Source organism: Notolepis coatsorum, assembly GCF_963971535.1.
Source record: "Notolepis coatsorum genome assembly, chromosome: 13".
NCBI classification, from domain to species: domain Eukaryota; kingdom Metazoa; phylum Chordata; class Actinopteri; order Aulopiformes; family Paralepididae; genus Notolepis; species Notolepis coatsorum.
In genome coordinates, this window is record NC_140177.1 from 92,997,003 (window position 1) to 93,141,181 (window position 144,179).

A 144,179-nucleotide genomic window follows, 5' to 3' on the forward strand; every position below is an offset into this window, starting at 1 on the left:
TGCCCCAGGACAGTTCAGTCAGTATTTGTGAACATGCACCACTCTCTCCTAAAGCTAGAAATCGGAGAGAAAACCTTCCAGTCCGTGATGTTACTGGGATGACAGTCTGCATACACACACACACACACACACACACACACACACACACACACACACACACACACACACACACACAGAGAGACACAGAGACACACACACAGAGACACACACATACAGACACACAGACACACACACACACACACACACACACACACACACACACACACACACACACACACACACACACACACACACACACACACACACACACACACACACACACACACACACACACACACACACACACACACACACACACACACACACACACACACAAATGTGCAGACACACAAACAGAAGACTACACTGCTAACTCTCTCACCTTGGAAGAAGCTCTTGACGCGGAGGAAGGAGACGGCAAGGCGCAGCACAGACAGCTTGTCCAGCTTGGAGATGACATCGGGGGTAAACGGCAGCAGGCAGGCCAGCCTGTCCAGCTCTGCGTTCAGCCGGTCCCGGTGCCGCTTAGACGGGTTGGTCTTCTGACTGGCCGAGGACGTCTTCCTGCACGGGGAGGACGACAACGGGACAACATGTACAGTATTCCACTACATCATGAATGAATGAATGAATGAATGAATGAATGAAAACTTTATTTAACAGATTGCAGAATGGGTACAATACAGTACGGCTCAATACACACAATTGTTAAGGGGATGCAGACCAGAGAAAGACATTTGTCTTGTTTACATCAGGGTCCCCCATTTTCAATTCATAGTGACATTTATGACTGTGACATCATGACATTTATGGCATAGGGACATACATGACATACAGGTATATAGTACTGTTACATTTGTGACATATACAATATGCAAATATACAGTACTGTTACCCATAGATCCTAACAGAGAATATATACATATGATGGGGAGGAGACTGTACATTAGGAGGGGGTGGGTGGGTGGGTGGGTGAACAAATATACATACGGTGGGGAGAAAATATATACATACGGTGGGGAGGAGACTGTCTATTAGGAGGGGGTGGGGGGGGGGGGTGGGGGTTGGACATTTACGGTGGCCAGTTTCTGATTGCAGCCTCCCGTAGGTGCTCTTTTTACATATTTTTACGGCTGTGGGTAGGGCGTTCCACATTGTTGTGGCATAATTGTGAAATGTGTTTAGTCCCTTGTTTGTGCCGAATCTGGGTTGCACATGATTTGTGGAACTCGCTCTGGTGTTGTGGGCGTGGTATTCACTGACCTTTGGGAAGTATTTCGACATGTACATGGGTACCTGTGTGGTGTAGTGTATCTTGTAGTTGTCATGGCAGACATCTTGGTAGGCAAAGAGACACCAGATGGTAATCAAATAACAGCTGATCATCATTAAATAACTGATAGGAAATTAGCTGCGTTTATTAAGGCGTTGCACCATACTGGTCATGAGAATCCTATGAGTAACAGATATCAAGGCATTAACATGATATATTGTAACCGGAAAGGTCCTATTTGACCATTTCATACAGATGCATACAGTACCTGTGTAGCATGGAAGGGGGATACATGTACATTAATGTGATTTAAAACAACAGGAGCTGTATTGAAATCACTGTTGCACATTTCCACATAACAGACTTCTTCTGAAATCAACTGATGAACGTCATTATCTTCTAAGTCTTCTCATTGTATTTAGTGTTGGCAAGTAAGTTCCAGTTAACTACGTTTTGCAAAAGTGAATGTCAGTAGCTTTTTCAGTAGTTAACTACTGTAGGACAAGTAGTTTAGGTAGTTCAATGGTAAACAGAATGCATTTATACAGAACTTTTATCCAAAGCACTTTATAACTTATGCCTCACATTCACCCATTCACTCACTAATGCACACACACCGAAGGCGGAGGCGACCATGCAAGGTGCCAACCAACCTGCTCATCGGAAGCAGTTAGGGGTTAACTTTGACACGCTGCAGGGAGGAGCCGGAATCAAACCGGGAACCTTCAGATTACCAGACGACTGCTCTACCTCCTGACCCAATGTCGCCCCTTTAAAAACTACAAAGATTTAGCATTTTCCAGATTGTCATTCTACCCTCCCTGTCCTTTCCTTAAAACACACCTTCGGGCTGCCTAAGTGAGATGTTGCCCTGCCCTGTTCCCTAAATCAAACACACCCTTCTCTCTGTGTCAGTTGTTCTAACTATAATGAGGTTCGAGACTCAGGTTGCGATAATTTCCCTAGATTTAGTCTGGGATGTAGTTAAACTTTAGTAGTTTGACAAACAAATTCTTTGAGAATAGTTAAGATTTAGTTGAACTGATCTTCATTGTGAAGTAGTAGTTAGATCAACTGTTTTAGAGTACTTTTCACAACGCCGCATTGTTGTACAAGTGTTATAAAGACGTTAGTTATAATGTTCTTGTTCTTTTTTTAATCTTCTGAATTGAGTTAAGAAAGTGCTGCTGGGGAAAGAGGAAACTTCTTGAGAATGTATGTATTTATCTGTTTGCTTTAGGATTAATCTTTTACTGATAGAGAAACAGTGAAAAAGTCCTACTTCTTTCCAGCTCCTCCCTGCAGCGTGTCAAAGTTAACCCCTAACTGCTTCCGATGAGCAGGTTGGTTGGCACCTTACCATTACAAAAATCACAACACTTGGCAGAAGACAAAACAAGCCATCAAAAGCAACAAGTCTAAAAGTAGATAACTAAGAACTTTCAACTGTCACTCATAACCAGGCTATATCTAGAGTTAAACCTCCTTATCACAATGTATTGCCAGAAAATATGCTCAAATCCACAATTATATATATATATATATATATATATATAGAGAGAGAGAGAGAGAGAGAGAGAGAGAGAGAGAGAGAGAGAGAGAGAGAGAGAGAGAGAGAGAGAGAGAGAGGGAGAGAAAGACACACACACGTACGTACGTACGTACATACATACATACATACATACATACATACATACATACATACATACATACATACATACATACATACATACATACATACATACATACATACATACATACATACATACATACATACATACTTGTGTGGCAAACAATGCCATGCCATAACAATTTAATTTTACAGGACAATAACTGTAATTTGCAATAACAAATCATTGGAATTGCAAGCAACGTAAATTGTATTGCAATTTATCATAACTTTACACTACTTCCATATACTGCAAACAAGTTTTTAAAAGAGCCACTGTTAGAATGCAGGTTTTAACACTTGTAATTTAATTATGAATGAGATAATAGTTGATCAGAATACAGTCTGATCAAGGATACATCAAACAAATCAATATTTCATTTGTCAAATATAATGAAATTATTAGAACCTTTATTTTTTATTTATTTTTACCACCAATGACACTTATAAACGCATATTTCTAGATTTTATGTGTTTCAATCAAAGATGGTACCACAGCCTTTTCAGCGTGTTCCCCAAACTTCATTAATCAGTATTTCTCAAAACAGATGATTCCATCCTCAATATTTTGGAAGAGGCCTTGTGATAGCTGATAACTTAAAAACAACATTCCATGATAAGCTCTACTTTTATGACAGTGAAAATTAAATAACAATAATACAATAGGCTATCTCATTTTGTAGTGATTTCTATTGCAATCGCCTCATAATTAAATAGACTATTTGACTATTATAACAATGTCAATTAACCTTTCTGATCAAACATTTTAGGCAGAGAGCATAGAGGCACCAACAGGGACTCAAACTAACTTTTCTCATTCCTAAAAAAGTTATAATATCATAACTTCGATTAGTGAAATATATATTCACTAACTATAGGCTACAGAATTAGGAATATGTGATGATAAGGTATATGGCCTGCAAATGCAAGTTTAGTCTGGAAGATGCACAACGTGACCAAGAACCAGAGAAGAAGAACAACAGCAGAAATCATTAACAGAGCAGCATTACAACCAGCCAGTGGTGGAAGAAGTACACAGTTCCTTTACTTAAGTAAAAGGGTTAGTAGAATATCCAGATAAATCAGAATTCAGAATTCTACTTAAGTAAAAGTTGAGAAGCATTTGATATTGTATCTTAAGTATAAAATGTAAAAGTACGCATTCTACATTATGTTTGTGTCCCAGTGCTTGGGAGCATTCAAACTTCAAACTACTGACCTCTAAGGGTTTTATTTTATTTATTTTATTAAAGGTCCATGTGTGCTGGCTCTGATTATGTCCTTTTGAAGTTGGCAGACTTCAAATTTGAAAGAACATAATCTTCATAAATATTTGCACATAAAGATGTTTTCGATGCAATATCTTTTTCTTCAAAGTAACTATACTGATGGATTCAGATGGTGTAGTGGAGTAAAAAGTACAATATTTCCTTTGAAATGTAGTGAGTAAAAGCACAACTTCCTTAAAATGAAAATACTCACATAAGGTAAAAAAAAAAATACCTCGCATTCGAGTAAAACACTTAGTTGCTTTCAACTTTGAAATAGTTTGAAAATGAATTGTATGAAGAGAATGGACTCAAAACAACTTTGTTGTGATCCTCTGGAGTTATCAAAATATCAATTTAAAATGAAAAAAACTCAACTGTTTTTGGACGGGTTTCCTCCTCTTCCGGCCCGCATACAGGCATTCACCCGGCGGGATCATCATCTGACACTATTAACACACAATTAACAGGTGCATTACTTGGACAAATAGATAATGCATTTGTGTTATCGGACACAATTAATAGGTATAGTATAGGCCTATTCCAACTAGATTATAGACTGTTGGATGCATGCCGTTGCTGTTTACATTGTAGTTCTGGTTAGCCAATGGCACAATAGCATCTAGCAGTGCATGCGTGGTGATGGAGAATGGCCACCTCTGTAAAATCACATCACCATACAGACACATCATGCAATCCGATATATAACAGCAAAATTAAAAGCAACTCACCAAAACAACTGATGCCCTGCTCAGTTATTCGAGCGTGTATCTTTGCAAAGAGCACAGCCAACGATAGTAGTAAACCAGCTGAGTATGAATAGCCTCTATAAACTGACCCTTACTACCAAAAGTTATGCAGGAGCTAAACAATCAATAAAGCACAGCTCATCGATGCTCTGAGAGATGCTTGGACCACGCGGAGGTCGTGCTTGGCAGATGATGCTGAGTCTATGTTTTATACCCCGGTAGGGTGGCGTTAAACTTGCTCGCATTTCAGGTGGCGGACTCGTCCCGTTGACCTCATGTGGCCTTCGCACGCAACCCTCCCCGAGCGCACGGCACGCAGGCAGCGGCAGACTGGAGCTCATTCATAAGCGCGCTTCTGGACGGTGAGGATGGAGGAGCGACAACAATGGCATCGTGGAGAGAAACAGAAACCTTTCTAACGAAGATATGTTATGTACTTAACTTAAGTATTAGGTACTTTACCGCTGTTTGATGATCACATCCGCACTTTTAGGAAAGGCATATCGTTGCCTTCTCGACTCTCTCGAGTGAACGGTTTTCATTCATGCTTGCCAGACTGTACAGAGGGGATTGCAGTGCCAACCAACATGGATGGGGAATGCTGTTTGACACCATGTCTGGAAAATGTGTGTTTTCTATATTTCAATTGTTTGTGTGAGTGCGTTATATGCTACAGTTTCTGGATGGGTGAGTTACATTCTTTTTTATGTAGGCCTATTTACCGATTTGTGTGTAGCCTGTCAATATATAGGCTTGATAACATTATTCTAAACGTGTCCTATATGCTGTTAATTGGACGCATATGAAATATAACTTGTGAAATTGTAAAATAAAAATTTACCATTTCATGTTTGAATTAATTGGCAAAATGTTTATTATTTCTATGTTGAAAAGTGGGCTAGTTATTGTATGTCTGTCTATATTTAACATCCAACTAAACTATAGCTTAAAAAGGGTTAATATGATTGCTCCGAATCAGTGATCAATTATTTTTATTCACAAGAATGGAAATAATTATACCAGATGTCTTTGCCAGCATTTGAAGACTTGACTGGTGCTTGCTCTGGCAAATCAAACCCGGTTGCCTTATGCAATGATAATCCTCGACTGAAACTCTAGTTAATAATTTGCCCAGTGTAAATGAAAAATACATCTAGAGGCTGTAGCTCAAGGACTGCCAGCTGAATATGTTTCAAATCAAATAAAAGACAAACAATTATTGCAAGTGATGTTATGGTAGCCGGTTACATAACCCTTATGCAGTTTTCAGTTTTATGAAGAGGGTCCCATTAATTTATATTGTTCTTTTCCCTGACGTATAGATTGTGAAATGATCAAGCAATTTATTAAGGGAGAAATAGTACTGCGAGAGGCTAGATTCTGCAGTGTACTGTAACCATTGCTCACCAGTGTAGGTCTACTGTATCTGTAGCCGAGAAGTCACCCCTCCTCCCTGAAATAGCCTCTTTTCAGCCCCACTGACACAGATTTGCCTTCACAAAGACAAGTGCACCATCTACTGATCATCACACCACACAACATATACTGCACAAAAATAGAATATTTATTTCCCATTTACACCATCTAAATACAATGACATGACCCAATATTATCACTTCAGTCCACTGTTGACATGTACAAACATCCAATTCACACAAACAGATGATACTCTGACAAGCTAGGCAAAGAAAGAATTAACACAAAAGTTCAACAGTGTTTGGCGATGGACTTACAGCATCTCCAAGGATGACACTTTTTGTTTTGTATACATCATGATATTTTATCATTGTATGAAGTGACTTGAAAAGCATGAGAAAAACACACCAATAACAGATGGGACAGTGACACAGTGGGGAGGATATGAGAGAAACCTTGTGAGTTTGACTTAATGTATGCCAATTCCCCAACTAACTGCTACATACAGTACCTATCCTAAATAAATAGCCCATATTCTTATTAGGACAGATAAATTGTCCCCACTTGGAAGGATGTTAATATTTCTATAATTTTTTGGTCCTCACAAGGATAGTAGAAAAGCAAGACCTGCCCCACCATACACACACAAACCACCCTCTAGTCCTACAGTACAATCAGGGGTTGACCACCAGGATGGATGTTACTGATCTTTCCATTCTTGTGGGGACATTTAGTCCTTGCAAGGATAGAAAAACAAGACGATGATGATGATGACCCCCGCCCCCCCACACATAAAAGCACAAACACCCCCTCCCCTCTAGTCCTCCAGTACATAGTTAGGGTTGACTACTAGGAAGGGGTCCTCTTCTATGACAGGCTCCTCCCCCTGCGCTCCAACCTTCTTCAGCCCAGTCTTGGTCAACTCAATGATGATATGGTCCTAAAAACAGAAACATTAACATGAAGTGGACACTTTTATCCAAGGTGCCTTGAACAACATAAGTATGTGTAATTGCTCACTTGCCATACTTGTCAAGTAAATGTATTCCGAAGTTACATGAAGACTCTAAAACGCAAGACTGGACTTATACAAGAGTATAATGCTATTTCAATTATTATATTGGATAAAACAATTTGCAACAGGGATGTATGCTTAAAGTAATTTAGTAGTAGAGTACTCTAATGCACCATAAACTAGTGTGTATTCGAAGTGCTCTGCATCATAAATGAGAACATTTGGAAAACATCAGTCTAGACGACATGGAGCCCAAAGACTTTGCCACAGTGCACCCCAAAAGAGCCATACTGGAGCCCAAAAGAGCCATACTGCATCGCAAAAGAGCCATACTGGAGCCCAAAAGAGCCATACTGCATACTAAACATCTTTTCACCTTTTTCCAAAAATACATTCCCTGTATAATCTCAGAAAAAACTAAATCGATAAGCAAATTGCGGTTAGTATTTCACTAGTAGAGGTAGTAATGAAACAAGGTACAGTACTTATTCCCCAATTGTGTTAATATCTCTCAGCCCTATACAAATGACCACTTACATAGTGGATCAGTCTGTAGAGGACTTTTTCTATCAGGCTCTTCTTGGCGATCAGCTCCTCCTCAGTCTCTATCTCACTCTCCATTTCCTTCAGGTACCAGTTAATCAGCTCACTCCTCTTAAGAGAGCACTCTTCATCCACTGGCGATAGTAGAGGGAGAGTGTGAGAGAGAGAGAGAGAGAGAGAGGGCAGAAACAGTGGGTATGAGCATGTTTTTAAACAAATTAAACAGATGACATGACATCAGTATTTTTCTGTGTCACCAGGATATCAAAGAGAGTTGAAGAACAAAATTATCTGGTCACTGTTCAAATATTGAATTAATTCATCAAATCCACCCACCCACCCACCCACCCACCCACCCACCCACTCACTCCGACTCCATAGGATCATCTCTGGAACATGACAGTTGTCATATGTTATACCAGAATCATTCCAATATATTTGGTTATACCCTCTCTCTCTCTCTCTCTCCCTCCCTCTCGTCTTTACTGTCACGGTCCACTTTGTAGAATGGAATAAACTGATAATGGATTAAAAACATCTCTAGGACTCACTGTCCTCCATCTTGTGCATGTGAAGAACTATAAGGTTGGCGAGCCGGCGGTACTCCGCAAACGTCATCTTCAGGACAGGTTTTGCTGCGACCTTATTCTCTTTGATTGGCTCCTGATCGGTGTCCATCACCTCTCCTGCGTGCCCATTGGTGCCTTTGGTGCCATTGACTTCCTCAGCTTTGTCTGGATGAGAGGTTAAAAAGGTAATTGGGAGGGTGGATAACAACCCGTTAAATCAGAGATTGTATTTCCCCATACACATATGTATATATAATGACTGATGTGCCACTCAGGACAGAACAGCTGTCCCAGGGGGGCAAAGTTGCTCACACTGAGACTAATTAGGGGGAATCGTTTAATAAGTAACCATTGATGTCCTGGTTGTCTTCTTGCTCCTGGTCAAAGTTGATGTCAGGAGAGTCCACTCTGATGATGGACTTGTTCAGCAGACGGAAGGCCTCCTTCACATGTTTAGGATAGACCTGAAGGTAACAACAAACTGTTATGTCTCTGACCTGAGGGCAACAACAAACTGTTATGTCTCTGACCTGAGGGCAACAACAAACTGTTATGTCTCTGACCTGAGGGCAACAACAAACTGTTATGTCTCTGACCTGAAGGTAACAACAAACTGTTATGTCTCTGACCTGAGGGCAACAACAAACTGTTATGTCTCTGACCTGAGGGCAACAACAAACGGTTATGTCTCTGAACTGAGGGCAACAACAAACTGTTATGTCTCTGACCTGAAGGTAACAACAAACTGTTATGTCTCTGACCTGAAGGTAACAACAAACTGTTATGTCTCTGACCTGAGGGCAACAACAAACTGTTATGTCTCTGACCTGAGGGCAACAACAAACGGTTATGTCTCTGAACTGAGGGCAACAACAAACTGTTATGTCTCTGACCTGAAGGTAACAACAAACTGTTATGTCTCTGACCTGAAGGTAACAACAAACTGTTATGTCTCTGACCTGAGGGCAACAACAAACGGTTATATCTCTGAACTGAGGGCAACAACAAACTGTTATGTCTCTGACCTGAAGGTAACAACTGTTATGTCTCTGACCTGAAGGCAACAACTGTTATGTCTCTGAACTGAAAGTAACAACAACTGTTATGTCTCTGACCTGAAGGTAACAACAACTGTTATGTCTCTGACCTGAAGGCAACAACTGTTATGTCTCTGACCTGAGGGTAACAACTGTTATGTCTCTGACCTGAAGGTAACAACTGTTATGTCTCTGACCTGAAGGTAACAACAACTGTTATGTCTCTGACCTGAGGGTAACAACTGTTATGTCTCTGACCTGAAGGTAACAACTGTTATGTCTCTGACCTGAAGGTAACAACTGTTATGTCTCTGACCTGAGGGTAACAACTGTTATGTCTCTGACCTGAAGGTAACAACTGTTATGTCTCTGACCTGAGGGTAACAACTGTTATGTCTCTGACCTGAAGGTAACAACTGTTATGTCTCTGACCTGAGGGTAACAACAACTGTTATGTCTCTGACCTGACGGTAACAACTGTTATGTCTCTGACCTGAAGGTAACAACTGTTATGTCTCTGACCTGAGGGTAACAACTGTTATGTCTCTGAAAGGTAACAACTTATGACATTTAACGTCTTTTCTATCCAGACCAAAATGAGGAAGTAAATGGCACCAACTGCACATACGATACATAAGTTGTTGTTACCTTCAGGTCAGATACATAAGTTGTCTGAGCATGCTCTCCAGCTGTAGGTTCATACTGTACCTAGTCAGAGCAGTACAGCCTGAGCATGCTCTCCAGCTGTAGGTTCATACTGTACCTCGTCAGAGCAGTACAGTCTGAGCATGCTCTCCAGCTGTAGGTTCATACTGTACCTCGTCAGAGCAGTACAGCCTGAGCATGCTCTCCAGCTGTAGGTTCATACTGTACCTCGTCAGAGCAGTACAGCTTGGCCATGGCTTCAGACAGTCTCAGCATGCTCTCTAGCTGTCTAACGGTGATCCTCCAGGACGACTTGGTGTTTCCTCCGCTGTCTCTCTGCCTGAGTCTCTTGTACTGATCCACCACAAACTCCTTGGCCTCCTCAGTTATCTACAGGGGTCAAAGACCAAAAGGTCAAGGAATGTCGTTGTGGCTTGCTAGGCTAATATATATGGCATAGGAAAATACATGGGAAAATGTAAATATAACAATATTCAGAAGGACTTCTTCCCTCCCAGATATACATGTATATAACGATATTTGCTCAGGTATAGATAATCCAACTGATGTTCTTCATATTGTCCTCTCCTGCTGGTTCTAGTAATGGGAAGTGTGATACAGTACAATTTACATTCTGAAATCATTCAGAAAACATTGTGTGAGAAATCCAACTTAATATTTGAAAAAGATTATTCATGACTGGGCAGTCAATCTCCCAAGTGTGTCTTGCGAGTTTATCCCAGGACACCCTGTGATTGGTAGGGCGGGTCTTGGGACTGATGAATGCCACTTATGTTGGGGTTATTGCCGTTTTCCTTGTGCTGGAAAAGGTTACAGCCTCATGGTAGCCTGTTAAGTGTCACTAAGATCAAGTGTCTGATTATGTACTTGGTTTCTGATCCATACACTGTCCCCCACACATATACACCCATCTACCAACCACACCTATACAAGGTCCCCCACACATATACACCATCAACCACACCTATACACTGTCCCTCACACATAAACCATGGCATCTACCACACCTATACACTGTCCACCACACCTATACGTCTCTCTGGCAGAGAGACGTAAGTTGCATTGCAATCTTTTTATCTATAAAGCCATAATTAGAGATTGTCCTAATTATATTAGTTCTTTATTGGAATGGACCACTGGACCCTGTCGTACACGATCCAGTTTTTGGCTTACAAGTTCAAGTTCTTCAAGTTCTTTAATAGTTGTCATACAGAAGTACAGAATACTTTCATACAAAATGCTTCTTACTGTTACGCTCCAGAGACTGTGCTAGACAAGATAGTATCAAATAACATAATAACATAATATAGCATGAATTTAGAAGAAGAAAATGAGGTCACAGTTGTTCGGTATAGACATATGTACAATGTTCTGAGTTACCATATAATATACAATACACAACTATGCAGTGTACTAATGTACAGTACTATCTAGTGCAAAGCAGAAATGGGATGAGGTACAATTTTAGGTACAATTTACAGTAAGGTGTACGGCACACTTAGAGTGCCTAGAGTTTGTACTGAACTTGGAAGATCTGCTTTTGGCTTTTTTGCCCCTACATCATGGAATACCCTGCAGGAAACACTGAAACTAGACACTCTAGTGTCTATGGGTCGGTTTAGAAACTTAATGACCAATCAGGTCACCACAATATGTAATTGTTTTTAAATTATTACCTCAGTTTTAATTTTGAGCTATTTTATTCTTTTTAAAAGATTTTTTATTATTCTTTTTTTTAATGTATTTTAAAATGTGGTCTTAATTATTCTGATTGTCTGATGTCTTTATATTTATGAACACACTGTGACACTTGTGTATGTAACATCTTGACGGCACTGTAAATTAGTTTAATTACTCTGTATTATCGAGTATAAATAAAGATTGAATAATACTGTTCATCACACACATATATATATATACACACACACACATATTTGTCTGAATATACCTGCATATAACCCCTCTATGTACTTGCTTGTACACATGCATATAGCCCATAGCTCTGTATGATAGCATGTACAATAATGCTATATATATGTATTCTCACTGGATACATACCTATCCACAACCGTCTGTACTTAACTGCACATAGTCCTTTACTATATCTATATATATCCTACTAGTTACACTGCTGACCAGTATGACCATTACCATACTGTCCTTATACCTGTATCACTGTAGATATTATGCTACAACTCTGTAAATACATCCGATTAGTGCTACCCTCTGTAGTACCAATTTGTATATTGCTGTTGCACTTTATGGCTACATTTGCACTCTGGTTGGAATTGGATGCCAAACCATTGGCTTTACTGTACTTGTGCTGTATAATGACCATACATTTGAATCTAATCTAAACACCGTCTACCACACCTATACACTGTGTCTAACACAGGTCCGCAGTGCCCCTGGAGCAGCTTTAAGGTACAGTGCCTTGCTCAAGAGCACTTTGACACAGATGGTGCGTACAATGGCTGTAACACAGTTCCAGTTGCAATACACCCACCCAGCAGTCCTATCCTCTGGGTTCCTAGCTGGCCTTCCTGACTCTAGGCCACTCTAGTGTAGCAGTGGAAATGTTCCACCGTGTATCCGTCGCTGCAGACTGACCTTGGGCTGAAACTGCCTGGCGAAGAGGATGTACCTCTGGATCTCATCTGTGCTGTAGACCCGCTGAACCGACTCCATGTTCCTACAGTGGAGGTCCACGATACGACGGGCTATAGCGTAGTCGGTCACCTGGCAAATATCAAAGACAACAACCAATAGCGTAGCCCATCGCCAAGAAATGACAAATAGTTGTGAAGACATGAGTTATGTGCCGACCTCTGACCTCATTGCACTCATCCACCAGGATGAAGAACAGATCAAAGCGGGACATGATGGGCGCAGACATGTTGACGTTCTGTTTCAAGGACTTGGAGCGATTGTAGCGCCCATCGACAGGGTTGGCAGCAGCCAGGATAGAAGTACGGGCATTCAGGGTGGCCTGTAGCAAAACAAGGCAGATGTGAGATTGTGAGGTCTGACAATTCCTCACTGGTACAATCCAATAGACCCAACGGACCTTCAGACACATCTTCGAGGGGTAAACACAGCTGCAACTAATAACAATAATAATGGGTTCGCTCCATTTCAATGTGCCAGTGTGCCGGGATGATAAGGATAAGAGCTCAATCCCAATCCCTACCCACCTTCAAAACCGCTCTCAAAGAGCACCTACGGGAGGCTGCAATTCGAAACCGGCCCCGGTAAATGTCCATGGATGTCTGGATGAAACATCCAGACATGATCATGTATGTCATAAATGTTATGATGAATTGAAAATGGGGGACCCTGATGTAAACAAGACGAAAGTCTCTCTCTGGTCTGCATCCCCTTAACAATTGTGTGTATTGAGCCATACTGTATTGTACCCATTCTGCAATCTTTTAATAAAGTTTTCCATCAATCAATCAATCAATCAATCAATCCCCTTGCCAAAAATCTATGCTATTCATAGGGGTCAAATAAAAAGATCATCATATGAGTGTGTGGGGGGGCTGATTTAGGGTAAGGGGTGTGGGTGCAGGAGGGAATGGTCAAAATGTGAGCTCCAGGTATTAACAATGCCAATGCTGCATACCCTACAACATGGCCCCCCAAAAGGATATAATGGATAATATTAGCAATGTGAAGCTTGGTGATATAGTCCGTCTATAATGTTTCCAATACCTTGACCCCAGCCTTGGTGATCGATATAGTCTGTTGCTCCATAGCTTCATGAATGGCCACCTGGTCCTTCAGATCCATCTTATCAAACTCGTCAATACAACACACACCCTGGTGGAAACATAAACAACATTAGGCTGACCCTGGTGGAAACATAAACAACATTAGGCTGTCCCACACAAAAGCTTGTAATCCCACATAATACTTCCTTGGAGGCTTTAGTCGTATTACTTGCACACACAAACACAACAAATCACAAACAGGAGAGAACAAAACACGTGAGAAACCACATACACACATGCTAGGGGTGGGTGTTATGGCCTAAATTGATATATTTAGCATTAACAATATATACAGTACATGTATTTTTCTCACAATACCATCAAACATATATATTTTCTTAGGAGTACCATTTTAGGAGTGCTATGGGAACACTTGTTTCTTGCCATGGGTCTCAACGGTGCAATTATTATACATTATACCCTAGTATTCATATTGTGAGACATAATTATAGAACTTTCACAACCTTGGCATTTCCTTTTGAACAATATGAGTAAACGTATACCTTGGCACAACTTTCTATGAGTGCATCACTTCTGGTGTGCCCCCCCCCCCGCCCCAGATACACTCCGTAAGAGACTTACATTGTCAGCCAGCATGAGCGCTCCAGCCTCAATGACAAACTCATGAGACTCCTCGTCTTTGACCACAGCAGCGGTCAGACCTGCAGCACTGCTGCCCTTCCCACTGGTATAGATGGCCCTGGGAGCAAAGTCCTCCACATGCCTGACCACAGCACACAAATAATTATTGTCTTACATTACAATTAACCTCGTCAGGGCAAAAGTAGGTTGCTAAATTCTAGCTGTAAGGCAGAAGTTGCACTAAGGAGTTACACAAATCTAACAAATTATAGAGGAATCTTTTTTTGCTAGTTCTCACAATGGCAAAGGGCATTTAGGTGTTCAGGCTGGAATACGCGACAGATAAACGTTAGGCGTCAAGCATTTTGCTTGTGTTTTCACACAGGTCTGTTTGAAATGGTATGAATTAGAAGTGAATGCGTTGCTTCTGTTGCTGCACTTTTTGGTTTTGTTGCGGTTTCCTGTTGCCAATTGAAACAAACTATACGTTGCCATTTGACCATACAGATCTGCTGTTTATTGGAAATCATTCCAATACAATTTTTATTCTAACAAATGTGAACATAAATAATCTTGCAATCTCCACTTTGGCATTTGACAAATATTACAAAACACTGATTCATTTCGTGCTACCATCTACCGTCACCTGAGGTATTACTTTTATTTATTTATTTTTTTATAATAATTTTTTAGCATTTTTACAGCTTTATTGGTCACGCAGGACCGACCGAGGAGAGGGCGAACGGGAGGAGAGGTGGGGAGGACATGTGACAAATAACGACGGGAGCTGGGATCGAACCCGGGTCGGCCGCGTAGGTGCGCGAGGCACTATGCTATGGTATGCGCCACGAGGGCGCCCCAGGTATTACTTTTGTATCACAACAGCATGGCTATTTAGAACTTACTAAAAGCGAAAAACAACAACATTGTGATAAATGTCTTTACAATTTTATGAAATGAAGGATGGGAATAAGTGGCCACCAACGTGTGTGTGTGTATTTATACACATACTTCAGGAACTGGCTCTTGGAAGTGCTGGGGTCTCCAACGATACACACATTGATGTCCCCTCTAAGAGATGTTCCCTCCATGGTAGTCTTGCGAACGCCCCCAAACAGCATCAACAGGATGCCACGCTTGATCTCATCGCTGCCTGGCAACCGGGAGAGTTGTTTTGGACTTAAAAGTGTACCCATGTTTCCAACTAGGACAACCGTGGCCAATGTGAAACGCTGTTAGACATCATGAGAATACTATGAACCATCAGGAGAAGTATCCATAATATTACCATGTATGGTGGGGAAGAGGCTGGTGCACAGGTTATGGTAAAGGTTTTTATCCTGGGTCATCTCAAACACCTTCTCCCACTCCTGAACAGTCATCTGGTTCTTCACGCTCTCCGCCGTCTGGTCCTCCTGGCGAAGCTCCTTACCTCCAAACTAGCACAATTTAATATTAAACTAAAGACATGGTATCTTGCTGCCCTAGTGGTTGATATTTTGGCTCTGCTGCACAGCCTGCCCCACCACCAGTGGTGATGTCAAGAGTAGCTCAAAGTCTGTGGGAGAAAAAGGGTCGGCGCTTGTGGTGGAGCAGAGTGTGCAGCAAGGTGAAAACATCAACCACCGGGCCAGCAAAATGACCATGTGTCATGTAAAATCAAGGACCACAATGGAAATAAGTCTGAGACATTATTGTGACAATTAAGCTGTGAAGCAATCTTGTGATTGCCTTTATATATACCGGTATATATATTAAAATGTATTTACAATGTTTGTATTGTAGTGACACAAAAAAAGGTTATTAAAGTGTGTGTACACTAACCCGTGGGTTGGTAGGAGCTACATAGCAGGCCAGGAAGGCCAGTCTGTAGGACAGCTCTCTGACTCCCAGAGCCTTCAGCCCCTGGACACCATCTCTGTCTAAACCCTCCCTCGCTGGAACTCTAGTACTGGTCTCTTGCCGGGTACCTGGAGAAGAGAGAAGAGAGATGGCCATATTCAAACTCATTTACTTTCAATAACTGTCAAACTAAATACATTTGTGCAAAAAAGTGTTTAGAGTTTTTGGAAGTGTGTGAAATTATGTGCAAAATAAATCAGCATTATAGTTTTGGTGAAATTCCCCTTTAATATTCAAATATGTCTCCTTGTAGCCTATTCATAGTCTAATGGTTTTCTTAGAGACAAGTGACAGTCCTAGATAGGACCTTCATCAGTAACATCGGTACCTGCCGTGGCCAATGCTGAAACATCGGGTACCACGATGAGAGTCCCTGTAAAGTCACATCTGTCCCCAGCCTGGGCCATCTCCACCGCCTCGGCCCTCAGGATGATCTCCACGCTCCGAGGGATAGAGCCCCGGGGCAGCTCCGCCTGGGTCTCCTGAATACGTGCCTGGGGAAGAGGGGAGGGGATCAGTTTCTCTCCCGTTAGCCGCCATAACTGAGCGGTTTCAGATTCAGATTCCTTTATTGTCGCTTATTTCAGTACTTTACAGCAAGAAGAGTGAAAAACTATTTATTGTGGTCCCTCGACTATAGCAGCTTCCAATAATAAAAATACAATAATTTTAGCATAGAAGACTAAAATAAAGATTACTATACAGTTCTAAAAAGTGTGCAGTGCAATACAATAAATTTAGCATAGAATAAAATAAAGATGACTATATACAGTTCTAAAAACTGTGCATTGCAGATCAGGATGTAGATATTATACTATATGAAATTTTAATAACAAAATGGCTATGTACAGTTCCAAAAAGGTATGTTGTGTGATGTTGTTGGTACCAATGCTGCTTTTTATCGTTTTTCACCAATGTTTGCACATCCTTTGCGTTACTTCATTGCCTCTACATACACAGTGTAGTTAGTGGTCACATGGCACTATAATACTGTTCAGATTCAGATTTCTTTATTCACCATTTTATACAAGTACAAAATGGAACGTGATTTGACATTACAGTGCATGATAGATTTTTTCACAAATAGGAACATCATAATAATGATAAATAAATAAGTAAGTGCAAAACAGGACAGAATAGTGAGACAACAATAAGACAGTAAAGTGCAGTGGTGGGGGACATGGATACAGTGCAGCACAGTTAACCACCTCAAACTGAACCTAAGCAAAACAGAATTGCTCCACCTGCCGGCCAAATCCTCCGTCCTGACCGACCTTTCCATCACAGTTGAGAATGCAGCTGTGACCGCGTCCCCGACCGCCAAGAACCTTGGTGTTGTCCTCGACGACCAGTTGAACTTCTCTGCTCACATCGCAGCGACAACCAGAACCTGCCGATTCCTCCTGAGCAACGTCAGAAGGATCCGCCCCTTCCTGACAAAAGAAGCCACCCAACTCCTTGTCCAATCAACAGTCATCTCCCGCCTCGACTACTGCAACGCACTGCTTGCTGGCCTCCCGGCCACTGCCACTAAGCCTCTTCAACTCATTCAGAACGCAGCGGCCCGCCTGATCTCAAACCTACCGAAGTCGGCCCATGTCACCCCACTTCTTAGGGACCTGCACTGGCTCCCCATTGCTGCACGAATCCGCTTCAAGGCCCTCGACCTAGCATACCGTGCGGCAAAGGGAACTGCTCCCGCCTACCTCCGGTCAATGGTCTCTAACTACACACCCTCAAGACCCCTATGCTCTGCATCTTCTGCCCGCCTCAGACCTACTCCTATCCAAGCTCCGGGAGGGTCATCAAAGAGAAGTCGCCTATTCTCAGTCCTTGCCCCACAATGGTGGAATGAACTACCCACCCCAGTTAGGACAGCCGAAACACGTCCAATCTTTCGCCGTCGACTAAAGACGCACTTCTTCAACCATTACCTGAATAAAAAAAAAATAATAATTAAAAAAATCGAACCCTAACTAACCGTACTGTCATGCACTTGTCCTAATAAACTAACCTACACTGTAGCACTCAACACTTTGATGAACATTGTTGCTCAGCTGATCGAGTTGTGCCCTTCCTGATGGCTTGTCGTACAGAACATGTAAGTCGCTTTGGATAAAAGAGTCAGATAAATGACTAAATGTAAATGTAAAGTCCAGAGGTCCAGCCCTAGCAGCTCGCCATAGAGGGGGGAGGGGGGGGAGCAGGGGGACACCAGACTCATTTACTAGGCTGAGTCTATGGCGGGACTTTAATGTCTTGGGCAGCCGTAGCCGCCTGCCGTGGGGGAGCATGGTGAAGAGGTCGTGACCCGGGTGGGCGGGGTCTGCCATGATCTTCCTCACCCTCAAGGCCCTGGAGGAATGTAGGGACTCGAGGGAGGGAAGGGGGCAGCCGATCACCCTCTCCGCTGATCGTATCACCCGCTGCAGCTTGGCCTTGTCCCTGACCGTGGCTGCAGGGAACCAGGTGATAATGGAGAGGGTGAGGATGGACTGGATGATGGCAGTGTAGAACTGGACCATCATAGTCCTCGGCAGCCTAAACTTCCTCAGCTGACGTAGGAAGAACATCCTCTTCCGGGCCATTTTATTGAGAGCGATGGTGTTCAGCTCCCATTTCAGGTCCCGGGAGAGTGTCATGCCGAGGAAGCGGCAGGACTCCAGAGGCCACCGGGGTGCCTCACAGAATGATCGGGGTGGGGGGGGGCTGCCTTCCGCCTGAAGTCCACTATCATCTCCACTGTTTTATGGGCGTTGAGGTCCAGGTTGTTGCAGCTGCACCAGCTCTGCAGACTCTCGATCTCCCTCCTGTAGGCGGAATCGTCCCCCCTTGATATGAGACCCACCAGGGTGGTGTCGTCCACAAACTTCAGGAGTTTGACCGAGGGGTGCAGAGAGACGCAGCTGTTGGTGTACAGGGAGAATAGTAGTGGGGACAAAACGCAGCCCTGTGGGGAGCCAGTGCTGATGGACTTGGGATCGGAGATGTTAATTCCCAACTTCACCCGCTGTGACCAGTTTGTCAGGAAGTCCGTAATCCACCTGCAGGTAGAGTCCGGCACCTGCAGCAGGGACATCTGGTGCTCCAGGATGTGCGGGAGGATGGTGTTGAAGGCCGAGCTGAAGTCCACCAACAGAATCCTGGCGTAGGTCCCTGCAGTGTCCAGGTGGCGTGAATATTAAAGGCAACCAACTTGTGTTCAGCTTTTCGTTCACGTTTCTCTGATTGGCCACACGGCCAATCAATCCACTAGCACACGCCCTTGCGGCAAGAGAGACGCGGCAGAACCAGTGGTGTTCTGTTGTGTGACTGTACTACAGCGGTGTTCTGTTGTGTGACTGTACTAAACTCTTCCACCACATGACCGACATTTGACATACAGTACACCTCCTATCTATGTTGGGATTATGTTTGGTCATGACAAAACAATAAAAATCGCTACTGTTAGTAATGCTGCCACCACCCACTTCAATGACAGAGCTCTCATATTTGCGAATGCATAAACTATATCTTAAATTATGGCGATGTGTCTAATATGGCTGTCGCGAAGTCATTGATAAGCGACAGCCATATTAGACACATAGCCATAATTTAAGATATAGTTTATGCATTCGCAAAATATGAGAGCCGCTGTCATTGAAGGGCTTCTACAACGGAGGAACGGCCGCTGCTGCTGCTGGACCAAGTCAAGCCGGCGGCAGTGCACGGAAGCCGGGGATAAACCACTGCGTCGCCCCGCTGCGCTTCAGGCTCAGCAGCCTCCACGGGCGAAATAACATATAACGTTACAGTTCCACACTGATGTACAGTGAGCGTCTAATATGGCTGTCGCGAAGTCATGTCTCTCCCTCTGAAAGCCCATTCACGCTGTGTATCATAGAGACAGAGCACTGGGTTTTATCACTGGAGATATATTTCTCACTCACCATTGTATTTTGCGCCATCTGACAATATCATAATGATGTGTTTTCTATATTATATCCACAATCATTCATCTAAAAAATTGTATGGGCTTTGATTAAACATGTAACCTACACCTACTGTAACTTACTGTACCTCTGCTTCCTACAGCACAGCAGGTAATGGCGTTAATCAATGGAACGCGAAACATAATAACGTTACGCTTTCTAGTTCAGCGCATTTCATAACTGTATGGGCTTTGTTTATACACAAGTGAATCTGGTAGTTGGTTGTTAAAAACGCTAAACATAATAAAACGCGAAACATAATAACGTTACGCTTTCTAGTTCAGCGCATTTCATAACTGTATGGGCTTTGTTTATACACAAGTGAATCTGGTAGTTGGTTGTTAAAAACGCTAAACATAATAAAACGCGAAACATAATAACGTTACGCTTTCTAGTTCAGCGCATTTCATAGCGCTCCACTGCTACCGCAGCTGAACACAAGTTGGTTGACACAAGTTGGTTGCCCGCGCTGCCGCTCGCTTGCGCTCCTTGGATTTCATTTGGGACGTGGGACGACTGCGCTTGCCTGCGCGTGGGGGCGGGGGGGCGCGGCCAATCAGAGAAAAGCCGAACACAAGTTGGTTGCCTTTAATATTCACGCGTCCAGGTGTTCCAGGACATAATGTAGAGCCATGTTCACAGCATCGTCCGTGGAACGGTTGGCTCTGTATGCAAACTGCAGGTGGGCCAGGACAAGGCGCTCAAAGACCTTCATGACCACAGACGTCAGGGCAACCAGTCTGTAGTCGTTAAGGTCTGTGACCTTGGCCTTCTTGGGGACGGGGATGATGGTCGAGGCCTTAAAACACGCTGGGACCCGACACAGCTCCAGTGAGGTGTTAACATTTTTTGTGAACACTGGGGACAGCTGGTCGGCGCAGTGCTGTGATCTAGGGCTGGGCGATAAAACGATAACGATAACTATCGCGATAAATTATTTCCTCGAAATAAACATGAAACGTGGTCGCAAAGTTTCGATATATCAATTTTCCAAGCTTGGATATGAGCACACGCACTAACAACCAATAAGTGAAGGAGATGGCCGAGAGCGAAGGAGACCCGCGCTGCACCTCTGGGTAGAGAGGTAGTAAACAAGGCTGGCTAGGATAATTAGCTTGCACGGCGCTATTTTATAGTTTACGTGCCGAGTTGGTGTGTGGCGTGAATTCTGATGCCACGGTTATAGTAGTGTGTGGTATACGGTGGACGTCGTTGCAATGTATTGGGGCGGAACAGAGTATTTTAGGTATATTTAGTACATTGGAAACATGTAGCTCTCACCTCCATAGCCATGAAGTGCTTTGAGAAGCTAGTAAAGGGCTACATCTGCTCCTCCCTCCCCATCAACATGGACCCCCTGCAATTTGCATACCGCCCCAACAGGTCCACGGAGGACGCCATAGCCCATGTGCTGCACACAGCAGCATCACACCTGGACAAGAGGCAGGGGAACTATGTGAGAATGCTATTCATCGACTACAGCTCGGCATTCAATACCATAGTCCCCTCCATACTCATAGCTAAGCTCAGGGACCTGGGCTTGAACTATGACCTCTGCCAGTGGGTCTTGGACTTCCTGACTGGCAGACCCCAGGTGGTGAGAGCAGGCAACTGCACCTCCTCATCCATCACCCTCAACATAGGGGCCCCCCAGGGCTGTGTTCTGAGTCCCCTCCTCTACTCCCTGTACACACACGACTGTGTGGCTCAGCGGAGTAGCAATACAATCATGAAATTTGCTGACGACACAGTGGTGGTGGGCCTGATCTCTGCCAACGACAAGAGGGCCTACCTGGAAGAGGTCAAGGTCCTGGCGGGATGGTGCCAGGAAAACAGCCTCTCCCTGAACGTCAGCAAAACAAATGAGATGATTGTGGACTTCAGGAGGTCGGGGGTCAAGGACTACAGCCCCCTCAGCATCGATGGGGCACCGGTTGAGAGAGTCAACAGCTTTAAGTACCTCGGAGCCTACATATCCGAGGACTTGACATGGACCACACACATTGACAGTGTTGTAAAGAAGGCACGACAACGCCTCTACTTCCTCAGGCGCCTAAGGAAGTTCCAAGTCAGTCAGAAGATCCTTAAGAACTTCTACTCATGTACAATAGAGAGCATCTTGACCGGCAACATCACCTCCTGGTTTGGGAATAGCACTGCACAAGACCGAAGCAGACTACAAAGAGTGACACGTTCAGCCGAACGCACAATTGGAGGGGGGCTCCCCACCCTCCAGAACATTTACAACAAGCGTTGCAAGGGCAAAGCTAAGAGAATCATTAAAGACTCCAGTCACCCGAACAACTGCCTCTTTGAACTGCTGCGGTCAGGCAAGCGATACCGGAGTCTCAAGGCGAGCACAGAAAGACTCAGAAGAAGCTTCTATCCCCAGGCCATCAGGCTGCTAAACGAACAATGAATGAACACTACACAACAACAACCACCAAACGCACATAGCACACACATCCACACGCACACACTCACTTTAAACAAACACACTGTAGCACCCACTCCACACACTTTATAGCACACACCCACTTTAAACAAACACTGTAGCACCCACTCCCCACACTTTATATTTATTGATGAAGGATTGCACTACAACTCGTACACCTTACTGTAAATTGTACCTAAATTGTACCTCATCCCATTTCTGCTTTGCACTATATAGTACTGTACATTAGTACACTGCATAGTATTGTATATTATATGGTAACTCAGAACATTGTACATATGTCTATACCGAACACTGACCTCATTTTCTTCTTCTAAATTACATGCTATACTATGTTATTTGATACTATCTTGTCTAGCACAGTCTCTGGAGCGTAACAGTAAGAAGCATTTTGTATGAAAGTATTCTGTACTTCTGTATGACAACTATTAAAGAAACTTGAACTTGAAACTTGGCTGGCTAGGATAATTAGCTTGCACGGCGCTGTTTTATAGTTTGGCTGGCTAGGATAATTAGCTTGCACGGCGCTATTTTATAGTTTACGTGCCGAGTTGGTGTGTGGCATGAATTATGATGCCACGGTTATAGTAGTGTGTGGTATACAGTGGACGTCGTTGCAATGTATTGGGGCGGAACAGAGTATTTTAGGGATATTTAGTACATTGTCATGGGATACACTGCTTGCTCTGGCTAACTGCTAACGTGCGCGGACTGATGACGACATCAACTCGAGACATTCGCAGCAGCAAAACAAGTCTATTAATAGCCCGTCCATCGGCGCCGGGCATAAGAAGTTAATTAAACTTGACAGACATTATATCGACGATAATTATCGATATAGAGTTATATGAAAATAATTTTATAATTTTATCGCGATAACGTTTTTGGCCATATCGCCCAGCCCTACTGTGATCTGTAACATAGTATTTCTGATTACCAATGTACACAATTCATTCCTGGCTGTACATTGCAAGTACACAGACAACTCGTCAAACTTGAAGGAGCATACAAGAGAAAGATGCCAAGCTCAGAAAGGATTGATCCTTCATACCTTCCCAAGAAGAAGGTTCCACACACATAATATTCCTGATATGCACATAGACCAGAAGCAAAAGTTTCCCTCCTTCTTGTTGTCAGACTGTATTCTAGATGTGGTGAAGAGTGTGCGATATTTGGGTCACAATATCACTGATGACATGCGTGACGATGTTGAAGTGCAGCGCCAGTGCTGCAAACTGTATGCACAGGTCAATATGCTGGCACGAAAATGTTATACGTGTACAGATAATGTGAAAATAAGCCTGTTCAGAGCAGGCCATGTGAGCGGATCGGAGCGGCGCGGGGAGCGGAGCGGGCGGTTTTGACGTGAGCGAGGAGTGGGTTTTAAAATGAGTCGGCGCGACGTCCGGAGCGAGAGTTCTCCTCCGCTCCAATCCACTCCAGGACGCTCACAGTGGTTTAACACTGTTGATGTAATATATACATGCAGTACAATGCCAAAGCAACAGATGGCGATGTACAAACATGAAGGCCATTTTCAACCAATGAGAAAGGCGAACCTGTGATATCCTGTTCAGGCTTCGTCACTGTAGAGACGCCCACCATAGATATCTATGACGCCCACACTCACTCCTGTTAGAAAAAGTATCGACGCCATTGTTGTTGACGTTAGCTTACATGCTAACGTTAATGGCAGCGACCATAGCATTGTGGCTCGGCTAGCCTATCATCGCTTAATAGAGCTAGTGAATGGATAAACAATGTTATTTAACATTGCAGAATGGCTACAATTACAATGCGGCTCAATACAAACAATTGTTAAGGGGCCCATGGGGTGTAGACTGTTGTAGTTTGAGCTAATTTACACCATGCTCAAAAAAAAAAAAAAAAAAGAAAACTGCCGAGCGATCTGGCGCGGGGAGCGCTCGATTCAAGGTGAGCGGGGAGCGAGCGGAGAGCGACTTGGGGGCGGGGTCAACATGAGCGATTAGCGGAGCGGACCAAGCTTTAAAGAGCGAAGAGCGGATTTCTCGGCCGCGCCGATCCGCTCACGTGGCCTGGTTCAGAGCCTATTGTACTCCGCTTTATACTGCCTACCTCTGGTCTAATTATAGCACAGCAACAAACAAAAACTGCAGGTAGCATATAATTATGCATTTAGGATCCTCCTTAACACATTGAGTGTCACGCCCCTTCCGGGAAGTGACCCCTTCCTTGCCGTCCATTAACCCCATGTAAACGTAGTTGTAGTTTGTAGAGCTAAACATATATTTTATAGTATAGCTATGGGTCTAATAACGCCGTCGAGTCTCAGTGAGTTGCTTCTGGTCAACGTGCAAAAAACAGATTATTTTTTCATCCATACATTTCCGTTTTATACCGTTTGGATATGAATATAGTTTGGTTGCTTCTGAGTAATTCCAGGGAAAATACGCTAAAACAGCGTTTTTGTGTAATTCAATAAACACGTAATTTTTCGCCTGATTATCGGATCTTCCTGAAAACACTAGACCAATCACAATTTTTTTCTTTTTAATTCAACAAACATGACCATGTTCACGTCTTACTCATACTGAGGCCTTAGTTTCGGTTTTAAATTGCATATCATCAAACTTGCATATCACAGAGCAGAAGAATTTTGCCAAAACAAACGCATTTCCTTTGATTTAATTATACATCAAATGATTTATGTCAAGGATGAGGGACATCCACTATACGACTAAGGTACCCATGTAACATGTCAAAATACTTCTCAAAGGTCAGTGAATACCACGACCACAACACCAGAGGAAGCTCAACAAATCATGTTAAACCCAGATTCGGCTCAAACAAGGGACTAAACACATTTTGCAATTATGCCACATCAATGTGGAACGCCCTACCCGAAGCTGCAAAGGAATGTGAATCCCTACCCACATTCAAAACCGGTCTTAAAGCGCACCTACGGGAGGCTGCAATTCTAAACTGGCCACCGTAAATGTCCAAACCCCCCACCCCCACCCCCTCCTAATAGACAGTCTCCTCCCCACCGCATGTATATATTCTCTCCCTGCCGTATATTTATATATCTGGGCGATGGCTATGCGAGGCCACCCATTAAACTAATGGAGTCCGTCAGCTTGTTTGTAGAGCTATAACTATATTCTATATTATAGCTATGGATACAATACTATAGTCATTTGACACAGAGTTTCTTCCGGTCAATATGCAAAAAAAATAAATTTTTCCATCCATACGTTCCAGTTTTATACCGTGGTGAATATGAGTGTTATTTTGGAATGATCTGGGCCAATTCCTGAGAGGCTGGTTATAAGCCGGAACGTGCATTATACTAAATCCATTGGCGTTTTGTCTCTACACACTCTACAATAAAAAGAAAATCAAATGCATATGATAGGTATTATGTTCCATCATGAATGCATGAAAGGGTGGAGGGGGGGGGGGGGGGGTCATTTTTCGATGCTTTGATCGTCACCAACGGAATACGTTAAGGACTAGCGTTACACACATACGCTCGGATCGCAATGAAAACATTCTTGGATCAACGCAAGATTGATACCATATAGCAGAGTATTTTTGTTATGAATAAAGTAAAGGATGTGTTAAGAGTATGAGGCAATGAGAACACTACTGCTCACTCATCTCACCTTATATCAGTTATTGTGTTGAAGTATGGGGGAATACTTATGGGACAAATATAAAACCATTACCGGTATATATACTACAGAAGAGGGCTGTACGAATCACACATAAAGTGAGTTATCGAGAACACACAAATATATTATTTATTAAATCTAGAATAATTAAACTTGAAGACATGGTTAAGTTTCAAACAATGTTAATTATGTTTAGGGCAAGAAATAATACACTGCCAGAAAAACTACAAAATCTTTTTCATTTAGAAAGTGAGTTTAGTAGGAGAAAATACAATTTTAAACATCAGTTTGCACGTACCACACTTAAACAGATGTGTCCTTCAGTTATTGGTGTAAAGTTATGGAATTCTCTCCATAGCGAGCTTAAGGGATGTAACAGTGTTTATAAATTCAAAAAAAATGTATAAAAAAATAATATTTAGTCAGTATGAAAATCAAAATTTGATCTGAATAGTGAGATTTTTTTTTCTCTTCTCTTTCTTTTCTTTTTTATTCTTTATCATTATTATTATTATTTAAATTTTTCTTGTTTAACTGTGGATTGTGTTTCTTTTATAATGGTATAAATGATTATTTGTGTAAATAAGGTTATACGCCGACCATTAAGAAAATACATGTTAGTTTAGGAATAAGGGGCAGGTAATTATAAGATTTATTCTTCTTCCTGCTCCTTTTGTCCATGGAATGGCTATTTATGATTTTTTAATGAAGAAACTATGATTGTATTATTCCATGTGGCAAATAAAAACTCTGAACTGAACTGAACAGTTACCTTGACTAGGATGTACCCCGAAGAATATTCCAATTATCTGATCGCCATTCCAAGTATTGATGTCAATCGTTTCGCCCAACATAATCCACCACAGAACACGGATTGGGAGTAATTGTTTCTTCTCAATCCGAGCATTAGAACCGCTACACTTGTCCGAAAAAGAAAAGTCCGCCCGGACCTATATAACGAAGGTCATGTAACCCTAGTTATGCGAATACTGACTGAGCGTCCCGCTCCACCCATATTGGGGTATTTATCTTTCGGGCACATATTGTGCACGCTAGGGCTGCAACTAACGATTATTTTGGTAGTTGACTAATTTGTCGATAATTTTTTCGATTAGTCGACTAATCTAACGATTATTTCTGTCACACCCTCCATCTCTGCTTCCTGTGGGTGCGGCTCCTTTTCCGGGCTCTTAGCAGACTTCTTAGCTTAACATAACAGACCGACAGTAAGTTTGGGGGAACTAATGGGATAACTGGGGTTGCAACAAAAGTGCAACTAGGGCTAAAAACACAATGAAATAAAATAATAATAATAAATAATATATCCTTCTTAGCAGACTTCTTAGCTTAACATCCCGGGGAACTAATGGGATAACTGGGGATGTTGTTTGCTCCTGACAAGAGTCTCAAAGTCTGGGGTGATGGTAGACAAAGCAACTCTGAGGTCATGCTCAATGTCCAATCTGTTCCTCTGCTTTGTCTTCAGCTGGACCAGAGCTGAGAAGCCACTTTCACAAAGATAGGTAGTAAAAAAAAAAGTTTAAATCTTTTTTTATACGACGCAAACATTCAGCGTCGACAAGTTTTTATGATCGACATCGTCGATTATGTCGACTAATCGTTGCAGCCCTAGTGCACGCGCTGAAAAAGTTTACATGCACCTGCATTCGCCCGTGGCCACGCCTGTTCTTGCGTTTCCTTAAAACACAGGGTGTGGCCACTCGTATGCCCTTCCAAGTCTGAATTTTGCACGGGAAAAACAGCCAAGGGTCCTCAGGGCATGAAGAGCGGGACGCTCAGTCAGTATTCACATAACTAGGGTTATGTGACACCCACACACTCATGCTAACCCACCTGGTGGCGGGGTGCAGGAGAACCAAAGTGCAGCAGGGGCAATGCCCTCGCACAATCAATATGACAGACGTTGCTCGGACAGCACCTCACCTGTGTCGGGGCCACCGTAACAGACACGTAGTTGACTGGTAGCCCCGAGGTTTTGCAGTCGATTCCATTTTTATTGGTAAATTCCGTGATTGCGGCCGCGATTCCGTGAACGTGGATTTCATATGGCTCTACACGCCGCCTGGCCGATATCCCATCTGGACGCGCTGGAGAAAACCCGGGGGCTGGGGAAATTCCGGCGGTAGTCAGACGTTCTTTAATTTCTCTTTTCTCTTCATATTACTTTCACTGATTGATGGTGCATATAGCAAGGATCACGCGTGACAAAGACGAGAAGGGCATAGGAGTGGCCACACCCTGTGTTTTAAGGAAACACAGGAGCAGGCGTGGCCACAGGCGAATGCAGGTGCATGTACACTTTTTCAGTGCGTGCGCAATGTGCCCGAAAGATGAATATCCCAATATGGCTGGAGCGGGACGCTCAGTCAGATTGAAACATAATCGACGCACAGCACAAGACACAACATTTCAAATGGTGCTCAATACCGCCGCCTGGTAGGATGCGGCTGGTACTGCACCTTCGGATTCCCAGTATGCATTTTTCAGGCAACACACAGCTCCCCGACATTGAATAGGGTATTAAAATCGGAAAAATTTAAAACGATCCAGAAACGTGTTAACACGTGATTGGCACTCAACGGTCTGGCCTCAGAAACGTATTAATCAGTGAATGTGTTAAGCTCCTGTTGTGGCTGATGGTTGTTTAACACAGCAGGAGACGATATTTCCAATTTCAACAGGCAATTTGTTTAATGAAAGAAAGTTTTAACAGCAGAAGCTATGGATCAGCAGACGGTCACCACAGTTGAAGAAAAACATCTAACTCCTCAATCCCTCTGCTTGTCCCATAAATACCTTCTCAGCCCTGCCCCCCCCCATGACAGATAAGATGACGTGACACATTATATCAGATATGACATGACGTACATTAAAATGACACATAGATTTAACATCGAAGAGAGATGCGATTGAGTGAGATGTGTGTATATGTATGTGTGTGAAAGAGAGAAAAGATTAAAGAGAGAAAAGATTAGTGAGATGTGTGTATATGTATGTGTGTGAAAGAGAGAAAAGATTAAAGAGAGAAAAGATTAGTGAGATGTGTGTATATGTATGTGTGTGAAAGAGAGAAAAGATTAAAGAGAAAAGATTAGTGAGATGTGTGTATATGTATGTGTGTGAAAGAGAGAAAAGATTAAAGAGAGAAAAGATTAGTGAGATGTGTGTATATGTATGTGTGTGAAAGAGAGAAAAGATTAAGAGAAAAAGATTAGTGAGATGTGTGTATATGTATGTGTGTGAAAGAGAGAAAAGATTAAGATATGATGTACCAGATTAAAGCACACGATATGATGTACAAGATTAAAAGCACACGACGTGATGTACCGAAATGTCTATCTGCAAAGTTGTTTTAAGAACATCAGCCAGACCGTCTTTCAGTACTGCTTAGTTGACCCATATTAAACTAGTTCAGTTCATATACACATTTTCCCCAACATTCCCCCATTTGGGGCTATCCCTAGTCCCACCCAAATCATATAACCAAGAAAATGTGAACGTCTAACTAAACGAGAAACCATATTTACATAATAAAAGTTTAAATGCCTAATCTAAACAAGAAACCTAATACATTTTAAATGTCTAAATAAACAAGAACGCTTACTTCATTCCCTGGACCCCTAACGGACCAACAAAGGCTGATTACCGTTCTCACAATAAACACAAAACCGCTCAAAACAAGAGTAATAACAAAACATCAAAAAAATACCCCAATTTATAATCCTAACCTGACAGACAAATCCCCCCAACCTCCACCGCTTACCAAATGAGCCACAGTTCCGGCCGGAAACCGCGACTCTCATCAGGGAAAGGAGAAGTTGACCGTCAGAACTAAACATAGAACATCCCTCCCCCAAAAAAATGACATTGTCTCTTCCATAACATTGAGTCCTAGTGTCCATCGCTCAGCCCCCCTTCCATGCCCACGCCATAGTCTCCTCACCGTATTGCCAAAAGTCACATTTTGCCAATACAGCAACCACCACGCCACACCTCCAGTCCCCGTAGAAGCATGTCCCCATGCCTGGACGGGAGGCGCTGGTCCCGACCTCACCACGTGTCCCCCCATCTTCGACGGGAGGTGCCCATCTTGCCCACTGCGTTAGCCCCCCCCTTTGTCCCTTCAGTCCCCAGAACCGATCCCCAGAACACTTCTTCTCAATGCTTCCTCAGGCTCAGGCTTCATTGTATACCGTCTGATAAAGGGTGGTCTAGAACCCTTCTTTAACCTGACCTTCACTGGCTGTGCCGACAATATTAGACCCACATCTGTGTCGTGTTTTGACCACAACCGTTCTGGGGTGCGGGCCAACATGTCCTGTTCCAGCAAAGCATCCGCCTCTGGAATAACGCAAGGGTCTCCTGGTAATCTGATTACTTGCGGTTTTGCCAAAACTGAAAAGGAAATCATTATTTTTATGAAACTCCCATCTGCGCTGTTCCAAATTAGCGGAGACCCACCTTTGAGTCTCGGATTCCTGTATCATTGAACCTAGATGTTCGGATTCGTAACCAGGATTTATTCTCAGAGTGATGTGTGGGGCGGCGTCTCTTAGTCTATGTTGTTCCCGTAGATACTTACTCGTGTTAACCCTCAACGCCGCGCCCTGTCTCCCTACAATTATCGTAGATGAGTTAATCTGCACCTGCTCGGGCTGTCCCTGCAACCATGCCTTGTTCCTAACTAGGTCACTATTCGTCAAATACTGTAGTGTGCAATGTGCCTCCATGTTTGTTTGTCTAGACTGAGGCAGTTGGGTTTTCAGAAATGGCTCCCAGGGGTCACAGACCCTTTGCAGCTCTGCATCTATGTTGCCCAGCCAGAACACAGTGGCCTCTTTCTCCCCTGTCCCTTGTAACATCATTTGGTACACGTCTTGTTCAATTTGAATCCCCTCAGGCGTACATAGGATTTTACAGCCTAGTTTACACATTGCATCTCGTCCCAAGAGATTGCGCTGGGTGCTGTCCGAAATTAATACAGGTATTGTTATGGTCTTGTTGTTATACGTCAGAGATTGGATCTGATGTGGGTATTAATTGTGTTTTTCCCGAGAATCCGACCGTCCGAACATACTGTCCAGACTGGGTTAAGTGAGCGGCGTATTTTTGCTTTATGCAGGAAAAACCTGCTCCAGTGTCTGCCATCATCTCTGTTAATTTGCCCTCCACTAGGACCTGCAGAATAGGTTCTTGCTCAGCTCCCTTGGAAACCACAATCATTTGATTTCCCCCCGTCGCATTCTCTGGGCACCCCTAGTGATTACCCCCCTGGTTTCGGGGCCCTCCTGTCTCCCCCTGGTTGTGGGGCCCTTGTGACTCCCCCTGGCGCACGGGTCTTCCATACTCCGAGCCGGGACGGTATGGTTGCCCACATCTCATTTCCCTGTGTCCCTGCATGCCGCAGTTCCAACAGTGGAAACGGGGAAACTGTTGTTCGTTCCCTGTTCCCTGTGTAAACCGTGGGCCTGATTGCCCATTCCCTGCCTGCCGCCTGGACGCCTGGTTCTGTGAACTATAGCCATAGCTTCTCACTACCCGAGGTGCAGGCGGGGGTCCCTGGTCCTGCATGGGTGGAGAGGTAGCAGATGACACCATTACTGCCTGCAGCCTCCTTTGGGGCTGCAGTTGTTGCTGAGTTAACTTCCTTGCGTCATTTCTATCCTGATCCCTGACTTTCTGCTCCTGAGCTCTTTGCTTCTCCACACTATGTGTTACATGTGCACAGAACAAAGGATAAGTCATGTCCATTAACCCCACCACGTCTTCCAGTCTATTCTTAACCACCTCTGGAAGCCCTCTCATCACACTTTCTCTAAACATCGCTCTCTGCAACGGGTCAATTTCTGGGTTGTGTCCTAGCTCACCTCTCCACTCCTTCAGTACTTTGTTCACATAGGCGCCAGGCCCTTCCGTCTCCATTATGGGGTTGCCTGCCAGTTTTGCCGGATTAATACGTGATGGATATTGATTCCTGAGTTTGTACCACAACGCCGCTCTATGCGCGTTGAATATGTCTCCATCATGGGCCTGCGTGTCGCATGCCACTCGCATCGATGTATCACCCATGATGTCCCGGCAGGCACCAACTCCTAGCAAACGCGTCAACAGGGATTTGACGTCACCCACTGCTAGCAGAAAAGATGACGTATTTTCCTCAAACTGCGTGATCCACCTGGAGGCTCCTTCTGAAAGGTCCGGTAGTCTTACTATTAAACCATCGATGTCTAGAGGTGACCATGGCATGTGAAAGATATCGTTCCCCTTTATTAGCAGGGGAAACTGGCCTGTGCTTGTCACACTTCCCACGAATGTAGGGGCGAAAGTCAGGGTTCCTGTAATGTTTCCTTTCTCCTGTCCTGGTTTCGTGTCATTCTCATCTTCCTCCTCAGTCAACAGTTTAGTGTGGCCACACGCTCCGTGTTTCTCTGATGTCTGCTGCGCCACATTTTGACGGGGCTCTTCCTCCATCTTCCTCCCGACTCCCTCCCTCTGCCTGCCCAGGTTCTCTACCTCCTCTTCCTCTGCATTATACAACTTCCGACGTACTGTCTCGCCATATGCCGCCAGGTCTTTCGGATAGAGATCCTGCGGGGTCAGTTTGGGGGGGGTATCTCGCCTAAGGGAGGTCTTTGATCTAGCGGAGGTTTCTGACCTAGCCGGGGTCCCTAATTCCGTCTCCTCATATTCTCCTCTTATTGTCACAGTGCCCACCGGCAATTGCGTGATATAAGGTGGGGGTGTTGGTTTCCCTATATCCGTCTCTCTCTGATTTAGCGCTAAAGCTTCCTGCCTGTATGCTTTCCCCTTCTGGGCGTAGAGCTTCATTACCCCCAACTCTTCTGTCCTCTTTTTCAACCTCTTTTTGCTGTTGTCGCCTGGCTTGTGGTTACGAATCATTACATTCATCTCTTCGCATCGGTCGAGATCAAAAGTACCTCCGGAAGGCCATTTTGTGTCCCCGGCCTTTGTACGCCTCTGCCAACGGACACCTACCTTGAGAATTATATTTTTTAGGAGCGGGTTCCGGTCTAACAGTATGTCTTCTGCTGTATGCATCGTTGTTTAGTGTGTGTGTGTGTTTATTGTGTTGTGTGTGTGTGTGTGTGGTTGTACTACAGCCAGGACACGGTTAACCTGGTTCTACTACTCTACAGCAATGCTACAGCCAGGACACAGTTAACCTGGTTCTACAATGCTACTACAGCCAGGACACAGTTAACCTGGTTCTACTACTACAGCCAGGACACAGTTAACCTGGTTCTACTACTACAGCCAGGACAGTTAACCTGGTTCTACTACAGCAATGCTACAGCCAGGACACAGTTAACCTGGTTCTACAATGCTACTACAGCCAGGACACAGTTAACCTGGTTCTACTACTACAGCCAGGACACAGTTAACCTGGTTCTACTACTACTACTACAGCAATGCTACAGCCAGGACACAGTTAACCTGGTTCTACAATGCTACTACAGCCAGGACACAGTTAACCTGGTTCTACTACTACAGCCAGGACACAGTTAACCTGGTTCTACTACAGCCAGGACACAGTTAACCTGGTTTCCAATGCGGTGTGTGTGTCTGTGTGTGACTGTGTGTGTGTGCGTCTGTTTGTGTCTGTGTGTGACTGTGTGTGTGTGTGTGTGACTGTGTGTGTGTGTGTGTGTGTGTGTATGTGTGTGTGTGTATGTGTGTGTGTGTGTATGTGTGTATGTCGGTGTGTGTGTGTGTGTCTGTGTGTGTGTGTGTGTGTGTGCGTCTGTTTGTGACTGTGTGTGTGTGTGTGTGACTGTGTGTGTGTGCTGTGTATGTGTCGGTGTGTGTGTGTGTGTGTGTGTGTCTGTGTGTGTGTGTGTGTGTGGTGAGTGTGTGTGTATGTCTGTAATCAGCAGGTTTAACTCCACCCGCCTGCCTCACAACCCGCTGTCTACCGGGACACAGGAATGTGTGTGTGTGTGTGTGTGTGTCGGTGTGTGTGTGTGTGTGTCTGTTTGTGTGTGTCTGTGTGTGGTGAGTGTGTGTGTGTCTGTGTGTGTCTGTGTGTCTTTGCACAGACGTGTGTGTATTGTATGTGTGTATTGTATGTGTGTACACAGGAATGTGTGTGTGTGTGTGTGTGTGTCGGTGTGTGTGTCTGTGTCTGTGTGTGGTGAGTGTGTGTGTGTCTGTGTGTGTCTGTGTGCTTTGCACAGACGTGTGTGTGTATTGTATGTGTGTATTGTATGTGTGTACACAGGAATGTGTGTGTGTGTGTGTATGAGAGGGCCGGAACCTAAAAACCAACCATGACCAGCCAACCACAGTTATAACAAGGAAGTGGGGAATGGGGAGAGTGTTGTAAAGGGTCAGAGAGAAGTTTGACCAGAGAGAAAAGTTTGACCAGAGGTCGAAAACATGCAATTAAAAATTGATTAGTGGCGCATTTATAGCCTGTTAAAAGAGGATTCGCCCTAGTGTCAACACCTCACCACTCGTGTTCATTTTCTAGTCGTCCATCCCCGAAAACCAGTCACACAGCCAGCTCACTTTTTCCTCCCGCAGAATCTCTGACGGATATTATAATAAAAAGCACAACGCTTACCTTTTTTGTCGACAACCGCCAGAATGTCTACGGGAGATTCCAGGAACTGGCCGTATGAAAGGCCCGGTGGAGCGATCTACAGGTCAAGGGTCACCAAATGTTGTGGCTGATGGTTGTTTAACACAGCAGGAGACGATATTTCCAATTTCAACAGGCAATTTGTTTAATGAAAGAAAGTTTTAACAGCAGAAGCTATGGATCAGCAGACGGTCACCACAGTTGAAGAAAAACACTCTAACTCCTCAATCCCTCTGCTTGTCCCATAAATACCTTCTCAGCCCTGCCCCCCCCATGACAGATAAGATGACGTGACACATTATATCAGATATGACATGACGTACATTAAAATGACACATAGATTTAACATCGAAGAGAGATGCGATTGAGTGAGATGTGTGTATATGTATGTGTGTGAAAGAGAGAAAAGATTAAAGAGAGAAAAGATTAGTGAGATGTGTGTATATGTATGTGTGTGAAAGAGAGAAAAGATTAAAGAGAGAAAAGATTAGTGAGATGTGTGTATATGTATGTGTGTGAAAGAGAGAAAAGATTAAAGAGAGAAAAGATTAGTGAGATGTGTGTATATGTATGTGTGTGAAAGAGAGAAAAGATTAAAGAGAGAAAAGATTAGTGAGATGTGTGTATATGTATGTGTGTGAAAGAGAGAAAAGATTAAAGAGAGAAAAAGATTAGTGAGATGTGTGTATATGTATGTGTGTGAAAGAGAGAAAAGATTAAGATATGATGTACCAGATTAAAGCACACGATATGATGTACAAGATTAAAAGCACACGACGTGATGTACCGAAATGTCTATCTGCAAAGTTGTTTTAAGAACATCAGCCAGACCGTCTTTCAGTACTGCTTAGTTGACCCATATTAAACTAGTTCAGTTCATATACACATTTTCCCCAACACTCCCAAGATGGACTAGTGCAAGCTATATGTTTGACAAAAAATGTCCCCACCTTCCATGCTCTGCTGAGGAACTTGATGTTTAAATTAAGACTATTAACACTTTGACTGCCACGCTATTCGGTTATCATTACCATCATAGCGAAGCTGTGTGTGTGTTCTGTATTATAGCTGTAGAGACACGGTGTGGCTCATTTTGACAAACATTACTTGTAGTCCAGCATGGGAATAATAGTTTGTTTCCACACGCTGTAGTTTACACACTACACATCGCGCATTTCCAAGATAAGTCTTGTTTCATAGATCGCGAGATAAAATGCATTATGTGCAATAAGCCGAAACGGTTCTGGCTGATCCCCTGAAAACTCCCAAATCAAAAGTTATATGACATGTATCATCACAAAATCATCAAGGGGGGGGGGGGTGGGGGGTCGTTTTAACTCAAAACTATGATCGTGTTTGCAGAGCATGTTTTTTGTCCGGTGAAACACAGAACTGTGATCGTTAGAAAAACACGTTTCAGATTCGGTAAAATAGACATAGAATGTACCTTACCGTAGCCAAGTATTCCAAGAAGAATAATTCCAAGTGATCGCATCGCCGTCACGATTACCAGTGTATACGTCTATACACGTTTCAATGGTCAAATACGCTTAGGCGATGGAATTTTCTAGGCGATCAATGTGAATCAAAGAAACAGACTAAGAAACGACGTAAACTCCATGATCAAAACTGCAAAAAAGAATTTCATCAATGACAAAACTGAGGAAAACAAAAACAAACCACGTGAACTTTGGAAATTACTCAATAATCAACTAGGATGCAGTAAAAAACTTAAAACCAGATTCTCAAACATAAACATAAAAACGGACAACACGCTCATCACAGACAAGCTGGATGTAGCCAATTACTTAAACATTTTCTTCACAAACATAGCCACAACACTGGTAAACAAACTACCCTCCCACTCAGGGCTTTATGGGGTAGAACACATAGTAGCTTACTACAAAAACCTAGGGGTCCGCAAGGACGACTTCAAGCTGGAAATGGTAACAACAGATGAGGTACTCAATAAACTGAGCGCCCTCCAACCTAACAAGGCCACTGGCCATGACAACATCCCCTCCAAATTCCTCAGAGACTCAGCAGCCGCCATCACCCCAATCATCACACACATAATAAACCTCTCCATAAAACAGGGACACGTCCCCAAGGACTTCAAAATTGCGAGGGTGACCCCTCTGCACAAAAAGGGCAGCAAATTAGACCCAGGCAACTACCGCCCTGTTTCTATTCTCACCTCCATCTCGAAAGTCATGGAAAAAATAGTCTACGAACAGGTCGAAAAGTACCTAGCGGAAAAAAATCTAATCTACAAATTCCAATCTGGCTTCAGAACATCCCACTCCACTGACACATGCCTTCTCTATTTGAATGACCACATCAAACAAGAGGTGGACGCAGGCAAATACTGCGGCATGGTCATGCTGGACCTACAAAAGGCCTTTGACACGGTCAATCACTCCATTCTGATTGACAAGCTAAAAGCAATTGGTTTTGATAGTCTATCAGTGAGCTGGATGCAATCCTACCTTGAGGGGAGGGAACAGATGGTGGAGGTAAACGGTACCCTATCCCCTCCTCTCACAGTGAGCTGTGGTGTTCCACAAGGAAGCATACTAGGACCGCTACTGTTCCTAATTTATGCAAATGACATGTCGTCAGCTTGTGACTGCAACTTGTTCCTGTTTGCGGACGACTCAGCCCTGCTGGTCTCTGACAAGAACAAGTTACAGGTTGAAAAAACCCTCAGCTCGGAACTAGGCAGAATCTGCATATGGCTCGCTGATAACAAACTATCATTACACATGGGCAAAACAGAGTCCATTCTCTTCGGTTCAAATAACAAACTCAGCAAGACCGACGGCTTCTCAGTTACAGTGGGTGACAATATTGTCACAAGGAAAGATGAAATTACCTACCTGGGTTCCATCCTAGAGGCTAATCTCTCCTGTGACAAAATGGCATCCAATGTAATAAAAAAAGTCAACCAACGAACTCGATTCTTGTACCGGATCTCCTCTCTGGTAAACAAGAATACCCTGAAGACTCTGGCAGGAGCACTCATTCAGGGGTACTACGACTATGCTTGCACCTCATGGTACCAAAGCACCTCAAAGGCGCTAAAAACAAAATTACAAACATCTCAAAACAAACTGGTCAGACTACTGCTTGACCTTACTCCTAGAACCCACCTCACCCCTGCCCACTTTGACAACCTAGGATGGCTTAGAGTAGATGACAGAGTACAGCAACTTGCAATGGGCCTGGTCTACAAGATACACTACACGACCAAGGTACCCATGTACATGGCAAAATACTTCCCAAAGGTCAGTGAATACCACGATCACAACACCAGAGGGAGCTCCACAAATCATGTTAAACCCAGATTCGGCTCAAATAAGGGACTAAACACGTTTCGCAATTATGCCACATCAATGTGGAACGCCCTACCCAAAGCTGTAAAGGAATGTGGATCACTACCCACTTTCAAAACCTCTCTCAAGAGACACCTACGGGAGACTGCAATTCAACACTGGCCCCTGTAAATATCCTAACTCCAATGTACAGTCATTTACCTAGTATGGTTTTGTCAATAGTCCAATGTACAATTTTGTTTGTTTGTACAGAGTCTCCCCCCCCTCAATGTACAGTTTTGCTTGTTTATACAGTGTGCCCCCCCCCCCCCCCCAACCACCTCCAATGTAAATTACCCAGTATGGTTGTCCATATCCCAGTGTACCCAACCCCCCCCACCCAACCTCCTCCAATGTACAGTTTCTACGTCAAATGTATATACTCCCTTTTCTTGACTCCTTCTGTATCACAAACAGTACTGTATTTGCAAATCTGGTATGTCATAAATGTATAGATGTAGCAGTACTGACTATCTGTATGTCATGTATGTCATATATGTCCTGATGAATTGAAAATGGGGGACCCTGGTGTAAACAAGACGAAAGTCTCTCTCTGGTCTGCATCCCCTTAACAATTGTGTGTATTGAGCTGTACTGTATCCATTCTGCAATCTGTTAATAAAGTTTTCAATCAATCAATCAATCTATGTCCCAGCAGGAGGAGTGGCCACTGCACTGGCCAAGCAGAAATTAAAGTTAGTGTGATTCAACCCAAGCCATCGCAGTTCAGACACGGACGATACCACCACCTGGTGATAGTCAATCGGCATTGCAGTTCTAATGTGTGGGGATGGTCGAAAATTATGCAGATCGCTCTGGGCAAGTCTGTAGAGCGGGGATCAAAGGATCCAAAAAAGACTTTTTACGTTTTTGACACTCAACCGTAGTCCGCCAAACACGTCTTTGGCTCAGAAAGTGTTAACCCTTTCACTGCCACACGACAAAGGGTTAAGTGTAAAATAAATTATGGATAATGGGTGCCATTACTGATGTCAAACAAAGCGATACAAGGTACTCCTCTGGTTTGTGGAAACATTGGAATCTATGTCTTTATGTAATTCAATCTACGTTGTTGTCCTTGTATTGTTTATGTGTAATATGGACCTTGAATCTGGAATAAAGTCTTCATCATCATCATCCTCATAGACCACACACACACACACACACACTCACTCACTCCTCTGACCTTCTGAAAGTCGACAAAGCGGGACTTGTTGGGGTCCAACATGAACCTCACGCGGTTGGCACAGACAGGGTTTTTACAGATGTTGGGCAGGGTGTATTTAAACTGCTGCACAACATCCTTGATGACAGACTGACAGTCCAGACACAGGAAGGTCCCGCTGACCAGCTCTGGGTGGACCGGGTGGGTCCGGACCACCTGGCCACTGATACGGAGCAGGGTGCCGACCCGAGCTGTGGACAGCTCTCTGATCCTATAGAGCAAAGAGTGTGGTTACATGATGTGCGCTATTCTGGTTTTCACCCATACTTGGAAAGCTATAATAAACAGGTTGGAATTGGAATGGTTTTAAGTTATATTACAACAGAGATAAGATATTATGCTATTTATCCAACAATGTGTTGTGAAATACTTTGCTACTAATACAGACAATGAAGTCAACTGGGTGGTGGACCGCTCTGACGTCCTGGGGACCCGTGAGGCCTGCATTATTATCCCAGTGGTAACATTTAAAAGTTGGTTAATTATGAATTCTTGTCAAAATGATCACAGTAAGGTCAATCATCACCAATATACTATATACTTCATTTAGTTTTATTCTCTCACAAAATATCCTATTTTCATGCATCTTACATTTGACACTACTTACTGTAATCCTTACGTATCCGTCATTGTAAATAATTTGTTCTTAATTTACATGCCTGGTTAAATAAAGGTTAAATAAAATACAAAATAAATTATCCTTACTTACTCTAATTCACAAATAAAAGGGTGGGTAAACCGGAATTGCAATTTGAAGCATAAATCAGTAGTTAGTGAAAGAAGATAAATTGTGAGCGCTTAATAAAATGTAATAAAAAGGAATGAAATGGGGGGGGGGGGGGGTTACTTTTGTCTGCTAGAGAATTCTGAGAAGGCCACGTAGAACTCTTTGGTTGGAGGGATTGTGCCATGGTCTCTGGCAAAGTGACGGACTGCCCGGCAAAGGTAGGGATAGACTCTAGAGAGACAGACAGACAATCAGTTAGGTTAGAAACACAAAGGGACAGGCAGGACATACTGGACTAGCCTACGTACTACAGACTGGTAAAGCCATCTTGTCTTTCAAAAAGAAGAGTAAGCAAGTGGACAAGCTTCAACTGGCTCCGAGGACTAAGGGTGTAACGTACATCAATATATATGGCTATTCTATTGGATATACACATCATAGGCAACATTCCAGTTAAATAGATATGTCAATATATCAATCAGAAACCAAATAGCCTACTTTCTTTTTAAAGGCCACAGTTCCACAGTGCTTTAGGTTTTTCAAGCTTAAGCAGAGCTTACCTCAGCGCCTCATTTTGGTTGTAGCCTAGATGCATGACTTGACAGAAATGTTGTAACTCGATTGTAGCTGGATTGCAATATGTAGCAAAAGCCTCGGGTTTGTTTACATTAATTGAACCTCAAGGATTCAGACATGTGAAATAGGCTACTGGTTCTTTTGGATTGTGATCGTTCGCTTCTAGCTAAATTCATTCCATTACCTGTAGTATTCCTCTTGGATGGTGGTGGCTAGTTGCTGGTTGAAATGCTCTATGTTGGTGAAGCTCACGGTCAACGTGTTCCTCTCGGGTCGTATCAGCTCCTCGGCATCCTGGAGATACAGCAGCTCACCAGTCGTGCTCTGGAACCTGCACGCCAACACAAACAATCGGTCTCTCCGTGCGTAGAATGTGCGAAATCGTAAATGCAATGGCCCAGCTAGCTCTAAATCGGGGAAATGTCAAATGTGTATCTAATATTATGGCTTAAAAAGCTCACCTTTGGTTTACTGTTCTAATTTAATCTTTCAAGTCTGGTCACGAGCTAGCAGCCCCTTTCGTGACTGTGATGCACGGAGTGAATCCACAGTCACTTGCTCCTCAATAGGAAACCAACGTATGTTGACCATGAAGGACTGGTTCTGCCCTAACCGTTCGTTATACAAGTATCACAGAGACATGTCAAAGGTACTCACAGTTGCACGAGGGTTTCGGACAGAAATACGGGATGGTTTGAAAGCTCGGCGTTGCTAATAAACATTTTAAATATATTTTATAAACTGGTCAACACTGCTCAAAACGGCATTGTTTCCGACGTTGGCTGCCTGTGTGATCACAGCGCATGCGCATCATGCACCCAACGCCGGAAATAATGCAGTGTTGAGCAGTTTATAAAATATATTTAAAAAGTGTATTAGCAACGCCGAGCTTTCAAACAATCCCATATTTTTGTGCGAAACCCTCGTGCAACTGTGAGTACCGTTGCAATTTCTCTGTGATAGTTGTATAACGAACGGTTCGGTTAGAACCAGTCCTTCATGGTCAACATACGTTGGTTTCCTATTGAGGAGCAAGTGACTGTGGATTCACTTCGTGCATCAGTCACGAAAGGGGCTAGTCACGAGCTTGCCGCGCCATGTGATTTATTTCTAATGATCTAACAATACTTATTTTCAACCAAGAGAGATGGATTAACACTTACTCTTCCAGGAAATTCAAAAATAATTTTTGACACTTCTCCGAGAGATCATCCTTCAGTTGGACTCCCGCGTGCCCGTCAGCGGCTACAGCTGCAGGCTCCATTCTGAGACAGAGGCTGGAGGAGGAAACCAACTTGCACAGGTGAGCTCTGCCCTCTAGTCATTGATGCGTGACTCCGCCCATGACGCGTAAAGCCTCACGCAGATTGATTGATTGATTGAACATTTTATTAACAGATTGCAGAATGGGTACAGTACAGCTGCTCAACACACACAATTGTTAAGGGGTTGAATCATGCAGACCATAAATACTTTCGTCTTGTTTACATCAGGGTCCCCCATTTTCAATTCATCATAACATATGACATACATGACAGACAGTTGCTACATCTATACATTTATGACATACCAGATTTGCAAATACAGTACTGTTTTTTATACAAAAAGAGTCTAAAAAAGAGAGTATACATTTGACGTAGAAACTGTACATTGGAGGAGGTTGGGTAGGTTGGGTGGGGGGGGCTTTGTAGACATCTTTATTTACAGAAAATGGTTGAAGCTAACATTTCTCTTAAGGCTTTGCTCGTTTGTTTTTATTTCTTCATGTTTTTCTGTCATTTATATAATCATGCTTAGATTATAGACAATATAAATGAGAGTTTGGGATCCTTTTCCTAGGGATTCTGACTGCATTTCAAGAATTCATTTAATGCCACTTCTGTGTCTGTCCCATGTGAGACGAATGACAATGAAGGGACAATTTCACACTCTGGCCCCCCAATGGATTTGATTTGAACCCGCAAGTAATTTTTGCATGATCTTTTCACATTTCCCCAGGGTAAAACGAGGGAAGGAGAGATCTTTTTTTTTTCCAATAACATCACACTTTTTTGGCAACTAAGCTGGCTATTATCAGGGCAGCTGGAAAAAGGCCTCAGAATGCAGCCTGCCTAACAAGGTAAACTACAGTGCTCTTTGCTTCGGAAAGCCCCATCGGTCCCACCCTCTTGGACTGGTCCCATTTTTTTTAACTACCTAATTTAATTGTCAAACGTTTAAATGTGGTTTATTGTTAACCCTTTATTACACCTATCCTGAACCAAAACCTGAAAAAGACTGTTGTTAGCTTTATAACAACATACTAGCTGATAGTATCGTCCCCACAAAGAAGGCGAGGGTCTTCCCGAACCAGAAACCGTGGGTGGACAGTACTATTAGAGCAGCCCTGAAAACTCGCACCACTGCCTACAACCTGGGCAGAGAGACAGGAAACATGGAAGAGTACAAGACAACAGTCTACACTCTGCGCAAGGCTGTTAAACTTGCGAAAAAGACATATGCTGACAAGATGGAGGCACAAATGGTACAGAATGACACAAGAGGCTTATGGCGGGGACTGAGGACGATAACAGACTACAAAGTCAGCGCCCCCTCAATGGGGAGCGACGACGCCTCTCTCGCGGACCAGCTCAACACCTTCTACGCGCGGTTTGGTGCAAACAGTGGCGCCACTAGCTCAACGGCTAGTGACATCACTGGCGCGCCAGCTGTTGAGGGGGGGGGGGGGGGGCATCTGCGGGGACGCTCTCTCATTGACGGTACACAGTGTGAGAAGAGCATTTATGCAGGTGAACACCAGAAAGGCTGCTGGCCCAGATGGAATAACAGGATGCATACTTAAGTCCTGTGCTAACCAGCTAGCCCCTGTGTTCACCACCATATTTAATCGATCCCTGGCGGAGTCAGTGGTCCCTGCCTGCTTCAAGATGTCTACCATTATCCCGGTACCAAAGAAACCCTCCCCAACAGGTCTCAATGACTACAGACCGGTGGCACTCACCTCTGTGACCATGAAATGTTTTGAGAGGCTGGTCAAGGATCACATTTGTGCCTCCCTCCCCAGTGATATGGACCCTATGCAATTTGCATACAGGTCAAACAGGTCCACTGACGATGCAGTCTCCCAAGTACTGCACAGCACCCTCTCTCACCTAGACCGTCAGAAGGGGGGCTATGTGAGACTGTTGTTCATTGACTACAGCTCAGCGTTCAACACCATAGTCCCCACCAGACTGGTGGACAAGCTGATCGAGCTGGGTCTGAGCTCCGCTCTGAGCGCCTGGATACTGGACTTTCTGAGTGAAAGGCCCCAGGCGGTCAGGGTGAGGGGTCAGACCTCCAACACCATCACCCTGAGCATCGGGTCCCCCCAGGGCTGTGTTCTGAGCCCCCTGCTGTACTCACTATACACACATGACTGTGTGGCCAAGTTCAGCTCCAACTCCATAGTGAAGTTTGCGGACGACACAGTGGTGGTGGGGCTGATCTCGGACAACGACGAGAAGGCCTACCGGGAGGAGGTTGAGGTACTGGAACGCTGGTGCCAGGACAACAGCCTGCTCCTGAACATTGGTAAAACCAAGGAGCTGATCATGGATTTTAGGAGGAGACAGCAGGAGACACACACACCACTGAGGATAAACGGGGCTACCGTGGACAGGGTGAGCAGCTTCGAGTACCTGGGGGTCCACATCTCAGAGGATCTGACATGGACAACACACATAGACTCAGTCGTAAAAAAGGCGAAGCAGCGCCTCTACCACCTGAGACAGTTAAGGAAGTTCAGAGTATCTGGGAATCAGGTATTGCACTACCACCCCTGCAGGTCCTATACAAGCGGTGCAAATCCAGAGCCTGCAGAATAATGAAAGACCCTCACCACCCCAACAACAGCCTGTTCATGCTGCTGCGGTCAGGCAAACGCCTGCGAACACCAGCAACTAGGACAGAGACACTTCGGCTCAGCTTCTTCCCCCAGGCCATCAGAGCCTTGAACACAGAACTCTCCACACACAACACACACACTGTACTCTCCACACACAACACACACACTGTACACGCTCACACACTAGCAGCCACTTTACCATGAGTACACACATACTCATGCTGCACACGCTCACACTTATGGCCACTTTACAAAAGGAAAGGTCACTTTAAGAATAGTATAGTATAACTTGAGATTGTATAATATAGTATTGTATAACAGTGTACATAAAGACCCAGTGCCTCATCCGTAGCTAACAGTGTATTGCACTACCACAGGACCTAGCATGTCCTACCATGCTCTGTAAATAACTCATGTACATATACCGATATGCCCTACTTTGTTTATTGCACAATGTCGTTCTATTGGATTCTTATTATATATTACTATTGTATTATGCACATCGTTGCGGGCAAGACCCCCCGCATTTCATTGTATATATGAATATTGTGTATGCCGTGACAAATAAAACTCTTGACTCGACTTGAAAAGAAAACAGCATAACTTTTGAAGTTAACAACATATAGAAACAAATTAAAACATTTCCCCAAACAATATTGACACAAGGAATTCAGTAAAACTGTTATTTTTAAGATTAAAACACATCTTGATTATATTTGACAAGAAAATGCGAGAAAAAAAACTGAAAGTTTAGATCACATCTCTATTTTCCCACTTTACTAAAATGTAGTCTATCGGACGAGATCAATTTAAGGTTAATATTGGAAATACAATGTTAATAAAGATTGTCTCCATGCTGTTATGCCCTAAATATTGTAGATTTTGTGTAAACAAGGCCAAAAGTGGAAGACGAATGTGAAAAGACTAATTCGTCCACATAGACAAAAATGAACACATTTTCCTATACAATTTGAAATCCAGTGAAATATGTTTTGTTAAGGTTCAAAGTTCAAACAAAGTACTATTACAGTACATCTTCTCTGTTGGCACAACATTCAAACCTAAACTACTAATCATCATCGCCAAAGAGATCATCAAAGTCCATCTCTCCAATCTCCATCTCAGGTCTGTCTCATCCCACATGTACAGCGAGTCAACTTCAGAGTTGCCTGCTACAAAAGAGCAGACCAGCCAATATTTGAGAGGCCCAAACCCTATGATCAGGATATGGGCTGGGAGAAGATGATGGATGAGGGGGTGTTAGAGCCTGTCTGGACGGTTGGACCCATCCTCCCTCCTTCTCTTGTTGAGGTACTGGCCCAGAAAGCGGAGTCAGAAGAGCAAGAAGCTCTTAATAAGGAGGCAGATTATGCTAAATGTAACGTGGATGAGGATGGAGAGTAAGAGTGTGATGAGGAAGAGATGGCGATTGGAGCGATAGACTTTGACGATCTCTTTGGCGATGATGATCATGATGATTAGTAGGTTTAGGTTTGAATGTTGTGCCAACAGAGAAGATGTACTGTAATAGTACTTTGTTTGAACCTTAACAAAACATATTTCACTGGATTTCAAATTGTATAGGAAAATGTGTTAATTTTTGTCTATGTAGGACGAATTAGTCTTTTCACATTAGTCTTACACTTTTGGCATTTTTTACACAAAATCTACAATATTTAGGGCATAACAGCATGGAGACAATCTTTATTAACATTGTATTTCCAATATTAACCTCAAATTGATCTCGTCCGATGGACTACATTTTAGTAAAGTGGGAAAATAGAGATGTGATCTAAATATTTTCTGCTTTTTTGCATTTTCATGTCCTGAAATAGAATCAAGATGTGTTTGAATCTTAAAAATTAAAATGTTACTGAATTCCTTGGGTCAATATTGTTTGGGGAAATGTTCTAATTTGTGAATATGTTGTTAATTTAACATTAAGTTATGCGGTTTTCTTTTTTCAGGTTTTGGTTCAGGATAGGTGTAATACATTTTTTTTTTTTTATCCACTTTTTCTCCCATTTTCTATATTTTCTCCCATCCCAATTTCGTATCATCCAATTCAACCCTCCCCCGTCACGAACGCCGTTTCTTGCCTCCCACAAGCCGGCTGCAATGTGGACTAGTCATACATAGCACAAGTCCCCTCCGGTACTTGAGGTAACAGCAGTTGCATATTTTCACCTGCGCAGCTCGATCTCTCAGTGGCGAGGAGTAACGCGTGGGAGGCTCACGCTGCCCCCGACACTTCATGATTCTACTGCGCAGGCGCACCAACCGACCTATAGGAGTCGCTGTCCACAACGCCCAAACCCCACCCATCAGTTTCCCACCCCCTAATACGGCCAATGTGTATTAGTATGAACGACCAGCTAAACTGAAAGCAATGTGAATGTCTCCGCATTTGTGGCGAGCGCCTTGCCCACTGCGCCACGTAGCCGCCAGGTGTAATAAAGGGTTAAAAATAAACCCCATGGGACATTATTTCAACCGGTTACCTGGCAGAATCTTAAAATATACACTTCAAGGATTAAGAAAAAACAGGTGGTGAAAATAATACATCCTTTGCAGGTGGACCTACCTATGTTTCCATCTAGACTACTTGTATTATTGTCACTTGTTCTTTCCACTTTTTATATTAATGTAAATTCATAATTTGTCAGTGTGCAGGCCCTTTTTGGATTGCATTTAATATACTTTCATCTACAATATCTATAGTCTACTCCAGAAAGGTTAGTTAATCGAGATAAGTAAAATCATAACAAAAAAACAACATATGCCCAACTTAACTTTGTTTTTAACTAAAGTAGGAGCCAATTTGTAGAATAGCTGCCCATTTTAACAATCAAGCCCCACTTTCTCCTAAAGCTGGAGATCACAAAAACTTGAGCTGCAGTGCTGACTTCGTAGGGCCATATAATGTAAAGACGAGTTATTCTCACACAAGGTTTAGAATAGATCCTTGCATTGCCAACAGGTCAGAACCAACATTTCCGGATGCAAAGCACCTCTATAATTCATTAATAATAATTCATTATTTATATAGCGCTTTTCTAGACACTCAAAGCACTCCCCACAATGTAGGGTGGAAATAGCCTCCTTCACCACCACTGGTAGCACCCAACCTTGGGCTAAGCAGGCTCAATGGCTACCATACACTGGCACCAGGCACACATCACACTACACCAGTGCTTCTCAAACTTTTTCTGTCAGGCCCCCCTTTGGCGGACCAAAATATTTTGCCCCCCCCCCAACAAAATAGTCATGAAATGGGCCATGTTTAAATTTATTGAAATAACACCAATATCGTGACCTTTCAAATTGGCCCTATATTTTGTTTTCAGAGCTGTCATGGATGAAAAGCCAGCTTCACACAGATACTGTATGTGGTGCTGAATGGTATCAACACCTTAACTGCTGCATCATGAGATATTTGGTGGGCCATGAGATGAGATACTTGGTACTCAGCACCACACTCTGAAACTAGCTCTCCAGGTGGTATCAGATGAGATTTCAAAGAGTTCTTCCAAGAGTTTGGATGGAGATGTGTCAGGAAGCTTTGTCTCAATGTTGTCTGTAAAGGTTTTTTTTATCCAGAGTAACTTGGTGATCCTTTTCTGTGTTTTATTAAATAATGATTTTCAGATTTTGAGAAATGGTATTTTCATGGAGAACAGTGCAGCTGCAACAGATAGCACTTTAGTGATAATTTTCTGTAATCCAAAAAAAAAAAAAATGTCAAGGCCCCCCACTTTGAGAAACACTGCACTACACAATGGCTGAACGGCTCAGGAGACTGATATCAGCCAATTAAGGGGAAGGGATGATTAGGTGGCCTTGATGTCAGAGACCTGATTGGGAATTTGGCCAGGAACGTCGGGGAACCCCCTACTCTTTACGATAGGCGTCATGGGTTCTTTAATTCAGTCAGGACCTCGGTTTAGCGTCTCATCTGAAGGCAGTGTTACCAAATCACTACTAGCTTGCTTTCATTCATTAATTCACTCACCCCTAGTGAGTGTGTCCTTGCTGTTACCTCATTCGGGTGCAAGAGCTCACACAAACCACAAAGCCAGATTTAACACCCAGATGACATTACAAAATGTGAGGATTCTACGTTTCCCAGCCCTAATTGACATTTGTTTCATCAAGTTGAGCCACCAATCATCAGCCTGCAAGGAAGTACAGACCAAGTGATACAGAAACCTTTAATTTGTATTTACCACATAAAAAAAAAAATAAAAAAAAAATGAAAATAGGGGGGAACCACACTATACAAATGTTTGTCTGCTAGCAGGTAACAAAGCAGATTACACCATGTCCTTCCTTCTCTTACACAGCAGAGATGCAGAAGACAATCCTGGCAAGTCCGAACCGGAAGTGCGACGTGTGCAGAATAAGTTGTCCATGCGTTGTAAGGGTCATATTTTTGTAACAGTTCATAAATGTATTTTCAAATGTACGTCTAAGGGGTAAGTGTGCTTCATTTTGTTTTTCAGCTAAATTAAATTGTTTAATGAGCTGAAACTGCATGTAAAAAGTGGAACACATTTTTGAAAATGTAACAACTGTTAACCCATTCTCTGCCACGCTTATATCCATCGCTGTTTGATCTCTGCCAGCACTGTAAGTCTATGGAGATGTTCACCTTCTTTGCAGGGCTATAACTTTTTAAATTGTATTGCTAAATTGACATTACTATGGCCCATTCAACATCGATTATGTATCGTTCAGGATGTAGGAACGTTTTACTTTTTCATTCACACATTCATACGAAAATACCGTCTAGAGTATAAATATGTTTTTATCGTTTTCTGCAGTATTTCCCAGAACGTGAGATATAGGCACAAATGCATATATTAGATAATCAAATGCAGTTTGATACCGATCGACGCTATATTAAAAATTTCAACTGTACATGGTCCTAAACGGTATGAGCCGTTTATAATTCCGTGATAGTCGTTAGATGCTTCATGTAGTATGGGTGATATATTGATCAGAGCAGTTTGTATCGAAAATGATAAACAAAAACGCTGAAACTCACGTAAGTCTCCTCGTACCGTTGGGCGATGAGAGTGGAGCAAACAGATCCCAGTTATTTGGTGGGGATCTAGGCGATCCATTTCCGGTTTGTATATTACTAATACACGCCCAAATCATGTAGATTATTTAGTTATGGCAAAAATCCATATCCACGGTGTGTGTATCGAGTCCCGCGACAATAAACGAGTGGCCGGACGGAATAGGGAGACGCACCGGGATCACAAGAGATCCACTTCCGGTTGCAACTCGCCGATCAGCCACCAGGTGGCAGTATTGAAGCGTTGCAGAGTTGTGCTGGCTCACACAGCATCCGACAAGGCTCCGTGAGTGAAATATGAATACCATGGCGAAAATATGAAATTATTATCAGAATCACGTCGTACGCCGTTATTGGCAGAATTCGCATGAACTTGAAACCCGTTGTACGAGGTTATTGGCGGGGAAAGGGTTAATATAGCGGCCGAGACAAATTCATATTTTGACAGTCTTCACTAAACAGCCTTGATCAACTACCTATGTAAGTACAGGAAAAATCTCATTCCTTCAATATGTCCCATTCCAAGTACAAGCTCAATCTTGCTGCACACGTCGTACACCCAGTTCCCTCTTGCTGGGAGTCGTCTTTCTGGCAGCACCCTCCTCCTAGACTTTGGTTTCACCCCAAAGTAGAGCTGGATCTGCTGAACATCCCTGGATCTGCTGAACATCAGATGGGTAGAGTTTGTACTTTTCCTTCCTTTTCCTCAGTCCAGTTGGTTCCGGTGATTGCACGATTCACAACTACTGCTTTTCGGTATATTTACAGTATTTATTTACAAATACCGTTTAATCCGTCCTTCCCCCCTGACCCAGGTCTGTTTCCGGACACGCATGTGATCTCTCATTCTCCTGGGAAGTGCTTCTAAAACTGACTGAACCCATCGTCTGACCTCGTTAAAGTGGTCGTTCTGATTATTGGAACCCTGTGCCCCATTCCCAACTTACCAATGATGACGTTGATCGGTAGAGTCCTTTCTCAGCACAATCCATGCTGCTCCTCTCATATTACCTCTGGGTTAGTTAGCCACAAACTCTATGCAAAATCAATGGGGTCAAGCTCCCGTCTGTACAAGCTAACTGAAGCTCACTGAAATGTACTTTGCATGCACTGCGGAGCCAATTTCAGTGAGCTTCAATCAGTTTGTACAGCCGGGAGCTCGACCCCATTGACTTTCCATTTGAAGAAAGGAAGCAAGGACTCTACCGATCAACATCATCATTGGCAAGTAGGAAATGGGGCATAGGGTTCCAGAACTATCCCTTTAACCCTTTCACTGCTGCACTACCAAATGGTTAACCCTTTCACTGCGGCAATACAGAAGGTTAACCCTTTCACTGCCACACGACAGAAGGTTAACCCTTCTGTCGTGTGGCAGTGAAAGGGTTAAAACGTCCGCTCCTAGCGTGCTGCTGCAGCCTCGGCCCTAAGCAGCAGGGTGTTGACTCGACACTCATCTATTGACGTCTCGCTTTTAAAATGCAGGTAGGCAGTAGCATGCAACCTTTACTTAGGAAGTTAAGTAAGGGGCTTCTTTTATTCTCAATTGGAGAATTTATTTGAATCAGTTTTGTACTGTAGCGAGTTGAAGATAACAAGAGGGAGAGTTTTTTAAGAGGTCTCTGTCTGTATTATTTACATATTAAAATGTGGTTGAAATCCGAGGCGATCCTGAGCAGTTCTTGATGGGATCTACTGACTGACAGCCGCAAGCAGCCAATCCCATTGAGTTTATTTTTTTCTTCTTCTGTTTTTCTTTTTTAAAAAGGGAGGTCCAGCCTGGCAACCAATCACAGCACCGCTCATCAATTCTCGAAAAATATTCCGATCCGGAAGATTCCACTTAAATCATCCTCTTCCTTCTACTACAGGGCGACAGTGGCTCAGGAGGTAGAGCAGTCGTCTGGTAGTCGGAAGGTTCCCGGTTTGATTCCCTCTCCTCCCGGGCAGCGTGTCGATGTGTCCTTGAGCAAGACACTTAACCCCTAATTGCTCCCGATGTGCAGGTTGGCACCTTGCATGGTTGCATCCGCCATCGGTGTGTGAGTGAATGGGTGAATGTGAGGAACAAAATTGTAAAGCGATTTGGATAAAAGCGCTATATAAATGCACCATTTACAATTCTTTTTAAACTGAGTGTCTAATTTTCGATGCATCCATTCCGTGCTCGCATTCCCAACAAACCTTGGGTCAAAAAGGAATTATTGTCTATGGACTTTCAGGGTAGGACTTGGAAAAAGAAAAGAAGAGAAATGGAGGTGGGTGGTGTTATGGGAGCATGAGGAGCATGAGGAGGAGGGTCTAGGCCAGGTAGCTGTAAGTGTCTTTCTCTCCGTCCACTCGTTCCAGATACTCCTTCTCAATCAGGATGTCGATGCATTTCTGAAATGAGCAAAGAGACAAAAAACATTACCAACACAAACTCTCTCGGTAGTGTGATAGTAAAGGGTTAACCTTCTGTATTGTCGCAGTGAAAGGGTTAACCGTTTGGTAGTGCGACAGTGAAAGGGTTATCAACTTATCAGTAAAAGGCTGATTTTGGGTCTATAATATCAACTGACCAATATATAATGTATGTCTGGCCCTAATGGAGACAAATATTTTTACGTGTGTATATATACCTTGATAACAGGTACCCTGGGCTTGAACCTAGATGCCAGCTGGTTGAGGACCTCTGCTAGCAGCTGTTGGTGTTTCAACACCTTCCTCATCTTCATGATCCTCACGATGGCAGCCTGGACAGATAGACAGACAGAGATGCTTGACTATCAAGTGGAATCAAGTTGCTTAACTTACACATGATATGCGTAACAGTGGCGACCGCATCAGTATTCTCATAGTCATCAAGAGCTCAGGGAGAGAGTTCAAGAATAGGAATCATCATCTGGTCACACCTCTTGTCTAAATTAAACGTGTTTCCTCCTCCTTGTGGTCTGCATGGTCTCTACAGTGTGGACAGTCTCTACAGTGCAGTACACATTTCATTGTGTCCCTGTATTGACCATATTCACATGGTGGCCATTTTGCTCTTATGTCATGCTCAGGTCCCCACCTTCCCACTGTGAATGTATATGGCAGCTTGAATTCATAAAGAAAAATAGTTGGAATCAAAGTCTTGGGATCAAAGGTCATTGCTTGATCGTTTACCTGTATTAGCAGCTTCCTGTCCTCCTCAATGTTCTTGTGAGTGGTTTCCTGTTCCTGCTTCTGCTCTGTCTTCATTGGCACATTGATGTTCACCCGCAGTTTCTTGCTGTGAAGGAAACGGTACATATTTTATATAGTACAAGATATCACGTTTATCGCTTAGACTACGTACATTAAAATACACTTGTTTGTTTTGCGAGGGTTCCAAGCAGGGCTCCCGAAGGTTGATGTGTGCCGTTAAGAGTGTAAAGCGTGTCAAAGGGATGCTACACATCATAAGGTTTATTTTTACACGGTCAGATACACCCTCAGTGACATATTGCCAAACTGGGAGTCTTCATCCCACCCACAAAGCACCAGTGTTTCCCTTTGTTTAACCCCTACGGGGATGAATAAAGATGTATCTTATCTTAATTCAGACAACAAAATTGTGTATCACCATTCTAGATAAATTAAAAAAATAACACAATATGATAACATAGATAAACAATAACAAGACTAGGGGCCCGACTACATTCATCTACGTAGTTTTTTTTTTTAACTTTTGGAACTGACGGATACGTCACTGTCCATTAGCAAAGTAGTTATTTCTGCAAATGCAAGATTACATTAACACAATCAAGCCTCGGTTAGTGCTGCAGAGTTTCTCTGAGCTCAATTGGGAAGATACCGCCCCATATCGTCTCTCCCTGTGGTACTGCACCCCATTAATTTACACTGATGCAGGGGGGGTGGCCAGTTTCCTCATTTTACTTTTCAGTCAAGGCCAACTGAAGGATCGATTGTGCTCGCCGGCCCGGAAAACGCATGGATTATGTATTTACAGGACCCAACACTGTAATGAATAAGCGTGATCGATATTTGGAATGGCGATCAGGAATTGGAATAATCTTTTTGGATAACATCTGATCTCAGGTAAGGAATTTATTTGACCAGTCTTAAGATAATCAGAGCTGTTTTCACAGAGATATAAGCGTTTGCCCCGTGTGCGCGGTAATCGCTGATGAGGAAATGAGAGAATCGATTTTTCAGCCCGCCTCTATAGCGTGCATAAGTACACATATACTATCGATAATCTAGCGTTTATTTGAAAACGATTAATAGGCCGAAAAATGCCTACGTTTTTTTATTCCAGTAAATGCCTTTTATCACGGAATCTATATATTTTCCTGAAAAACGAGGGCTTTTCAAAATGCTATAAAACGAAAATGAACCGATTAAAAAAACAATCCGTTTCGACAATGTTGATTGCAAACAAGTCATTGATAAGCGACAGGCAGATTAGACACATAGCCATAATGTAAGACAGAGATTATGCGTTCACAACGCTATCATTGAAGTGGGTCCTGGCATTTAACCATGTTTCCCATGTTAATGGCTGGCACTCAAACTGTTAAGGTTCAAATGAAAAAATAATAAATAATAATAAGTTCTAGAAGTGACCTTCAGTATTCTCAATGTCATCAACATTTCAGGGAGAGAGTTCAAGAATAGAATCATCATCTGGTCACCAACCTAGGAGGATCAATTCTAGACTTAGGCATGGTTTTGCATGCGTGAGTCCTCATCCCACCCACAAGGCACCAGTGTTTTACTTTGTCATTTTGGAAGCAGAAAAAGTATGCAAAGTCCTCCCAGTTTTGGACAAACTAGGTTAACTTCTTTGAAAAAATGTGGCCTGTCCCTTTAAGGTGAGGTCAGGTAGGACTCACTTCTTGTATCCCAGGAAGAATTTGATGAGCGTGTCTGGTTTGAACTCCACCTCATCCACATTGGCATTCTCATCCTCCAACACCTGGACACACACACGCACAAAGAAACAGGTTTAGAATGTATATCCATAATAAAAAATGTATTAAGAAAAACAGAAGAACAAACAGTCAACATCTTTAGGACTAGATCCAACACCAGTACTACAACAGATATGGACAAAATGCATGTTCATATACATTTCAAGTTATGGAAAACGTCCAAGTGTATTGGATCTCAGGTCTGCGAGTGCTGCAGTGCTCAGCATTAGAGATGACCACACTACTAAGCCAAACTCAAAATCTAACTCCTTTCAGGGGAAGAGTTCAACTCCAATTGTGTTACACAAGTAGAGCTTTCCATTTACCTGCCATTATTCATCATAACTGGCAATAATGAAGAAGTGGAAATGTGAGCTTACCAGTAGTTTAGACTTCAACAGGATCTGTAGAACCTGAACCAAGATGTCCTGGAGGCATGAGAACAGAAACCTCAATTAACTTCAAACAGACAAGACAGCTTAAACATTTCAGGCATCAGTTTATTTATTTTTCTTCTAAAGATTTTTCCTAAAAGTTCTTGAAATTCTAATCACACCTGTGTGATCATACAGTACTGGAAATCTGTACTTAAGAAGTTTAAAATAAACGTATGTTGCCATTTGAGAAAACTAGTCAAAATGTACACGTTACCACCCACCCTTGTTTAGATATAATTGTAACCTGAGGTGACATCATCAGTATTCTCACTGTCATCAACATTTCAGGGAGAGAGTTCAAGAATAGAATCATCATCTGGTCACCAACCTAGGAGGATCAATTCTAGACTTAGGCATGGTTTTGCGTGCGTGCGTGAGTCCTCATCCCATAGAATCATCATCATCACCGTACTACTGACCGTTAACCAACATATCATCATGAATGAATACATACACAACTTCATAAAAGCCAGCATAAACATAGTGAGAAATCGGACGTTAACTCATTTTGCTAACAAGGATGGCATTACGATGGAATCCTGAACACTGCTATAAGTAGGTAAATGTGCGTGTGAGTGTCTGTTTGTGGGTGTATGTAGGTGTGCCCTCACTATTTTGATCTGTGTGCTGTCTGTTAGCTGCTGAACCGTGTAGACATCCTCAGTGTTGTACTGTAGTAGGATGGCCATCTGGAACGTAGATGCCTGCAGAGACAGAGACAAGAGTTAGACAAGTGGAACATGTAGAGTTGACCCGACTGGTTCCAAGCTTTAAATTGCTGCCATGGTAACCAATACCAAAAAGCACTATTCGAATGCTTAGTTCTTTTATTGGGTTTTTGAATTTTTTTACCACTCCAAAAAAGGTTTTTGCCTACATCAGCATATTAACACTTTTCCTGATTCTGCTGTACAGGCGCACCAACCGACCTGTAGGAGTCGCTGTCCACAAGGTCCAATCCCCACCCACTGGCTTTCCCACCCCTAACACTGCCAATTGTGTTAGTATGAACGACCAGCCAAGCCAGTAGCAACGCAGAGAGCTGGGCTCGAACCCAGCATCTCCTGCGTTAGTGGCGAGCGCCTTGCCATTAGTAACCGATTTGACGCATTTTAGTCAGAAACTGGCGAAGCGAGACTGTTGCCTAGGGATGGGAATTGATAGGATTTTATCGATACGATTCCATTATCGATTCTGCTTATCGTTTCGATTCTTTATCGATTCCCTTATCGATACCTGATCAATTTATGATTTAAATAAATAAATTGGAAATGCAACAGAACTACATTTACATTTAGTCATTTAGCTGACGCTTTTATCCAAAGCGACTTACAAGTTCTGTACGACAAGCCATCAGGATGGGCACAACTCTATCAGCTGAGCAACAATGTTCATCAAAGTGTTGAGTGCTACAGTGTAGGTTAGTTTATTAGGACAAGTGCATGACAGTACGGTTAGTTAGGGTTAGATATATTTTTTTTTATTCAGATAATGGTTGAAGAAGTGCGTCTTTAGTCGACGGCGAAAGATTGGACGTGATTCGGCTGTCCTAACTGGGGTGGGTAGTTCATTCCACCATTGTGGGGCAAGGACTGAGAATAGGCGACTTCTCTTTGATGACCCTCCCGGAGCTTGGATAGGAGTAGGTCTGAGGCGGCCAGAAGATGCAGAGCGTAGGGGTCTAAGCTGGTTAGAATAACAACATGCAACTTGACATTTCTGATTGTCATTTATTGTTGAGCCCCCATGTCAGAAAAATACAAAAACTGTAAAAAATAAAACATTAACACACACACACACACACACACACAGAGAGCTCCCTCCCCGGGCCCCTGTCCTATAAGGTATTGGCTTGTGTTGCTACACGGACACATTTGTATGTTGCACCACAGTACTTCCTGGCTTACAGAGACTAGTAAACAAACACTCCGTCTCTTATTATATGTGAACTAAAGAGTACAAGGTTTAGACAACAGCCCCCACCTGCTGTTTTATTGTATTTGTACCTGTACTATCCGCTGTCAGCTGTTTATCTCTCTTTGTGAGCTTGATTAAATAGCGTTAGCTCACGTTAGCTCGCGATAGCTCCGCGGCTAATTTTAGCTCACCCTGAACTAAATCAATGACTAGGTTCTAAAGCATTCAAGTAGTTTTCACTGCACATAGAAATAGCCAAACAGCGGGAGCATTTCGGGAGCATATTACCAAAACCCAGGCAATTTCGAGCCCTTAAGGAATCAAATAGAGTCTGCCATGGCTACATGCTAACGCTAACATTATTGCGCAACTGTAGGAAAACCCTGGCAGCGATAAGGGAATCGAAAGTCACGGGAGCCACACGGTTCCAGGCATCGGCCAATTAGGAACCGGTTCCCAACGGGAACCGGTTTTCGATTCCCATCCCTACTGTTGCCTCAATAGTCCCTCGAGGGGCTCGAGGTGGCTCGAGGTGGCTCGAGCGCCGGTGGCTCACATTACATTCACCCTGAATGTTGACGTTATCCAGGTGAAAAGTTAACTTCATTCAAGCGAGGCATTGCAACCGGAGTAATCTAAAAACTGAATGATGATATGCAATTTAAAACAAAAACTAAGGCCTCAGTATGAGTTTAAGACGTGAACATGGTCATGTTTGTTGAATAAAAAAAGTAAAAAAAAAGAAAATCCAGATTTTTTTTCTTTTCTCCGATCCCGATTTTCTGAAAATCACGTGATCGGCCCCGATCTCGAGATCGGATCGGGACATCCCTAACTATTATGTACTATATACTATTATATACTGCAGGTATACTATAATGTTTGCTTTGGAAACTCATGGCACACTATGGAATCCCTAAAAAATACATCAGCGTAATCAAGAACATGTATCAGGACATGAAATGCCAAGTGTTGCATAACGGATGTGCCAGCATTTCCGTTAGCCGGTAATTACCGGTATTTGACCGGCAAAATCTGTTGAAGTCAGACATATTTAATCTCTCCGGTCTTAATGTCCGGTGAAAATAATTCCCCGAGTCTAAGCACAATTTGATTATTTGAATTGTATTAAAATAGGCTAAAATTAAATAGCCTATGCGATGAACGAAACAATCATTACATGATTTGTTTCATCGTTGCTTCTAATAATGACAACGACGTTGTCAGCGAGAGCTTAGTGCTGGGTGTGCAAACTTTTGTGAAGCTGCAGAGCCGGAGCAACAGCAGCACAATGCAGTACTCCAGCAGTACTCCAATTCAGCCATTTTCAATTCAATGTTGGGTGGGGGGCGCTGTTGTGCCAATAACAGCTGAATCTGCTGCTCTGCAGCGCCATACTCTCGCAAATAAGTCATTGGGAGGTGGAGAGAGAGAGAGTCGTCACGCAGACCCACGATAATGTTGCCGTCTCTCTCTGCCAAATTTCTCAGTTCTTCGCTTGATATAATTAATACAAATGTCCAATATAACGGAATTCGTTAGCTCATAAAAATGTGATTATAACAGACTGTTTATTAATGTCGGGCGACTGCCCACAGACACCTATTTGATTTAAAGTCGGCAGCAGCACGAGTCTCAGGACTTATTTTATTTGGAATATAATGACTTTATACGCAAAAGTAGCCTAGTTTTAAGTAAAAATATTATAAATCTACATGCCTTGATGATGTCATTCTTTTGTTTTGTTGTCATTCTTTTGCCTATCAATTGTTTTTAAGCTCAATAAACTCTGACCGGAATGTCTCATTTGACCAGTAGATTGAAATCTACCGGACACTGAGGCCGGCAACAATTTTTTCTAACGGAAACCCTGGGATGTGCACAAGAACACTTCAAAGTGCTCACCGGCGTGAAACAGGGCTGCCTACTTTCCCCCTTCCTCTTCCTCCTATGCATCGACTGGATCATGAGGCAAACCACAACCAATAAAAAGACTGGCATCCAGTGGAGTCTAACGGAGCACCTCGAAGACCTGGACTTTGCGGATGACATCGCACTACTCTCACACAACCATCAACAGATGCAAGACAAAACCCAGCTGCTAGAAACAACTGCAGCTGGACTTGGGCTCAAAATAAATGGACAAAAAAGTAATCAGAGTCAATAATAAAAGCACAAACCCCATAACCATCGGGGGCCAGACACTGGAAGAGGTTGACAAATTCACATACTTGGGTAGTGTTATAGCTGTTGATGGCGGGACTGAGGAAGACGTAAGGGCAAGAATAGGAAAAGCAAGAGCAACATTCAACATGTTAAACAAGATATGGAAAACCCGAAACATCAAACTCAACACCAAGCTCAAAATCTTCAACTCCAATGTCAAATCCATTCTGCTATATGGCTCTGAAACCTGGAAAACCACCACTAACAACAATAAACTGCAGACCTTCATCAACCATTGTCTGAGACGTATCCTCAGGATCTTCTGGCCAAACACAGTCACCAACATCAAGCTGTGGGAATGCACCAAGCAAGAATCAGTGGAGGTCCAGCTGACCAGGAGAAAATGGAGCTGGATTGGGCACACACTTCGAAGACACAAAACCGCAATAACCAAACAGGCATTAACCTGGAACCCACAAGGCAAGCGAGGCAGAGGAAGACCCAAAAACACCTGGAGAAGAGACACTGAGCAGGAACTCAAGACAAGGGGACTGACATGGAAACAGCTGGAGAGGATGGCGCAAGACAGACGGGGTGGAAACTTTTCATCAATGGCCTATGTTCTGAAAGGAATAAAAAGGCCTAAGACAAGACATACTATACTGTAATGTGTACTGTAATGTGTACTATATGTGTGTACTCTAATGTGTACTATATGTATGCACTATGTATGTATGTAAATAAAAAATAAAAAAACGAAACGTACGTTTTCAGGGGTAGGGCCCGACAAGCCTAGTGCTTCTCCCTAGCCCTTTTCGGACAATTGGACAATGCTACAATAGCAGCTGGTAAAACTTTGGCGATTTATGGAATGACCGTTATGTGTCCAAAGCCCGAAATAAAAAATAACTGAACTGAACTGAAATTGCCGGAAAGCAACAGAAGAGAGGGCAGGCTTTGAGATGAGTCAATTCTGAGTACTTAAAGGGGCTATGTATTATAAATGTCATTTTTCAGTCTCTAGCATTGTATTATAGTAATAGGAGTTCGTATCAATGTGTTTTAGGGTCTAAATACCATATTGGCAGATTGCTCAGATTCAGCCCAGCCCCTTTCCTCGTCTAGTAAATAAGGTCATATTTTTTTTGAACGGCCAATACGCGTCATATGGCCGCTGGGTAGCGCACAGTGATGCGATTGGCTCTGTGGTTGGAGCTAATGCCCGCCCCCATTCTACCTAGACTGACTGTACACAGCGAAACCATTTCCTCATACTCGAGAGGGAGAGAAAGGAAGAGAGAGGGAGAGAGATAGAGCACTTGGGGGGGGGGGGGGGGGGGGGGGGGACCTGCAGCGCGCCACACGCAAACGGGAGATTGAAAGAAAAAGAAAAAAAAACACAAGCTGCCGGCGGAGGGAGAGAAAGGAAGAGAGAGGGAGAGAGATAGAGAGCACTCAAGAGCAAACTCAACCCCGTGGCAAGGCCGTAGCAGCGGAGCGCGAAGGAAGACCCAGACCCACTGAAGGGACTGAATCCCCCCGGAAAAAGGGGGTCCGGAGAAGTCAACGACGCCACAGCATCAAGACCTCACCAGGCGGTCACTAGTGACACCGCCCCCCACATCGCCAGCGTATTCGAACAGGGCCCATTCAAGAGCGGGCCCTTCCCCCCACTAGCACGCCGCCTGGCACACCGACCCTGGCATACTCAGGCAGTCAGCATGGCTGTAACTCGAAGCACTCAAGAGGCTACACTACAGCGGAAGCAGGCAGCGCACCGGGGAGACGACCTCCAGAAGAGGTCGATCCCTCAATCCAGGCAGCAGGCACTTGACCCGAGCCTGGAGCACTGCGGACGAGACAGGCGCCAAAGGGGTCAGCTGAAACAGCACCCCGGCGGAAGGGGCGTATGCTGGCATTGTTGCGCACCATGACAAAGCCTCCACCAAAAAACCCAGACTCTCCAGAGGGGCCGAGGCAGAGAAGGCTGACACGATTGGCAGACGTCATGAACGTGGAGGGGCACACTCAACCGGGTAACCGGGGAGTTGACTCCGCTCCAACACACCAGGGAATCAACCACCCTCTTGGTACCATATGCGGTGGTTGTTCCTATAACCCAGTGGTGCCCAACCAGTCGATCGCGATCGACAGGTAGATCGCGGGCTGATTTCAAGTAGATCTTGATTAATAAAATTTTATTATTTAAAAAAAAAAAAAATCTTTTTTTTGCTAAATCAACTCTTCCTCTCCTTGTTAACTACAACAAGCAATGCTGTTTGTTATTTAAGATGAGGTTGGACTCGGCACTGACAGATTTGTGTTCATTATGCTGCTTTTATAAAGCCTCAAATGACGGCTTACAATATACAATTTTGGCTGGTAGCTCTCGGGCTAGGTGGTAAATAAAAAAGTAGATCTTGGTTCAAAAAAGGTTGGCCACCCCTGCTATAACCCCTCAAGAAAAAACTCCAAAACACACCTGCGGGTATACACTGGCTATACCACAGTACAAGTGTTTCAGTTTTCAAAAAGGGGTTATCCCAGGCCTACGAAACACAACTTCGGACCGGGCCCGGCGGACCGGGTAGCACACAGGGATGCCAGAGGAGGTCTATAAGACCACCCCAACAGCCCCCTCTTCGCCATGCGTAAGAGAGGGGCGAAAATAATGGAGAACCAGCCCCTTTATGATAGCACAGGGTACAACATGTACCCAACAAAAGGGTCTCCATAACGCCCAACCCTGTGACACCCGGGCCGACCCAGCATTTTTCCCCCTGAAAAAAGCACAAGTCCCTCAGGGTACCAGAACAGAAGATCTGCGTCCCCGGCGGACAACGGGTTAACTGACCTGGACCAGCGTGACCAGAACCAGTCCTGTGCCCTAATCACGCCGTCCGCCGACATCCCCACTCCAAGAGAGGGGGTAGGTACGTGTGTCGATCTAAAACATTAAAGAGGGCGCCACCCAGACGGTCCCATTCGTACCGCGCTCAGTGGCCCACCCCAAGGGCGTGAGACCCCTCTACCTATGTTTTGATCTATTCCGTTAACATCCCCCAGATATGAACGAGAATTCGTCGAGACCTAGTAACAAGCGCTCTGAAGAGAAAACCTCCATCCCAGTTGCCCTATAAAAACGCTGTTTTAATAACGAGCAACCAAGGCGTACCAGCCTCATGCGTGATTCTTATCAGAAACACCCCGAGCCAGCACTATGTACGCGTCGAGACCCAAACACATCAATGGATAGCCCAACAAGACACCAGACATTGTTCCTCCAAGTCGCCTGGGAGAACGACAAGGAGCCGTCGTGCTTCATGTTCTTTCCTATTTTTTATTAAAAAAGAAAGAAAAACACAGACTGACATGAATCCCACGTGACGCGGCTGAGGGAAAAAATCGTTTCATTTTTACATCCCGCCAACTAGGGCTGGGGGGCGATATGGAAAAAAATCATATCGCGATAACGATATGATAATTTTATTTTATTTCTCGATATCAATAATTATCGAATTGTTATAAGTATAATTTTTTTTTTTTTTTTTTTAACAACAGATGTATGTTTATTTTGCAGCAATTCTTTGTCATTGCCGCCATCTTTAGTGTTACAGCCCCTCACACTCCAGTTCTCAGGCTGCAGCTGGTTTAAAAGCTAAAGTAAACCGGCTTCTCTGCTGGCTGTGGCAGTTCTGGCTCTGCTAGTTTATTTTCGATCTTTTGGCGCTTTTTTGGTGGACAAACCACCGCACATGTGCACTGTGACTCGTGACTGGAGTCTAGTTCTGCTAGCACACATAGCCTACTGTGTACAGACGGTTTCAAAATGTATTTTAAATTAGAAAGCAAACAAAATAAATGGACAAGAGAAAAAGAAATCTGAATTTGGTCAGTATTGTCATTTGGACAAGCAAAGCCATTACTTTAAGTTGCAGGCAAGAAAGACAAGTCTGTCCACTGTCTCTGGTTTTAAAACTGCCCTGTTGCAGGTAAAAAAAAATAAAATAAAAAATAAAATACGATTTTTCGATTTTTTTTTATTTCGATATTCGATATCGATTATTAAAATATATCGCGATATTTATCGTTATCGTTATATCGCCCAGCCCTACCGCCAACCTCACCACAGGGAGGAGACGGGAATCCTCAGAGAGACTTCCCACGTGAGTCATGGTAACATTGAGCCATGTGACCAACAGACTCAAGTTACACATATATCGAGTGTAGCAGAACACCAAGTTCCTACGCTCTGCCCCGACAACTTGACAATAACAGAACCACACATGGGTCTGCAAAAAACTCACGGAAGCCGTCGTCCAATAGAAACGTGCCCAGTGACGTATTCTATGACGGGGGAATCCCATGACTCAACTGCCCGTGATAGGTGCGGAGTCAGGGAAACCCCCGCCCCCCCCTCAATATCACTGTTTAAGCAACAGAACACACAACTAACCTCTACCTTTATATGAAGAACCTAAGTCTTCAGGTCGAGGAAGAAAAAACCTTTTCAACCGAGTGTAAGCTGCAGGCCTTGCTTAAGCTCTATAACATGCAATGTAGCGACCAACAAGACTATAAGTCTAGCCCTCCTATCAAACCCACACTAGCGAAGGTTCACACATCGTATCCCCATCATATGTAGTGAATAAACACAGTTTGTAATAAAATACAGTCCCTCCTAGGAGGGACCTTTTATTTAGACAAAAAAATCATATGTTGGGCCGGGAAGGGAACAGGGGGAACCAATAGAGGGAAAAGTCACTAGCGACGCCTGCCACAAGCCGCTCGGGGTTTGCCACCCCGGGGAGCCCCGGAGGGACGGTAAAGGTCTGGAGGCTGGTCTCGACGATCCCTACCGTCACCTCCGAGCGTGGATGGGCCGGCTGCAGTGGCCGAGGCACCCTCTCTCCTCCTGGCCTTCTTTGCTGAAGGGCTAGCAGTGGCGGTGGTAGCAGTGGCGGTGGTAGCAGCGGCGGCGGATCCTCGACGACGAGCCTTCCGTCTGACCCCACCGGCGACATCGGGCGGGGGGAAATGAGGCTGGAGCACGGACCGCTCCTCCTGCATTTCCCTGCAGGTTGAGGTCATCAGCTGCAACGCCGACCCGAAGAGCCCAACATCGGAGAGGGGTGCCGTCAGAAGTGGTGTCCTCTTCCTCTCCGGCACACGCGCCTGCTCCAGCCAAAGGTGGCGCTGGGCTAGAGTGGCGGCGACAGCATGCAGCTGGATCAGATGCAGGATGGCTCCTGCCGCCTGGGCGAGCTGATCACGTTGCACTTCGGTCAGCTCCGTACCGCCCGTCATTATCCCGGACATGAATCTCGCCAGCTGCGCGATGTTAGACGTGGCAGCCAGGGATTGAGTCGCGGAGATGAATGACTGGTCACTCCAGTAAGCCAACCGCCTCGCTGATTTTCCGTGGGGAACCGGCTTCCGTAAAGGCTCCCACACCACCTCAGGACAAAGGAGAGCTGCCATCGGCCTATCAAGCTGAGGCACCCCCTCCTTCATACCTTCTACCAAACCCACCACCCTCATGACTCGCACGTAGGCGGGAGTGAGGCCCGTGATGTGGGAGACCACCTGTCCCTGACGGACGTAGGCCTCCATCGAGGGGAAAAATGGGCAGACAACGCCCGTCTCTCACAGGATGACATTGCCATAAATGACATATGAGATCATCAGGGACAGGAACAGGCAGTGGCTGCGGCAGTGGCACGCCGTTTGCGACCGCCGCCATGAGCTCGGGGAACAAAGCACGCAGTTCCCCCTGCATACTTTCCCCCACCGAGCTTGCGTCCCTCACATGCGGCAGACTACTGGACATCGCAGAGCCACATTCCGATGTGGCTGATAGCAGGGCATCCCGCCGCTGAGTCGGAGGTTCTAACCCAACATCAGCGTACGAGGGACCCCAAGGAGACCTATCACCCCCCGCCAGTGTAACCTGGACGGGAGGCGGACATGTCTCCACCGGGGCGTCAAACAAGAACCCACCTGCCTCTACCATGTAGTCCTCAGTTTCCATCGGCCACGGAGAAGCAGACACATGCTCATCCGGCTCCAGCAACTCCCCAAAACCAGGCCGTTCGCGTCTACAAGCCACTATCTTACGACGGGAGCGAGCAGACGCAAAAAGCTTGCGTCTCAAATCCTCCGCCACCAGAGGAGCCAACCGCCCAACAGCGGACGACTCTCCGGCGGCAAAGGAACCAGAGCAGGAACCAGGCCATCTCACAGGAGACGGCACTGGTGCACCAGCTCCTTGGAGAGGCAAACTATCCACCGGACACCTACCGGGCGCGGATGCCGTCCACGACAGTGGCGTCAACCCCGCTCCAAGACGTACGGCAGAGGAGGAAATGAAGAACCGCTGGTGAAGGGTAACGTTGCTAGCGCGACCCTCCGAGGTAAACATTAAGACTTAGCTTTTTTCTTTGTAAAATGATGAGAAAGAAAAAAAGCAAGAAAAAATGTAAACACGTAACTCAACTTTCTTCAGCTTAATACCCTTGTCAAGTGATTGGTATACAGGCACTCTCTTGTGGTGAAAGTGAAGAAGGAGGCGAGTGTGGGGCCACACACCTGCTTATGAAGGTAGCGGATAGGGGTGTGGCCAGACGAATGTTGGTATGTAAAGGTACATTGTGAGTTTTTATTCAGTGCATATGCACGAAGTGAGATATGTGCAGAATGACGCTGAGCGGAAGCTAGTACGATATAGAACCCATATTGAGCTGGAATTAAACCACCTATACGAATACAACCTCCTCATTCTTCCTGACATTACTGCATGACTGATTGCTACAATACGTTCATTACCACCGATTGGACAAGTATTGTTATGCACCTGCTGAGAGAGAGTGTTTTTTCACTGAAGACACTAACTGTTCTGTTCTCAACCATCATTTTCTTTGGACAATAAACCACATCAGCAGCCTGGAAATTAAACTCTGTCAACATCCACAACTTCTTTTTGTTACCAGAGTATAAAAACATCTAGTAGGTGCATCGTGGCGCATTGTTCATTTATTAGTTAATGACAAGCGGCCACTATAGCTTCTCCAACTAACGTTATTTATTTAAATTGTTCCCGTTAATAATAATGAACATAAGTAGCATAGTAATAATACGTAGGTTATTGATCAATGAATGTATTGATAAATTAATGGTGTACAAATGATACACCAGTAGAACGTCTGTACTACTTCTACTGTAGAAGTCATGTTATTTCCTCACTGTCCTTGCTGTGTCGCCTGCCGTCGCCTAAAAAAATACGATGGAGGCGTTTTTTAGCCAGGCGACAGAAATAGCTGCGCGACCGTCGCTTCAAAATCTCCTGCCGTGTGGGTTGTCTCATTCATAACAATGGAGGCGATACAATTCTGTGGGTCGGCTCGCAAAAAAATCGCCCGCCGTGTGCGGAGCACTTAACACTTTGAGCGCCGGAGGTTAATTCCCATTTAGTCCCTTGAATGCCACCATCGGCGCCAATGTTAACGTTAATATCGCCTAATCTATGTTTTAAATTATGGCTATGTGTCTAATCTGCCCGTCGCTTATCAAAGAATCATTTTCCAGTCAATGTTGTCAATGCAGATTGGTTTTTTATCGCTTCATTTCCGTTTGATAGCATTTTGAAAAGCACCCGTTTTCAGGTGAAAAACAACACATTCTATGATAATCGCCTTTTACTGGAATATTCCAGAACGTTGATATTTGTCGGCCTATTTATGAATCGTTTTCAAATAAACGCTAGATGATCGATAGTATATGTGCACGCACGTTCGAGCCACGCGCTGATAATAGCTGCTCTCATTTCCTCATGGCTTTTACAGTGAAAACAGCTAGAGCACATATCACAAAAAAGCTTATATCTCTGTGAAAACGAGTCTGATTATCCCAACACTGATAACAGATTCCTTACCCGACATCTGATGGTATCCAAATGGTATATTCCAATTCCTGATCACCATTCGAAAAAATCGATAAGTGTATAGATCCAACGTGTGTACAGTATAACACATGATCCGCGTGGCTCAGAGGCTCCAGGATGCAGCACACACAGGGAACACTCCTGGATGTTTCTGTGCCAGCTCATTAGGGACCTCAGAAACCACAGGAATGGGAGTTACAACTGGAGTAGCCAACACTTTGTCACCAGCCAAATCATTCCCTAGAATGAAGGACACCCCCCTTATGGGAATGTGAGAACATACCCCCACAACAACATTGCCTGATACTAAGGGAGAATTTAGCGTGACCTCATGCAAAGGTGCATCCACAAATCCACCCCCAAAGCCCCGAACAATGACACCGGAATGCAAAGAAGAGTTTTCTGAAAACGGCAAAACCCCCTCCAGAATGAGGGACTGAAAAGCACCGGTATCTCTCCAAATTGTTATAGCCTGTTTGGACTCTAGTACATTAGTCAGGGAAACAAATCCATCCATCATAAATCTTGAGGAACCCTCGAGCTCTTTGTCCACACGTTCGATACTTTCCCCATCACCATCTAACGTTGGCATAGGAGTTCTGCATATGGTTTCTACCAGAGCCACCGTTCTGACATTTTTCTGCTCAAGCACCGGGCACCCAGCAACGATATGACCAGGTTCTTTACAGTAGAAACAGATAATCCCTTCTGGGAATGCACCAGCAGAACCACCCCGCCTAGGAGGTGAAGTTAACTGACCAGCAGACACAGGTTTTGGGAAACGGCCCCCCTGAACAGGACGCCTATCCCTGGACTCAACACGGTAGTCCTCCAAAAACACGGACTTGTGTGTCAACACAAACTCATCAGCGAAGACAGCGGCGTCGCCTATCTTCGATACCCTACGCTCGTTTAGATGAGTGGAAACGGTATCAGGAACACATCTTTTAAATTCCTCTAGGAGAATCAACTGTCTAAGCTGCTCTCTTGACTCTGCTTTCTGAGAAGTGCACCACCTGTCAAACAGGTTCTCCTTCTCTCTTCCAAATTCAACATAAGACTGTCCTTCCGACCTGCGATAGGCTCTAAAACGCTGACGATAGGCCTCGGGGACTAACTCATAAGCCCTCAATATGGAAGCTTTAACCAGCTCATAGTCAGCACTTTGTTCAAGGGACAGAGCAGTATAGGCTTCTTGAGCCTTACCAAGGAGAACACACTGCAGCAGCAGCGTCCAGGCCGTATCAGGCCACTTCAACGTGGTTGCCACCCGTTCAAAAAGGGGAAAATACTTTTCCACATCCTTTTCAACAAACGGAGGCACCATCCTAATATTTTTGCCGACATCAAAACCGAAACGCTACTCTGAATGCAGAGCACCCGCTCGCAAGGCAGCATGCTTATAATCAAGCTCCTTCTGCGCACGCTCGTGCTCTAAGTCCTTCAAGTAACGCTCTTGTTGTAGCTGTCTCTCCTTAAGCTCACGCTCACGCTCCTTCTGCGCACGCTCGTGCTCCAGCAACATTCTCCTCTCCTCTTGCTGTAGCTGTTTCTCCTTAAACTCTAACTCTCTAAGCCTCCACTCACCCTCTGTACCAGATAATAGCGGAGACACGTCAGACAAAGGAGGCTCCTCCACCCTCGCCACAAGCACCTGCTCTCTAATGAGTAACACCCTTAAAGCACTCAAGGCAGTTGGCTTCAAATGTTTCTCACCTGCAGTAAGCTCTACCCTGTAGTGTACAGCAAGTTCTAGAAGTTGCTCCTTGGAAAACCTCTCCAACATGTCATGAGACGGGTGATCAACAAAGTCCTTGATGGAAGCCATCTTTACTGCAGCAGCGCCACACCCTGCCCACCTTAGAGTCACAAAAAAAAACGGCCAACAGCACCCTAGCACACACACAATCTACCTAAAGAACCACCAAAGAGCCACTAAAGAAACACTGAAGAACCATGAAGAACCACGAAGAACCACTAAAGAACCACTGAAGACACACTACAGAACCACTGAAGAACCATAAAGAAAGCTAATGCCAATACTAATAACCATAAAGGGACGCGGTGGAAATGTGTGCTCTACTGAGCGCACCTTTCTAATTTGCAAAAAAATTAAATAAAAAACAACCACCCTGAAATAAATAGACTTGTCATACACGCAGGTGGTCAGGTGCTAACAGGTATGCTAACCAAACACTCAAAACAAACAAAACAAATACAACAAACAAACTCAAACAGGTGCGCCTTCTAACCTGATATGACTACTTACGCTTCTACATCTAAACTACAGTCAAAACCGGCCCACCACATGTCTACTCTAAGAAACACTAAATCAGGCCCTACCACACTACCTGTGTTTTCTGGCCCCCTAATCTACCTACCCTTAAGCTAATGCCCTGTAGACCTAACCATCTTCAACCACACCTGCTACCAGCCAAATATCATATTTGACCATCCACCCGTCCAGTACATGGTATGGTACCAGACAAGTAGATGGTGCTAATCACTTCCCTGACTGCCCCAGGAGTATGTGGTGCACAGGAAGCTAACCAACAACCAGAAAATAATGTCCCTATCTACATGTGGTGCCCACTAAACTATATATTTTAACAGCATAAGTAGTCACATCAAATTACAAACAAATAAGGCATACTCACCTGTTTGATGAAACGGCTCAAGCCCCCACGTTACACGATATGTAACGAACACCACCCAAACCATAGCACCATGACACCCCATGTAACACAAAAAAAAACCACCAAACAAATTTCTAGGGGTAAATATCCCGGACGAGCGCCCAACTGTTACGACCCTGGCTCAAAGGCCCGCAACCTATATGTAAACCAACACCAAAACCCTGTGCTCAAACTCAAAAAGCTACTCTATCAAGGAATTACTGGTGTAAACTAAAGTACAAGAATAGAAGACCGTGATAGCTATCTGTTTAACCCACACTCCTCTAACCACAGACACTGCATGTGTGTTACCAGGGCTGGTTTTAAAGCTGCCAGCAGGTAACCAATCAGCAGCAATTAGCTAATTGGCAGCCCTCACCTGCATGCCCCGTGACACAGGAGTGATCAGGCCTGCATGCACAGTGACACAGGAGTGATCAGGCTCCTGGTACATAACAGCCACCCTAATAAGAACACCACCCTAATAGGCACGCTATGCTAATAGGCATGCCACCCAAATAGGCATCAAGTGACCCTGACCACCGGAGCCATCCCTAGAGCCCCATGCACTGCATGCAGCCTTGTGAGAGAGACATATTGCCCAGTTCTAGAGGTGACCTCAGTATTCTCAATGTCATCAACATGTCAGGGAGAGAGTTCAAGAATAGAATCATCATCTGGTCACCAACCTAGGAGGATCAATTCTAGACTTAGGCATGGTTGCCTAAGTGTGTGTGTTCTGTACTAACCTGCAGTGTGTATCTGTTCTTGAAACAGTTGGTGACCAGCTCTCCTTTAGACAGGTGATAGAGCCATGTCAGCTTCCTACCACTGTGTCTACTGGCATAAAAGGCGGTGAACCGTTGGTAGCTACGCTCCAACTGGAGAGAGGGAGGGAGAGAGAAAGAGAGGGGAACAGAAGGGAGGAGATGGGAGTTGAGGACAGGAATATGTAGAATGGAAGAGATTATGAAATATGTTATTTGGGTTATTATTGCTACACAGATAACAAGATCATCTTAGGAGCCAAGCGTGGACCTTTTCAGTGGGTAAAAAAATAAAAGAATCCTAAGCTTTTTGGACAAGCATCATTTTCCATCGATTTTCAGCCCTGGAAAACCTTTTATTTAAAAAAATGTTTCTCATCTCTAAGGTCTCACATGGATTATTGTATACAAATATTTTACTACAAAAATTGTTAAACTGATATACATATATATATATTAAAAAAAAAAAAAAAAAAAAAAGACAAACTCATGTAGATTAATAATACAAGATCTGAGAGCTTTCACACTTGACATGCTAGTCAATGACATGCATATTCCTCTATAGAAAATCATGTAGCATTTTCTAGTTATGGGGCGTATAACAATATCTATAAATGTAAACATGGACCAAATTATTGGATTCTATTATATGTTGTACTACTGTATTGCACATCGTTGCGGGCAAGACCACCCGCATTTCATTGTATACCGTGACAAATAAAACTCTTGACTTGACTTGATGTTTGCAGTCAAATATATTTACACAAATCTATTTCATATATGCGAGATTTTAAGAGATGAGGAAAAACGTTGTTTGTGTTTTGTTCTAACTCTGGTAAGGGTTTTCTCACATCTTCAGGGACATTGTCACTAGCCTAACTGAGTAACAAGGTAAGTGGTAGTGACGGATGTGACATCATCAGTATTCTCATAGTCATCGAGCTCTCAGTGAGAGTTGAAGAACGGAATGATCATTTGGCCACCACCAACCCTAGAATAATAATAAGAGGATTGGATGCTCTCAGCACTGGGGGACAGCTCTACTTCTTTCAATGAGACTCGTCTCCCAGTGGCAACAGGGGAAATCATTTTCAAACGTTTCTATGACGACACTGGCCCCGTCATTTTATTATTATTCTAGCACCAACCTAGAAGTACTATTACCTTAGTAAGTCACCACCTTGTCATAAAACAACATCCATCAGTGGATTATGATCCATTATTATTTATTTAACCCCCTTCAGGGCTCGAAATTAACATTTTTACTTGGTAGCACTGGTGCTCCCAACTTAAAAAAAGTTGGGAGCACCAGCTAAAATTTAGGAGCACCCAACAAAATGTAAGGAGCACCAACAATATATAATATACTGCTTAACGGTTCGGTACTTTATCGATACTCTTATCGGTTATTTTAGATTATTTATTTATTATTTAAACGGCTTAAGGCTATATCTGTACTTTGTTTGTTTTTTGTGTTGCATATTTGAAATAAACTTCAAATCAAACCCCCTCTTAAAAACAAAAACCTGTGTTTAACCTAGCCATCTATAAAACATCATGCTAAAACTGTGAAACAAATGTCCTACTCCCCTAAAGAAAGAAATACATAGCAAACATGACTCAGTTATGCAATAGTGCTGCTGCTTTTTATTTGGTTAAAATCTTTTAGTTAATAAGACTAAAAGACTACAATGATTTCATGACTGCTTCCTGTCCTCGCATGGCGGCTTCCTGTCCATGCAATACACGGAGCATTAACGTTAAACAGATTGCTGCTAATTAAACACTTCATGGAAACTGAATAACGTTAACGTTATGTCGAGTTCATACGTGTAGTATGAACTCGACATAACATTAACGTTACTCCGTTTCCATGAAGTGTTTAATTAAGTCCGTCGCAGATGGATGGTACACTGGTAGCTAGCTAACTTTAGCCACAGTGATGATGTTATGATGTTATGAGCCATCAGTAGCTAGCCAGCTAGATGACGTTAGACAACGCCCTGTGTATTAAACTAAAGTGAATAGTTTACTGGGCCATTGTTTAATGCTTCAGTGATGTTAAAAGAGGAGCTGCACGCTTGCTATCTTCGGTGCAAATGAGACGGGTCTGTGAGGGGGAGGGGCAACGAGGGCACTGCGTGCAGCGTGTGTGTGCGTCAACAAGAGGAGGGGGGGGGGGGGTCGCACCAGAACAATTTCAGTTCTTTGCAGTCGCACGAATGCTCCCAATTATATTTTGAGGTCGCACAGATACAATTTCGGTCGCAATTTCGAGCCCTGCCCTTATTACAAATGTTCAACGTTGGCGTCTTATTTTAACCCAATCTCACCATTAAAAGTTGGTGAAAAAAACTGGTGAAAAGTTTTTTGTGAATGGATCTGGAGAAGTGGGTGTGTAGGTATGGCATGACAGGCTGAGCCGTCAGTGTGTGTGTGTGTGTCTTACCACAGAGGGGAGGGCGAATGTACACGACTGTTGGAAAGGCCAGGAGCCAGAACTAAGGACTTGGATGCTGAAGTCCACTAGACAAACACACAAACAAAAGTGCTTCTGTTAAGAGTGGAAATTCTGGTTTTTAAATTGGGCTCTGGGCCAAAACCGCTGTCATGGTTCGGCCTTGGACAGAACCTATATGGGTTCACGTAGGGTCCGGCCTTATATTTTGGGGCCCGATCAAAGCTCTGGCGCCTGTATGTCCATAACCACAGTTATTATCCCAGTCACATTAGTGATACTCACAGTCTAAAGGCTCAGAGTTGGTGAGATGCTTCTTGAACTGCTCGTTGAGGTCTTTGCTGACTCCTATATCCTGGAACATGCGCTGTAGTTTGGACGTGTACTCAAAGCCACAGGCTTGCTGTTGAAGTAAAAAAAAAAATTTAAATAAATATATATAGTACGTATATTGGAGTACATTGTAAATACAATGACGTTTCACAAGTAGACTGGGACTAAGACCTGTTCACACTGTAAGCGGAAGCAGATTAATCAATAGTAGTTTGTTTTAGTTAACACTTTGGTTGCCTTGGGTTAAATTAATGATATACCATAGGTTGCCGGCTCTATTTGTCTATGGAGAAGTACCCCTTCTTTGCATGGCTATAACTTTTTAAATTCTATTGCTACATTGCCATTATTAGGGCCCATTCAAAGTCCTATATGTATTGTTCATTGTGTAGAAACGTTAAACTTTTTCATTCACATATTCATAGTAAAGTATGGTCTAATGTATAAGTATGTTTTCATCTCTTTCTGCAGCTTTCTCCAGAACGTGATCTATAGCCCCAAATGCATTATATTGATGATGCAATACAGTTTTATGGCAATCAGCGCGATATAAAAAATTCCAACTAGACGTACTTCTAGAAGTTACTACACGTCATCTGATGTTGACCGGATGGGCTAGGGGGCGTTTATAATTCCGTGGGCAGCGTTATACCAATCATCTAATGTGGGTCAAATGTTGATAATAGCAGTTAGTATCGAAGACTGTAACGTTACACGCTGAAACTCACCCCAGTCTCCGCGCGCCGTTGGGCGATCATCGTCGAGTTGAAATCTTATCATTATGGGATGTAAATTTACCCGGTCCATCTCCAGCTTGTATAATGGTATATACGTCCAAATCATGTTGTTTATCGAGTTATTGGCAATCGATCACTGTGTAGTGTGACGAGCCAGAGTCGCGGGACCTATAGCGAGCGCCGGAAGTACTACGGTCGTCTAGGACAACCTCTATTCAACATCCTGTTTGGCGATTGCGCCGATCGGCCACCAGATGGCGCTCCTGAACCGCCAGAGAGCTCAGTGGGTCCTGCTGGTGGATCTCAGACCAGCGGAGGGGACATTATGAATCCGATCGCAGATTTTTGAAATATTGATATAAGGACGCTGTACAGCGTCCCCCGGCAACTTGAGCATGGCCAGCAATGACGTGAAAAGACGTTTCATGGCAGTCAAAGTGTTAAGGGATCAATAGGATGAGTCATTCAGGTGAGTAAACAGTGAAATGTTTCTAGTTGCCTCCCCATTGGTCAAGATGTGTTGGGTAGATGAGGGAGTCAAGGTTTGGTGCCTCCCCATTGGTCAGAATGTGTTGGGTAGATGATAGTCAAGGTTTGGCGTGTTATGTAAGGGATAATGTATAGCTACGAGGTCATTGTCGCAAAATAATTGACCGACACGGAGTTTAGAATACCGAGGCGCCTCGCCGAGGTGTTTTAAACGTAGTGAAGGTCAATCATTTTGCGACAATGACAGAGTATAGGCTATACATTATCCCGCTTATTACATGGCTAACTTACTAACAATATACCTAATTCATTTAACACCATCGACAAGACGAGATCAAATGCAGACGCAGTTGTTCTGTGGCTCTGTCAGCCCAAATAAAGTGATTATTATTATCGCCGGCAGCCGGCAGGTGTGTCTGATTGCACTGATGCAGTGTGTGTCAGTGGGCTTGATTGCTCCAGCTGCGAAAAGCAATAATCACCGGTGATTATTGCGCGTTGCCCATGGCAGCGGTCAGTTATCGAAAAATAATTCACCGCTGTCAGGGGCTATTGACCAATCACAATCAAGCATTTCGGCGAATGTTAAAACGCCATGTAATAATATAGGATAATGTACCTTGAGCTTGGAGATCATACTGGCCTCTGCGTCGTCACTGGCACTGTTCTGGTGGACCAGCCTCTTGGCTAGCATCTTAGCATAGAACTTCTGGAACACATCTTTGTCTTCTATGTACTTAAACACCACCATCTGAGACGAGGACAGAGTAGAAGACATTTAATGGTTGGTGTCGAGTCAAAGTGAGGACCATGGGGATTGAACCATCAAATTAATAAAACATTTATTGAGTCTACACAGTCCTCATGGTAATATTTCATTTACAGCTAGAAAAAGCTGTGAATCGCTATCTGAATGCAATTACATCATTGTTGTTTCCTTCCACACAGTGGACATTTCAATTGACTCCATAAAGATTCCGAACCCAAACGTATTTCTACTCACCACTTGGTTGAGAGTGTCTTCTAGCTCTGCCTCCTCTGGGTTTTTAGAGCTGTATAAAACACAACAATGTGTTTACACCCTTCAATTCACATTATACTTCACACTTCTGACATGGTCACTTTATTTCTGGAAGCGGAACTACATGACAAAGACAATAGCTAGTGTGGATAATACCCAATAAATAACATCTATAAGCACAAAACTGTTTAGCTAGCTAAGAAATAAAAAAAATTATTTTCCATTCAAAGGCTAATATCTCTTTCTAGACAGTGTCACAAGTTCATAGGAAGTAGAAAGACTAAAATTGGCCAGCTGGCAGTGTCCTTGTTGCTTAGAAACATACAGTAAATATCATGTCAAGAAAATAGGGATGCACCAAATTGTCTCTGGTGAGTCCTAAAAGTATGAGCTGATAATGAGCACTGGTCCCATTAGACTGGTATGGGCCAGGGATGAGCGAGAGTCATCAATTACTTGACGTTTAAACTGAACTCAAGTGGATTTTGAGGGTGCTTGACCAAAAGTGCTTGTTGTGCACTAAAACATAAATCTTGCTCTGAAATGCGTTGAAAGCTTAGTCATCTAAAAGATAAAAAACAGTGGTTCGTGTTTGTGCATTTCCAAATTGTGCCAACAACATGTCGCCCACTTTGCGTAGCGTTCATAGACTAGTATTGATACAGACATGCCGTTCCATGAGCGGAGATACCCGTTGTAGACAGTGGAGGTAATGTAATTATTACAAATGGTAACTGACAGTTTTCAAGTCAAGTCAAGTAATTTATTTATAGAGCACATTTAAAAGCTTGAGAGCCAACCAAAGTGCTGTACAGTACAGTCAAAGCATAAAATCAATGTCCTATAAAATACACAAATACAAAAAGGCACAACAGGACAGTACATTAAAAAAATAGGACAAGCGGATAGGGGAGCACAAAGTACAGTATAGCACACCGGGCACAAGAAGAGATACAAGAGGGAGGGGGCAGGATAAAATTGCATGGGAGTGTGTGGGTTAGGGTGTGGGAGAATCAGGATAATCGAAGGCTAGGGAATAAAAGTGGGTTTTTAAACGGGCCTTAAATGTCTCCAGCGTAGGGGCAGATTGAATCTCCAGGGGAAACTGGTTCCATAGTTTGGGGGCTACGGCCTTGAAGGAGCGATCGCCTCTCTTTTTTAGTCTTGTGCGGGGGGGGGGACCAGCCGAGTCTGGTTGGAGGATCTTAGTGACCGGGGTGCTGCATAGGGGGTGATGAGCTCGGTGATGTATAGGGGTGCTGCACCCGATAGTGCCTTGAAGGTGAGGAGGAGGATTTTGAAATCTATTCTAAGTGGGACTGGGAGCCAGTGTAGGGAGACTAGGACTGGTGTGATGTGCTCTCTCTTTTTGGTGCCGGTAAGGAACCTAGCTGCAGAGTGCTGGACCATTTTGAGGCGGGACATGGCTGCCTGACTGATGCCGGTGTAGAGGGCATTGCAGTAGTCAAGGCGTGATGTGATGAATGCATTGACTACTGTTTCCAGGTCGACGGGTGAAAGGATTGTTTTTATTTTACTGATGTTGCAGAGTTGGAACAAGCATGACTTGACTACGGCATTTACCTGCCGGTCGAATTTGAGCTCTGGGTCAAAGATTACACCCAGGCTCTTGACGTGGGGTTTGAGGTGGGTGGAGAGTTGTCCTAGGCTGTTGGAGAGTGTTTTGGTGGAAGAGGGGGGGCCAAACAAAATGATCCGTTTTATTTTCATTTAGCTGTAGGAAGTTGAGGGCCATCCAGCTTTTTATGTCCCCAAGACAGTTTTTAAGAGAGTCTAGGTTAGCTGTGTCAGAGGGGTTGAGGGGAAGTTAGATTGGGAGTCATCGGCATAAAAGTGATATGAAATGTTGTGTTTCTGGATGATTTCGGCCAGGGGTGTCAGTTTTGACTGACAATACACATTAAGCATCGGGTATATTGATGTGCAATGTTATGTCTAATAGATTTCCATTTACAATTACTACAAGTAATTCATACAAATACTCAATCTGGGAAAACATTACTCGTGCTCATCCCTAGTATCGGCCCAATATCAGATATGGGGGCGGCGGCAGGGGGTATAGAGATAGACAGAGAGAAAGTGATAGTTAGCAGAGTACATGTAGATTTCAGCCTGGTCACGTTGTTCTTGACTTGTACAGTAGAAAGCAACAGTGGTGGTGACGTCATCAGTATTCTTATTATCATCCAGATCTCAGTGAGAGAGTTCAAGAATAGAATCATCATCTGGTCACCTGTGCGCCTTATTCACCTCATCATCATATTGGTTGAGTTCGATACAGACGGGGTGTATTTGACTGGTATCGGCCAGATATCAGACACCCGTATTGGTGCATACAAGACAACTGTACTAAGTAGGGGTGGGAATCGCCGGAGACCCCACGATGGCCACGATACGATACTTGCATCACGATACGATTTAATATCGCCAAGTATCGATATTAAATTATTCATAAAAAAATTGATCAAATTTTATTTATTAACTTTTTTAGTGATGCATGATATACCGGCCGCCGATATAATATGTCCGATATCAAGATAGGGCAGATATATATATATATTTTTTTACATGTTTTGGCCTTAAATAGTTTCAAAATATCAGTCATTTCTGAAAATAAGTTACAAAAGTTTATTAAAAAAAAGAAAAAATTGGAAAAGAGCTCTTTATTTGATCATCATAAAAAAGTGTTTTCTATACAGAGATATCGACATTGGCCAGAACAGCAATATTAATATCGGTTATCGGTATCGGCCACAATTTTCTCATCGGTGCATCACTACCTTTTTTCAACTGCAAAGTAAAACTGTCAACATGTTTTATCTAATAAAATAAAGTTCAGTCTGTTCATCTCACTTCAATCATTTTTTGTTTTATCCACTTTTTCTCCCATTTTCTATATTTTTCTCCCATCCCAATTTCGTATCATCCAATTCAACCCTCCCCTGTCACGGACGATGTTTCTTGCCTCCCACAAGCCGGCTGCAATGTGGACTAAGTCATACATAGCACAAGTCCCCTCCGGTAACAGCAGTCGCATTTTTTCACCAGCGCAGCTCGATCTCTCAGTGGCGAGGAGTAACGTGTGGGAGGCTCACGCTGCCCCCGACCCTTCCTGATTCTACTGCGCAGGCGCACCAACCGACCTGTAGGAGTCGCTGTCCACAACGCCCGATCCCCACCCATCAGTTTCCCACCCCCTAATACGGCCAATGTGTATTAGTACGGACGACCAGCTAAACTGAAAGCAAATGTGGAGCGCTGGGCTCGAACTGACGAGCCCAGCGTCTCCCGCATTTCGTGGCGAGTGCCTTGCCCAATACGCCACATAGCCGCCCCCTCACTTCAATCATTTTTATTGCAGAACATGGTATTTTCTCAAGCAGACGGATGTAAACACTGTAATCTGTGTTGCATGTACTGAACTGTTTGTATTACAGTCATATTCCAACTTAACTGAATGTGTGTGTGTGTGTGTGGACTACTGTACTATTACAGGTATTGAAATGAACAATGCAACTTCCTTATACAATATATTTTTGTAAATGTTTTGAATAATTAAATATAGATACTTGGCGTCCCTGTATCGATACAGTATCGCCACGCAAAGTATCGCGATACTACTACATATCGATTTCCCCCCCCACCCCTAGTACTAATGTACTAAAGGTGGGAGGAGCCCCCCTCTCACCTCTTCTTGAGCAGCGAGTCACAGTATCTGGCCAGCAGCTCTGGTGATTTACTAGACGACTGCACCATCTTGGTCACAGCGTTGTTGTTGATGAAACGACCGCAGGCCTGTGGAGGAGACAGTGAAAGTCAAAGCTCTGCTCTAGTGGAAATCATTTGGGGAGAAGCGGGAACATTATTAGAAACTAGGGCTTACCTGCAATTTTTTTTTGGAATTCGAAGCTTTGGGGGCCAAGATTAGATTTTAATTATAATTCTTTTATATAAAAAAAAAAAAAAAAAAATTTGGGACTTGTACAGCACTTTGTTCAACTTTGTCAGTGCTGTAAAGTTTAAACCTTTTTAAATCTTAGACAAACAAAACACTTTGCTTTCATGAAATATTGTAAGCCGTCATTTGAGGCTTTATAAAAGCAGCACAATGAACACAAATCTGTCAGTGCCGAGTCCGACCTCATCTTAAATCACAAACAGCATTGCTTGTTGTAGTTAACAAAGAGAGGCAGAGTTGATTTAGCAAAAAAAAAATATATATATATAATAATATTTCATATATATATATATTTTTTTTTATATACCGGTAATCGATTTTAATTTTCATATTCGAATCCCATGTCCATCGAATGAAGCTTTGAAGTATTTAAGACAGCCCTATTAGAGACATATCCTTATAACCAATCAATCAATCAGATTTATTTATATAGCACATTTCACATGACACGTGTCAACCAAAGTGCTGTACAGAGGGTAGGTACACATAGATACATAATGACAAGAATCACACTCCGTTTTATGGGAGGGCACACAGGCAAACACATAGGAAAACAGGGCATGAGTCAGTGAACGGGAAAGGCTAGTAGGTAGAAGTGGGTTTTGAGCCTCGATTTGAAGGCATCTATCGAGGGGGCGAGCCTAATGGAGGTGGCATTATCCTTATTAGAAATCAATGGGAACTAGGGGCGGCTAGGTGGTGTAGTGGGCAAGGCACTCGCCACCAGTGTGGAGACGCTAGGATTCGCATGTTCGAATCCAGCTCTCCACATTGTTTTCAGTTTAGCTGGTCGTCCGCAGTAATACACATTGGCCGTATTACGGGGAGGGAAAACTGAAGGGTGGGGATCGAACGTTGTGAACAAGCGACTCCTACAAGTTGGTTGGTGCGCCTGCGCAGTAGAATTAGGAAGTGTCGGGGGCAGCGTGAGCCTCCCACGCGTTACTCCTCGACACTGAGAGATCGAGCTGCGCAGGTGAAAAGATGCGACTGCTGTTACCTCAAGTACCGGAGGGGACTTGTGCTATGTATGACTTAGTCCACATTGCAGCCGGCTTGTGGGAGGCAAGAAACAGCGTTCGTGACAGGGGAGGGTTGAATTGGATGATACGAAATTGGGATGGGAGAAAATATAGAAAAAATGGGAGAAAAAGTGGATAAAAAAAAAAAGAAATCAATGGGAACTGTGTGGCGCAGAAATACTGAAGGAGAAAATAAAAGTCCCATTCATTCCCTGCAGTAACAGTGGTGACAGCATCAGTATTCTCATCGTCATCAAGATCTCAGGGAGAGAGTTCAAGAATAGGAATCATCATCTGGTCACTCCATCCATAGAATCTGAACTATAGTCAAAGATCGATGGCACAGGTCAAGGTAAAAGTATTTATATATATATATATATATATATATATATATATATATATATATATAAAAATGTAGCAGAGTAGCCTACCTTGTCCAGAGCTGCTACAAACCCGGCGTCGTTGTTGAAGGCTGACATGACTAAGGCATTGTACTTCTTATGGACGTCTAGGATGGTCTGGACATACATCTTAGGGTCCTGATGGGAGACAAATCGGCATAATAGTTGAGTCAACACGGTTCTCTAGTTGAGTCGACCGTTAAATTCCATGCTTGCTTATTCCACGTAGTTGTATGCGGTTGCATCTATAAGACCCTCATTCCAAACCATTTGAAATCACCTTTAAAATAAATAGGGAAGACAAATCAACTTAACGTGAATTAACAGTAAATATTAAACAGACTAAAAAATTGTTTGTTGTTGGATAGGAAGGAGCTCAGGGTGACATCATCAGCATTCTCATTGTCATCAACATCTCAGGGAGAGAGTTCAAGAATGGAATCATCATCTGGTCACCCTTTACAACAGCATTTGATCTCCCTGGCCACAACCCCGGTTTTCGCCAAAGAGGCCTGGGGAAATTCTTGTTAAAGGAACACACCAACATTATATAGGAACCAGCTAAAGTAATCTGGCTCAACCAAACAATCGATTGGTCGCCAAACAGAAGCCTTCCCTGGTTATTCATCACAGTGTCTCCAAAACCATTTTCAGAACTATTCCAGAACCTGGATAACACAAACGTTAAAATTCCATGCATTTTCCAGGTTTTCCAAACTATGTATAGAGCAAACATCCTCTAACGTTATATCTTACATTAAGAGCAGCGTCTCCACATTTCTCTATGGCGGCAAGGCCCTGGTTATAGATGTGTGTCTCTAGCAACTTCTTCAGCTCTCCCAGACCGTCCGTGATCCGAGACACAAGGTTGTACATACGGCCCAGGTCTGGGGGGTGGCAGGGGGGAAAGAGAGAGAGCGAGAGAGAGAGATAGAAGGAAGTGGGGGGGGGGGGGGGGGGGGGGGGGTGGCAGGGGGTATAGAGATAGACAGAGAGAAAGTGATAGTTAGCAGAGTACATGTAGATTTCAGCCTAGTCACTTTGTTCTCGACTTGTACAGTACAAAGCAACAGTGGAGGTGACATCATCATCAGTATTCTCATTATCATCCAGATCTCAGTGAGAGAGTTCAAGAATAGAATCATCATCTGGTCACCTGTTCGCCTTATTCAGTTCATCACCATATTGGTTGAGTTTGATACAATGAGGGGTACAGATAAGGAAGTGCAAGTGTCAAATCACGAAAAGTTGTTCAATGCTTGGGGCGTGATTGGTTCCGACAAATGATTTTTAGGTTTCAGGTACAGGAACTCTTGGCTGTTCCCTGGTCTAGGTTCAAACTAAAAAGCACGTGCTGTAGGAATGTCCCTCCTCCCTTCCTCCTGATGCATTAGATCAGCGGGATACATTGACATTTTCAAATAGCACCTTAAAACCTACAGTCCTACCTACCTACCTGGAACTCCACTTCCAGATGTTTCCCCGTTTTATTCCATCTTTCGTACACCCCTTTCCTTCCTTGCCACTCCATACCTCCTTCCCTCCCTGTGCTCTTCGACCTTCCTTCCTACCTTCGTTCTTGTCTGCGTCCAGGAGGTTCTGGAACTCTGTGTGGAAGATCTCCAGGTGTTTCTCTATGAGGACCTGCTCACACTTCCTGGCCAGCTCGTCCTGGGTGGACTCGTGGAGGTACACCTGGACACGACGCTGCTCTTCTAGCAGACGGGCCTCCGCCTGGGGGGGAGGGGAGGGAAGACGGGGAAACAAGAGGCAGAGAGGCAGGAGTGAACAATCTGGTAGCCCACGTGTGTCAAACAAGCACAAATAAGGTGAAATGAGTCTTCTCTGCCTTTAGCGTGCTGGCCCTTAACACATTGACTGCCGTTCACGTAGAGCTACGTTTCTGCCGCCCGACGGTTGAGTGCCGGAAACGTAGATCTACGTTTCTGTCACGTTATTTCTTTTATTATCTATTGCCATTCATAATTCAGTGGGGCACCTTGTGCATACTGTTCCGAGTGTGTCTGAGCTGGCAGACGGTATTATACCGCCCTCTAACTAGGGGTGGACGGTATAAACGGTATACGGTATAAACTGTATTAATTTGCTCTACGGTATGGATTTTTACTATACCGTGTAACTGTGCAATACTCCAATTCAGCCATTGGCAATTCAGCCATTGGGTGGGGGGGGGCGCTGTTGAGCGGGCCTGTGACCAGACCTGAAAGCGCCCCTGGCTCTGCGGCTCTGCAGCTACATATGCTTCTAGCAAAATCCAGCATCCAGCCCCGCTGTTTGCAATGGGAGCAGCACGGAGTCTCGACTCGGGACTTATTTTATTTGGAATATAATGACTTTATACGCAAAAGTAGCCTAGTTTTAAGTAAAAATATTATAAATCTACATGCCTTGAGGATGTCATTCTTTATATAGCCTGCCTATCAGGCAAAAATAATTATTCTAACGGAAACACTGATACTGATATATACCATTACCATCTATGCTTCAAATTATACCGTGATATAAATTTTAGACCATACCGTCCACCCCTACCTCTAACGCCTTCGGCCAGTAATGCACCCCGTTAGAAACGGGTTGGTTTCTTTTCTCTACCGAGCTGCGGCATTGGGGGTGGGTCCTAAACAATCCGGCAAAACACACGCTTGTAGGGATGCTTTGGACTACTGACCCCGCCGGCCCGTTGAAGAGCAATGTCCAACAACGTCGGAGGCACGATCGCTGTGGATAACTGGAATGGCGATGAGATTATTGGATTATTTTTTTTCATTACTTCAGAGACCAGGTAAGGACACCATATATGAAAGCTTGCATTGATCTGATATTTATTTCTACTGCGATTGAAGCTATCTGTGTTATAGCTGTCTGGCTGTTTTCCGTTGGGTTGCAGGAGGGGGGGGGGGTGCACCGGTCTAAATCACATTGCATGCGTGCACGACAAAGGATAATTGTGATGTTGATTTCAGGAAGATCCGATAATCAGGCGAAAAATGACAATGTTTATTGAATAACACAAAAACCCTGTTTGTGTCTTTTCCCTGGAATTGCTCAGAAGCGGCCGGACTATGTTCATATTAAAAACGGTATAAAACGGAAATGTACAGATGAAAGAATAATCAGTTTTTTGCACGTTGACCAGAACCAGCTCAATGAGACTCGACGGCGTTATTGGACCCATAGCTATACTATAAAATATAGGTTTAGGTCTACAAAGTACAACTACGTTTACTTCCCGGAAGGGGCGTGGCACTCAATGTGTTAACACAATGGGGACGAACAACGGATATCTCCGTGTTTCGATTCCACCCGTTGTGGACAGAAGCACGGATATATCCGTGGCAAGTTGTTATTGCTTTTATTCCATTTTAATAACCTATTCAAAGTCGCCGAGCGGCACTGCAGATTTACCCTACTCTTTGAATTCGAGAAGGTGCAATACTGGCCAGATCCTCTTAGGGGCGCTATCGCGATAATGCAGTGTGCCCTGTGGCTGAACGGTGGACTATTTTTTTTTACTTTCAATTGAGTTTTATGTTAGCTCGATTCTGGATCTGCAGCCTGTAGCTTGGATTACGTTTTGCATGGCAGATTTCACTATGCAATAAGGGGATTTATCATCAGCCAATGGACATATCGATCTACCAGATGGCAATCGATAATGGGGAAATGCTCGGGGGGATCCCACCGGCCCACGGTAAGATCTTTTTCACGTAAAGTACATCCCGATCGGGCCTTGTTTTGATAGCCATCCATCGGCCTATGTGGCTAGTTAGACGAACACGGTTATTGGTAAACAATAAGAAACGACGTCCCCCGCCACCCCCCCCTTTCATGCATACATGCTTGAGGATCGTGCCGATCATATGCAGTTTGAGTTTTAACTAGCATCTGTAAAACGGAAATGCCATTGGATATAACGTTAGCAGCTATTAGCCCTATATCTAGCCTTCCAGAAAATATACTAGACCAAATCCCGCATAACGCTTATATTCACGGCGCTATAAAATGAGAACGTATTGATGACTTTTTTTTCTTTAAACCATTTTGAAGGGACGGTTTATGGACTCAATTGACAATGAGAATGGACAGATAGCAATACTATAAAGTAGGCTTGGGCGGTATGACGGTATACCACGGTATTTAGAAATACCGACTGTATTGAAAATCAATACCGTCAAAATCACAGTTGGGTTTCAGTTTCTATTACACTGAAACGGAGTTGACAGGGACGGCATTGGTTGTAGTGCACACACAGCACGCGCCAGCAGAGGAGGCAGTCCGTCTTTCCCGCACAGAGCTGAGCTGAGCAAGATGGCGGCAGCATGTCAAACAAGAGCTAAACTGCACACACCGTCGCATTTGGACAATTAAAGGACTCTGTTCGGATTTAAGCAAAACCCTCGCCACGAGTCGACTCGCCAGTGACTTCATCCAGCACAACGAGAGACAGAGGCACTTCTTTGGGAATGTAATATAAAACGGGGTGAGTGAGTGTTGAAATTTTTTAATCCTAATGCAACTGGCTCACGTCGATACATGGATGGTGCCGGGCGGCTAACTAGCTACCGTTAGCTCACGTTGATACCTGGATGGTGCCGGGCGGCTAACTAGCTACCGTTAGCTCACGTTGATACCTGGATGGTGCCGGGCGGCTAACTAGCTACCGTTAGCTCACGTTGATACCTGGATGCATAGCTGTCAACATTGGCAGGAAACGTGTTTCAATATAAGCGAGCGTTACGTATGGTGATAACGAGTATATTGAGTTTTATTTGTCACGGCATACAGGTATACAGTGAAATGCGGGGGGTCTTGCCCGCAACGATGTGCATAATACAATAGTAATAATATATAATAAGAATCCAACCAAGAGCGACATTGTGCAATAAACAAGTAAACAAAGTAGGGCATATCGGTATCTGTACATGAGTCATTTACAGAGCATGGTAGGACATGCTAGGTCCTGTGGTAGTGCAGTACACTAGCTACGGATGAGGCACTGGGTCTTTATGTACACTGCTATATTATACAATCTCAAGCTCTACTATACTATTCTTAAAGTGACCTTTCCTTCTGTAAAGTGTCCATAAGTGTGAGCATGTGCAGCATGAGTGTGTGTGTGCTCATGTTAAAGTGGCTGCTAGTGTGTGAGCGTGTACAGTGTGTGTTGTGTGTGTGCTCATATGTGCTTGTGCGTGGAGAGTTCAGTGTTCAAGGCTCTGATGGCCTGGGGGAAGAAGCTGAGCCGAAGTCTCTCTGTTCTCGTTACTGGTGTTCGCAGGCGTTTGCCTGACCGCAGCAGCATGAACAGGCTGTGTTGTTGGGGTGGTGAGGGTCTTTCATTATCCTGCAGGCTCTGGATTTGCACCTCTTGTTGTATAGGACTTGCATGGTTGGTAGTGCAATACCCGTGGTACGCTCGGCTGAGCGCACCACTCTCTGTAGGGCCTTCTTGTCCTGTGCCGTGCTGTTGCCATACCAGGCAGTGATGTTTCCAGTCAAGATGCTCTCTACAGCTCCGGAGTAGAAGGACTGGAGTATCTTCCCAGATACTCTGAACTTCCTTAACTGTCTCAGGTGGTAGAGGCGCTGCTTCGCCTTTTTTACGACTGAGTCTATGTGTGTTGTCCATGTCAGGTACTCTGAGATGTGGACCCCCAGGTACTTGAAGCTGCTCACCCTGTCCACGGTAGCCCCGTTTATCCTCAGTGGTGTGTGTGTCTCCTGCTGTCTCCTCCTAAAATCCACGATCAGCTCCTTGGTTTTACCAATGTTCAGGAGCAGGCTGTTGTCCTGGCACCAGCGTTCCAGTACCGCAACCTCCTCCCGGTAGGCCTTCTCGTCGTTGTCCGAGATCAGCCCCACCACCACTGTGTCGTCCGCAAACTTCACTATGGAGTTGGAGTTGAACTTGGCCACACAGTCATGTGTGTATACTATAGTGAGTACAGCAGGGGGCTCAGAACACAGCCCTGGGGGGACCCGATGCTCAGGGTGATGGTGTTTGAGGTCTGACCCCCCACCCTGACCGCCTGGGGCCTTTCGCTCAGAAAGTCCAGTATCCAGGCGCTCAGAGCGGAGCTCAGACCCAGCTCGATCAGCTTGTCCACCAGTCTGGTGGGGACTATGGTGTTGAACGCTGAGCTGTAGTCAATGAACAACAGTCTCACATAGGCGGTCAAGGTGAGAGAGGGTGCTGTGCAGTACTTGGGAGACCGCATAGTCAGTGGACCTGTTCGGCCTGTATGCAAATTGCATAGGGTCCATATCACTGGGGAGGGAGGCACAAATGTGATCCTTGACCAGCCTCTCAAAACATTTCATGGCCACAGAGGTGAGTGCCACTGGTCTGTAGTCATTGAGACATGTTGGGGAGGGTTTCTTTGGTACAGGGATGATGGTAGACATCTTGAAGCAGGCAGGGACCACTGACTCCGCCAGGGATCGATTAAATATGGCGGTGAACACAGGGGCTAGCTGGTTAGCACAGGACTTAAGTATGCATCCTGTTATTCCATCTGGGCCAGCAGCTTTTCTGGTGTTCACCTGCATAAATGCTCTCCTCACACTGTGTACCGACAATGAGAGAGCCCCCCCCCCCTCCACAACAGCCGGCGCGCCAGTGACGTCACTAGCCGTTGAGCTAGCGGCGCCACTGTCTGCACCAAACCGAGCGTAGAAAGAGTTGAGTTTGTCCGCGAGAGAGGCGTCGTCGCTCCCCATTGAGGGGGCGCTGACTTTGTAGTCAGTTATCGTCCTCAGTCCTCGCCATAAGGCTCTTGTGTCATTCTGTGCCATTTGTCTCCATTTTGTCAGCATACGTCCGTTTTGCAAGTTTAACAGCCTTGCGCAGAGTATAGACTGTAGCCTTATACTACTCCATGTTTCCTGACTCTCTGCCCAGGTTGTAGGCAGTGGTGCGAGATTTCAGAACTGCTCTGATAGTACTGTCCACCCACGGTTTCTGGTTTGGGAAGATCTGCACCTTTTTTGTGGGGACAATACTGTCGGCAAGTGATGTTATGAAGCTCACGACCGTGTCCGAGAACTCGCTGACGTCACTGGCGCTTCCTTGAAACATCCCCCAGTCTACGGCCTCGAGAGCGTCCTGAAGCGTGGCCTCCGATTGGTCGGACCATTTTTTTGCCTCACGTGACACGACGGCGTCACGTGATCTCTCTGTAAGCAGGGATCAGGTAAATGGAGTCATGACCGGACGTACTAGTAGGCCCCGCTAATGGCGGAGCCGGTACAGCCTTGTAGCCGGCTCTGAACGGGGTGTAGCAGTGGTAAGAGCATGTTTCCCGCTCTGGTGGAGCAGGCGATGTGCTGAAAGAAGGACGGCATCACTTTCTTCAAATTCGCCTGGTTGAAATCGCCGGCTACGATCATGGCTGCGTCTGGATGTTTTATCTGGTGAATGTTGAGATGCTCCGCCAGCTCCGCCAGAGCCCTGACAGTGTTTGCCTGGGGAGGGATATACACCGCGGCAATAATGATGGCGGTGAACTCTCGGGGTAGGTGGAATGGCCAGATTGAATGGCCAGATGTTCCAAATCCGGCGAGCATGAACGGGAGAGTATCTTGATCTCCTTGGGGTTAACCCAACTGTTGTTGGTCAGAAGACAGACACCCCCGCCGATGCTCTTGCCGGAGGCTTCTGTGCGATCCACTCGGAAGACTGTGAAGGAGTCCGAGGGAGAGGCGCTGTGGTCCGGAGTCGCTGGTTTCAACCATGTCTCCGTGAAACACATAACGTTGCAGTCCCTCATCTCTCGCTGGAATCGGACCCTCGCTCTCAAATCGTCCATCCTACCCTCTAGCGAACGTGCATTCGCCAGAAAGATGGATGGGATCGCTGGGCGGTAAGCTGATCTTTTTAATCCCTTCCTGGTCGTTGCGCGCATTGCCCCACTGTCAGTCTGGGGAGGGTGTAGACCAGGGATCGGCAATAGGCCCGCCAGCAATCATTTCTGGCCCGTCAGATTATTTTGAGAATATGATATTTATTTGACGCGCGGGAAATATTCACTCGGGACGCCAGGGTGTCTTTTATTGTGAAGCTGTATCTATCTACCGGTAGTCATCAAAAGCATGTCCGTCACTATAGCCAATTGAAATGCTAGAAATGGTCACGTGGACTGGGAGAACCAATGGAATAGTCCCACCGGGCCCTGTGTATATTTCCCTAACGCACTTTCACTTCCGCGTTCGAGATGCGAGCGAGTATAAAAAAAAAAAAAAAAAAAAAAAAAACATCTTTGGATAGCTTCTTTGCAACGGGGAAATATAACGCTTCTTTTAATAAACAGGAGCCATACTTAAAATACAGGTTTATCGCAACAGGTCGGTGATTCTTGCGTGCCAAGCCGACGTTCTCTCTGCATAATATGTGACAACAACAACAACAACAACAACGAGGGAATGATGACAACTGTGTTCAAGTTGGCAGATAAAGTAGCTGCATTCAACGCCAATCTGGAATTGGAGGGCGGCGAGTGGATATGACATGTTTCAAACATTAGCAGGGATCTTGGAGGACTTAACAAACAAGGTATGGTGAGTCGTGTTTTCATGCATTCTGATCTGTTCATCACCCGCCGCGGTGATCTGCAACAGCTGATCTGCTGTTCATGAATGAATGAAAACTTTATTTAACAGATTGCAGAATGGGTACAATACAGTACGGCGCAAAACACACAATTGTTAACACTTTGATTGCCACTCACGGCTAATCTCGGGTTTACAATAGTGACGTTGAAAGCCACGTGACGGCTTTTCTCTGAATCTCTTTTTTTTTAGCGATCTGAAATCATATTGCATCACCCGAGCCTACCGTTGGAAATCCAGGGGCCGCCAGCGATCAGATGTGAAAAAAGCACCCCCTATCGTCTCCCAGATGGTAAATCACCCTTTTGGAATAGACTCAATGAAAATGGATGGGGGAAAAAAAATATTCCAGTCCACATTTTCCAGTCCACTGATGCAGCCGGAGTTACCAGAGTTCATTCTGGATCCTCTGAGCCGCGGCGAGCATGGGTTATACTGTACACACGTTGGATCAATATACTTATCGATTTTTTCAAATGGTGATCAGGAATCGGAATATACCATTTGGATACCATCTGATGTCCGGTAAGGAATCTATGTTATCAGTGTTAGGATAATCAGACTCGTTTTCGAGGAGATAAGCTTTTTTGTGATATGTGCTCTAGCTGTTTCACTGTAAAATCTATGAGGAAATGAAAGCAGCTATTATCAGCACGCGGCTCGAACGTGCACGTATACTATTGTTACTAGCGTTTATTTGAAAATGATTCATAAATAGGCCGACAAATATCAACTAGGGCTGGGCGATAAAACGATAACGATAACTATCGCGATAAATTATTTCCTCGAAATAAACATGAAACGTGGTCGCAAAGTTTCGATATATCGATTTTCCAAGCTTGGATATGAGCACACGCACTAACAACCAATCAGTGAAGGAGATGGCCGATAGCGGAAGGAGACCCGGAAGGAGACGCGGAGGTAGGACTCAGCAGAGGTGTGGACTCGAGTCACATGACTTGGACTCGAGTCAGACTCGAGTCACGAATTTGATGACTTTAGACTCGACTTGACCAAAACAAAAAAGACTGACTTGGACTTTAAAACCAATGACTTGTGACTTCACTTGGACTTGAGCCTTTTGACTTGAAGACTTGATACCTCCCCCCATGCCCAACGATTAAAAATTAACGTTATTAAATGTATATATATATTAATTCATTTTGCGCGAATCCACACTTCATTTCCCAGATCCACTTTGTTTTGAAACAATCCGACCAATCACGTTGCGCGATAGCACGAGCAATCCACAGTCAGGAAGTAACGTTACAGCTGAGTTCACTCATTCAGAACGGCGCATCCAGTTGGAAATGTAAAATGCTACCCAGGATTGTTGCGTTTCGTTATAAAAACTATGCAGTGATAAACAAAAAACGAATCGCAGTATGCAAAACGTGCGGTTCGAGGATCACAGATGGAGATGCAACGTCCAACTTCGTTCGACACTTGAACTAAGAAGCTGCACAAAGATCGGTAAGTGAATGAACGAATGAATGAAAACATTATTTAACAGATTGCAGAATGGGTACAATACAGTACAGCTCAATATACACAATTGTTAAGGGGATGCAGACCAGAGAAAGACTTTCGTCTTGTTTACATCAGGGTCCCCCATAGTAAGTAACTTGGCTTGCTAGCTACAGTTAAATCAATGAGCCATCGACAGTGTGCTAACGTTATCATACATATACTCTCTTTTTTAGACTTTTTGTATCACAAACAGTACTGTATTTGTAAATCTGGTATGTCATAAATGTATAGATGTAGGCACTACTGTCTATCTGTATGTCATGTATGTCATGTTATGATGAATTGAAAATGGGGGACCCTGATGTAAACAAGACGAAAGTCTTTCTCTGGTCTGCATCCCTTTAACAATTGTTTATTGAGCTGTACTGTATTGTACCCATTCTGCAATCTGTTAATACAATTTTCTTTCAATCAATCAATCATTACATCCAAGATACACGGCTGCTGTAGTCTCGTCTTATAAAATACATAAACAATCAGCAATGTCTTGCTTGATGAATGGCCAGCAGTAGCCTAATTAATATTAATAAAAGTATTATCATTTTAATAATTGCGAAACGTGTTTAGTCCCTTGTTTGAGCCGAATCTGGGTTGAACATGATTTGTGGAACTCCCTCTTGTGTTGTGGTCGTGGTATTCACTGACCTTTGGGAAGTATTTCGACATGTACATGGGTATCTTAGTGGTGTAGTGTATCTTGTAGACCAGGCCCATTGCAAGTTGCTGTACTCTGTCGTCTACTCTAAGCCATCCTAGGTAGTCAAAGTGGGCAGGGGTGAGGTGGGTTCTAGGAGTAAGGTCAAGCAGTAGTCTGACCAGTTTGTTTTGTGATGTTTGTAATTTAGTTTTTAGCGCTTTTGAGGTGCTTTGGTACCATGAGGTGCAAGCATAGTCATAGTACCCTTGAATGAGTGCTCCTGCCAGAGTCTTCAGGGTATTCTTGTTTACCAGAGAGGAGATCCGGTACAAGAATCTTGTTCGTTGGTTGACTTTTTTTTATTACATTGGTTGCCATTTTGTCACAGGAAAGATTTGCCTCTAGGATGGAACCCAGGTAGGTAATTTCATCTTTCCTTGTGACAATATTGTCACCCACTGTAACAGAGAAGCCGTTGGCCTTGCTGAGTTTGTTATTTGATCCAAGAGAGAGAGAGAGAACTCCCACACGAATTAGGCCCTACCTAATTCTAATACCTAATAAACTACCTAATATACGAAATGCAGAGATGCCTTGTCATTTCAGTACAGATTTTTTATACCCCAAAATTGATAAAGGGTTAAGGTAGACTAGTTAGTTGAACCAAGGTCTGCTATTATGGATCATGTGCCATAGACTCATTAGACTGTATATACAGGGCAGGCAGACGTTAAATAAATTATTGGTCCAAGTGGGAAGACAATATCTTGGTTATTGTTATCCTACCTTTAAAATGGATATGGTGATCCTTATCATTTTTTTTCTCAATATACTCCTGAACTGGTTTTCTCAAGCAGCTCTTGCCCAAATGTATCTAGTTGTAAAACTAACCCCGATTCTGAATATTATTACATTTATAGTAATTAGATTTTGTTTTGCCAACAAGTTGATAATGAATTTTTTTGGTGAAAAGTGTATTATGACTTGTTTAGGACTCGAAACTCAAAGGTTAGGACTTGGGACTCGACTCGAAACTCAAAGGTTAGGACTTGGGACTAGTCAGTCTTGACTTGGGACATGATTCGGGACTTGCCTGTCTTGACTTGGGACTTGACTCGGGACTTGAGTACCAAGACTTGAGACTGACTTGTGACTTGCAAAACAATGACTTGGTCCCACCTCTGGGACTCAGTAAACAAGGCTGGCTAGGGCTAATTAGCTTGCACGGCGCTATTTTACAGTTTACCTGCTGTTTCTGAGGGTAACTGTTATAGTGTGGGGTATACGGTGGACGTCGTTGCAATGAATTGGGCGGAACAGAGTATTTTAGGGTCATTTTTAGTACATTGTCATGAGATACTCCGCTCGGAAACGAGGCTGGCTAGGGCTAATTAGCTTGCACGGCGCTATTTTACAGGTTACCTGCCGAGTTGGTGTGTGTTTTGAATTCTGAGGGTAACTGTTATAGTAGTGTGGGGTATACGGTGGACGTCGTTGCAATGAATTGGGCGGAACAGAGTATTTTAGGGTCATTTTTAGTACATTGTCATGATACTCCGCTTGCTTTGGCTAACTGCTAACGTGCGCGGACTGATGACGACATCAACTCGACTCTCGAGACATTCACAGAAGCAAAACAAGTCTATTAATAGCCCGTCCATCGGCGCCGGGCATAATAAGTTAATTAAACTTGACAGACATTATATTGACGATAATTATCGATATCGAGTTATATGAAAATAATTTTTAAATTTTATCGCGATAACGTTTTTGGCCATATCGCCCAGCCCTAATATCAACGTTCTGGAATATTCCAGTAAAAGGCGATTATCATAGAATAGGTTGTTTTTCACCTGAAAACGGGTGCTTTTCAAAATGCTCTCAAACGGAAATGAAGCGATAAAAAACCAATCTGCCTTGAGTTGACAACACTGACTGGAAAATGATTCTTTTAATAAGCGACGGGCAGATTAGACACAGCCATAATTTAAAACATAGATTAGGCGATATTAACGTTAACATTGGGAGTGGACCGTGGCATTCAAGGGGGTAAAAAGGAAAACACGGCGTGGCGCTCAAAGTGTTAAGGGGATGCAGACCAGAGAAAAACGTTTGTCTTTTTTCAATATCAGTATATTAAATCATATTAATAAAATATTAAATTAAATCAGTTTACAGCAACCAGGACACACCCCACCGGCTTCCCAAACGCTAACACTGCCAATTGTGTTAGTAGGGGTGACTGACCGAGCCGGCGGTACCGCTGACAGCTGGATTCGATCCCAGAGTATCTGCGGTGGTAGGCGAGTGCTTAGTCCACTGCGCTACCCAGCCGCACCCCAAGATCAATCTTTTAAAGTATGTTAACAGTTATTTCTAGCATGCCTAATGTCCTGCTGGTGTCTTTAGTCTTTAGAGAAAGTGATAGTTAGCAGAGTACGTGTAGATTTCAGCCTGGTGATGTTGTTCTTGACTTGTAGAGTATAAAGAAACAGTGGTGGTGACATAATCATGAGTATTCTCATTATCATCCAGATCTCAGTGAGAGAGTTCAAGAATAGAATCATCTGGTCACCTGTTCGCCAGAAGACGCTCACAGTTTGTCCAGGACAAGTAATATTGACGTACAGAGATTGAGAGTTTCCAGTAGGGGTGGGACGGTTCACAAAACCCACGGTTCGGTACGTACCTCGGTTTTGTGGTCACGGTTTTCGGTTCGGTATATTGTTTTTTATAAAAAAAATTTTTTTACTCCAAATACCAGAATCAGCATAAAATATATATAAAAATAATCCAACTTTTCAGTTATTCTCAAGGAAGTAGTCATGCAAAAACTGAAAGAATGAGGCAGTTTTGGGCGCCCCAGTGGCGAACCACATAGCGCGCTCAGCCGCGTCACGGCCGACCCGGGTTCGATTCCCGAACCCGTCGTTATTTGCTGAATGTCTTCCCCCCACTCTGTCTCCCATTCCTCCTCTGTCTCTCTCTACTGGACTGCCCAGTAGAAATAAAGCGATAAAACGCCAAAAAAAAAATCTAAAAAAAAAAAAAAAAAAATGAGGCAGTTTGACATCAGGCACATAATTTTACCATGAGGAGGAAGTGTTTACAGCCTTAAATAATGTTTGGCACACAAAGACCGAACTGACCGCATACATCAAACTAACACACACACACACTGTACTGTTTAAAAACACTGCTCTGTTCATTCTATTTTTAAAATACATACATTATCGTTCTACATTTATTTAGACTAACATTAGTTAAATATTGAGTGCAACTGTGGTTGATTACGTAATTCGGTGAGTTGGAACCATCTATGGGTTGGCGCGGGTTCCCACGGACATTTTAGCGTGTGGGACCATCAGCTTAGGAGGAGTTCATAACAGCAACAAGCAGCACGAAAGCAACAATAGTCCCGGTTGGAGTTAGTAAAACAGTTGTATGTTAGCCTTCATGGATGTTGAATAAACGCCTATCATTGTCTTTAAACACCCCGCCTCTCAGACTCTCATTTCCTCCTCTGCTAGCTAGTACTAGCTACGGTAACATTTCGTTGACTGTATTAGCTGGGGCTAGCGGGGCTACCATAGTTAAAACGTGCGTTGTGTTGTACAAACTGCTAACGCTATGGCAAGATGTGTGTAGGCCTATGTAATGTTAATGGCTATGTTTTTAAAGTCGTAATGAAGATTGATTTATATTGTGCTCGCCATTTTTACACAAACTGACTAGCACCTGGCTGCAGTGCTGCTGCTGCCTGCAGCCAGCGCTCACCTCTCCCGGCTCCATGCCAAATGAATTTTCTTTTTCTTTTTTTTTGCGCATCCCCGGAACCATACAATACACAGACGCCCCGAACCGTGGAGGTCGTGCCGAACGGTACACGGTTCGGTTGCGTACCGTCCCACCCCTAGTTTCCAGTGCGACACTGAGACAGGCACTTTCTGATCAGATGGAATAACGTTACTATTTGTTTGGGGAATATATATATATATATTTACTTGTCCGGTCGGATAAGTTCAATTGTATTATGCTTGTCCGGCAATTATTTTTTTTACTTGTCCCGGACAATAGGACAAGCCTTAATGTCAAGCCCTTATCATCATCTGGTCACCTGTTCGCCTTATTCACCTCATCACCATATTGGTCGAGTTTGATACAATGTGGTTATTTCTAGCCTCTCGTCCTGCAGGTGTCTTTCATTTTCCGCTATGGAAACTAAATTGACAAAATTACATCTTTTGACAACATCGGCAGGTGCCACTACCCCTGAAACCAGAACCTTGCGAATGGAAATGGAATCAGTTTAACAGTGCCGATACCCATGCCTCATCCCCTCACGTGTGCAGCTCCTCAAGAGAGGTCAGAGGGTTCACCCACCTTCTTCATGTACTCCGTGACCGGGTTCTGCTGGAGGAACTCCGTGCTCTCTCTGGTGTAGAAGCGCTCTGTGTCGGCCAGGAACTGCGTCTCAAAGTACTCCTTGTACACGGACAGCGTGGGGCCTTTGGCGAATGCGTCGTCTTCGTTCAGCCCCAGCTCCACTGGGCAGGACACAGAACAGGGGGTAACGGTGTCAGGCACACACGTCTTACTGTGAAGAACTTGTGAAAGAACTTCACGAGGTAATGTAAAAGTGCACTTGTTAAGACGTTCGATTGCTTAGACTGATTGTGTAGACTCAAACCACAGAAAGTGGAATAAGCAAATCGACATAATAGTTGAGTCGACCGTTAAATTCCGCGCTTGCATATTCCACGTAGTTGTACGCGGTTGCATCTATAAGACCCTCATTCCAAACCATCTGAAATCACCTTTAAAATAAATAGGGAAGACAAATCAACTCCCACTTGCAGGTTAAACCCTAGTCTTCAATTATGTGTAGTTTACATCATTGGTATCTATTTTCATTATTTATTTTTTTCCATTTGACGCCGGAAATTCCACTCAGAAAGGGTTAAAAATGATCACGCACGAATAACATGTATGGAGCCAATCAAAAAGCTTATCAGACGCCATCAGTGCCGTGACATCACTGAAGGTAACTTTCCCCTACCTCTCATCCACTACAATGGAGTTGACAAGTGCAGAAAGCCATTTCCTTGATCCAAATGGACGCCTTACAAGACGCAAATGGGTTTAATCGTCGGAGAGACCAGCTACAACTGCATTTTTGGTTGAAACAAGGTAGTTATAACGTTTTTAATGTCGTAAAAGAAAATAACTACATGTACCACTAGGCAGCCTGTTGTTCAGTACAGCAGCGCTATTGGTCCGTTAGGTGGTCGCCTTATCCCCGTCACAGGTCATAGTACCAAGCTAGCTATATGGCTCTGGCTAACATTACCCCGCTAACGTTAGCATTAGGTCTACTGTCGTGAACCATTTTAAATCGGGGCATGTAACTTAGGAGTTTCGGGAACAAGTAAAATGTGCAGGTCTTCTTCTCAGACCTGTGGGGCAAAGCACTGCACGCATCATGCCGGCTAGCAAGCTAGCTAGCTACACAGCCCGTTGATACCACGATAGCACTCTGTGCATCACAGATGCACAGTCACAAAAGGGGCTACCACGATAGCTAACTAACGTTAACGTTACAAGCTCAAACACCTTATAACTACTACTACTGTCGTGTCCATAAGTTCCCTGGCAGAATACTTTGTAAGGACAAAGGTATACAGGAGTTAGGAGTTTCGAGAATGCCGACTAGCAAGCTAGCTAACTTAGCTACTAATGTTATATACACAATATGTACAACGACACAATGATTTACATTAGTATTTACAAATATGGTAACATGGTTGTGGCTTTTACAAATAGTGGTTAGCTTTAGAGATAAATGGCTATGATCACGGAGCAATAGTGTTAGGTGAAACAGATACTAGATCTTCGGCTAGTAGTAACAAGAAGGCTCTTTGCTTCCTGCCACTACCCGCCTGTGATTCTCAGGCCCCCTGCTGCCCTGTACCTTGTGTGACGTCATCATTAAGATGACACACGCACGCTATGAACCATGGATTAAAATAGCCACGTGCGTGGTGTTGTGGTTGGGCGGACAAAATGTTTGATAAAAACGCTAAAACTGGGTCAATTTCAAAAAGAAAATTCTCGCTCTTCATGAAAGTCACCATCCGCCTAGTCCACATTGTTTATTGAACAAAAATACAACATGCAAGTGGGCCTTTAACGTGAATTAACTCTAAATAACAGTAAATATTAAACAGACTAAAAAATGTTGTTGTTTGATTTTATTTGATTTTATTGGATTAAAAACACACAAGGATCCAAAGGATAACATAAGAAAGAGTAAGACCCTTATTTCTAGGGATGCCCCAATCGATCGGCCACTGATCGTTATCGGCCGATAATCAGTATAAATATGCGATCGGTGATCGGTGATGATGCTTTATTTTCGCCGATCGTCAAAACCGATCTCACTCGCCGAGTTCTGTCTCAGACACCGGGAGCTGCACACACTCACTCCCACACAGTGGTGCGGCGTCTGCTCCTCCCTCCAGCCCCTCCCGCACGCATGTAAACACGGGTCTAGTCTAGTGGGACGGGAGGACGGCGTCTCCCTGAGCTAACGTTAGCTACCGTTACAAAATGACCCAGTCAACCATTCACTTCCAGTCCAATACATGATGAGGCATTGTCTAACCGAACGGTATCTAGCCGGCCAGCTACCGATAGCTCCTGACATCAACAAACACTCCAGCAAGTCTAGTAGAGCAGGGCTCTACAGTGCGACCAAATTGCTCGCATATGCCCCTAAAAATATTTGTATGCGAACCGTAAAAATCACGCGTACGCTGTGCGAATACAGATTATAGCCTCTCTCGTCTTTTTTTTCCTCCGCTGCGAGATCGTTAAAAAACTACAAGTCCCACATTGCACTCAAGCCAACGGTCCAATCACAGTAGAGTGAAGTGACTGGTTTCATGGGAAATAAAGCAAATGACCAATCGGAAGCTCTCATTTTGCTTGTTTACTTCATGAAACTCCGCCATTGCGATCAGGGCTCTCGTTTTCCGAGACACTAACTTATTATAGTCTCTCTTACCAATAGCAATAGATTTTAGAACACCTAGATTTATCGATAGCAATAGTAATATAACGTTAATGCAACAAAACGAATGCCTTGCTTTGTTAATCATAACGTTGATGCAGTAGCGTATGTCGGTGTGTTGGCTGTAACGGACATGACAATAACATAACGTGTACACATTAAAATTGCGATAATCTATTCTAACATTTTCAAATCGATGCAGTTGAATTTCCCCCTTAGGATCGATGCATTGTTACACCCCTACACCAAAGTCACTGGCCCACTGTGTATCTGTGTGTATAATAACTTGGCTAGCGTTATCAACAGCAGAGGTGGGCAATGGGTCCAGCTGCAGCGCCGGAGTGCAAGCGATGTGATGTAATTGGCAGACTCGACTGTCAATCAATGGTCTACCTGACACGCAAACTCAAACAATGTTTCTGTACTGAGGTGTGACTGATTGATTGAAAACTTTATTAACAGATTGCAGAATGGGTACAATACAGTACAGCTCAATACACACAATTGTTAAGGGGATGCAGACCAGAGAAAGACTTTAGTCTTGTTTACATCAGGGTCCCCCATTTTCAATTAATCAGGAACGTCAGGAAGTGTAGAGTAGGAAAGTGTACAGTATTTCAATAGGCAACCCTGAAAGGATTCTTTTTCTAGAAGAGCAACACAGCCAAAACACAAGCATTGTATGCATAAAAGGGGCTAAAGTTAAGTGACTGAACCTTTTGTAGCAGTAGTTTGATTTGATAGGGACAGCACATGTTAATGAACATCAAGTACAAAATACAAAATGTAAACATGCAGGGTTGTAGCAAGAGCTAATTTACACGCATGCACAGTACAAATACATTTATTTTTGAAAAATAAAATAAACTCTGTTACTTGAAATATTTTCACTGTGCTCCTAAATATTTTTGGGTGCTCCTAAATTTCTTTGTGTGCTCCTAAATTTTTTAATTTAGGAGCACCTGTGCCCCTAGTGAAAAAGGTTAGCGTAGAGCCCTGTAGAGACGTGTATGATACCTCCGCTAGCTCACGTTACCTGACGCCAGCTCACTGTTCAAAACGAAATGTCCCACTGAACTAAATAGTTCACTGAGGCGCTGTATCAACGTTATATAGCCGGCCAGCAGTAGCCACAGATAGCTCCTGATATCAATGTTTTATAACACTCATTCGATGCGTATTCGAGCTGAGGGCATGTTGTTGAATGTCATCAATAGGGTCCAGCTGCAGCTCCGGAGAATCCTGGCCGTAGCTGCAGGCTACTCGAGTATAGGGTCCAGCTGCAGCTCCGGAGAATCCTGGCCGTAGCTGGAGGCTACTAGAGTACACACAGACAGCGGAGCTTGTTGCGTGGTGGCGATGTCTCGCAGATAATACAAGTACAAGTCTAATTATATAATATATATATATTTTATAAAAAAATTAAATTAAAATAAAAATGTATATAAAATCATTTTTATTCTTTTTTTTAATCAAAAACGATCGGTATCGGCCGATATGGCTCACGACGATCGGTGATCAGCATCGGTGGCAAAAAACGTGATCGGGGCATCCCTACTTATTTCCGTCATGGTCCCAGGGCTGTTAGGCCACAACAAAAACACGACAATAACACAAAACACATACCGTACTTTTCGGACTATAAACTTAATACAACTTGTAAATGAGTTAATTCTTGTTATTTGTCCGACAGTATTGTGTCCCAATGCTAATTACATATGGTAATTAAACATTAAAACACCTGCGGCTTATAGTCCAGTGCAGCTTATATATGTACACATCATTCAATTTAGCTGCTGCGGCTTATAGTCAGGTGCGGCTTATAGTGCGAAAAGTACGGTACATTTAAAACATTAGAAGACTAACCTATAGCTAAAATTGTATACCCCATTGTTGGATAGGAAGGAGATCAGGGTGACATCATCAGCATTCTCATTGTCATCAACATCTCAGGGAGAGAGTTCAAGAATGGAATCATCATCTGGTCACCCTTTACAACATAATTTTATCTCCCTGGCTACAACCCCAGTTTTCGCCAAAGAGGTCTGTGGAAATTCTTGTTAAAGGAACACACCAACATTATAGGAAATGCACATACCTTCTTTTCCAGAGTCAGACAAGAAGATAGATACCAATTTCCTATCTGTGCGTTCAGTATTTAGCTATCCAGCTGCAAGCTAGCCTAGCACAGCAAAAATTAATGGAAGTGGATATGGATCAACTAGGCTAGCTTAAAACACCAGAAGAGGTATTATTGACCTAGGCTAGCTTCCATTAATTTGTGCTAAGCTAAGCTAGCAGCCAAATCGCTTTCTAATGAACGCACAGAGAGGAAATTTAGAACCATCTTCTTGTCTGACTCTGGAGAAGACAGTACATTGCTTTTCCCATAATGTTTGCGTGTTCTGTTAAAAAAAGGGTGTGTAACTGTGCTCATGTGGGCCACTGTTAGCAACGTGATTGGCTCCAAGTTCAAATGCCATTTGAACAATGCTGCTCCTGCACGTCCATAAAAACAAGCTCTTTGTTTTACTCCTACTGTGCCCTGCTTTGCCAATAACGAATTAGACTGTATTGAGTTTTGACAATCAGGGATTTACAATAAGAAATTATGTTTAACTGTCCCAGAACAGTCCTAAACTAGTTCCATTTACCCCAGACCCAAGGAATGTAGTTATGTATGAATTCAGCCTATTTTCCATCTACCATCCAAGGACCGTCCCTAAATCTGTTTTGTACCATCAGTTTCAAGCCTTGATGACGACGACCCATAGTGTCACAGCTCCTTTCCAAGAGAAAGAGCCAGAGATGTTGCCTGGCCAGATTATGGTTTGGGTTACTTTCTGTGTGGTCAATGGTCATACATACTCATTTACGTTTTTATAAAGTGGATACAAATATCTCACAATTGTCTCTAGTTTGAGTGGAGGGATGATTTGTGCCATATAATGAGTCGGTTTGATGTTAGTTGACTAAGACTTTGTTAGTGAAGTAATTATTTATGCATTTTTGTCCCATGAATGAGTTCTGATAAGCACATCTCTGGTAGGCATTACATTCAGAGGTCCTTCTGAATTATTGCATATGGGAAAGAAAGCAGACTAAGAATTTCTTCAAGGAGGACAGACGTACTCTCACCCAAACAACAGTATCTTAGCGTAACTTACCGTAGGACTGGACCACTCCGCTGATGAGTCTAGTGTTGATAGTCTCTCCGTTACGTTCCTTCTCTATCAGCTTGAGTACTGCATTGGTTACCTGAGGATATGAATCACATCAACATTGATCAAATTTTGATTATAGATTTTTAGCACAAAGCAGAGAGAAACAGGAGGGTGAGATGTGGAAGAGCAGAGAGAGAAACAGGAGGGTGAGAGGTGGAAGAGCAGAGAGAGAGAAACAGGAGGGTGAAGAGTAAAAGAGCAGAGAGTTTATGTTTAATCACTGAGCAATGTGAGCATGAACAAAATTGGGATTACCACAATAACCTTCTTCATACAGACAATACCGGCTATCGGCCGCAACATAAAATGTATCATGGTTAGGGTCTCATTATCGGTGCACCCCTACTAAACTGAGTAATACTTGTAGTGACATCATCAGCATTCTCATTGTCATCAATGTCTCAGGGAGAGAGTTCAAGAATGGAATCATCATCTGGTCACACACGTGCTAAAAACCTGATTTCTCTTTCAGGGTTGGATCAGAAATGGCAACGGAAATTCCCAAATGATCCTAGAGTACCTATACAGTTAGATCCAAAGGTATTGGGACAGTGATGTCAAATAAGTTGTTTCCCCCCCCCCCTCTGTTGTGGTCAAAGTAGCATTTCAAATCAAATGGTGACCGTTATGAAATAAAAGTTGAGAATGTCTGCTTTCATTTCATGTTGACTTTTTGAACACATGTTGAACTATATTAGAACAATGACATTCAATGTGTCTGGTCTATAATTACTTGCCTCTGAACAAGGTGTGTTGGTGGTGGAATTTAACAAATCGATGTACACAGAATTAAATTGTACATGGAATGACTAGGGTGCCTTGAGGAGACTGTTTCTTCTCCTCTATTAGAATTGTCAATAGGCTAACAAGAGGCCACCTGTTGCTATGGTAACATTCATGTTGAGTACTCACCTGCTTATTCAAAGGTCTAAAAAGGCATTCCCTCCACGTCACCAGAGCAAGCTAGAGAGACCGAGAGATAGAGAGAGAGAGAGGTGGTTACTAGGGGTGGGACGGTTCACAAAACCCACGGTTCGGTACGTACCTCGGTTTTGTGGTCACGGTTTTCGGTTCGGTATATTGTTTTTTGTAAAAATAAAAATAAAAAATTACTCCAAAAATACCAGAATCAGCATAAAATATATATAGCCTAAAAATAATCCAACTTTTCAGTTATTCTCAAGGACGTAGTCATGCAAAAACTGAAAGAATGAGGCAGTTTGACATCAGGCACATCATTTTACCACGAGGAGGAAGTGTTCACAGCCTTAAATAATGTTTGGCACACAAAGACCGAACTGACAGCATACATCAAACTAACACACACACACTGTACTGTTTAAAAACAACACTGCTCTGTTCATTCTATTTTTAAAATACGTACATTATCTGTCTACATTTATTTAGACTAACATTATTTAAATATTGAGTGCAACTGTGGTTGATTACGTAATTCGGTGAGTTGGAACCATCTATGGGTTGGCGCACCATCAGCTTAGGAGGAGTTCATAACAACAACAAGCAGCACGAAAGCAACAATAGTCCCGGTTGGAGTTAGTAAAACACAGTTGTATGTTAGCCTTCTTGGATGTTGAATAAACGCCCATCATTGTCTTTAAACACCCCGCCTCTCAGACTCTCATTTCCTCCTCTGCTAGCTAGTACTAGCTACGGTAACATTTCGTTGACTGTATTAGCTGGGGCTAGCGGGGCTACCATAGTTAAAACGTGCGTTGTGTTGTACAAACTGCTAACGCTATGGCAAGATGTGTGTAGGCCTATGTAATGTTAATGGCTATGTTTTTAAAGTCGTAATGAAGATTGATTTATATTGTGCTTGCCATTTTTACACAAACTGACTAGCACCTGGCTGCAGTGCTGCTGCCTGCAGCCAGCGCTCACCTCTCCCGGCCAAATGAAGTTTTCTTTTTTTTTGCGCATTCCCGGAACCGTACAATACACAGACGCCCCGAACCGTGGAGGTCGTGCCGAACGGTACACGGTTCGGTTGTGTACCGTCCCACCCCTAGTGGTTACTGTAACATCCTGATAAATTATGCATCACAGCTACAAAGTGTGCAGCTGCCATAGTAATTTTTCTGTCTGGTTTCGTCGGCCGGCACCTCACTGACAATGGTGTCCATTTCATAATTCTAAGAATTACACATATAGTAATACCGGTAAATACATTGTGTAAACCGCTCTGCAAATTAAAACATTTCTCTCCTTAAAACTGCATAGTGCAACCTTAACGAAACTGTTGCTAATTAACTGAACAAATTATACTTGATGGATGGATACAATTAATGAATGAATAGTCAAGTGTAGTTTTGAGCTTTTTACATTAACTGAATGGTTACCGACTGAATGATCGATACCGACTGAATGATCGAATGAAGACAAGAGTGTCTGGGAGTTTCTCACCGAATATATTTCATAGATTCCTTTCCTTCCCTCGTCACACTCGCGTCGTACCCAGTGGCGGTTGAGGTAGGCACAAATACCGTTCAGCACCTTGCTAGAGAAACGGTAGTCCTCCCACTGCTGGGTATAAAACTTCAACACTCCCTCGTCCATCAGGTCCTCCCCATCCTGAGAGGGTGAAGAGTAAAAGAGCAGAGAGTTTATGTTTCATCACCAAGCATGGACAAAATTGGGATTAATGTAATAACCTTCTTCATACAGACAATACCGTCTATCGGCCGCAACAGAAAATGTATCATGGTTATGGTCGCATTATCAATGCGCCCCTACTAAACTGAGTAATACTTGTAGTGACATCATCAGCATTCTCATTGTCATCAATGTCTCAGGGAGAGAGTTCAAGAATGGAATCATCATCTGGTCACACACGTGCTAAAAACCTGATTTCTCTTTCAGGGTTGGATCAGAAATGGCAAAGGAAATTCCAAAATGATCCTAGAGTACCACTACCTATACAGTTAGATCCAAAGGTATTGGGACGGTGATGTCAAAATAAGTTGTTTTTTCCCCTCTGTTCTGGTCAAAGTAGCATTTCAAATCAAACAATGACTTATGAGATAAAAGTTGAGAATGTCCGTTTTCATTTCATGTTGACTTTTTGAACACATGTTGAACTATATTAGAACAATGACATTCAATGCGTCTGGTCTATAATTACTTGCCGCTGGACACGGTGTGTTGGTGGTGGGATTTAACAAATCCATGTACACAGAATGACTAGGGTGCCTTGAGGAGACATTTGGGAAAATGTTTGCCCTCTCACAAGACATCAAGAACTTTTTGAAGAACACAAATACTCTTACATTCCAGATAAATACTAGGTTTAAACCAAATTTTCTCAAGTGGCCTATGACCTTTGTATAGTACTGTAGTTAATAAACCGTATTAAAAAGTTATCTGGATAACTTGCTAATCCTGCCTCGTGAAATACTCCCCTGTACTTTGCGGTTAATGTTACCTTCAGCAGGTTGATGAGGTAGGTCTTGAGGAACTCCTTGAGCCTCTTGTAGAGCTCCAGGCCAACAAACTGGGCTCCTCCAGGGGTGGGGGACTTCTTGGAGGGCTTGGAAGGCGGGGGGCCGGCCCCACGTGCCTGGTTGGACTGGTGAACACTGGTGCAGTAGTTGTAGACATGTCTGGGGAGGGCATTGGTCAGGGAAAAATAACACCTTTCTGCTTACATAGCTGCTCATCTCCTTTATATTTGTATAAATTTCCCCATAATGTATTGGATGTACAGTATGTCTATAAGATATTAGGAGTGCATGCTGTTACCATGAAATAAGATTTAGGCAAAAAAACATGATCTCTTATTGATTTCATCTCATAACGATAAGAGTGTACACTTATGAAGTATTCCGTTCCTCACCACACAACGCACATGTAGGGAAATCAACTGTTCTTATGTGTATACTGCCACCTAGAGGCTCCCGACTTATTCTGCAATGAGGTTACTGACGCCCATCACTCTTTCCACTGTGGCACCAATGTGGAAAAGTCAGTGTTTCAACCACCATTGAATCATAAATAAGTAAGAAGCAGTGTCATCTTCCAAATGTGCCTCTAATGGCAGTAGTTGCGAGAACACATTGGCTAACAAACTAGTTGGCTGCTCTATGGGCCAAGTTTACCAGGTTGCTTGACCTCTATTGAGAGAACAGGAGGGTGAAGAGTAAAAGAGCAGAGAGAGTTTATGTTTCATCACTAAGCATGGACAAAATTGGGATTACAGTTATAACCTTCTTCATACAGACAATACCGGCTATCGGCCGCAACAGAAAATGTATCATGGTTAATGTCTCATTATCAATGCGCCCCTACTAAACTGAGTAATACTTGTAGTGACATCATCAGCATTCTCATTGTCATCAACGTCTCAGGGAGAGAGTTCAAGAATGGAATCATCATCTGGTCACACACGTGCTAAAAACCAGATTTGTCCTTCAGGGTTGGATCAGAAATGGCAAAGGAAATTCCAAAATGATCCTAGAGTACCTATACATTTAGATCCAAAGGGTTACTGATCCCCACAATGAGGTTAGTGATCCCATCACTCTTTCCACTAAGTGGCACGAATGTGGAAAAGTCAGTGTTCCAACCACCATTGAATCATAAATGAGTAAGAAGCAATGTAGTCTTCCAAATTTCCCTCTAATGGCAGTAGTTGTGAGAACACATTGGCTAACAAACTAGTTGGCTGCTCTATGGGCCAAGTTTACCAGGTTGCTTGACCTCTATTGAAAATGAATAGCCTTGGATTGACTGGTTAATGGGAGTTGCCCCTTATGTGAAAGAGTCATAAAACTATTCAACTGCTCCCTGGCAATAAGATGTTCCTTTAAAATTAAAGCAACGATGCTATGCCAACTCTCTGGGTAGTGCTCCACATCGGAACTGCACAAAAAGTGTGTAAGAGCACTCGTATAATAATACACAGGCTATTTTCTATTTTATTGTCCTCTAAGCAATTAATGGGAAGAGAAAGATAGTGTCTATCCCTCTCCCTCAGGTGTTGAAGAAGGATACGTGTAGAGTTCCATGTAACGTGCCTTGGCCATGCTCTGCCTGGTGTAGACCTAGATAAAAAAACAAGAATTCATGTTATCATTAAAATGCTTTTCAATTAAAAACAAATCTCAAAGTAGGTAACAGGTACCGGTAAGTACAAAGATACAGAGTGGATGTTGTGTCTCCCATGTCAAATGTTTTGCTTATGTGACCCAGATACCAAGCCTAATTATTTTTATGAATTGTAAAATGTGAAGAATACACTGGCATGTGCAACAACATAATTAATTTGAATTCATATACCGGTATGTATGGATACTAGGCAGCCTACCTAAGCAACCTGCTGACCATGTTTCATGTATCAGCAACACAGCAAGCAAACAATGAAGAGTACGGACACTTGACACTTCCAAGTTAAAGTTCCTAAAAAGTTGAGTTGTCAGTCATGAAGACCTTCTGCAGGACACTAACCACACATAAAAAGACTAAAGGAACAGGACACACCTGCTGTATTCCTGCCCTCAGGTCATCCCAGATCTGGTCCAGGCCAATCTGCTTCAGACCATGGGGGTTCTGGGTCCTGTTGGACGACATGCTGGCTCCTATTCTCCAATCAGTTGCACTGGGGTTAGTTGGGTGTCTAATGTCTCGGAGTGAAACTGAATCCTTAGTCCTCCATAGGGGGTTATAGGGGGATATGTGAAGGGTTGGGGTTCTCAGAGGAGCCCCTAAAGTTCAAGTGGCAATCAAGGGTGCACTCGGTCTGCAGACCTGCGGGAAATGGGTTACAGAAAATGTTATATTTTCCCAGAGGCAATTTGTCAACCACTACCACATACAAAACACATATAGCCACACAGACAGTAATAGAGGATAAAGTGCATGGGCTCGACTCCATTTTAATATAATGCCGATAGGAATTACACTTCATAATGTTTACAAATAAAGGTCTATGTAGACCATGTCTATTCTATGGTATATCCTACATTGTAACCAATCAATACCGATCAATACCAGTACAGTACATTTTTTCTGTACTTAACTCTGTAATAACAAAAATATTATGATATGCATGACCTTGGTGGGCTCTAGGTCAACTCCTGAAAAGGGGGTCAATGTCAGACTTTGCAATCAAAAGTTAGGGGGCTAATAACCCTTGCCATAATTTCAGTGCGCCCCCTAACTTTTGATTGCAAGGTCTGACATTGACCCCCTTTTCAGGAGTTGACCTAGAGCCCACCAAGGTCATGCATATCAAGTTTGGTCAATGTCAGACCTTGCAATACACTGTAAGGCACTGTAAGGCTACTGTCCTGCCTCACTTCCAGTGATGAAGCTAAGCTATGCTAACGGAGCGTCTATTCCCAAAGCTAAAATGCACGCACAGAGACAAAAAAGGTATGCATCTTCTTGTCTAACTCCAGGGAAGATGTTAAATAAGCTAATTTCCAAAAAAAGTGGAGTTCCCCTTTAATGATTTTAGAATATTTCAGCTAGGGATGCCCCGATCACGTTTTTTGCCACCGATACCAATCACCGATCGTCGTGAGCCATATCGGCCGATACCAATCCGATAGTTTTTGATTAAAAAGAAATTAAAAATTGTTTTATATAATATATATTTTTTTTTATAAAATATATATATTATATAATTAGACTTGTACTTGTATTATCTGCGAGCCATCGCCACAAGTCAAAATGCTCGCTATCTGCAAACAGCTCCACTGTCTGTGTGTACTCTAGTAGCCTCCAGCTCCAAAAAGGATTCTCCTGTGCTGCAGCTGGACCCTATTGGTAACATTACTGTGCTTTGGTCATATCACATTCAGCAAGCCCTCAGAGCTATCTGTAGCTACTGCTAGCCGGCTAGATGACGTTAAGACAGAACTTTTTAGTTCAATGGGACATTGTGTTTAACAGTGAACTAACGTCAGCTAACGCAAGCTAACGGAGGTATCAACATGGACCAATAGCAGGGCTGTACGTTAACTTTTTTTGCACATAGCACTGGTGCTACAGAGGTTGATAGTTTTGTAGCACAGGCCAAAATCTTGTAGCACAAGTATAAAACGTGTTATATTTGTAACAGTTTTATGTGCCTATTGTATTTGTGTTATTTAGTTGCAGTGCCATGTTTGGCTGTCATTTAGTATATCGCCATGTGTTATTATTACTATAATACTCTCATATGCTATTTTCAATTAATATCATAAACAACATAAGGAATATTAGCATAATTTTGAGTGGACTGAAGGAATGAGTCAGCGACAGTTTTAAATGCAAATAATTTATTGAAACATAGAAGTGGGGTCGGTTGGGACACACAATGGGGGACCCTGATGTAAACAAGACAAACGTCTTTCTCTGGTCTGCATCCCCTTAACAATTGTGTGTATTGAGCTGTACTGTACCCATTCTTCAATCTGTTCATTCATTCACACACACTGTTTCAACTCACCACTAGGGTTGGGCACCGAAAACCGGTTCTAATAGGAACCGGTTCCTAACTTCCGGTTCTGGAACCGGAAGTAACATATTTGAATTTCGATTCTAAATTTTTTTTTTTTTACTTTTTTTTTTTTTTTTTTTACTTTAATACCCTAGTTACAGTACAGCAACCAAATTAAACTGTATCAAGTCAACTGAAAATGTGAATAGTATGATTTTCTTTTTGAAATAAAAAAAAAAATTAAAAATCTCCTTCGAAATAAGCTGTGACCTGTTTTGACCTGCACCTCAAAGAATCGGAATCGAGAATCGTTTAGAACAGGAATCGATATGGAGAATCGGAATCGGAACCGTAATCGTTCAAATCCAAACGATGCCCAACCCTACTCACCACCCCCGCATCATATTGTAGTCTAGTCTGTCTTCAAACTTCCACTCCTCTCGAAACTTTTTTATATTTGAATATCAACATTATCTGTCCATCCTCAGTTTACTATAATATACTCCTGTCCCGAGTCCTGACTAGTGACTTCATCGTCTTTCCAAACGCACGCACACAGGGAAGGGGAGAGTGCCCCCCCATTTCCCTTTCCCCAGTCCACACTGTCTCTGCTGTTCTCTATGGCTCTGCGCGCCTCTGCCTCTGATCAGGATTAGCTTGTTAGCTTACGCTAACGTTGTAGTGATTGTAATGGTACATAAACGTTCATTTCGGGCGATGTGCGCATAAAGGAATGGCGACGTTGTGCAAAGCATGTAGATGCATTTGAACCGCTGTGAGGGAAAAAAAACACCACAGACTTATTTCGGGTCGTGTAGGCGCACTGCTGTGTAGCGCCTGTTCTATAGATATCTATGTGTAGCACTGCTCTGCTTTCAGACTGGGCGGATATGACTCGTCGAGTTGTCACGGAGTTTTTTTCAAAATAAGAGTATCATATGAACCTGAGCGTTGCTAGCTGTCGGAGCCTAGTTATTATAGCTGGAGCTGCGCTTGGGCAAAAATAAGACCCGCTACAGGATTTTCAAAATAAGAGTATCTATATGAACCGAATGCCTATCGCACCAGTGCTACTGAAGTAAATCCATTCATCGCACAGACCGCTGTTGCTGTAGCACGTGCGATATATATGTCGCACTGTACAGCCCTGCCAATAGACTTGCTGGAGCATTTGTTTTTTGATCCACTTTTTCTCCCATTTTCTATATTTTCTCCCATCCCAATTTCGTATCATCCAATTCAACCCTCCCCTGTCACGGACGCTGTTTCTTGCCTCCCACAAGCCGGCTGCAATGTGGACTAAGTCATACATAGCACAAGTCCCCTCCGGTACCTGAGGTAACAGCAGTCGCATCTTTTCACCTGCGCAGCTCGATCTCTCAGTGGCGAGGAGTAACGCGTGGGAGGCTCACGCTGCCCCCGACACTTCCTGATTCTACTGCACAGGCGCACCAACCGACCTGTAGGAGTCGCTGTCCACAACGCCCGATCCCCACCCTTCAGTTTCCCTCCCCGTAATACGGCCAATTAGGGCTGGGCGATAAAACGATAACGATAACTATTGCGATAAATTATTTCCTCGAAATAAACACGAAACGTGGTCGCAAAGTTTCGATATATCGATTTTCCAAGCTTGGATATGAGCACGCACTAACAACCAATCGGTGAAGGAGATGGCTGAGAGCGAAGGAGACCCGGAAGGAGACCCAGAGGTAGGACTCACTCAACAACAAGGCTTGCTAGGCTAATTAGCTTGCACGGCGATGTTTTATATATTTATGTGCCGAGTATGTGTGTGGCGTGAATTCTGAGGCCACGTTTATAGTAGTGTGGGGTATACAGTGGACGTCGTTTCAATATATTGTGGCGGAAGAGAGTATTTTAGTGTCATATTTAGCACATTGTCATGGAATACACCGCTTAGAAGCAACAGGCTGGCTAGGATAACTAGCTTGCACGACGATGTTTTATATATTTACGTGGCGAGTATGTGTGTGGCGTGAATTCTGAGGCCACGTTTATAGTAGTGTGGGGTATACAATGGACGTCGTTTCAATATATTGTGGCGGAAGAGAGTATTTTAGTGTCATATTTATTACATTGTCATGAGATATTCCGCTTGTCGGCTAACTGCTAACGTGCGCGGACTGATGACGACATCAACTCGACTCGAGACATTCACTTAGAAACAACAGGCTGGCTAGGATAACTAGCTTGCACGGCGATGTTTTATATATTTACGTGCAGAGTATGTGTGTGGCGTGAATTCTGAGGCCACGTTTATAGTAGTGTGGGGTATACAGTGGACGTCGTTTCAATATATTGTGGCGGAAGAGAGTATTTTAGTTAGGGATGCACGATATTGATTTTTTGACACCGATACAGATAACTTTATGCTCCTCAAGCCGATATTTATTGTATTATAATATTTTTTTTAACTGTATATATATATATTTTTTTTTTATCAATTTTTTATATTTATAAGCTCCAACGTCATCGGTACTGCTATCGGTACTCGAGAAATTATGGAGTTTTTTTTTTAGGAATTTAAACGTCGCAAACTAATCTTGTTGGCAGTTGTCTATATCTTTCCGCCTGCGCGGGGAGCTCTGTGCTCTCTGCCTGCTGTGCTCTCTCCTCTCTTCCCCTCCCACACACACTCACTCACACACACACACACACACGGGTGCTGTGCTCTCATAATGGCGGACAGAACGAAATGTTCAAAAGTCTGGGTCTATTTTACTAAAGTCGATGCTGACAACTAGGGCTGCAACTAATGACTAATTTGGTAGTCGACTAATCTGCCGATTATTTTTTCGATTAGTCGACTAATCGAAAACCAATGTAAACAACAACAACAACAAAAAAAGAAAAAAAAAGGATTTTCTTTTTTAATTACCTATCTTTGTGAAAGTGGCTTCTCAGCTCTGGTCCAGCTGAAGACAGAGCAGAGGAACAGATTGGACATTGAGCATGACCTCAGAGTTGCTTGTCTACCATCACCCCAGACTTTGAGACTCTTGTCAGGACCAAACAACAACATCATAACATGATGATCCCATAGCAAATTAAAATAATGACTCATGAAACATTTGAATTTGGATCTTTAAGCCACTTTAAATGAAAATGTATTTGAAGAACAATACAGCAATCACTCATAACAAGATAAATAAATTAAATAATACAAATTAAAGTGGAAGTGTACTTTAAATAACTTTTGTTTGCTGTGTGTGAGAGGAGTCCGTGTGTGTGTGTATGTGTGTGTGTCTTACTCTGATCGCTGTGTGAGTGAGAGGAGTGTGTGTACTGTGTAATTTGTGTGTGTCTTACTCTGATCGCTGTGTGAGTGAGGTGTGTACTGTGTAATTTGTGTATGTGTGTGTGTCTTACTCTGATCGCTGTGTGTGAGTGAGAGGAGTGTGAATGTGTGTGTGTCTTACTCTGATCGCTGTGTGTGAGAGAGGAGTGTGAATGTGTGTGTGTCTTACTCTGATCGCTGTGTGTGAGAGAGAGGAGTGTGAATGTGTGTGTGTCTTACTCTGATCGCTGTGTGTGAGTGAGAGGAGTGTGTATGTGTGTGTGTCTTACTCTGATCGCTGTGTGTGAGTGAGAGGAGTGCGTGTGTAATGTATTGTGTGTCTAGTCTGATCATCATCTCCTGCAGGGGAACAATGTTTTCAATGTCCAAAATTTGCTATGGGATCATCATGTTATGATGTTGTCTGGAACCCTGAGAAGCCACTCTCACAAAGATAGGTAGTGCACAAAAAAAAAAAATTTTATGACTAATCGACGCAACAATTTCTCGTCGACGATTTTTTATAATCGACGTCGTCGATTATGTCGACTAATCGTTGCAGCCCTACTGACAACGCTCGTTGCCACAAGTGAAACAAGACATTTGCCAGTAATGTATAAGCGCTGGTACTTGTCAATGTGGCTGGCGGGGAGATAACGTTAGCTCCGAGTAGAGTAATGGCTGACAATCCGGAGGTAAATAAACGAACGAGAGCTTCTGATTGGTGGTAAGAAGAAGAGGTGGGTGCAAGCCGTGGGACGTAATTGGCAGATCGACTGTCTGTCTCCGAATGTAACGTGACTACGTCACAGCCAAGAAAGGGAGCGCTGGATTTGTGAAAAACTCCCTGTTCCTAAACCACACGCTATCAGTTTTACCACAGTACTGGCAAAACGGGAGGAGGCTATAATAAAAACAAGCGCCCTTCATCCAAATCCACCCACACCGGATTTCTTTTAACCAAAAAATGTATTATATGTTATCGGAGCTATCAATAACGTTATCGAGTTTATCGGGATGACGTCATAATTGCTGATATCGGCCCGATAATTATCGTGCATCCCTAATTTTAGTGTCATATTTATTACATTGTCATGAGATATTCCGCTTGTCGGCTAACTGCTAACGTGCGCGGACTGATGACGACATCAACTCGACTCGAGATATTCGCAGCAGCATAAGAAGTTAATTAAACTTGACAGACATTATATCGACGATAATTATCGATATCGAATTATATGAAAATAATTTTATAATTTTATCGCGATAACGTTTTTGGTCATATCGCCCAGCCCTACGGCCAATGTGTATTACTGTGGACGACCATGCTGGAGCATTTGTTGATATCAGGAGCTATCAGTAGCTAGCCGGCTAAATACCGTTAGACAATGCCTACTAAAAGTGAATAGTTGACTGGGTAATTTTGTTTAAACAGTAACGATAGCTAGGTAGCTAACGTTAGCTCAGGTCGAATGCACTATAGACTCGAGCAGAGGAGCCGCCTCTCAGTCCTCTGCGTTTACAAACTGTACACGGGTGCGGGCGGGGCAAGGGAGCAGCGGCAGTTTGCAGGTCCTGTGTGTCTGAGACAGACAGCGAGTGAGATCTCCGCTTGATCGGTTTCCGCGATCGGCGAATATGACTCATTATCGGAATTCACAGATCGCATATTTATACTGATTATCGGCCGATAACAATCGGTGGCCGATCGATCGGGGCATCCCTAATTTCAGCTAATGAAGTTAAATGGTTATCATCATCAACTATCCAGTTCGTTTTTATAGTGTAGTGTTTGGCTACTTAAAATCATTGAACGTAGAGAGAGAGACAGGCTCAGCCTCTCCCTTTCCTCACTATTGGAACCAGAGATGTTCCGATACCATTTTTTCCTTTCCGATCCGATTCCGATACCTAAGCTTTGGGTATCGGCCGATACCGATACTTATCCGATACCAGTGCATACATATAAAAAAAAAAAAAAAAATTATATAAATTTTTTATAAAAATAATTTTTTTTTTTTTTAACAACTGTTTTATATATACTGTTTTTTAGTAATAACTAGAAAGTAATGGTATTTATTCAACAACAGGTGATTGTATAGATTTGTATTAGTATCATTAATCAATGAGTATGGGGCTTCAGCACTGCAGATATACCCTACTCCAATGATCCACACGGACATTATACGTTGCTGCACTCGCTACCCACTGGCTCTGCAGATATACCCTACTCAGTCTGTCTACAAGGCTCCGTTTCAGTAGCAGTCGGATCTGTTGTGATTTTTGCACAATAAATATTCAACATTCTCTTTTGAGACTCCGCCTCAGACTCTTATCATTTGGCACTAAAAGCTAAACATCGTCACCGATATGGCTGTCCGCAACATGTCATTAATTGTGTACGCGAGGTGGTCTCAATGACGACGTCAACGTGAGCTAAGTTAGCATAGCATGAGCTGCCGGTATATGAAAAGACTGTAACGTTACTGGTGACATTGTGATTTAACGAATACTCCTTTGCCAACTTGCTGTACTTTGCTTGCAGGTCTGCAGCCATTATTGCTGGATTATATGAATAGCCCCAACTTTAGCCAAGGTAATGTTAAAGCTAGCTTTCGGTTAGCTGTTCAATGCTAATAACACCAGCCACCAAGCGAACCCATGAGCTCCCCGTCAACACCGCTCTGTCGGGACGATGACATTTAAGAAAGTATCTGCTGTTAAAATGACAAATGGCATTGACACTTTAATCGATTAAGCACCCGTTTGTTTTATAATGCTTACTCAACAGACCACACTGTTGTTGATAAATTACGTCATATGGTATCGGAGCGCAGCATTAGAGGGTACTCGCTAGAGCTGCCGCGGTATTGATATTTTCCTTACCGCACGAATTTGCGAAATATTTCCTACCGCCGCGGTAATTACCGCACAGTGCGCACAAAAAAAAAATTTGAATGCATTTTTATTTTTTTTGGTAGTCTACTCTTATAGCCTGCCTCTAGTCTAATGGCGCTTTTCCACTGCATAGTACCTACTCGACTCGACCCGCTTTAGGCACCTGGTACTTTGTTCCTTTTCCACTGCAGCCAGGTACTACTACTCCGTTTGTCTCCGTGTGGGGAATGGGGATGCAGGCGGGGCCGCCGCCGCTCGCTTGTGTACACTGAAAGCTCCGTGGGCATAGATGTCCGAGGGCTTGCAGCAAGCCAGAGTTTAACACAGTTTCAATCAATCAATCAATAACAACATTAACCAGACTCTCGTTGCGTCTATTCTGCCAACGCTAACGTTACCTCTCATTGTGTATTCTACCAAGCAAACCCGGGTTTAACGTTACCTCTCTCGTGTATATCGGCTGACTGTAGTAATAACAACAACAAACTTAACACATCAGCGATCTTGTTGTGACACTAAACTCTCCGCTCAGTGGTAAATTGGGTTGATGTCGGTTTTGTTTCATCAATAAATAAGGCAGAATACACAGTGAATCCATTCTTTTTAGTTTATTGCACTTGGTTCTGTCGCAAACAAATCCTGAATGAAATGCATCCTTAGCGAGGCAGTAAAGATGGCGGCGCGGCGTTCTGTTTTCGTTCAGAGGCTACAAAGTGTGACGCGTCGAGTAGGGGGTATCTGCAGAGCCGCAGAGCCAGGCTGGACCAATAGGGTCGCTTGGAACCGAGTAGGGTATATCTGCAGAGCCGCAAGCCAACTTTATTATTATGATAAAAAACAGCGGTGACGCGGTATTCAGCCTAACTCTGCGGTGAGCGTGATGCAACAGCGATACCGCGGTAATGCGGTTATCGCGGCAGCTTTAGTACTCGCCGATACCGATACCAGCATTTTAGCCAGTATCGGCGGCTTTTCCGATACTGGTATCGGTACAACTCTAATTGGAACAATAGTGTTCAATAATTCAAACGCAAAGCATGTTAGACACATTGATTGGACCCATTGCTCAAGAGTTTTCACTGCACCTAGAAAAAACGCGACTCTTGAGGAGTTGTCACAGGGCTGTCGAATGCAGGGCTGAATAGCTAGATTTCATAGCATCAAAAATGTAAGGTGCGCGCTGGTCTGTGTCTATTATGAAATGACAATTGCGCGTCATTGAAGGTCCGCGCTGGTCTGCGTCTATTATGAAATCACAATTACGCATTATTGAAATTCGGTTTATTTCCTAACTGCTAATCTAGCTAATCTATCAGCTCCCAAGATAACAAAATGTGGCACAGATTGATCTAACGCGAATCGGTACTCAGTACGGACGTAATTTGTAGAGTTGTTCCGATACCGATACTAGTATCGGAAATGCCGCCGCGATACTGCCTAAAATGCTGGTATTGGTATCGGCGAGTACCCTCTAATTCTGTGCTCCGATACCATATGACGTAATTTATCAACAACACTGCGGTCTGCTGAGTGAGCATTATAAAACAAACATGTTTTTAAATCGACCGTGACTTAAAGTGTCAATGCCATTTGTCATTTTAACAGCAGATACTTTCTTAAATGCCATCGTCCCGACAGAGCGCTGTTGACGGGGAGCTCTGCATTAACTGAACAGCTAACCGAAAGCTAGTTTTAGCTTTAATGTTACCTTGGCTAAAGTTGGGGCTATTCATAATCCAGCAATAATGGCTACAGACCTGCAAGCAAAGTACAGCGAGTTGGCACAGGAGTATTCCAAGGTAAATCACCAGAGGACATCTCGCTACAACTAGGAAGCCTTCACGCTTTGACTCTATATATATCTATGGATGAAACGCCCACATCCATACTTCCGCAATTCGTGACGCGAAGTGGGAGATATCGGGGTCTATAAAAAAATCCCATATGTCCTAGTAGGAATTACCACTAGGAGGCTGACGTGAATGGTTTTTCCCAGTCGGAAGCTGGTTCTTCCGCTTCTTCCCACATTAGCTGCCTGGTGCGCATGCGCTGTGACACCAACGGCGGAGATGGACGTTCGGTCTGTAAATACCACTCGTCGAGTAACAATGTTTTAAACTGTTTATTAGCAACTCCGAGCTTCCAGACCCCATCGTGAAGCTGTGTTAAACCCATATTGTACGCTGGGTATCTTTGAAATTCAGATCTGATATATTTTTGACACACCCCGAGCCCTGCGATCACGCTTGGTTGTTGTTTTCCTGGATGATCCCGATGCGAAAGCGAGTGACTGCGGTCACAAAAGCCCCAGGCTTGCAAACCGAAAGTCACGAAAGGGGCTAGGATAGGAGTGGGTCTGAGGCGGCCAGAAGATGCAGAGCGTAGAGGTCTTGAGGGTGTGTAGTTAGAGTAGAGACCATTGACCAGAGGTAGACGGGAGCCGTTCCCTTTGCCGCACGATATGCCAGGTCGGGGGCCTTGAAGCGGATTTGTGCGGCAATGGGGAGCCAGTGCAGGTTTCTAAGAAGTGGGGTCACATGGGCTGACTTCGGTAGGTTTGAAGTCAGTCAGATCGATGGCGATGCTGGTTAATGATAGGCGGTGAGGGGTTAGCTTTAGCTCAGCCCTATGCGCGTATCCCTCTTCTGCTTGCAATCGTGGAGGGGGCGAGGAGCTAGGCCAGCCAGCCACACTGTGATGATATTCCACTGATAGACCGCAGATAACGTTTTGTAATCCAATATCCAAAAGATATCGACAGGTGTTTGATATGAAAGCAAGAGTGTTGTAGGTGAGCTGACTTAAAACAAGTAGGTAAATTGTGCATGCACTGCCATCTTGGGTCACATGTTACAGTACAGCACAGGAAAGTACAGTGTCACTGCAGTTTGGGGTACGAGGGGGGGAAGATGGCTGACTGGAATAGGCTTTCATTCAACCAGTAATATAAGCCACTATTGCACTGCCCAGTCAGTACCTTGTGCGCTGCAGTTTCAGACAGGCAGAAAGACAAGCCAGTAGTACAGGTAGACAGGCAAATGGCATTCCTCCTCCACTTGAACTAGGTTGAGTCGTTGGAATTCAATGAGTTGAGAGCAACTGGTAGGCTGTGCAAGGGTGACAGGGAACCCAACTAAGATAACATAGAAAGGGAAAACCAGTTAACCTCCTGTGACCCAGTTGTTCCAATCTTCCAATAAACTTCAAACCTGCAGTAGGCTATAGTATTTGCAATTTAAAGCTGACCACTTTAACCCAGACGTATTCTAACTTTTAAAATAACTGTTAAACCGTGTTCTATTTCGTTACGTTCAGAGCCACAAGGCACATTTACCCTCAATCCCGCTTATTTCGTACAAGGGAGTACATGTAACGTTAAATCTAGTAACGTTACTAGCGTAAACGTTAAGTTACCATATATCGAAAATAAACCTCTAATATATTAAACTAACGTTAACAAACCATGCATCATGTTAGCTGAAGATAGCACATGAAGCAGCAGGAGACGCGACACACAAACGAGGCCTGCTAACGTTCATATAGCTAACGATAGCTAGCGAAGTTATAAAGCTACCCTGCTCATCACAAGATGGTGCGTGCTGTGTGATACACATATGGGTGTACTCGTCTGACAATATATATATTTTATACGTATATATACATATTATTTTGAACAATCATTGGGCCACATCACACGAGTAGCTAGCTAGCTGAAATGACGTTGTTATCTAGCTAGCTGGATGACGACACATCAACTTAGCAAAACTGGCTAACGTTAGCTGCGGCGCTAGCGGCTTCTTACCATCGTCCAATACTGCTGCTTCAGAGGTCCGACTGGAAAGGGAAAAACCGCGCTGGAACTCACACGAATATTAAGATGATGTTCTTGAACCGATTTATGAAACGGAACACAACCCTCATTAGCCGCAGAAATATTTACTTTTCTGCCACAACAAAGCTGAATAGGTGCACTTTGCGTGTTCATGGCAAATGTGTCCCACGGCAATCAGTGTGTGTCGCTTTGGTTCCGCGTTGTTCACCGCCACAGTACAGAACGTGCTACTGCAAACATCCACGACACCAGACACGGATTTTATTTGATTAAGGATCCCCATTAGCTCGTGCCATAGCAACCAGATAGTCTTCCTGGGGTCCACACACAAAAAAAACAATTATTGTTGCAAAACAAAATTATTAAAAGTCAGTATTCAACACACAATGCATAATGAAGCTAACAAATAATATAGCTAAAATTACATGCGAGCAAAGAAACAGAAAACAAAACAAAAATACTTTACAGTGTTAAATACAATTTAAGATTATTTTTTAAAAGTTAATTTACTGTAAATGCAGCAGAGGTTTTGAGGCAGGTTTGATTGATTGATTGAAAACGTTATTAACAGATTGCAGAATGGGTACAGTAGAGTACAGCTCAAAGGAGTGGGGGGGGAGGTTGGGTAGGAGGGGTGGGTAATTCAAGCTTACTGGAAGCTCTAGTGCAGGGGTAGGCAACCCTAGGCACGCGTGCCTGCATTTGCATAGGCACAGGGGGCAGCAGTAAAAAAAAAAAAAAAATTAAAACGTTTTTTTTTTTTTTTTTTTTTTTGCTTTGAAATATTATAGTGAAATATTTTGCACTGTTGTCGCATTTATCTTGTTGAAATCCTCCCACAGGTTATTTTTACTACCACATATTTAATTGAGACCCTTTATTTGTTTATTATTTCAATTTAGCTGGAAATACATTGCTACATCATTCAGTAACATTTGCAGAGCCTTATAACAAAAACATTATTACGGTCACCATTGTGACCAGTGGGATTAATCAACACATTTTATTATTTATTTTTCTATTTCATTGAACATTGCACATGTTAAAAGCCATTTTTTTTACTCAAAATGTGAGTATTACCAAGTCAACTTGTGTTCTTAAAACAATGACAATAAACATAGTTTTATTAGGTTGAAATAATGTGGTTGTGTACTTATTTTTCTGTTAACTTATTATGGATTGAAAACTGAAAACCATAATGCACAGTAACTGAACTCAACATTTTTAAGTTCTGGTAACTTATTTTATTTATTTTTTTACAGTGTAGTCTTGCGATCAATCAAAACTTATTTACACGATATACCTCACATTCACCCTCCATGCACATCCTGGTGTTCTCCTGGTGTTCTCCATTAGGCCTGTAGGTGGAGCTATGACAGCACACGTACAGTACACACACCGATGGTGTGTGATGTGTCCAAAAATGAATGGGCAAATGTGAGTGAAATGGTCGCACTGTATGCAGCTGTTTGTCTGCATTGCACCCCCCCCCCCAACTCAGATTTAGGGTTGATACAACCATCATAATAATATTGTTAATAATAACAATAATGATGTAATAATGTAAAAATGATCATAAAAAATACCTGATTATGAGAAAAAAAAATTACGATGCATGGAATATTGTTGAGGCACACTAGTTACAACTATATTTCAAACAGGCACTCCATGTCAAAAAGGTTGCTGACCCCTGCTCTAGTGTAATGATCATGCACAGTATTACTATAAACAATCTGTTTATGTAAAACACGAGTTTTACCGCTCATGACCAACTTGAACAGCACAAGTGTATTAAAAGACAACCTATTTTCAACGTTAAGCCAAGAGAGGCATGAATGAATGAATGAAAACTTTATTTAACAGATTGCAGAATGGGTACAATACAGTACGGCTCAATACACACAATTGTTAAGGGGATGCAGACCAGAGAAAGACGTTTGTCTTGTTTACATCAGGGTCCCCCATTTTCAATTCATAGTCATGCATACGGCTCACATTAGACCTTAGTGAGCAGCCCAGTACCAACCGTGCTGCCCTGTTCTGGACAACCTGGAGCTTCCTGAGGTCACCACTGGCAGCAGATGACCACATTGCAAAGCAATAGTCAAGATGACATAAAACGAAACTTCGAGGCCTCAGAAGATACCCATCCAGCCGCCGCGGAGGCGGGAGAGAGCGACGCCAAGGGAGAGGACCAGGACCACAACGGAACTGGCGTGTTGGCGATGCGGAGATAAAGGCCATCGGAGAAGCGACTGCACAAAGACTGTCTGGTGTAGCTTCTGCAAATCCACGGGGCACACAGACAGAGCGTGCATGAAGAAACACGACCAAAGCGAGCGATACGCGCATGGGCAAGATGACGGCCATGGACGAGACGGCGGCCATGGACGAGGCGGAGGCCACGGACAAAATGGCGGCTACGGACAAAATGGCGGCTACGGACAAGATGGCGGCTACGGACAAGAAGACGGCTGTGGACAGGATGATGACAGCGGACACGATGGCGGCGACGGTCGACGAGAGACGGATCAAGACGACGCCCGGAGAATAACGGGACAAGAAGACTGCGCTTTCGGGGCGCGGACGGCGTGCACCGCCGGACCGGCCCAGCTGCAGCGAGCCCAGAGAAGGGGACTGATCGTGGACACAGGTGCGTCGTCCCATGTCATCAACGACAGGAGTCGGTTCAAGAACTTTGATGACACTTTCCACCCGGAGAGGCACAGCATGGAGCTGGCAGACGGGAGACGCACCTACGGATTGGCGCAAGAGAGAGGAGACACACAGGTATGCCTCACGGACAGTAAGGGGCGCCGGCGTACGGTGACGTTAAAGAACGCTCTCTATGTACCATCGTTCCCACAAGGACTATTCTCTGTAATAGCTGCTACTGCAAGCGGTGCCAAGGTATTCTTCGATAAAGGTAAAAATGTTCTTGTAGAACCTGACTGTACACGGTTTGACATAAAGATGTACCAGAGAATATATTATCTGCAAACAGAGTGTAATGACAACGACAAGTGTAATGATAATAATGATATGTGTAGCGTGATGGCCAGTCACGATATTCAGACATGGCACGAGATTATGGGTCATTGTAATTACGAGGATTTACTGAAACTGCAAGCAGTGACAGAAGGCATGCACATTGAAGGTGAAAAGCGTAGACCTGACAAAAATTGTGCAGTGTGCAAAATGGGGAAGTTTACTCAACCGAGATACAGAAATCCCACAGAAAAAGTAAGGGTACCACTTGCATTAGTTGACACGGACCTAGCCGGCCCAGTAAGCAACGAGTCCATAGGAGGCTTTAGATATGTACAGTCTTTTACAGATGTGTGCACAGGGGCAGTATTTGTTTACTTTCTCAAAGCAAAAAGTGACACACTCCAGGCCACGGAGAAATTCCTGGCAGACGTAGCCCCTTATGGTAACGTAGGATGCTTGAGGTCCGACAACGAAACCGAGTTCACAAACAGAGAGTTCCAATCACTGTTGAGAAGGTATAAAATAAGACACGAGACGTCACGTCCATATCCCCCACACCAGAATGGGGTGGCAGAGAGGGAATGGCATAACCTTTTCGAAATGGCTAGGAGTAAGCTAGCAGATAGTAACTTACCTAAGAGCCTATGGCATTATGCGGTGCAAGAAGCCGCTTACACCAGAAACAGGTGCTTTAATAAGCACTCGGGCACCACCCCGTATACAGCACTGACAGGAAAGAAGTGTAATCTAGCCAGAATGCACCGATTTGGATCAGTGTGTTATGCATACCTGCAGGACAGGGGAAAGCCCAAGTCCAGAGGGGTAAAAGGATTTTTCGTAGGACACGACAAGGGAGCTGGACTCCAGAGTAAGGTGTGTAGAAACAGAGACACATCAACCCAGTGTACTTAGTACGGTCGTGCAGGCAGACAGTCAGCAACCCCCCAGAGGGCGATGACGAGGAGCACCCGACGGTGACGTCAAGTGCCCCAAGCAGTGAGAGGTATCCCTCAAGGAAACACAAACCCCCAAAGTATCTGACAGACTATGCCTGAAAAGGGAGTGACGAGGAGGACAGTACACCTACCCCCGTTGATTACTACTACAGGGTAGTCAGTGGGGTAACCCCGACCTTTAAAGAGGTCACATTGTCCCCAGAAGAGGGCAGACAGACAGTGGGAGGGAAATGGGTGTATTCAACCAAGTTACCAGAGGGCAGACAGACAGTGGGAGGGAAATGGGTGTATTCAATCCAGGAGGGTATTGGAGGCCACGACAAATACAAAGTGTGTGTGAGGATTTGCCTGTTCCCTGGACCTTTATTCCCTGTCTCCTCACCAGCCCCCACCCTTGCGATGATTTACTCTCCTCTACTCTTCACCAGCCCCCACCCTTGGACTACCTTTCGCAGCTGTCATAGTTTATGATTAGCGCCCCAGAGGGCTTTAAATACCTGGACCTCCCTCCAGTCCTGGTCGGGTCGTTCTTGTTACTACAATCTACTGCCGCGTCTCCGGCGTGAGACGTCGTGCCACCCCTGTACATCACCACCTGTCGCCGTTTGCCTGGAGTGGGACGCCGTCTACGCTCTCTAATTCTCTACGGGAGGTTTTCCAGTGTTCCCACTCCAGACGTCAAGCCGGCGCGCATCGCTTCCTATTTCCACGGGAGGATGCGTCTCTTCGCCCCGGTCCCCTGGGACCCCGGTGTTCTGCGCTGCCCGTCTACAGCTTCCGAGGAGGATCTCCGTGCCAGGCCTGGAGTAGTGTTCCCACTCCAGACGTCAAGCCGGTGCGCATCGCTTCCTATTTCCACGGGAGGATGCGTCTCTTCGCCCCGGTCCCCTGGGACCCCGGTGTTCTGCGCTGCCTGTCTACAGCTTCCGAGGAGGATCTCCGTGCCAGGCCTGGAGTAGTGTTCCCACTCCAGACGTCAAGCCGGCGCGCATCGCTTCCTATTTCCACGGGAGGATGCGTCTCTTCGCCCCGGTCCCCTGGGACCCCGGTGTTCTGTGCTGCCCGTCTGCAGCTTCCGAGGAGGATCTCCGTGCCAGGTCTCCGCCGTCGGGCCCCTGGCCCCGTGCCAGGCCTCCGCCGTCGGGCCCCTGTTCCCGTGCCAGGCCTCCGCCGTCGGAACCCTGTCTTCCCAGTAAGCAGCTCTGGCCCTCGCCCTGTCCAAGGCCTTAACCCTGTTCTTTGTCCCTGTCTCCAGCCCGCCTCCTCGGGCCTCTGTCCCTGTCCCTCTCTCCAGTGCCCCTGGTCCTGGCCCTGACACTTGGCCCTGGCCCTGTCCCTTAGCCTTAGTCCCTTAGCCTGTTCGCCTCTTTAAGGCACAGTGCTGCATTTTCCATATTTTCTTTGACTCTAGTGTTTTTTGTGTTCTCCCTTAAAGGGACTGTGCCGCCTTTTGTTATGTAATAAATAAATGCCCTGTTTTGGCTTACTCTCATACCTGTCTTGTGTTGTGCGATTGGGGTCGGTTACAAACCATAACAGTACGACCCGACCAGTCGACGACCCCAGCCAGCACAGACAGTGTATGTGAGTTAGCCCCTGTTAGTTCCCTCTAGTTCCCTCTAACCCACTCTAGTTCCCTCTAGCTCCCTCTAGTTCCCCTGTTAGTTCCCCTGTTAGTTCCCCTGTTAGTTCCCTTGTTAGTTCCCCTGTTGACTCCCCTGTTTAGCCTCGTTAGCTCCCCTGTTAGCTACCCTGTTCCCCACAGCTAGGACTGTCCTTCCAGCTAGCTTGTTCTCCTTTGCTAGTACAGGCCTGTCTGCTAGCCTAGCTCCGGCAGCTAGCGCAGCCGCTATGCTAATGTAGCAGTACAGCTAGCATAGGCCCTGTAGCTAGCAATGCTCTGGCAGCTACCCAGTCCCTCTGCTAGCCCCACTTTAGGTGTAGCTTCCCCTGCTAGCATTGCCCAGTTTTTTTTTGTTTGTTGCTTTGTCATGTCCCCTGCCCCGCTGTCTGAATTTTTTCGGTCGCCCGGTGGTTCCCGTGGGGGGGGAGGTACTGTGAGGATTCGCCTGTTCCCTGGACCTTTATTCCCTGTCTCCTCACCTCACCAGCCCCCACCCTTGCGATGATTTACTCTCCTCTACTCTTCACCAGCCCCCACCCTTGGACTACCTTTCGCAGCTGTCATAGTTTATGATTAGCGCCCCAGAGGGCTTTAAATACCTGGACCTCCCTCCAGTCCTGGTCGGGTCGTTCTTGTTACTACAATCTACTGCCGCGTCTCCGGCGTGAGACGTCGTGCCACCCCTGTACATCACCACCTGTCGCCGTTTGCCTGGAGTGGGACACCGTCTACGCTCTCTAATTCTCTACGGGAGGTTTTCCAGTGTTCCCACTCCAGACGTCAAGCCGGCGCGCATCGCTTCCTATTTCCACGGGAGGATGCGTCTCTTCGCCCCGGTCCCCTGGGACCCCGGTGTTCTGCGCTGCCCGTCTACAGCTTCCGAGGAGGATCTCCGTGCCAGGCCTGGAGTAGTGTTCCCACTCCAGACGTCAAGCCGGCGCGCATCGCTTCCTATTTCCACGGGAGGATGCGTCTCTTCGCCCCGGTCCCCTGGGACCCCGGTGTTCTGCGCTGCCCGTCTACAGCTTCCGAGGAGGATCTCTGTGCCAGGGCTGGAGTAGTGTTCCCACTCCAGACGTCAAGCCGGCGCGCATCGCTTCCTATTTCCACGGGAGGATGCGTCTCTTCGCCCCGGTCCCCTGGGACCCCGGTGTTCTGCGCTGCCCGTCTGCAGCTTCCGAGGAGGATCTCCGTGCCAGGCCTCCGCCGTCGGGCCCCTGGCCCCGTGCCAGGCCTCCGCCGTCGGGCCCCTGTTCCCGTGCCAGGCCTCCGCCGTCGGAACCCTGTCTTCCCTGTAAGCAGCTCTGGCCCTCGCCCTGTCCAAGGCCTTAACCCTGTTCTTTGTCCCTGTCTCCAGCCCGCCTCCCCGGGCCTCTGTCCCTGTCCCTCTCTCCAGTGCCCCTGGTCCTGGCCCTGACACTTGGCCCTGGCCCTGTCCCTTAGCCTTAGTCCCTTAGCCTGTTCGCCTCTTTAAGGCACAGTGCTGCATTTTCCATATTTTCTTTTACTCTTTTTTGTGTTCTCCCTTAAAGGGACTGTGCCGCCTTTTGTTATGTAATAAATAAATGCCCTGTTTTGGCTTACTCTCATACCTGTCTTGTGTTGTGCGATTGGGGTCGGTTACAAACCATAACAGTGTGGTTCGTAGCAAATTGCTTAAATGCTGAAGGAGGGTACTCCATGTTTAAATAATGAAGGAGGGTGGCTACACTGCTTAAAGGCAGGAGGAGGATACTCTAGGTTTAAATACGGGAGGAGTAGAATCCAGGTTTAAATACCTGATTAGAGTCCATGTCTAAATACTGAAATAGATCCTATGTTTAATCCCAGGTTTAAGTACAGAGGTGGGTGATTGTTTAATTCCATGTTTAAGTACAGAGGTGGATGACTTACCATGTTCTCAATGATGTAACTATGTGGGAAAGACCCTGAAACGTTTATTCATGTAATAATGTAAGCTCTGGAGGAAGGAAGAATGTTCGGATACTCAGTCTGTTCACTTGAAGAAAAGGGGTTCTCATACGGATCCGGTCCTTATAATCCAAATGCTCAGTAGCAAGGTAATAGCTGTAATCCAATGCTCGATAGCAATGATGATAGCCAGCCAGCTTCGGTCCTCGAAGCTAGCCCGAGGTAAGATCTTCAAGGTGGTTAAATCCAAACGACAGTGGGTATTAACGATGCTCTTCTCCACGGTAGTACGTTCCACAATCACTATAATCCAACCAATACTGGTTCTACAATATCGCCGCAGCAGGTTCCAATATGCACATGTCCAGTAGTTCTGCGACTAGGCCCTCCTCGTGTGCTGGCACTAATTACTAAGTCCACACACACTTGCTAAGGTTTTACACTAGCTACTAAACGAACGAACTGCTTGGTAATGCTACACACCGAACGAACTGCTGTAACACGATTCACACTAAATGACAACTCTTTACTTCACATTAAGCTAGGTCGAACTTGACGTTACTGCATTAGATCTGACACTTGCACTTGTTCACTTCGCACGTTAGGTTCACTAGATTAGGTTCACACTACGGCTGCTGCGCCTTCCACAATATATACTCAGAGGACTTTCTAGTGCCAAGCCTCAGCTCTCGTCTGGAATCAATGCGCCGGCACCAGGCATGTCCCAACATGTCCAGACTCGCCTTTGAACCTGACTCAGGGGCGCGGTACTTGGCGCCGAGAACGTCAAGGGCATTATCCAATGAGGAAAGCGAATATTACTATGATTCAAACGGAGGCTTAAAGGGATATAGCTTATATATATAAATAATATACAAGTTATATAAAACAATAAAACGTAGATTCTCAGTGTTAATCTGGCCCTTCACAACAAGGGCTGTTGTTTATGAGGGCAACCAGGGAACCATTGTGATTGCTAGGAACCCAGTGTGTCAACATAGATGTAAACATGCCAATATAGAAAATATCATCTCATCAGATCTGTCATCAGAGAAGAAAGAATGACACCGGTTTACTGTCCAACGGACGACAGAGTAGCAGACACTATGAGGAAACCTGTTCCAAATTAAAATGGAAGGGATTTGCAAGGGTCATGTTTAATGTGAAAGTATTGACTGTCATACCCTGTTGATGTTTTTGGATTATATTATTTCCTTTGTAAAATGTTTTTCCAAGAAGTTATCCAGTATGCTAAACCCTAAGTGGGAGTGTTGAAGGCAGAGGTTCTGTGTAGGATTGTTAGTAACTGTCTAACTGCATATATAACTGTTTACACTAGTAACTGTCTAACTGCATATATAACTGTTTCCACTAGAGGGCGCTCTAGGCGGAGACACTCAGGAACACCACCAGGTGGCGAGTATAAATAGAGGTGTCTCCTCCCACTTCTTTCTCTTTCCCCCAGCCTCTCAGTGAGAGGAGACCTGTAGTGTTACTGCTCTGCCATGTGAATAATAAACCACGCCAGTTAAGGCTCAAGATAGAAAGCGTGCCTCTTGACCACATTATTGTCGCCCTATAGCCGAATTCTGTTAACAGGGACGGGCAACAAAAGAAGCACATTTCCTGGAAATACCAATTGCTCTTTCCATTTTCAAAACAATATAATTAATATGGTGAGACCGTATTACGACAGAGTGCAATCCAGCATCACTCCAAGGAGTTTAGTACTTTCAACTTGTTGAACTGCCGAATTACACAAGTTTAAATGAAGCTTTGGATTTGTAGATAACCTTTGCTTTGTTCCCAGCACAATACATTTAGTCTTGGAGATGTTATGGACAAGTCTATTACATACTACCCAGGCATGCACAACTTTAAGTTCTCTGCTCAAAACTTCATTAAGTACACTGCATGATGGTGCAGCGTAATACAATGTCGAATCATCTGCATAAAGACCTGTTGTAGCACATTTGGTAGCCCAAGATAGGTCATTAGTAAATACAGAGAAGAGAAAAGGTCCAACTTCCTTGCGGAACGCCACACTCTAGAATAGACCTCTGCTACTGGACAGGCTGCCATTTAGATACACCTTCTGTGATCTAGAGGACAAATAACTTATTATCCACTTTAAAGCAGAAGAGTTAAAACCATAACATTTAAGTTTCTCAACCAGTAGAGAATGGTCCAGCACATCAAATGCAGCACTGATGCAGGATTGATATTGTAATGCATATACGTCATTGGAAAGTGTTCTATAAATGAACATTTGTATCTGTTGACAGAATCCGGCTATAGGGCGACAATAATGTGGTCAAGAGGCATGGGCCCTCATTCATCAACGTGACTTACGCACAGATATGTGCTTAACCTGTGCGTACGACCATTTCTAAGCAAAGTGTGGGATTCATCAATTTCAACTTGAACTTGACTTCGTGCTTATGTGTACGCACAGCTCTGAGCATGCTTAGCTGACGCCCAGTGGTAGAATATCGTTACTACGGCATATGCGCTGCTCAGTTCATGCATTAGTTTCAACACTGGCGTGTTCAACTTCTGTATGACCCGTAATTCATTATAGTTCATTGTAAAATAGCGACAGTAGTGTAATTATAACGGGCTCACACGCGAACAAGAGGTTCAAATAAAAAGCGAATTATTTTGTGTGTCATGTTTCCAAATAAGATTGGTCACGAAATGCTTTCTACTTCAATTTGTTGGTTAGAATAGATGACCTCCGTTGAAACTTCACTGAGACTAACAGTCTATTTGTGAGCTCCCGCACAGATGTGATAATAATAATAATAACAATAATAATAATAATAATAATAATAATAATAGCTTCATTTTATATATCGCCTTTCAAGAGACCCAAGGTCGCTTTACATAGATAGGGGGGGGGGGGAATAACAAAGTAACAAACATAGTGGACAGACACAACATATAAATATGATGATGGAATTAATTCAAGTCCTCTCCACCCTCGGGTCTTTGCCACCGGCACGGTCCATCGTGATATTGGAGATGGATAGAGCAATAGACTGTTACTGTAGCTGTCAAAGCTCCATCACAAATGCAGTTATGTGAATAGAAAGGGATTCCACTCAGTCAATGTTGCGATGTGCATTTGCCTGATACATGTTGTTGCTGCATGCCGGGAGGAAAGGCATGCTGCATGTTTTCAATTCATTAAATAAAACGGATACTTTTTGCAAGGGTTTACTGACTGTCATACAAATAATCAACCAACTACATACTGTAACTTTTCAGTGCACGTTCTTATTTACATTGTGACAACAGCCTTGTGAGTTCCCGCAGTGACCCGCACACAGACATGATGGAATTCAAGTTCAAGTTTGTATTGATCACATATAGGCAGGCTACACATGGCGTATAGGCTACATCATACATGGCAGTGAGATTCATTGTTCTTGTATATGCTCTCGTATTATTGTTTATATAGGCTACCCAATACTGACATCAAAATAGATTGTATGCCTCTAGAAATCATATGCAGCAGGTAGAAAATTGACGGAAAATCCGTCGCGATTTGGAATAAAATTGAGGAGAACTTTAATCCCTGGGTATTAATCAAACAAAACGGGAAAAGGCAGTCATATTCCAGCACAGTCTTTATTAGTGTTTTGAGCTGTCCAGGCAGCAGCAAGGCCAACGGCTTCTCTGTTACAGTGGGTGACATTATTGTGACAAGGAAAGATGAAATTACCTACCTGGGTTCCATCCTAGAGGCAAATCTTTCTTGTGACAACCAATGTAATAAAAAAAGTCAACCAATTAACAAGATTCTTGTACCGGATCTCCTCTCTGATAAACAAGAATACCTTGAAGACTCTAACAGGAGCACTCATTCAAGGGTACTACGACTATGCTTGCACCTCATGGTACCAAAGCACCCCAAAGGCCCTAAAAACAAGGCTACAAACATCACAAAACAAACTGGTCAGACTACTGCTGGGCCTTACTCATAAAACCCACCTTACCCATGCACATTTTGACAACCTAGGATGGCTTAGAGTAGACGACAGTGTACAGCAACTTGCAATGGGCCTGGTCTACAAGATACACTACACCACTGGGATACATACATGTCGAAATACTTCCCAAAGGTCAGATTCGGCTCAAACAAGGGACTAAACACGTTTAGCAATTATGCTACAATAATGTGGAACACCCTACCCACAACGTGAAGGAATGTGAATCCCTACCCTCCTTCAAAACCGCTCTCAAAGAGCACCTACGGGTGGCTGCAATTAGAAACTGGCCCCTGTAAATGTCCAAATCCCCCCCCCACCAATGTACAGTTTCTTCCCCTTCGGATGTATATATTTTTTATGATCTCTTTTTACTACACAGTTCTGTATAGATCTGTATGTCTTGTATGTCATAAATGTCCTGATGAATTGAAAATGAGGGACCCCGATGTAAACAAGACGAAAGTCTTTTTCTGGTCTGCATCCTCTTAGCAGTTGTTCTGTATCATAGTCGGTTCCGCTCGGCGTCACTCATGCACTGTCCTCGCACACGTGCACGCGCACTGAATAAAGACCACAATGTACCTTTATATCCCAATATTTGCCTGACCACACCCCTATCAGCTTACCTACATAAGCAGGTGTGTGGTCACCTGCTCTCCTCCTTCTCGCTTTCACCACAAGGAAGTGCCTCGGTAGATCCCCACTTGACGTGATGTGATGATAGGAGAAGAGTTGGAAACGAGATACGTTGACATCATATCTTTATTTTCTCTCTCACTATATTCGAGAAAATACGGCGATATTGTCTTCGTACTGGAGTGTCTGGAAGATGGTGATCATTCTAAAAAACCTCCATCGGTTTCGTATGGGGAGCACGCCGCTACATGCCTCCCAACTGCAGTATTCTTTGCTGTGACTGGTTGCGGTAAAACCTTTCAGCACAGCTGGACTGTAGGACGCGCCGCTGTTGTGAGAAGCGGTGGGTTCCAGGTTGGTGAGTAATGTTTTGCTTGCAAACTCCACTTGTCTGTTAGTGCTACAGGGGCTAGCTGACAATGTTTACGAAAACCGGCCCCAGACTAGGGTCCCTTGTTTAGCCTTTAGGCGACGACGGAGGACCTTGGGCTGAAGCTCATTATAGTTAACTAGTGGGCCACGACCAGTAACACTGGTGATCCCTGTGTTTTCTGGACGAGTGGATGTTTCTCTGTCACCGTGTAGGCCCCGTCTTTCATATACAAATGAGAGTATTCCCTCACGAGGAAATATGGGCATGGATGTTCGTTAGCGGAAGATCTGTGTTCAAGTCAGCTACAGCCCAGATGGGAATTGTGCTGGCCCCGCCGGGTGTTGGTAAAATCACTGTTGTAAAACTGTGTTAACATCTTGTTTCTCTTTTCTCTTAAAAAGTGAGGAGGGTTTCAGAACGGCGGCCTGTCTGAGTGTAACTTGTTGTATCGTTGTGTACGAGTTCAGGTGGTGGCTGCTTAGCTTGCGTGCTAGTTGTGGCCTACTGTGTTAGCCAGTCAGCTGTTAGCTGCGGCGCTAGCTTGCTGTGTTTACCAGGCCTGTTGTGTCACTAGGCTAGGTAAACGTTAGCTTGCTGCTTTCGGCCGAGAGCGGCCGTTAGCTTAATGCTACACTGTTGAACGTGCTGTGACGGTAACATGTTTTTAACACTCTTGACTACGACGTCATCTTTGACAGAGGATGTTCGTCGAACCTGCCCTGAGCCAGGCCGGCGAGGACTGCGTCAACAAGGAGCACCGTAGCGGCGGGTTGGAGCAGCGAGCTGCCCATGTCGTCAAACACAGGAGGCTGTGTTTACTTCGGTGCCATGTTAGAGACTGCAAATCGCTTGATCTGCGCTCCTGGTAGGCAAGGTCCTGACCAGACCTTGGACACTTCTTCTTGCTTTCCCTTCTAAATGTTTTGTAAATAATGATGTTTTCCAAAACGAGTGTTGCTGCACTACATTTAGGATACGACGCGAGTTATGTGTGAATTGTCTTGTCACTGGTATTTAGCTTCTCCATGCAAATCGGGTTGTTTGTTACAGATGTGAAAATGATCTGGTTTGTTGTGTTGAGAAACATCATGTGTGTTTATGTACCGTGTACTCACAACTAAGGGGGTTAAACTAACCTATAAAGCTATGCTTAGTGACATATGAGTAAAGAATGATTCTTTTCTCAGCCTGTAATGACAATGAACAGTGTGTTCACATATTAACAGGTTTTACCTGTTTAACTGGCCGTATTAAGGGTAAAGTAGGAGGGTTGTGTTTCCCCCCGGTTCCCTGGGGACTTCTTCATCCTCCTCTCAGACATGTTGTTACACTATATTGTGTCACTGTGTGGTAGGGATACAATGTAACCCTTAGCTTGATTGCTGAGGTTGTGCTGAAACTGCTTGAGGAACTTTATTTTCCTAAAAGAAAAGATTGTTTGGTCGCTTTTCGTGTGTGCTTAGCAAGGCCTGTGGCCGATACTAATAGAGAATTATGTATTCTCTCATTATGAAAAACTACGTTCCTCTGTAGAGTGTTTTTTGCCATTTTTTGTAGGTGATGATGGGTTGTGTGTGTCATGTGACCTACAACTGGGTTGGGCTGGCCACAGAAGCACATGTGTAAGTTTGGTACTGGGGCTCTTGGAGAGCCCTCTCTATTCTGTGTTTTTTCCTTAGTAAAAATCAGATAGCAGGTTAGCACATGCGCTGTGTGAAGCTGTTAGACGCTTCATGGAGCTGACTATGACTGCGTCATACTATTTTTGTCATTACATCGTATCATGGGTGTGGGGTCGTAAAGGGGTGAACTGGTAACCTTTCCTCCCCCTTTTTTCTGTTGGTCAGGTGTAAACCCACCTGTCCTTCAAGGTTCCTGTCACGTTGCGGTTCGGCACGTTACAGGGTGAGGGGGGGGGGGGGGAGAGGGAGTTTCCTGGTCCCACGCCCTGGAATATTGGGCGTGTGCACCGCAGAAATTCCCCCGCCATAGAGTACGTCACTGTGCGCGTCTCTGTTGGTAGGACTTCCGTGTGCTGTTCAGGTCCATGTGATGGATCTGTTTCGGGGGGTGGTCAGGGCTCCTCCTCACGAAGCTCCTATTCGGGCCTTCTGTAAGTTGGGACTCTCCTTCCATGTGAGGGAGCCTCCTTCAGAGTACAGAGCCTCCTCCTCAGATTGTCAAGGTGAGTGGAACCTCAAGAAGGAGTCCTACTCTATTGTGTGTGTATTCGATTCAATTCGATTATTGAGTGTGTATGAGTTCAGTGCCTCCTCCCCGGAGAGCCCTAAAACCAATCTTTTACATGGCTCAAGGTGCAATATATTCTTTTCAATCTGTACAGCTCGCGTGGGAAGTCTCTCTGGGGATTTCCGTCTCCTTCCTATGGGAGGGTGGTGGGATGTAAAAATGTGAAAAGTTTTTACCCCCGGCTGTGTAGACTGGGATACATACTGGTGCTTCCTTCTTTTCTATTAAAAAGAGTTGGAGTTAGGAAGTATCACACCCCTCTTGTCGTTCCCCTGGGCGCCTTGGGGATTCAATGACAGGTCTAAATAGCCTGTTCATTGATGTGGTTGTGTCCCGACGCACGCATAGTGCTAGCTCGGGGTGTTCTGTAATCAGGCGACTGACTGGCACGCCTTGGTTGCTTGGGGTTAAAACGGCGTTTTTATAAAGCAACTGGGATGGAGGTTTTTCCTCTTCCGACGACCTGTTTTGGTTGTCGACGGATTCTCGTTCATATCTGGGGGATGATGACGGAATGGATCTAAACATATGTAGAGGGGTCTCACACCCTTGGGGTGGGCCACCGGGCGCGGTTCGCCCCGAACGTCTGGGTGGCGCCTTCTTTTCATGTTTAAGATCAACACGCATATCTGCCCCTTCTCCTGGAGTAGGCATGTCGGCGTGGTTAGGGCACGGGACTGGTTCTGGTCACGCTGGTCCGGATCAGTTAAACCCGTTGTCGGCCGGGGATGCAGATCTGCTGTTCTGGTACCCTGAGGGACTTGGGCTTTTTTCAGGGGGAAAAATGCCAGGTCGGTCCGGGTGTCACAGGGTTAAGCGCTATGGAGACCCTGGTTGGGTACATTTTGTACTCAGCACTGTCGTAATGGCTTACGGCCATGCCAACCTGTACACGCTCGATCTTGTCAGATCTCGGCCGCTACACAGGTTGGTCCTGGTTAGTACTTGGTTGGGAGACCGCCTGGGAATACCAAGTACGGTGTGCTTGGGGCTGGTTCTCCATTCTTTTCGCTCCTCTCTCACGCATGGCGAAGAGGGGCCTGTTGGGGTGGTATTTGACCTCCTCTGGTGACCCTGTGCTTCCCGTATCGCCGGGCCCGGTCCAAAGTAATGTTTCGTCGACCCGTAGGCCTGGGATAACCCTTTTTTGAAAACTGAAACACTTGTACTGCGGTATAGCCTGTGTATACCCGCAGGTGTGTTTTGGAGTTTTTTCTTGAGGGGTTATAGGAACAACCACCGCATTGGGTAACGACAAGGTGGTTGATTCCCTGGTGTGTTGGAGCAGTGTCAACTCCCGGGTTACCCGGTTGAGGGTGCCCCTGCACGTTCATGACGTCTGCCAATCGTGTCAGCCTTCTCTGCCTCAACCCCTCTGGGTGGGTTTTTTTAAAATGGAGGCTTGGTCATGCAACAACGCCAGCATACGCCCCTTCCGTCGGGGCGGCTGTTTTCAGCTGACTCCTTTGGCGCCTGTCTCGTCCGCAGTCTCCAGGCTCGGGTTAACAGCCTGTTGCCTGGTTTTTTCCCCGGTGCGCTGCCTGCTTCCGTTGGTTAACCTTTTTTGTGTGCTTACGGCCATGCTGACTGCCTGTTCTGCAGGGTCAGTGTGCCAGGCGGTGTACTGTTGGGGGGACAGGGCCCGCTCGGCTGAGGGGCCTTTGTCCGGATACGCTGGCGATGTGGGGGGCGGGGTCACTAAGTGCCCACCTGGTGGGGTCTTGATGCTGGCATCATGGACTTCTCCGGGCCCCCGTTCCAGGGGGTCCAGTCCCTTGGTGGGTCTGGGCCTTCCTTCGCGCTCCGCTGCTACGGCCTTGCCACAGGGTTTGGTTTGCCCTTGACCCCGTGATTCTGGGGGCAGTAACGAGGTTGTTCCCTCCGTTCGTTCCCGGGTGGCATGCGGGTTGTGCGTGTGTGTAGTCGTGGGGTCAGGCCACGGTCTGCTCACCCTGTGCGTTGAGTTGCTTGAGTGCCTCTTCGCACGGTCGGGTCCGTCGCCCTCCCGGGAAACCTCCAATAGGGGGGGTGCCCTCCATTAGGGGGGGTTGGGGGGGCTCGGCCCTCCCTGTTCTGATGGTTGTGGGGGGCCTTCAGCGGGGTGTATTTGTCGGCCGGTGGCTCCGCTCGGCCTCCCTATGTGCATGAATGACGCCGAGCGGAACCGACTATAATACAGAACGTTAGGTTATGACTATAACCAAGTTCTGTTAATAGTGGTGACGCTCAGCGTCCGACGCCGCTGCAGCCCTTGATCTCACCTTGTGGTGAAAGCTTGGGAAGGAGGAGAGCAGGTGACCACACACCTGCTTATGTAGGTAAGCTGATAGGGGTGTGGTCAGACAAATATTGGGATATAAAGGTACATTGTGGTCTTTATTCAGTGCGCGTGCACATGTGCGAGGACAGTGCATGAGTGACGCCGAGCGTCACCACTATTAACAGAACTTGGTTATAGTCATAACCTAACGTTTTGTATTGAGCCGTACTGTATTGTACCCATTCTGCAATCTGTTAATAAAGTTTTCAATCAATCAATCAATCACACCATTTGCATAATGGTATGCTGCACTGTTTTCGTTTTCCATCATGGACGTGCATTGCATCCCATGTAACTAGTGTTATGAAATGCAGAGAGAAATTGAACAATGTTGGGTTTTCGCCTGAGATTTGCCAGCCGCTGGAATCTTCTCGGCATGTTCCAACGGCACGTCGGGTCTGTCCTGGGGTTTCCTCATCTTTTGACAGCAGATCGAGGGACGTCGCGCGATGTTTAGCTATCGGGCTAACTCGCGCTCAGGTAGGCTCTGTGCCATCAGGCATTAATGCTGGTGTTAGTAATACTGCTTGTTGTCCTGTGAGACAACCGAGTTGTGTATTGGCGCAAGGGGCAGGATATCTGGGTAAACGTGACTCTGAGTTGGACGTTTTCCCGGCTATCCTGGAGCTCGCTGCTAATGCTAATGCTGTAATGCTGGGTCACTGTTCCACTGTTTCCCGCTGTGGGATGTCACCGCTTTTCCCTCCTCTTAACCGGTTCATTGATGAAGGTCAGTCGGTAGCTAATGTGGGGGGTTTTGCTGAGACTTATTTACCCTTTTTACGGGTAAATGGGCTGACAACAGGGCACAAGGCAGGTGTGCCTTGGCTTGAGAGCCAGGTAGCATCGATCCTTTGCCCTGGCGGGGTTGAACGGTGTCCCACCCAGAAGCCGACGCTTGAGAGCAAGTCGGCCTGGCAGGTGGCAGTATGGACTGATGATGTTTATAACGCCATAGGATGGAATTTAGCTGCGGCCAGTGTCGTGGCTCAGCTGATTGTTTTTCTGTCCACATTGTCGTCGGGTAGTGGGGCTGCAGGGCCAGCCGACGCTGAAAACATCGTGCGTGTTTTTGGGGTTATAGAAATCTTGAATCAGTCGCAAGCTATAACCGCAGGGAAGATCAGGATGCTATCAACACTTATTAATAGGCATCTCTGGTTGGAGCAGTCTTCCCTTGGGAAGGAGGAAAGGTTTCTTCTCCTTAAGGCTCCTCTTTCCGCGGAAGGACTTTTTTGTCATTCTGCGGAAACGCGGGCGGTATTTGACCTGGGCCCCACACCGCCTCACGCCATGTAGCAAGAGGTGAGAGCACGGCCTCGTCAGCGACTATGGCGAGGCCCTCGACCAGCGGCCATGTTTCCCCCGCCTGAGGTACCCTGGGCTCTACGTCAACAGGTGTCCACAAGGCCGACACCCTTGGCGGCCGAGGGATCGGCTACATTGGATGAGCACGGCCTAAGAAACCGTCGCCGTACTGCTGTGTGCAGCCCGCTCTCCGATCACTCCCTCCCCCAACACCAGCGGAAAAGGGGCTCTGATTTGTTTCCTTTGGCTGCGGGCCGCGGGTCTTCATTGAAGCGCATGCGGCCCCACGTTTCGCTTCTCATGGGGACAGGGGCTGACACCCAGTTGATGGCTGAGCCTGGGTCTGTCCGTGAGAATGTTGTGCTGTCAAGCGGCTCCCTCGCCACGCGTTCTGCGTCTGCGTTTGGGGAGCCTGGTGTTATGTCTGTCACCTTTAAAGGTTGTCAGCAGGGGGACTCAAGGCCTCTTCGGAAGAATGCTCAGCGCGGGTTTCCCCGACCTTGCCTTCACCAGGCCGGGTATCATGTTAGTGCCTCCCACTCCGGAGAGCCCGGTAGTGGTCTGGCAGGCGCGCGTGATTTGGGTGGTAGTAATATCACTGCAGGGCTACGGTGTGTAGGAACCCAGGGGGTCCTCACACCTTGCATGTCCAGCTGCAGAACAGCCCCTCAGCGGTCCATGCTGGAGGGGTGTTCAGTGGGGGAGCTCTTGTCACCTGGTATGATGTCAGCTTCTCCCGTATCAAACCGGCCCTTTCTGTCGGGGTCCCCACTTGGGTGCGATTGCCTCGTGGGTTGTATCAGGGACGTTGTCCCGACTCCACGAAACGCCCTGCCCGCACGGTTAGCGGGTCCAGAGTTGGTTACGCACAGCGGGTGGGACCGGGCCGCCTATCTACAGTTCTTTGCGGGCAAGCGCCAAATGGCGGCGGGTGCGCTTTGTGACTATCATCACATATGGCTACAGCAGTGCCATATGTCGAAGTGGATGGAGTTAACGTTGAGGCGGGGGCTTGTCTTGCAATTCGCACAAGCCCACCGTTGGGGCGTCTACTCCCGGTATTTTCTGGTGCCCAAGAGGTGTCAGACCTATACTGGATCTGTCCGCGTTCAATCGTCTGATTGTGGCGAGACGGTTCAAAATGTTGACCGTCAAACACCTGTTAAACGCTGTCAGGGTGGGGGACTGGTTCACCTCCATAGACCTGAAGGATGCGTATTTTCACATCCCAATTTTCCCTCCTCACAGGAAGTTCCTATGGTTCCTGTTTCAGGGCGTGGCGTACGAATACCAGAGGTTGCCGTTCGGCTACTCTCTGGCCCCCCGCACATTCACCAAGTACGTAGAGACCGCGCTGGAGCCTATACGTCGTCAGGGGATACGAATTATTTTCTATCTCGACGACATTCTGCTCCTCAGCCGGTCGGAGGAGGTCGCCAGGTCTCATACCAGGCTGGTGGTGGAATTCCTCACCAAGCTGGGTTTTGCTGTGAACTGGAAAAAGAGTACGCCTCTTCCCAGTCAACAGGTGGAGTACTTGGGCTTGGTTCTAAGTTCAAGGCCCATGAGGGCAACCCTCTCGGAGCAGCGACGAGTGTCTATCCTCGGCATGCTCAGGGGTCTCCGTCCTGGCGGGACGGTTACGGCGCTGTATGTGATGCGCCTGCTCGGTATGATGGCATCTGCTCACTCTGTGGTCCCTCTTGGCCTCCTCTTCATGAGGAGGATACAGAGGTGGTTTTCCAGTATGAAAATAGACCCAGTGAGAGACAAGTGGAAACGTTTGAAGGTTCCCTTGTCGATACGGGGGGATCTCTCGGGGGGATCTCTCTCTGGTACCCTCACCAGCGGGGTCCCCATGGGCAGCAGGCGGTCACACGTCACGGTCTTCACAGACGCCTCCCTCACGGGATGGGGGGGGACGTGTCAGACCATTGCAGTGGGGGGCAGCTGGACGGTTCATGCTACCCGGTCTGCTATGCACATCAATGTGTTGGAATTGAAGGCGGTCCTCCTGGTCCTCGAATGGCTTGGCCCCTTGGTGAGGGGCAAGCACGTGCTGGTCAGGACGGTCAGCACGACGGCAGCGGCATATATCAACAAACAGGGTGGAGTATGCTCCATCCGTCTGTACCGGGCGGCGTTCAAGCTTTGGCTATGGGCGTCTCGCAATCTGCGCAAGGCCTGACGGCACTCCACATCCCTGGCAGAGAATGTGGGCGCAGATGTGATGTTGCAGGGCGTTCTTTGTCACGACGAGTGGGGTCTACGTCCAGACATAGTCAGACAGGTCTGGGACCGCTTCGGGGAAGCTTCGGTGAATCTGTTTGCGAGCAGACAGTCTCACCAGTGCCCCTTGTGGTTCTCGGTCAGACGGGAGGACAATCCTCCCTTGGGGGTGGATGCCTTCTCGATGTATCCATGGCCGCCCGGGATTCTGTACGCTTTCCCCCCCATACATCTGATAAGTCAGCTGTTGGAGCGGGTACGTCGGGAGCGCAGGACCTTGATCCTGGTCGCGCCGGACCGGGGCACAGCTGTGTGGTTCCCGGTCCTGATCCAGCTCTTGGTAGCCCCGCCGTGGCCTGTTCCTTGGTCATCGGCGGCCCTCTCTCAGGCGCACGGGTCTCTGTGTCAGTTCCCTGTGCTGGGCCAGCTTCTGATGGTTTGGCTGGTGAGAGGGTGAGTCTGGAGAGGATGGACCCTTCTGTGGTTGACACCATCCGGAACGCGCATGCTCCCTCCACTATCGCAGTTTACGCGGGTAGGTGGCGTATTTTCCAAGAGTGGTGTAAGGTGGGGGGCTGGGAACCGGTGTCCTGCCCCCTGGACGCTGTCCTTTCCTTCCTTCAGTCTATTTTGGATAGACTGTCGGCTTCGACGGTGAGGGTATATGCCGCGGCTATATCCTCTTGTCATGAGGGGTTTGATGGCGTTACATTGTTCAGCCACCCTCTTGTGAAGCGTTTCCTGCTTGGTGCTCGGCGCCTTAAGCCGGTGGAACGTTCTCTGTCTCAGAGTTGGGACCTCCAACTGGTCCTCGGCCGGTTGTCCGAGGCCCTGTTTGAGCCTCTTGAGCAGGCGTCTTTGGAACAGCTGTCTTTCAAGACTGCGTTCCTGCTGGCCATCACCTCCGCTAAGCGCGTGGGTGAGCTTTGTGCTCTCTCGGTGCGGCCTGAGTGCTTGTCTATTCGTGTCAATAGCGGTGCGACTCTGAGGCCTAATCCAGTCTTCGTGCTAAAAAATATCCGGAGTTCTTTTCGCTCGAGGGATATTGTGGTTCAGGCGTTTCATCCGCCTCCTCACGCTGGTGAGTTAGAGGCGTGCCTTCACCTGTCGTGTCCAGTCCGGGCTTTGGGGGTTTACCTCAGCCGGACTCAGGACCTCAGGGCTACCGATCGGCTCTTTGTTTGTTACGGTGGCTCTCGCGCTGGTAAGGCACTGTCGAAACAGCGCCTGTCACATTGGTTGTGCGAGGGCATTGCCCTTTGCTACACGTTGGCTGGGCTGGCCCCCCCTGGGGGTGTCAGGGCGCACTCCACTCGTGGGGTGGCGACCTTTGCCGCCTTGTTAGGGGGGGCCTCGGTGGAGGACATCTGTGCTGCGGCCTCCTGGTCCTCCCCGGGTCCCTTCATTAGGTTTTACCTCATGGACATGACTGGGGGTTCTGTTTCCCAGGCGGTTCTGAGGTCTGGGACCTCCCCTGCGTCCCGCCCTTCGGTGGGTTAGCAGGGGTGTGTGGGTGTGTGCCACGAGGTGCTGTGTCACACGTGGTCCCGCCTGTGCTGTGCGTTTTTAGGGGTCTCTAGTTCCCTCTTTTTCGCACTTGGGTGGAATTGACTGCCGCCCCCTCTTCACTAGGAAGGTTGGGTGACGGGACTCCCCTCCCCCTGGTGGTAGGGCTTGCGGGTCCTCAGGGGGTACATTTGTCGGGCCACGCGTCTGCTCTGCCCCATATCTCAATGGCGAAGAGTGAGATGCGATTGGCCAGTACGAGTATATAACGATAGGTTATGTATATAACCTAGTTATATGAGTACTGGCTGAGTGTGACCAAGTGTCTCTTAGCGCGCCCTGAGGTCCCTTGGTGGGGTTTTTCTTGATGGAAAACTTTTCCCGAGGAAGGGCGAGTGTGACCATGCCTGGTGCCTTATAGGGGTACACTGGGGCGGGGCCTGGTCAAGTGCATGGGTGCTTTGTTTCGTTAATCAAGTACAGTAGGTACTGGAGATGAGGTATATCTCAATGGCGAAGAGCGAGACGCTCAGCCAGTACTCATAACTAGGTTATATACATAACCTATCGTTCACCACCAGTCCCATCTGTTCCTCCCTGCCATAGTCCCCAGTTCATTGTGTTTGACAGGGTGTGAAATTAACAGCAGCCAATGGCTATTAAGTTGGTCTGTTCTTACCATTTTACCACTGTGACAGACAAACACAACCAATTTAAGAGGTGTGTTTCCTGTAACGTTCGGGAGACTATCCTCCTTAGGATAGTATCCCACTGTCTACCTGGGTCACTCCTGTTGTTATGGGTTCACCTTGTATGTCACCACTGATTGCTGTCATCACTAATTGTCTGTCACACCTGGGTGCTGTCATTGGTTGACAGACTGCTGTCACTCATTGACAGCGTGGAATGTTTAGTATGTGACCTATTTAACGTTTGCTCTATCCTTTGTCCTTTGCTAGAGCTTCACCTAAACCTACGGACAAGATACAGCTGGAACAAGCACAGACATATTGTCTTTTTTTTTTTTTTTACTTAAATTTGTATTAAACATTTATAGACATACATCACAACATATACAATGACATCTACAGTACTATTAAACAGACATAAACGATAAAGACAAAAACAATAAAAATTTTAATACTCAAAAATGGAAATAAAAAACACTGACTTAAGCAAAATTTCCACATACATAAATAATAAAATGTAAAAACATAAAACAGTTGTCGTACCTTAAACAAAAATGAAAATAGAAAACATTAAGTGTGTGACATGGGTTCAGAGACCCTCCTTGAACCTCTTTCCTCCTTTACCCTTCGCCCTCTTGTGTTTCATTTGTTCCTTCCTCTGTGATGTCGTTTTCGTTCCCTTTATAATCCTCCCACTTTCCCCAAATTTCTCTTCCTGTAGCCTCAGCATGTGCGTTATTCTCTCCATATCCTGTATCTCCTCTACTATTCCTACCCATTGTGCTTTTGTCGGTGGGTCTTCTTTGTACCACAGTCTCGTTATTGCTTTTCTGGCCGATATCAACATTATCTTTATTAAATACTTGTCCCCCCCTTGTATTCCCTCGTGTGTCAGGTCCCCTAAGTAAAGCACCAGTCCCGTTTGTGGTAACCCGTATCCTAATATTCTGATCATTGCCTCCCCTATCTCCTCCCAATACCCCTTCAGCTTATGACATCCCCAGAATATGTGTGTGTGATTTGCCCCCCTCCTTCACACACATCCTCCAGCATGCCCTTTGTGTTGGTGCATATTTTCCCTTCAACTCTGGGGTTATAAAGAATCTGATTATGTTTTTCCATCCAAACTCTTTCCATATCCTCGATCCTGTTGTTGAATGTTGCACCTCGCATATGTTACCCCATTCCTTCCCTGTTATTCCTATCTCTAGTTCTCTCTCCCATTTCTCCCTTATGTAATCGGTCGTGTGTCCCTTACTGTTCATTATAGCCCGGTATATTGCTGATATTACTCTTCCTTGCCCCCCTTCGTATGCCCATACTATCATCTTGATTATTCCATTCTGTTCTTCGTCTTTGTCCCCCCTTATTTATTTGTTGTAGTAGTGGTCCCTGTTTTCTAGTCCAAATTTCACCTTTAATTTTTGTAGTGTCTGCATTTCCCCCTTCTCTATCATTATGCATATCGCTGTT

The 144,179-nt window shown here is 44.6% G+C and overlaps 2 protein-coding genes across 2 annotated transcripts; both read right to left on the minus strand.

The window, feature by feature from the left end:
- Positions 1-7,231: 7,231 nt before the first annotated feature.
- mcm6l (MCM6 minichromosome maintenance deficient 6, like) lies at positions 7,232-42,372 on the minus strand (the record flags this gene model as incomplete). Its single annotated transcript, XM_084327109.1, has 17 exons — positions 7,232-7,354; positions 7,967-8,106; positions 8,524-8,706; positions 8,891-9,005; positions 10,452-10,613; positions 12,855-12,983; positions 13,078-13,233; positions 13,959-14,066; positions 14,600-14,741; positions 15,581-15,752; positions 15,888-16,038; positions 16,424-16,569; positions 16,830-16,995; positions 39,767-40,016; positions 40,653-40,763; positions 41,293-41,439; positions 42,272-42,372. The coding sequence occupies 17 exons, from the start codon at positions 42,370-42,372 to the stop codon at positions 7,232-7,234; spliced, it is 2,502 nt and encodes an 833-aa protein (XP_084183235.1).
- A 6,819-nt stretch (positions 42,373-49,191) lies between these two features.
- Positions 49,192-120,092, minus strand: cul1a (cullin 1a). Its single transcript, XM_084327933.1, has 23 exons — positions 119,889-120,092; positions 107,943-108,209; positions 107,457-107,506; positions 105,889-106,066; positions 104,871-105,038; positions 103,359-103,409; positions 102,390-102,480; positions 96,534-96,697; positions 82,927-83,089; positions 82,112-82,242; positions 81,386-81,493; positions 79,663-79,769; positions 75,936-75,984; positions 75,552-75,683; positions 73,659-73,776; positions 73,365-73,441; positions 70,898-71,029; positions 56,063-56,155; positions 55,395-55,442; positions 54,937-55,019; positions 53,225-53,330; positions 52,699-52,812; positions 49,192-52,459 (listed from the first exon to the last, which is right to left on the minus strand). Exons 2-23 carry the CDS (start codon positions 108,030-108,032, stop codon positions 52,379-52,381), a joined length of 2,334 nt encoding a protein of 777 aa, XP_084184059.1. The 5' UTR covers positions 108,033-108,209; positions 119,889-120,092; the 3' UTR covers positions 49,192-52,378.
- Positions 120,093-144,179: the final 24,087 nt, after the last annotated feature.

Excerpts from the sequence above, each read along its gene's own strand:
- cul1a (XM_084327933.1), bottom strand. The coding sequence starts at position 108,032 with ATGTCGTCCAACAGGACCCAGAACCCCCATGGTCTGAAGCAGATTGGC. Across the intron at positions 106,067-107,456 it reads CGTTACATGGAACTCTACAC|ACATGTCTACAACTACTGCA; the intron begins GTATCCTTCTTC and ends TGCCCTCCCCAG. Across the intron at positions 55,443-56,062 it reads ACAGCACACAGATCAAAATA|GACATCTTGGTTCAGGTTCT; the intron begins GTGAGGGCACAC and ends TCATGCCTCCAG.